General features: G+C 45.3%; 19 protein-coding genes across 20 annotated transcripts; 9 read left to right on the top strand and 10 right to left on the bottom strand.

Moving 5' to 3' along the window:
* The first annotated feature begins 18189 nt into the window (after positions 1 to 18189).
* On the top strand, positions 18190 to 22608 carry LOC128718362 (zinc finger protein 26-like). Its single transcript, XM_053811994.1, has 2 exons — positions 18190 to 18201; positions 20446 to 22608. Exons 1-2 carry the CDS (start codon positions 18190 to 18192, stop codon positions 22606 to 22608), a joined length of 2175 nt encoding a protein of 724 aa, XP_053667969.1.
* Positions 22609 to 36521: 13913 nt separating this feature from the next.
* Positions 36522 to 38895, top strand: LOC128712885 (mediator of DNA damage checkpoint protein 1-like). The gene is made up of 4 exons (XM_053807754.1): positions 36522 to 36564; positions 36638 to 36805; positions 36870 to 37939; positions 38170 to 38895. The coding sequence occupies exons 1-4, from the start codon at positions 36522 to 36524 to the stop codon at positions 38893 to 38895; spliced, it is 2007 nt and encodes a 668-aa protein (XP_053663729.1).
* Positions 38896 to 39859: 964 nt separating this feature from the next.
* On the bottom strand, positions 39860 to 41576 carry LOC128711635 (poly(ADP-ribose) glycohydrolase). The gene is made up of 2 exons (XM_053806521.1): positions 41555 to 41576; positions 39860 to 41481 (listed from the first exon to the last, which is right to left on the bottom strand). The coding sequence occupies exons 1-2, from the start codon at positions 41574 to 41576 to the stop codon at positions 39860 to 39862; spliced, it is 1644 nt and encodes a 547-aa protein (XP_053662496.1).
* A 687-nt stretch (positions 41577 to 42263) lies between these two features.
* On the top strand, positions 42264 to 44566 carry LOC128718351 (uncharacterized). Its single transcript, XM_053811983.1, has 4 exons — positions 42264 to 42306; positions 42373 to 42537; positions 42605 to 43859; positions 43984 to 44566. Exons 1-4 carry the CDS (start codon positions 42264 to 42266, stop codon positions 44564 to 44566), a joined length of 2046 nt encoding a protein of 681 aa, XP_053667958.1.
* Positions 44567 to 47554: 2988 nt separating this feature from the next.
* Positions 47555 to 64742, bottom strand: LOC128714762 (mannosyl-oligosaccharide alpha-1,2-mannosidase IA). The gene is made up of 6 exons (XM_053809646.1): positions 64035 to 64742; positions 51017 to 51415; positions 48303 to 48741; positions 47956 to 48239; positions 47767 to 47883; positions 47555 to 47689 (listed from the first exon to the last, which is right to left on the bottom strand). Exons 1-6 carry the CDS (start codon positions 64740 to 64742, stop codon positions 47555 to 47557), a joined length of 2082 nt encoding a protein of 693 aa, XP_053665621.1.
* Positions 64743 to 66757: 2015 nt separating this feature from the next.
* On the top strand, positions 66758 to 67504 carry LOC128718339 (migration and invasion enhancer 1). The gene is made up of 3 exons (XM_053811972.1): positions 66758 to 66771; positions 67107 to 67187; positions 67243 to 67504. Exons 1-3 carry the CDS (start codon positions 66758 to 66760, stop codon positions 67502 to 67504), a joined length of 357 nt encoding a protein of 118 aa, XP_053667947.1.
* A 121-nt stretch (positions 67505 to 67625) lies between these two features.
* LOC128718328 (molybdenum cofactor sulfurase) lies at positions 67626 to 70117 on the bottom strand. The gene is made up of 3 exons (XM_053811961.1): positions 70048 to 70117; positions 69354 to 69975; positions 67626 to 69276 (listed from the first exon to the last, which is right to left on the bottom strand). Exons 1-3 carry the CDS (start codon positions 70115 to 70117, stop codon positions 67626 to 67628), a joined length of 2343 nt encoding a protein of 780 aa, XP_053667936.1.
* A 915-nt stretch (positions 70118 to 71032) lies between these two features.
* LOC128710202 (activating signal cointegrator 1) lies at positions 71033 to 72839 on the top strand. Its single transcript, XM_053805249.1, has 4 exons — positions 71033 to 71100; positions 71170 to 72106; positions 72195 to 72684; positions 72757 to 72839. Exons 1-4 carry the CDS (start codon positions 71033 to 71035, stop codon positions 72837 to 72839), a joined length of 1578 nt encoding a protein of 525 aa, XP_053661224.1.
* Positions 72840 to 73723: 884 nt separating this feature from the next.
* On the bottom strand, positions 73724 to 79489 carry LOC128711392 (protein white). 2 transcript variants are annotated; one of them, XM_053806264.1, is made up of 5 exons: positions 79424 to 79489; positions 76206 to 76277; positions 74948 to 75888; positions 74543 to 74876; positions 73724 to 74470 (listed from the first exon to the last, which is right to left on the bottom strand). In XM_053806264.1, exons 1-5 carry the CDS (start codon positions 79487 to 79489, stop codon positions 73724 to 73726), a joined length of 2160 nt encoding a protein of 719 aa, XP_053662239.1. The 2 variants fall into 2 exon arrangements, with proteins under 2 accessions (XP_053662239.1, XP_053662247.1); XM_053806272.1 differs by lacking the exon at positions 76206 to 76277.
* A 5057-nt stretch (positions 79490 to 84546) lies between these two features.
* Positions 84547 to 87579, top strand: LOC128709305 (TBC domain-containing protein kinase-like protein). The gene is made up of 5 exons (XM_053804295.1): positions 84547 to 84853; positions 84922 to 85681; positions 85776 to 86578; positions 86656 to 86927; positions 87115 to 87579. Exons 1-5 carry the CDS (start codon positions 84547 to 84549, stop codon positions 87577 to 87579), a joined length of 2607 nt encoding a protein of 868 aa, XP_053660270.1.
* Positions 87580 to 88466: 887 nt separating this feature from the next.
* Positions 88467 to 92083, bottom strand: LOC128708051 (probable 2-oxoglutarate dehydrogenase E1 component DHKTD1 homolog, mitochondrial). The gene is made up of 7 exons (XM_053803012.1): positions 91996 to 92083; positions 90813 to 91502; positions 90332 to 90744; positions 89802 to 90227; positions 89315 to 89738; positions 88633 to 89243; positions 88467 to 88568 (listed from the first exon to the last, which is right to left on the bottom strand). Exons 1-7 carry the CDS (start codon positions 92081 to 92083, stop codon positions 88467 to 88469), a joined length of 2754 nt encoding a protein of 917 aa, XP_053658987.1.
* A 2711-nt stretch (positions 92084 to 94794) lies between these two features.
* LOC128714555 (protein mesh) lies at positions 94795 to 100595 on the bottom strand. Its single transcript, XM_053809433.1, has 9 exons — positions 100256 to 100595; positions 98812 to 99416; positions 98569 to 98706; positions 97734 to 98500; positions 96639 to 97665; positions 96446 to 96575; positions 96079 to 96367; positions 95804 to 95991; positions 94795 to 95591 (listed from the first exon to the last, which is right to left on the bottom strand). Exons 1-9 carry the CDS (start codon positions 100593 to 100595, stop codon positions 94795 to 94797), a joined length of 4281 nt encoding a protein of 1426 aa, XP_053665408.1.
* Positions 100596 to 103990: 3395 nt separating this feature from the next.
* LOC128719672 (lipoamide acyltransferase component of branched-chain alpha-keto acid dehydrogenase complex, mitochondrial) lies at positions 103991 to 106776 on the top strand. Its single transcript, XM_053813303.1, has 4 exons — positions 103991 to 104077; positions 105310 to 105999; positions 106067 to 106462; positions 106537 to 106776. The coding sequence occupies exons 1-4, from the start codon at positions 103991 to 103993 to the stop codon at positions 106774 to 106776; spliced, it is 1413 nt and encodes a 470-aa protein (XP_053669278.1).
* Positions 106777 to 107214: 438 nt separating this feature from the next.
* On the bottom strand, positions 107215 to 108366 carry LOC128718308 (uncharacterized). The gene has a single exon (XM_053811946.1). It carries the CDS (start codon positions 108364 to 108366, stop codon positions 107215 to 107217), a length of 1152 nt encoding a protein of 383 aa, XP_053667921.1.
* Positions 108367 to 109460: 1094 nt separating this feature from the next.
* Positions 109461 to 111053, top strand: LOC128712052 (rabenosyn-5). Its single transcript, XM_053806950.1, has one exon. It carries the CDS (start codon positions 109461 to 109463, stop codon positions 111051 to 111053), a length of 1593 nt encoding a protein of 530 aa, XP_053662925.1.
* Positions 111054 to 111931: 878 nt separating this feature from the next.
* On the bottom strand, positions 111932 to 112362 carry LOC128709079 (acyl-CoA-binding protein homolog). Its single transcript, XM_053804100.1, has 2 exons — positions 112348 to 112362; positions 111932 to 112186 (listed from the first exon to the last, which is right to left on the bottom strand). The coding sequence occupies exons 1-2, from the start codon at positions 112360 to 112362 to the stop codon at positions 111932 to 111934; spliced, it is 270 nt and encodes an 89-aa protein (XP_053660075.1).
* A 1103-nt stretch (positions 112363 to 113465) lies between these two features.
* On the top strand, positions 113466 to 117886 carry LOC128707401 (von Willebrand factor A domain-containing protein 8). Its single transcript, XM_053802357.1, has 3 exons — positions 113466 to 113670; positions 113737 to 114164; positions 114272 to 117886. The coding sequence occupies exons 1-3, from the start codon at positions 113466 to 113468 to the stop codon at positions 117884 to 117886; spliced, it is 4248 nt and encodes a 1415-aa protein (XP_053658332.1).
* A 2283-nt stretch (positions 117887 to 120169) lies between these two features.
* On the bottom strand, positions 120170 to 121892 carry LOC128708606 (solute carrier family 35 member E1 homolog). The gene is made up of 3 exons (XM_053803589.1): positions 121436 to 121892; positions 120800 to 121134; positions 120170 to 120730 (listed from the first exon to the last, which is right to left on the bottom strand). Exons 1-3 carry the CDS (start codon positions 121890 to 121892, stop codon positions 120170 to 120172), a joined length of 1353 nt encoding a protein of 450 aa, XP_053659564.1.
* Positions 121893 to 123161: 1269 nt separating this feature from the next.
* Positions 123162 to 124514, bottom strand: LOC128712263 (vitamin K epoxide reductase complex subunit 1). Its single transcript, XM_053807161.1, has 2 exons — positions 124330 to 124514; positions 123162 to 123507 (listed from the first exon to the last, which is right to left on the bottom strand). The coding sequence occupies exons 1-2, from the start codon at positions 124512 to 124514 to the stop codon at positions 123162 to 123164; spliced, it is 531 nt and encodes a 176-aa protein (XP_053663136.1).
* Positions 124515 to 134966: the final 10452 nt, after the last annotated feature.

Genomic DNA, 134966 nt, shown 5'->3' with positions numbered 1-134966 from the left:
AATACAAGCAAAAGAGCAAACCAGATATAAAGGGAAAAAAAACCACGGCTGTGACAGGACGAGAAAGAGCAGCAGACGCAAAGGGAACTCAGCGAATTAATCTTAGTGTACATTGTCTGTATAGTTAATCGGGCCCACCCGGATACATGTGGGGTGAAGGGAGCGAGAGGAGGGGGGGGGGGCAGTTTGAGGAGGAAAGGGAAGGAAGCTCACACCCATTCCCCCCCCCCCTTCGCGCAACTGCTGTTCACCTCCACCGCAACGCAAAAAGGCTACACGGATACGCACCACGAGTGCGACGTTTGCGTGTTATAACGGTCCGGGTATGGAGATGCGTTACGCGCAGCAAAGGAGAAGAAAAACCACAAAAACACTTATTGACGAAGCTTACAGAAGCTATAGTAATCAAGGTACCGTAGCAGTTAGGATATATATTGGGGCTGCGCCGCCCTCCAACGACACAACTCAGCAGATGTGTTCACGTCGTAGGAGGCTTAACCAGTTCACCGGCTCTTCACACCTCCCCCTCTACACGCACACACACACATTAACAACACACGTGCGGAGCAAAAATAGTGTGTAAGCGTGTGTGATGAGTGGGCCCGTGCGTTAGTTCATCCACGGAACGCGCGCGCATGTGAGGAGTTATGTTTTTCATTTTTCTCTACTTTCTTTTGTGTATATTGCCTGTGCCTGATTTTTGACTTTATTTTATTTTCCTTCCTTCTTTATATGCGATACGGAATTATTTTTAAACGTTAAGTGATAGTACTGTATTGCGAGCGCTGATGCTTAGCGGTTGAACAAAAAGACACATTACCGAAGGGATACGCTCGCTGCTGGTCACGTTTTGTTTTTTGTTTGGTTCGGGAGCCGGAGTTTGTCGCCACAGTTGAAACGTTGTTACAATGTTAACTGTTAAAGAGGGAGGAGAAGGAGAGAAAGAGGGAGAACGGGGAAGGAGGTGTGAAAGCTTCTTTTTTTTACTGTTAAGCAGCATCCTCTCATCCGTGCCCCCCTTTTTATGCTCCCTTTAAACGCTCTTCCTGATTGTGTGAATATGGAAGTAAACATCCAACGACACCTCTCCCTCCCCCTACCCATTAGCGTGCGTGAGCACTCAGCAGTTATGGTGCGATGGCAAGCAGTGCGCAAAAGTAAAACAATATAACACACAAATAGACAAAACATGGCAAAACTGAAACAATTTCGCGGGGTAAAACGTGATGTATAAACCTTGTTTATGTTTTCCATTATATAACACGTCACGCAGCAAAATGACAAAGAGGGATAAAATACAGAGAGAGAGGAAGAAGGAGAGAGAGAGAGATGGAGAAGGCTAAAGCCAAGGAATAAGAGTGAAATGTTGTGCGCGGTTGCGTGTGCTAGGCGCCGACAGTAACCAATTTACTACACAATCAAACATTAACACACTAACGCACACACACACACACACTCACTCGCGCTCGGTGCAGGCGTGTCCGGCGCTTGTGCCCCCGCTGTAATAATCTGCATCTAACTGACCGAAAAACACACACAACACTGTGGATTTGTACGAGCGGAAAGTTATCTGTGATCTTATTGAATATTAATTTATCGATTTTAATTGTATTAGTTTTTATTCACACCATCCCATTTTTTTTTTCTTTGTTGTTGCTACCAATAATAGCTGGGTCGGAGGTGTGGTGTGTGTGTGTTTGTTTGCTTTTTTTGTTTTTGGTTAGTTGTAATTGTGTCCTTCTAGCCCACCATCAGTCTATTTTTCGGTTCTGTTCCTCTCGTTCTCTCTTTTTTTTCTCACTCTCTCTTTGTATATTTTTTTTCGTTGAGCTGTTGGAGTCTTTCCTTATTTGCATCAGGACGCAAAAGGAAAAAGCTCCCCCGAAAACAAAAGACAACATCACTTCATGTCATCAAGAAGAAGTTGGCACACTTTAAACATCCCTTTTTTGTGCATAATGCTCGAAAACATATTGGATATCGGTTTTTCTTCACCCTCGCCCAGATGGAGTCGAAGTTAAACAGGGAGAATCGACAGCACAACATCCCATTAAAGGTATCCATTTTTTTTTGTTTGTACAACAAAAACATAAAGGTGGAGGAGAGTTTCTAAATTACACCCAAATTCTAACGTCTCACCCTTTGTTTGTGTGGCCGGACCAGCAGTTTCGTTTGGTTTTTTGGTACATTTTTAGCGACATAAGTATTTCGATTAATGTTCGTTTGATTATTAAGGATAATAGGCTTCTCGCTCCCCCCCAGCGTCGTAGTGCAAAAACCACCCAAAACGTTTTGACACTTTAGGGAGAGAGGAGTAGCGAGGTAAAATTAAACTGTTTCTAAGAAAAAATCCAACCGATTTGGCCGACGGTTTTGTGATGAAATGTAGTTCAAATTTTTCGAAATCGAAATTCATTTTTTTTTTGTGCGTCTAGGTTTACGGTATTCCAAAAATTTTGTACCCTTTTGCTTTTGTATTTAGACAATGTACTACATAACACATAAAAAAACATGAAAAACACTTAGCGTTAAACAAACGAAACACGAAACGTTCCCTTCCCGGCGCATCATTTCGTTGAGCGCACCTTGGCGTACAGCGGAAAGGAAAGACAGCAACGCTCCAGCAAAATAGTAAGCGACGAACCCGTTTCGCACGCCGTGCGAGAATCGTTCGATGCGTTGCGATACTTGCAGGAACGCGTTAGGAAAAATGAATGGAAAATCAAAATTCAAAAATGAACAACTTAAAATTTAACAGAATAATGAAATTGAAAAAAAAAGAAAAAAACAAATAATGAAAACAAGGCGGAAGGCGCGTGAATTGAATGGAAAAGCGCCGCACGCCTAAGAGGGTGGAAGTAAAAAAAAAAACAAAAGCAAACAACACTCGTTTCGGTAACCATTGGCTGTGATTTGGATCAGAAAAAAACACAAATTTTTGTTTCTTAGTAGAAAACGTTTAAGCATTGTATTAAATTTTCGTCCTCCCTTTTTTTGGAATGTGAGAATAAATGCCCGGAGGGAAAAGAAGCGGAAAGTAAAAGGGAGAGGTAACAGGACACTTAAAAGAAAAGCATATGATAAGTATTCTGGATTTGTTTATAAACTATTTCGGCATTTTGTGTGTGTGTGCTTCCGTGAGCAGCAGCGCACACCCGACACTTGCTTGACGAGAGCAAACGACAGTTTGGCAAACAAAGATGTGGAAGAAACGAAACGTCAAAATTTAACCAAAAAAAAAAAAGGCAAAAAGCGGGGAGAAAAAACACTCTTCGTGTTTGTTTTCTAAACGGAAAGACATCCAAGCGTAGACAAAAGACAAACAACAAACGGACAAACGCGATCATAAAAGGTGTATTTTTAGCAAACAAACAAAAAAGCAAGTAATGCAAAAAAAACAGAACAAAAACAAACCGCAAATTTCGGAAATGATACTTTGGCTTTAATATTTGTTAACTAGTTTTTGTTCCAAAATGAAAAATCGATATTAGGAGAGTGAGACAAAATTTATTGCAAAACAAAAAAAAACAAAATATGAAACTCATTGGATCTCAGCAAACGGTATGTGATCAGTTTTGTTTTTCTTTTGAAAACGGCAATTAAGTATCGTTAGACATTTTTTTATGTTTCGTAAGAAAAATGGTATTTAGGCTTTAAAAACTCGCAAAAAGGGAAAACGAAACCAAAATTCTAAATTTAAAAATGCTGCGGTTATTATAAGCTTTTCGTTTAAATTTTTTTTTTGTTTGTTTTGTGAAAGACAGCCGACGAACCCGACGGTGAAAAAGGAAGAAAACAAAAACGGTTTTGGTTGTATCCAATACCACCGACGCGGACAAATTTATATTAATGCCACATTATTCCCACACCCAATTGTGATCCTTTCGGCCATATATCTATGTATTATGTTTTCGTGTTCTTAGTCCAAATTTGTTAGTGAATGGAAATTGATACCAAAATTATAAAACGAAACAAAAGGAAAAACGTTATTTAGGCTTCGTACGGTAACAAATTTAACGTGGCGTGCTGATATTTTCGTTCGGTGCGCACCGAACCGCCCCTCCCCAAAGTGTGATCATCAAGCAAGTGATTCAAAATTTTTAATACTAAACTCGTGTCCTGTTATTTTGTTTAAGCAGTATAGCATAGGTCGGTACCGCATTAAGCTATGTCTAGTTTTACCTTCTAGTTTCTGCTTTCTAGTTCGTCGGTACGTGGCGTGTTTAGCATTTAAGTGTGGTTTCGAAGTTTTCGAAAACAGTGGTAATTGTAACTACTGGAACGCGGGGAACAAAACAGGAAGCGATAGTGCTGCAGTTGAGGACGAACGGGGTCTACCCACTGGGGTAGTATCTTTCCCTTCCCCACCCAGCATGTAAGCGTGCGCCAACGTTGGCAGAGGTCAAAGAGGGGAAAGGAAATAAAAAGGAAATAGAGCAGATCGCGCCACTACAAACATACAACATTTTGATGCCATTCTCCTCCACTTTTTGCTGTATAAGGTTTCTCGTTTGTAAGCGTTTTATTTTCTCTTCTAATTTATGGTTTTCCTGCGTAATTTTTGCGTTTTGTTAAGGAAAATGAGTTACTGTTTAAATGGAATGACGTTACATAAGCGCATACATACACACACAGACAAACACGCAATCATACTCGTTGGTAATAGGATACGTGTGTTTTGCGTGTGTTGTATGTGTGTGAAGTGTGGCACAAATGGGTCAGCCCGAATGATACGCTCCCCCTCCCCATACCCCCCTTCCCTTCCTTTTCAACCCTCCCACCCGCGTAGCAACCCAACAATTCCTGCTCCGTTAGGTTAGTGAACTTTCAATGTTTACCAGCGTTTGTTCAAAACTTTGCTAATAATTATTTACGTTACGAAAAGGCGCGTTGAATATAATAGTTTCTACAATTACGTCATTTAAGCGCAGCGAGACAGTAGTAGCAATAGTGGTAGCACCTTAGTAGTAAAAGCTGTAGTGGTATTAGTGAAGCGTCGATGTGTTTACTTGTTTAGTTTTCAATCGGTTTTCGGTAAGAGTGTACAAAAAAAAACAAACTGACCCCGCTAAGCTGCATACACACACACACACACACACACACACACACACACCACCTTACACAGAGCGAGTGTGACCCGCTCGCTCTCTTCTCCCACACACACACACAGCGATGTGGATGTTTTGTTTTGCACGAAACCAGCTAGATATGTAAGTAATGAATAATATAAATAAAGGATATGAAACAAACGGAGAATACAAAACCGCATCCCCCTCCCCCCAAGAAACAGAAAGGCGAAAAATAAGAACGAAAGAGAGAGAGAGAGAGCGAGAGAATACGTACATTCCAGGCAGGTGTTGGTAATACGAGGCAAATACCATTCTAGTAGTGAAACACACCCATACACACGGTTGGTTGGTTTTATTTATGTAATATGTATGTGTGTGTGTGTGTGTAGTCCTAAATCTCGAACCCCCGTATCCCCTCACCCCACCAGACACGTGGTGAAGGGGTGTTTTTTTTTGGTTTTGTTTTTGAGTCTGGTGTGCGTGTGTGTGTGTGTAAGGGTGTATTGGTGCGATTGAGTGTCAACACATTTTATTCTTGGCATAACTGGGTCCTGCCTACCATTTCTGGCTTACCGGAAGGTCTTGACTGGTCCTTACTAGGGGTGGAGAACGGTCCGGATGGGAATTTGTCTCGGTCCTGCCGTGTGGGACCGGTGCCGCCCATACGCAACCGGACCGGCACCAGTGTCAAAACACATATCAGCCATTTAAAAAAGTACGCGCGTATGTTTCAGCGCGAAGGAAGGACATGAGGTGGGGGTGAAGAAATTTGCCGAAGCGAAATTTGGTTTGGGCAACGTTTTTTTTTTGTAGAACAGCTTGTAAAAATGATAATGGCACCAGCTTATATTATCGTTTGTTTTATTAGATAGACACACACGCACGCATCGCCAGTTCAAAAAACCAAAACGCGAATGGTACCAAAAACCAACCAGACCCCATCACATGTAATCGTAAGACCGGTTATGTAAAAGTGAAAGTACACACACACACACACACAAACACACAAACACAGGCATACATTCAAACAACAATGGAAATACAAAACACACATGCACGCTCGAGATAGGAAGCCAAGTTGGCAAAGGGATGATGATATAAACACACATACATATATTTAATTGAACCATGTATATGTATCTTACCATAGCGCAAAGTTCCTCTTTTGTTTGTTATATCTGTTATCTAGCTACTATATACATATACATATGCGTTTTGAATTTATTTCTATTTTTATGTTTTGTTTCCCCCACCCCCCCCCCCCCCCCCCCCCTTGATTGTAGATTACCTTTTACCAGTACGATGTGTGGCTATCCCTGCAGCACTCATACATAAGCCACACACACACACAGACACACATCGCCAAGCAATAGAAACAGGCAAAATGTTAGGCTCCTTACAATTACACACCCGTAACCGACTCCCCTTCCTCCTTTTCCAACCCCTATGCCTCTCCCCTCTCCACCTCTTCCACACACGACCCTCTCACAAACACACACACACACTTCCACGCAATACAGAAGATTAAAGTTGTAATATTTATTTTTTTAACTATAAACATAAATATAAATATATTTACACACTAATTTTGAGGGGAAGAGGCAGAGAAGCGAAAGCGGGGAGGAAATACAACGGCAAGAGGCTTTCCCTTAGGAGGTAAGCGGGAAAAGAAGAAGATAAGACAGGAACGCACAGAAACAGCGCAAGAATGTGTATGGGACGGGGTTAGACAAATCAAGCGCACACATACATTCGCATCATGCGTACCCACACACCGACACACCAATACCACACACCAGTAACGTAAGGATGATTCCGGCTCCACCGGCTATTCCCCTCCTGCCGGGGAAAGTCCCGGTTGCACTCCTCCAAACATGTTCGCCCTTATGCGTATGTGTACGTGTGCATCTCTCACGCGCAATACAAACGCGCGGTGTAAAGTCGGAGCAGAGCAGCGGCAGAAGTCGAAATAATTTAAATGGTACAGGCTTGAATTGTATGGTTTTGTCTTCTTCTAATTTTGTTCTATGTTTGTTTGCCTACATATGAGGTCTAAATTGCACAAGCAAGGTGCACGGAGAGCGTGTAAGAGAGAGAGAGAAAGAGAGAGAGAGAGAGATAGAAGTGAGAAAGTAATCGAGAGGAAAGCTACCCAACTTACCCGAATAGAGAGAGAGAAAAAGCGAGAGATCTCTCATGAGAGAAAGGAAGAGAGATAGAGAAAGAAAGAAAGAGAGAGAAGCATACTAAAGCTAAAGAGCCAGCTAGGTGTGTACTGCACAGAATGAATTTAAAGTAATGACAGGTTAATTACATAAATTTATACATTTAAGACTACACCTTCACACGTACATGCCGCACACACACAGCTTAGCGTATTTTTTTAGAACGTACGGTGTGCGCTAAGCAAAAAAAAAATCAGAATATCAAGTGTGTAAGAGAGAAAAACTAATTTATATTAAATGCGAGAAAAAAACCTACCAATTCAAACATAAATACACAAAAAAGCACACACACATACATACGTATATACAAACAAAACAAATCTTTAACCGGAGCTATAATTTTAAACGATTAATAACGAGAGAAGGAAAACAAAAACAAAATGCCGGCATCCCGCACGGTGAATACACTCGATGGTCGCGCCCAGATAACACGGATTATAGCGAAGGGTGACCAAGGCAAACAAAATTGTGGGCAATATTTGTAAGTTTTAAATAAACACAAAATTTAAGAATTCACCACAAGAAAGCGATGCTACTAAAAGAAAATGTTTATGAATAAGAAGTAAACGCAATAGAAGGGGGGGGGGGGGTAGATAGAGGAGATTATTCTCTCTCCCTCTCACTCACTCTCTCGCGCGCGCTTTGCTTGCCACAAACAAAATGCTATAATAAAAAGTTTGTTGCAGGAATATTTGCTATAAAAAAAGGGCATACTGATACACCTTCACACACATATAAACACATCCACAATGTAGCGAATATTTAAAACAATGCGTATACAATTTTGTACTTTGCAAATAACACAGAGCGAGAGAGAGAAAAAACAAAAGTAAAATGGCGCAATTACAAAAAAGCTGAGCTACTGACGGCCGGACTTTGGTAGTACTGAGCTACAAATTATATACTGCTACGCATTACTTAGTTAATTTTCGTTAGAAAAAAAACTCTCCTTCGGTATTTTATTTTTATTCTTTGTGTGACACTCACATGCGCGCGCACATACACACGCGAGAACACATACATGCTAGCATAATACATGATTAGCAGAAAAAAAAATTCGGAAGCACTGCAGAATTGGAATTATACTAATCACAATCATTTCCTGTACAAGAAGCAATAGAAGCTGAGAGATAGAGCGAGAAAGCGAGAAAAAAAAAGGAAGAGATCGAGAGTGAGAGGGAAAGAAAGTGAAAGGGGACGGAAAAAGCTAATAGGCGATCTAATCTACACACACATACACTGATTTCACATCACTAATTTTAGGCGAGTAGTAGAAATTGCTTTTGGCAAACTAAAAGAGGGAAAAGAGAAGGCACGAACTCAATATCACACACCTGCACATGTAGCAGAAGAGGTTCCGCAGGTTTTCGGTAGGTGTGGTGCTAGAGTATGGGGAGCTACACATCTCGCCCACTCACACATACAGACACATGTGCACGATCATCGCGTTGTGCGGGCAACAGATTGAAGAAGAAAAGCTCCATCATAATTCAAAAAACTAAATTTACCCATCTGAAGATAGCGCGTAGCGCATAGGGGGGCGTGGGTGGAGAAGGAAGGGATAAGCAATATTGCACACTGCAGCGAAAGTTACCTTCCGATCAATTTTACCTTATTCAACCTTTGTTCTTTAATCCGACAGTTACCATTGTTTGTGTTTCCCATTTTCATTTAATAGCTTTTAATTAGTGCCTCGAAAAGATGTAGTAAAAGCGAACGAAGCGCGAAGCTTTTTATTGATCGACGAAGAGAAGCAGAGCGAACGCATTAACGCTATTAAAGAAAATTATGAATAACCCACATGAAATATTTAGCACGGACACACATTTCAGCTTCATGTAAGAGAGAAACTACACGCAAACACACACACACACGCGCAACAGTGTAGCGTTAGATTGTGTGTCATCTAATCGATTGTCAATTGGAATATTATTAGTGCTTCGAGATATTTCATCCCTTCATTCCCACAACATTTCACATGTTTGTTTGATTTTCTTTGCCCCCCTTTAAAGGAAAATTCCCCTGCCCAAAAATCTATCCGCCGGCTGAGAAGTAAACGATAATAATACAAAATATACGGTAGTGTACTCAAGTGAGCCAAGCAAATTTAACATTTAAAATTTAGCGAACTGTCAAACGAGCTGTCAAACGAGCTGTCAAACGTCGCTAATGTTAGGAGGAGGACAGAAGAGTAAAATAGAAGCTAATAATAATCTGTGTATGTGTGGGTGCGTGCATGTATGTGTGTGTGTGTGTGTGTATGTGCGGATACAATATTGAACCACTTCTAAAGCAAACTGCACAGTAACATAAATAGCATGCAATATAACGAATCGCGTACCCCGGAAATGATGTAGCAGAACAAGAAGAACAAGAAGAAGAAACAAACCAATGAGACAATGAGCGAGAGAAACTAAGTACGGTGACATGTGTGTGTGTGTATAAACAATAATCTGTGATTTCGATAATAACACAATTGAGTTTAAAATAACAATTGCAAACAACAGATAACGAAGGAGGGAAGGAAGCAAAAAACCAGCAGGATGACAGTGAAAGCGTAAAATCACAATGACGTACGGAAAGGCATTGATAAAACGGGCGTTTGGCAGATGCAAAATAGAGCGTGCAAAATTAAACAAACGCAAACACGAAGAACGAAACAAGCAAAACAAAGTAAAAAGTGATGAAAACCTTCTTGGGAGAAGGAAAAAAACATACTGAAGAGAAAGAGAGAGAGTAGAGAGAGAAAGAGAGAGTGAGAGAGAGAACCGTTTAGCAGTAAGGCTCCTTAAACCGTACTTCTTTTGGCACATTTTAAAATACAATACATGGCATATCGCTGTGGCATAAAGATAGAAGTTAGAGATAGAAGCGAGAGAGATGAATAAATGAAGAAAAAAAAACCCAATAAACTTAATGCAGGAGAAGAAGACACATGTTGTAAAGAGAAAGCGAGTAAGAGAAAAAACATTGTTAAGACAAACACAAACAAAAACAAAAAAGAAACATGATAACTCAAATCTAACGCAAGGGAGACAAACAATTGGCTGTAACTTTTTGGAACTGAGATATTAAAAATTACAAAAAAGCATTAACGAAAACAAAAAAACCTTAAGCTATAAATGAAGAAAAGGGGATGGGAGAAAAGGCTACTTCTCGTTACAAGTTAGAAGAAGAGAAAGACAAAACTTACACACACACGCACACGCAAAAAGTAAAACATAAATTATAATATCGACACACTACTCTTGTGCGCATGAAGGGAGGAAAGAAGAAGCCGGCAATAGAATATTTGCTTACAGAGGGAAGCAAAACAACGCAAAACCCCGAAACAAAAGTATTTGTATGCAAGATGCCGTTTTGGTGGTGGTGTAATAGGACATTTTGGCTTTGGTTGCGTCGCGCGCGTACATTCCTCACGTTGCCTTTTGGACAAGTGTGCTCTGTCAAGTCTCTTGCCCCCTCCTCCCCTGCCGCACCCTTCCCGATCCCTTTGTGGTGTGTGTGTGTGTAATGGTAGCAGTGTGCGCCCGACTAGTAACGATCATTGCAGGCAAGAGTAGCACGCGGAGTGCACCGCCATATTGCTTTTTGTTTTCGGCAACCGATTCTAGTCTAAATTCAAAATTTAATTCAAAACTCCTGTGTTTTAGTTGTAGTTGGTACGGATTTGTTTTTTTTTTTTTGCATACATGTGTGTTCCCCGGTATATACTTTGTTTCTTTCCTGTTCCTAGCGTGCAAAAGCGGGCGGTTGTAAACCATGCCATTATCCATTCAGCGTAGTTAAGAGCTGTAAGATGAAGGGAATGTGTAAATGTGAGGGTAGTGCCACGGTATCTGTGCAGGGCTTGAGAAAACAAAAATTTTTAACGCACACATACACACACACCCGCGCGTATAGATCGCTTCAATTATCTTTGCAAGCCATTTGCAAAAGTGCGTAACGGTATCAGCTTAGCAGTCGAAAATCAGTCTTAGTATACAAACCCGATACACACCTACACAATCACACACATCGATTTGTGGACAAAAGCCTCGTGCTGGTAGGAAACCATGGCGCAGACTATATCAACTCTATCAATAGAGAGGGGCACTCAACTCGTGAGGGAAGCTCCTAGTGCAACCGAGCACACTTTTCGAAAAGAGAGGGAGAGAGAGAGAGAGAGAGAGAGAGAGAGAGAGAGTGATGGGCGGAAGATTGTTATTAGTTGGTACTATTTTAACTACAGATTAGTTAGCCCCCCGACATATCGAACGGTAGATGTGCGTTTAGGAGTTTGGGTGTAGAGTTAGGACGTTCAGTGACGCTGTTTCATTTATCTATCACAAGAAAAAGGTCTCTGGTGCAAGCAACGTATTTAATATATATATATGTGTGTGTGTGTGTGTGTGTAATGAAAGCTGAGATCAATTTCATGCACTTTTACTTCACCAGTTCAAACAAGATGGTAGCATTAAACTCCTCTGTCACGCACCTCCTCATAAGATAAAGGCTCTCCGGTGTTTTTGTGTGATTCCTTTTCTTTCACTTTATTAAAATGGTTTTGTTTTTTTGTTTTGCACACATAAAATCCTCATAAGGAAATCTTACCAACTCCCTCTCTCATACTTGAACCTCCTCAAATTCACTTCAGGACCAGTCTTATAAGACGCCTCCTCCGGGGCATTGGAAGGCAGGAATAAATCCATAAGATGAAGACAAACCTAGTAAACAAAAAATAGCATACAACAACCTTTGGGGGGATGGGGGAAGAGGAAAAGAAACACCCGAAAGGGCGTGATCTAAAGGGAAACAGCAACAAACACACACAGCAAACAAAGCAAAAACCAACCAAGCAACAAACTAACAAAGCAAGTAACCAGACATGCAGGATATCAACAGATAATTATTGTAATAATAGCTCAGGGCAACTCAAATTCTTCCATAACCGTATCAATAGGCAGATGGACGCACGACAAACATTAACAAACACAACACACAGATGTGCTCACCCGATTGCAAACATAGAACAAACACCCAAAAACACACACATAACACACTTACACAATAGGGAAAGAGAGCGCGAAAGAGAGAGAGAGAGAAAGGCGAAGAGGAAAGGTCTGTTTATAGACCACGGTAGTGACAAAGAAACAAAACAGAAGTTTATCTCGTAGTAAGGACAAATTAACTCTATTACGCAACACAATCAAGTGCAAGTGTGTTGCAGTCTCTTAGAGAGACATCAGGTGCGGAGATGTGTGAGTGTGTGTGTGTGATGCGTGCGCGAAAGAGAGCGGGTAGATTAGTAGCGAAACAGAGTAGATGGAACATGGTAGTAATAGTGATACAAACAAATACTTTTGCACATCTCCGTACTGGCACTGACATTACGGTGGAATACTGATCAATTCTACAGAACGTACAAATTAAATACATTGAGAGAACGAGAGAGAGGGAGAGAGAGAGAGAGAGAGAGAGAGAGAGAGAGAGGGAGAGGAGTTTGGGTGAGAAAGATTAAGATTGGATAGGATTTGCTATTAATATCAGCAATATACAGCAAAACAACGTTTATAGCAAGCGTGCGGCAGTGTGTGTGTGTTTGGTGCCCGAAAGGTATGGGCACACAGAGGCAGACGCACGTGCTGTGTGTGGAATCAGTCAGAAAGCGAGATGCAAAACATATTCTACGCGATAGGCAAAACACCTAAAACGCAATCACTGTGAAGCAAAACAATAGGAACAAAGAAGCACAGCTCCTCCGGAATGCTCTTCCTCTTTTCTGCTCCCTTTAACTTACACACGCACACACTCACACACACATCGCCGTGTAGGTAGAGGTATCGTTACACAACATTTGTTCCTTGTTTTAACTACCACTAACGCTTATGCCCTCAACTCCTCATAACCCGAACACACACACACCACCACCACCTCGTGACCTTTTTGTAGCCGTGCAACGGATACAGTTGATAACACGCACAGCGACACCTTAATAGAAGTGTGAAACAGACTCTTTATATACACACACACACACACACAAAAACATCCTCAACGCCACCATTACCGTTTCCCCCCTTAAAACCCTCCTTCCATGCATACTTTTTACATGTTCTCCCGTGCTAGAAGACGCAACACAATAGAGAAAAGAGCATCCAACCGAGATGAATAGCGATATCATTGGAGCAGGAAACAATTACACACGCTGAGCAAATTTTCTTGTTTTGTTCGTCGTTTTTTGTTACACAATAGAATCAAATATACAACTATATACGACTTCCGTTGAACTATATACACACATATAAATATTATATATGTGTAATGATATATAAAAACAAACAAAAAAACAAAATATATATATATATACACATTTAAAACAAATATATACATATACAAGCCGAAACAGGAAACAGGTTTAAAAACCATACGTGGTAAAGGAAAATACATACAAATACAATAGGATACAAGAACAGGATTACAATAGAACTGGTGAATCTTATTATGATTACGATGATTACAATTTCTTATTATTAAAGTTTTTTTTTTAAACTGGTGTCAAACTATTATAATGAGCGGGCTGATACATGGATCGGCTACCTTGTAGACAAGCTACACCCAATTTTCCCTCGTTCCCCCTCCACCCATCCTTGAACTGGTCCTCTTATATAGCAAGATGAATCACTAATGAAATAATGTAGCTCAATCTAAAGTAAGCCGGTGCGCATTGATAAAAGAGAAAACAAAGAAGAAGCGATAGAGAGAGAGGGAGAGAGAGAGCATAAAAGGATAAGGAGTTAAAGAAAGACTCACACAAACTTTTTTGACAACTCTATTCCCCCATCACATGCACGCCATGTGTACAAGAAGCACTAGCTCTGGTAAAGTGTGCTTGTAACTGTAGAAAACTGAAGAAAATATATCAATATAACGGAATAGAAGGAAGAGAAATTGTAGAAAACAAAGAAATGCGCAGAGAGAACCAATATCAACCAACCAACCAACCAATAAAAAACAAACAGCAACATACAAAAAATACGAGAAAATAAAAGTGGAGAGCGAATGACAGATGTAAACTTATATGAAACTGTTACGAGAAGCAATTTTTAAAAACGAGTAAACAATTCAATAAACATAAAACAAAACAAAAACCAGTACATCAACGGCGATGTGCAAAACGAGAGGCAAACTAGAAGGGGGAAGCTGTAAACACAAACATTAAAATAATAAATACTGGATGGTTACATATATCTTAAATTAACAAAGCAAAAACACAAATGGTAAAATCGTGTGCAGTAGAGGGAACGAGAGCGAGACAGCTAGTGGGATGATGGTAGCAGTGAATTAAGCAGATATAGTAGAGAAACGAGAAGCGATGTGTAAGGAATAGCAACAAATAATCCCTTACAGAGCAATGAGGCAACAACAACAACAAAACAACTTCAGAAAACACAGCAAAGTAGTATTTAAGATAAGCGAAAAACGGATACGAGAAACGGCCGCCTATAGGTGGTGGTAGGAGAAAACCTATTAAGAAAATAGTAGCAAGAAAATCAGACAGTTTTTATAGCGGTAACACACCAGTAGGTTACGGCTCTGGATACAATACTGAGTTTAAGCGCGACGAGGAAATGAAATAAAAAGAAAAATAAAACGATAGGTTTTTTTTGTGTTTCGTCTGTACAGTTATTTTGTGTTGGTAATTCTTTCCATTTGTTCCTTTTCCATTTGCTTTTCACTTATTTGTCCATTTTGTAAGAGTTTCGTTTTTTTCTGTTTTCTTTTTTGCTTCATTCATTGTTTTGGTTTACTAACAGGGTTTGTACATTGTTTTATAAACTTTTTTCGTTTATTTCTCTGTTTTTCTTTCTTCTCTCGGACTTCTTTCTTTCATACTGTGATTTTAGTTTTTATTTTTCATATTTTGGTTTCTCGGCATGTACTTCTTTTATTTCATCTTGTTTTCTTTATCTTCAAGATTTTTCATCTTGTTTTCTTCATGTTGCACAGCAACAATGCGAGTATAAGAAATGCACAAGGATATTATTTGTTTCTTCCAGCATACTGTACTGAAAATACCGGCAAGATCCGTGACCTGAACCGAACACGACTGTACATCAAGCGGTTGAAGAAGTGAAACTTATAGGAAAACAAACACACATACACACCTACACAATAGCCCACACTCACACCATGGAACACACCAGCAGCAGCAACAAACAACAATACAAACGAACGGATAATTTGAGTGCCAAGCTTTAACTAAGTAAACGAAAAACAATACAGACGTAGGTTCACAGTGGAACAGGAAACCAGTGCCCCCGACACGGGTACATTAGTACACTGGTCTCTGTGTGCGTGCCATAGTATACCACGTACGCGTACTTGCAAGTTGTACAACAGCGTTCGCAGGCAAACCCTTCACCATCACACACTCTAGCTATTGAGAGCCTCATCCTTTGTTTTGTTTTTGTCTCTTGCTTTGTCTGATTGAGCTCGATTTGTTTCAAATGCGATAGTTTACACGTGAGCGCGCGCTTGTGTGTGTGCGTAAAGGTGTGCGTATACTATTGTTGCTTAGCATCTTGCACAAACGCACCTACACACAGGTGCAGAAAGTGACGAAGCGGTGCGGAATCAGAGGGTTACACCAGAATGTAATATGGTCGCAGGAAACAATGGCGAAAAACCAAGCGTTGAAAATGATATTGAAACCGTACACATACACATACACACTGTAGTGCCTGTTCTGGAATAAAAAAAATCGTATATACATATATTATATATATATATATATAATGTATATTTATTTATTCAAATATTTATATATTTATACATGTATAAATGAAACATTTATATGTGTGTATATGTATACATATGTTTATAAATAATATACAGCAACAAACAATATCAATTATATCTACTTGCAAACAAACAAACAAAAACAAGAAAAGAAAAATAAGCATTAAAGTAAGTTAAAACGCTAGACAAAAGAAAACGGAAAAAAATATCCACAAAAAACATCATTCATTTGATCGAAAAAAAGCAAAAAAAAACACACCGTGTAACCACAGACGAGTCGAAACGATTCGTCGTACTTTTCTAAACTGTGTGTGTGTGAGTGTGTGTGTGGGATTGCCGGTAAGGAGAATCAAGGGTACTAAAACAAGCGCAGTGATCCGTGGGACTTGGCAAGACTAGGACCTGGTGAAACAAAAAAGAACACACCGAAGGTATGTACTTTTGTTACAGAAAAGAAAGCACTTAGATAAAAGCAGTGAAATAAGGCGACTAAACCGGGTAACAAGTGTTGAAAAGAAAAGAGGGAAAGAGAGAGATAGACGCGTCTTTATTTTAGCCATCTAAAGGGAGACGGAAGCGAAAGAGCGGTATAGAAAGCAAATGCATCGTTATCACTTCAGTGCCATCTGTTCTTGAGAGAGATGGAATCGACTAAGCGCTCTCTCTCTCTCTCTCTCTCTCTCTGCGCACGGCTGCTTAGTAGTGAGTGAAGCACACAACGCTCTTCCATAGTTTTCACGTTAGAGGGCGCTGAACGTTCCGCAAGATGTACGAATTGGTGAACAGGCGTAAACGTACTCTATGAAGTTGGCATTATGTTTTAGGGCAAAGGGCTAACAAATGTAGCTGCAAAGTATACAAGTTCACTGCGAGGAAAAACAAGGAAGACCGAAAGGTGAGAGAGAATGGAAAATGCTAGACATATATATATGCCATACAGTTTACATAAGTTGGGATCTATTTACAGCGTAACCAGCCAGAAATAAGGGAAACAATAGAGGTAGGGAAAAGGAGTTAGATGGAAGGGGACAGGGAAACAATGGGGGGGGAGCAATAGAACCAGATTGAGTTTGTTGGTACTTTTTACACACAAAACCAAAGCGAACAGAGCGCCGAAGCGGGTTAGAAAGAAACAGTTACAATATATTGTATGATACTAGCCAGACAATGTTATACAACAATGTCCTTCAAAACCAATTAAACGATATACAATAGCATTACACAAACGGGAGCCTTTAGTTTTTTACCTGATATATAGAGAAGCAACTATAAAGCAGCGGACACAAACACACAACAAACAGACACAAAACGAACCGGAATAATTCCCCATTCCACCAGCAAACCCACCTCTCTTCGTACAAGGCCCCACAAATACACACCCAAACAAAAATACACCCCTGCACAAAAACACAGACAACAGACCAGACAATGTTTCCTCCTTCGCGCAGTTACGGGTCAGAAGATAGATAGGGTCAGCCCATGTAGCACAGCCACTAAAATAGTACCGAAAGACAAACAATAACCTCAGTGGAAATGAACTACCACGGTGTGCAGCAGCACCTTCCGATGCGTTGCCTAGCGTGACAATAGGGGAGTGTTGTGTGCCATTGTGTTTGTTCCATCCTCACACGTACCATACCACAAATACAACGGAAACAGTTAACCTCCACAAGGCATCTCGCGGGCACCCGGCGGGAGAGCGTGATTTAGCAAGGAAACAATGAAACATAACCTCAATTTGACACTTTGTTTGTAAAGGCAAGTATGGCGCGCGGTGAGACAGTTACGGTTACAGCTGTACTAGTAGGTTCAGATACCACCTGTCAACTCCATACACACATACACTCACACAGGCACTTTCACACACAAACACATAAAAGCCAAAGGTGTGTCGTGCAGTGTCTGCACACTGTGTTGCAGTTAAACGTCGTGTTAAGTAGGTTTGTTTCCCCCTTTGGTCACTTGAACTTGGAATTGTGAACAAACTTTAGTTTTTCGCATTGTTTTCGTTTCCTTTTCGCCATTTGTTATTTATAACCCACACATACGCACAAGGAACACCCCCATAACAAAGGCCCCCGACAGATAAGCAATAAGGGCTGGAAAGTACGCTGTGTATGCGCAACTTGGTAAGTGATTTTCACTTTAAATTAAACGGGAAGGCGCGAAATAAAACAAACAAAAAAATACACAAAAACCACACACTCCAACACAGGCGCACGCTAGTTGAAAAAAAAATTCAAAATCTAAAGCTATATGAAACAAAAAACGGAAAAATTGCTGCTACATTTTTGAAAGGCAAAACAGTAAAGGAAATTAAACACGAAAAACCCGAAAAAAAATAACGCGCACATTTAAACAAAGGGGCAAACTTTTCTAGACAAATAAATTTAACATGCGATTACTGGTAGCAAGAACAAAAAAAAAACAAAAGAAAAAACAGCAGCAAAAAAATCGCAAGGTGTTAAAACGAACGCTTTAAACCTAAAAAAAAAACACATTTAAGAGAAAAGTTTAATTGCATCATAAATTATAGCGCACACATACACACACGGACACATATTTGCTAGCGTACGGTGCGGCACGAAATTATATGTAAAAAGGTTTAAATAAAGCAAACACACACGCATACGGCAAAACACACACACCCTTCCCACTGTGCGGCAAAAATATTATCAAATTTACGGACCCGATAAATAGCAGATTGTGGTTGGGTAGTGATACAGCCAGTCAAATGTATCGCGAATGGAAAATCGCGCACTGGCATTAAAGAAGAAATGCTTGTTTTTTCCTTCCGTTTTTAACGTTACAAACGGGTTTTTTTTTCTTTTGTAGCGAATCGAGTGCTTCAGTCAGAACTTATACACTAGATACACTTAAGGTGATGGATGCGTTTGTGATTGTGTGAGTGAACGACTTTATGCGAGAAAGTTCTCTAAAACAAAGCAAAAACCCAGGAGACCGGAGATTGTGCGATAAGCGCCATCCGTGGGTGGGATGCACGCAAAAAAAGACAGTGACAAATGATCACCTGGTGATCGCTTATATTTGAAACAGAGAGAAAGAAAAGAAAAGAGAGACAGAGAGAACAGAAGCAAGCTGCAGAACGGCCATGGCTTTGGAAAAAAAAATATGGCGGTATAGATATCTCGCAGGGCAGAAGAATTAACTACCGGGACACAAACCGGAAGTGGGGATGGTAAGAGGTTTTTGATAAAAAAACGAAGAAAAAAAAACACTAAAATAAAGCGAATGATCAATGAGAGCAACAAATTGAAAATGCATATCATAGGTGTAAAAAAAGCAAATAAAGCAACACATACAAATACAACTCCAGATACAGTAGACAGTAATCATCAGTGGTAAAACAAAGTTGGGATTTGAAGAAAAGAGGAGTAGGAGCAGGAAAACAAAACGGAAAGGGTTAAAAGTAGATCAGCGGGACACAGAATCATTATACACAGCCATTGAGCGGGAAAGGTAACTAATATCACAATATCAGGAGCTTCAGGATCTTGCTCAAAGAGGGCGTGCTGCTCGAATGAGAAAGTGAGGGAAAGAAAAACATTACACGGTATCGTAAAGCAGTGGGAGCAAATGATTTGAGTGACATCACATCTATACACACACACACACTAATACACCCAAAAAAAACACACTCACAAAATTACTAAGTATGCAATTCCAACTTCAATTAGACTGTAGACGATGGATAAAGGGAAAGGATAAGCATTGGTGTGGGTGAAGAAAAAACAAACAGGTGGTGTAACTAAAGCAGTGACACAGTAGAACATACTGGAAAACAGTTAAACCCCCATTAGATACGTCTGCGCAAGTGTATGTAAAACTAAGACGAAGAGATGGTAATCAAATTGACAGGCATCAAGTGGCAGTAGAGGACGAGACACGAGGCAAAAGATAAGCTAAAAGCAACTTGAACGATGTAATACTACAATGGCAAACAAGAAAAGAAAATAAATTTGAAAATGAAGTAAAAGCGGAAAAATGACGGGGAAGATAGAGCGCGACCGAGAGTAACGTAGAGAAAGTGAGAGAAGAAACAGAGATAAAGCGAAAAACACATAAATCACCAAAAAAGAAAGTGAAAAATAAACTAAAAACTGAAATGCAACTATGGTGGGACAAGTGCGAAAATTAATTCCCAGATGACAGAGTGACAGTAAGCAACCAAACAATGTAATTAAACAATGTTTGGCTTATGTTGTTTTGTTTCTATTTTATACAGTTCTTTACATGTAACAGAAAAAGTACTGTTTGTGTTTTGTTCTAATTTCTCTATTTATGCCATTAAAACTATTGCTAATCTTGCTGTTTTCTCTGCTCTCATTTGCTTTATCCTTTTTCCTTGGTAGACACTCGGACGCTTCCTGGTCGGGCAAGGTGGTTATCCACGGTCCGGCATCAAGTCAGCGCCACCTGCCGGCATAATAGGTTTCCCGGGAGCTGCCGTCGGTGCGATACCGTTTGTGTTTCCCTTCGCTCCGCTGGGGCTCGGTTTGTTCGATACCGATCCGCAACGACTACTCTCGCTGCTCCATCACCAGTCAGCGCTAGCTGAGGAAGCACTCCGCTACCGTAGCTTACTGTTCGGTGGTACCAGCGCTGGTGACATAGGTCCCGGTTCACCGACAGCAACCTCATCCCAGCCACCCCTTCTAGACGATTGTAAAGAACCGCTTAATCTCCACGCAACAACAACACCAGCAAACACCAACACAACCAGCGGCAATAATGCCCACGATCGTTCAGAAAAGGCAATGTCGAATATGTCGGGCACTTCTCCGAAGGTGGCTATGACAATGATACGCGTGCGTGATGGTCTCACCAAGGAAGGGTTCCGTAATGGTGGTGGTGAAGAGTTGCTGCTACGCAAACCACCACCTCCAACACCTTCGGTGTCGACCAGTTCGTTCGCCCCTTCCTCGTCCTCCTCTTCCTCCACGTGTGACGATGCACTTTCGCTGTTTCGCGATGTCCGTCAGCTTAGCGGTGGATCACCAACGCCAGCGACATCTACCGGTACGCCAACAGCCTCTACCGACACCAAATGTCACATCTGTATGGCCAACTTTCCGTCCGTGTGGTTGCTGGAGCAGCACTCTGCTCTGCAACATCCCCACCTGACGATCCACGACGACAAACCATACTTGTGCGGGCTGTGCGGACAGAAGAGTCGGTACGCATGTTGTCGCTACCGCACCGTACTGGCGAAGCACCACCGCACCGAACCGGGTGGGCGTAGTCGTGTGCCGGCAGACAAGCTGTTTACCTGTGACGTGTGCGGCATGCAGTTCCGGTATCTGAAGTCGTTCAAGAAGCACCGACTGAACCACGCACTGGAGCGTTTGCATGGGAAGAAGGGTTCGGGTGGTGTTGGTGCGACACCGGCCGACAGTGAGCCGGCTGTGTCGAGTACGAACGAGGGCGGTGATGGTGCCGCCGCCAGCAGTGCAATGGTGGCTGATCTGCGTAGCTTGACAGCCTGTGCCGACGGTGATGCGGAAAGTGTCCATGGGGAAGGCGGTCTGTGTGTGCAGGAGAAGTCTGCGACGGTGTGCGGTGAGATAGCAGTGGCAGGCAGCACGGTAACGACGGGTGGCGACGAGCAAGACGATACGGTTTCCGACTCTGCCCTGAACCAAACAAGCACGGTAGAGGACTCTGCTGGACCATCATCGGGCGCTGGAACCGTCGATGATACGCAGGCTAAGATAAGCAGTAGCAGCAACAGTGCGACCAGCACGACGCGAAACACCAACTGTCACACAAACGGTATTTCGAACCACTGCACTAATGGCGGCGGCGGTGGAAATGTTGGCAGCTGTCAAACTAATAGTAACAGCACAGGTGTTACGCGAATGGTCCAGTCCCCGATGGAGGCCGCAAACGAAACACTCCTCGCCGGGGAGCTCAAGCGCTATCAGGTAGCAGCCGTTGCTGCAGCGGCCGCCGCTGCCAACTCGGCCGCCCATCACCATGCGTCTGTTGTTCGTTCGATGGAGGCAGAGTCAAGCAGTGCACATGCAACCGGTGGTGGTGGTGGCGGTGGTGGCAGCAGTGGAGGTGTACTGCAGCATGGTCTCTCTCCATCCGGCAGCTCAACCGGACCGAGTTCCCTGAGTCACACACTAAACAGTCTGATCAACGCGGAAACAATACCGCACCATCGGCTGCTCGGACTGGACCCGCAAGAAGCCTCCATACTGAACTTTCTGCGTGTGGATGCGGCCGAGAAGCAGCGCGATCGACGCTTCGCCTGCCCGTTCTGCGGTAAGTGTGTGCGGTCGAAGGAAAACCTGAAGCTGCACGTCCGCAAACACACCGGCGAGCGACCGTTCGTGTGTCTCTTCTGTGGCCGTGCGTTCGGTGGCAAGTCGGACCTGACGCGCCATCTACGCATCCACACGGGCGAACGGCCGTACCATTGTGAGGCGTGCGGTAAGTGTTTCGCCCGGGCCGACTACCTCTCGAAGCATCTGACCACGCACGTGCACCAGCTGTCACCGCGCCCGTGAGAGGAGGGCCGACGGAGGCGTCCGCGCATGTCGGTCCTCTGTCGGAAGTGAGGCGCGTCACGTCGCGCATGGTCCTGGTGGCCGAACCGTACCGAACCTACCTAAAAGATGCGGGAGATGCGGACTCACTGCTCCATCCAGCGTCCAGCGAGACCAGCACCTCTCGTTCGTGCAACGCAAAGCAATACCAGTCCACTACTAAATCCCCCTTATACTAGAGACTCCTTTAATGCTAGAGATAAAGAGAAAGAAAGCAAGAGAGAGAGAAAGAGAAGATATAACAAAAAGGTCGTGACTTAAAAAAAAACACGCCCACACACAAAGAACACGTCCACACCAGGGTAGTGAGCATTACTAACCCCGGTGGTAACTGTGGAGCGATCGTGGGCTTCGCCACCACACATAAAAAGGCTAGCTGTACTTGTAGCTGCAACTTTCGTCTATTATCGTTGTTGTACGTGAAGCACTATACCGTATATCTATTATACTCACAAGCACACTCACACACACACAAACACAGACATACACTCAAATCAACATTAGCTTGTACTTCGTGCAGAGTGCCAGCCAGTCAACACAATCACGCCACCGGCCGGGCAGACACGGTTTAAATGTGGAACAATTTTACCTCAGGCAAGCGCAACATTATCCAGACCCGGGCTCTATCAATGCAACTACACAAACACACAACCATGGCCGATAGCGTCCGTCCGTCATCTTACCGGGACGGAGCACCGGCTGCGGGTCTGGTAGCAAACAGTTTGTGAGGTCGTCGGTGGAACACGAAACGCGTGAAAGAGAATTAGAGAAAGAGAAAGAGAGATGAGTGATTGTAGTAGTAGTGGCTCTTCCACTACCATATGCCAGAGAGATAGGAATGGCTGCCGTCTTGGCAGCAGCATCAGACACGGCAACACGAACGGTTTGGTTCGTTTCGTTTTTGTCGGTCTTGTTTCGCCGGGGAGCGAGAGCATGACGGATGAACGAAACACAATGAAAAGGATTTGACAGATCTCACCTGCAAATGAAAGTCCGCAATTAATTATCTGTGATTTTACGTCATAACTGAACGCTGGTGCACATCTTCGAAAACCACCATTGGCGGTACGCGGCAGTAAGCAGCCTGCACTGATTTGCGGTGGCGGAAGTTTTGTGCGGCCAGGAAGCTTGGATGTGTTATCGTAGGATAGTAAACGTACACTAATGCCGCTACCCGGGTTTTTAAACTATGGCGTCCATTGTACAGAAAGTTACCAGCCGAACAACCACACACGAGAAACGCACACACCACACAGCTGCATGAAACACAACAGTGCAACAGCTCGGGTTTTAGGTTTGATCGGGGGTTTTTGTTTTCGTTTCGTTTTTGATCGTGTTTGGTTTGAGTTTTAACGAGCTTTGCGATGGCCCTGCCGTACGGACTACGTTGGTAGTAGTTCGTAGAGGCAAAAACCGTTTGTGCTGACCGATGGCGGTAGTGAACAGGGCAGGGTTCGTCGCAGGCCGCTTAGTTGAACCTAGAGTATATATACACAAGAATATAATATTTAACGCAGTTGCAGTAGGTAATATACGACCGAGAGTGGGGAGAGAGGGAGCAGGGATTGAAGTCAAACGTGCAGGATAATGAAGGCTGGCCAATAGGATGAAACGAAAAAAAAAATAACTGAATGTGATTATTTTCTATATATTCAAAAGATTTAAGCTATTTATACTTATACATGCAAAGCAGAGATTCAATAGTGATTTTACACGCAATATCTAAATACAAGGAACAACTTAATATAACGAATAATGAAACATTAAAATCCGTCTCCGTTGAAGGTACGATAGGGGCAAAACAGGAAACAGGTGATGCGGTGAGGAAGGAAGCAGGCAGGTAAGCGAGATGCGGCAGGAGTATCGTGCGCCAGCGCGCCGTAATCGATTGCACCGGGTAGAATGTAAATCGTCCTTCCGCTACAATAAACACACACAAAATACAAACACTCACAAAACACAGGCAACAAGCAAGCGGGAACTGCGTTAACTTCACACCAATCCAACCAAAACGAAAACAAAACAAGCTAAACCAAACAGTACTCTCAAAGAGGCATAACTAAACTAAGCAGGCAACTGATACCAAGAAGATATACTCTCAGAAGCAAGGAAATAAGGTTTTAAGTTAATTTTATACATTCTATATTTATATACACTTAAGCCAAAAACAAAGGGAGATTTTTTCCGAAGCCGTGTCGAATGCAACTTGTAGGTAAGCGCCAACCGAACGGTGAACCGTGAGCAAAGCCACACACAACCCGGGATTTTTAAACGTTAGTAGACGCCTTTAACGGCCGAGAAAACCCGCAACGAGCAAATCAGGATAGCCATCGTTAGCAGCAGTAGTGCAGTCGGCATTTCGACAGGCCCCCAAAAGGTACGGTATTTTGTTGAACCAGCAAACGATTGTTTCCACCCGTCAACATCACAACCCACACAATAACACAAGACTAACCGTTTAAGGCTAATATACAAATGTTTTTTGATACATAAGTACACAAGTTTACGGACGGGCAAAGAAATCAATCGGTGTGGGAGGAAACAAATTTTAAACCGGAATAAAACAACGAACAAAACACAACAAAAATAAACGGTCACGTGTGCTCAGTTCATTCGGGTGTGAGTTTTTTAACACAGAAATAGAGAGAGAGAGAGAGAGAGAGAGAGAGAGAGAGAGAGAGGAAGAGAGAGATTTTTATTTTTATTCCCATACAAAAAAGGATGGAACATGGAACGTTTTAAAAGCAAAAGCGTAGGAAAGCAAGAATGGGAGCACGGTTAGGGGGCTGGAATGACTGGTCCAGTGCGCCCGATGTTGGACTCTTTCTATATTCGGCCTACTAAAAACAACTGCACTGCAAAACTAAAGGTGAGCCAACTTCTCACTTGCGTTTGAACGAAATGTCAAAGGTCAACAAAACCTAAACGTACAGAGAGAAAGAGAGAGAGAGTTCAATTTAATTTATCCCTCAGCATAAGTAACACCATCACGGTATTTGCAAATGGCGACCTCTATTCGCAGCCGTTCCGTGTTTGTAAGTAGACTGCCGGAAAAGGGTGAGGTGGGAGGGGCGTTTGCTGGTGTTAGTGGTTAGCTAAGACGCAGACGTAATGCTCGAAGAACCCTGCAGCGTATGACTGGGAAGAGTTACAATTTCACTGTGCCAAATTAAATGTACCTCAGTAACACAGTAGCAAGCAGCGTAACGTAACACTCAACACCTCACACTAATACACTCACCCACACAAATACACACCTAAGCTGTCAAAATGTTTAGTCGACACAAAAATAGCGCTGTCAGCTCATTGGCGAAACCCCAACCACGTACGCTTCCAATAAACCAACACTCAGAAAACACATGCAAACCACACTCACACTCATGTTAATATTAATGAACAAAATGTGTATTTGGTGTCGTTTTATTTCGAGCAGTAACGCTCCCAAAAAGCAAAACAAAGGCTACTATACATCTTAGAAGAAAAAAAAAACAAGAAAAAATTAATAACTACGTAAGTGTCCGTATTTTTTATTTTAATTGCAAAGCGATATGCAAATGATCGGTAGCTGACAGTGCTACAGCAACGAACAAAAATTAAAACAAGAAAAATATACTCATGAACCATCTTGTGCTAGTACATGATTGCGCAGCTAGTAGAGATGCACACACACACTATTGCTAGATTAATGTCTGTAATGATTGTATCTTTTGGAAGAACATCGAACAACAGCAACAAGAAGAAGAAGAAAAAAATATTAAATTACAACAGCGTGGCAAAAGCAAATCATCTATTAAATGTAAATGTGAAAAAATGTGCGTCAAAAAACCAAACACACACACACACACACAAAACAAATCACGCACTCACACATAATCGCGCGAGCGAACAGATAGGGCAAAGCGAATCAGCTGTCAGATGAGCTGTCATCAAACTGTCAATCGGCAGGGAATAGTACACACTTACACACCGATAGCAATAGTAAACACACACCACCACCACGCAAAGGCACGGGAGGCGCGTCTAAATTGCGAGCGCTCACTACCACGCGCGCACTCACGCACGAAATGGCCGCATTATGCTATTTAGGATTTACGTGTATCGATAGCAAATACTCTGATTGAGAGATTCAATTAAGTTCCTACCGATGAGACTAACTGGAATCAGGGGTGTACGGTTGCGTTGCCGGGAGTGTGCCGAAAGTTCACTCCCATACCTCCTTCCCTTCTCTTCCATCCTTCCATTTCCCCTGTCCACATACCCATCTTGAATGTCGTACAATCATGGAACTCGATTATCAAACACATATGTTCTGAGGTCACCCATACGAGAAGAGTCATTAGTTTTATTTACTGTCATTATGTCAAACTCCAACCTTAGTACGTCACTGTCACATGGTGTTTTGCGGACGTTGAAGGTTATGCAATCAGCTGCTGCTCCCGTTTCTGTTTCTAGTTAGTAGAGAAGTTAGACGCTGGGAATGGGACTGAACAGTTGCGGCGGGAGAGGGTCGGCTCCGAGGTCGAGCCGCGGGAGTGTGGGACGGAACGCGAGTGAGTGGCATTGAGGGATCTGAACGTGTAACAGGGGGTTTCTTTAGCAGAGTAACTAGTAACTGGAACTGAATGTGTATTTTTTGAAACGTGTTGTACAAATTTTTTTAGTCAAAGAGTGAAGGTGTTGCCGGCGGCAAAGCGGTCTAATGGCGCTGTTTAGTGGGATTATAGCGATAAGTGAGTAGGTTTTAAGTAGCAGCAAGTGTGCACCCACTGTCAGCAATAAAGTTTGGATGTTCTATTTCTGGAGTGGTCGAAATAGACGTGTATAGGGTGGCGGACTCCAGTTTTACGTACCAACCCGGTGGCATTGTGCATGTTTTCACTAATGCCGGTCCGACATCTATGATCTTCAATAAAGAAGAGAGAAAGAGAGGAAGTTCCAAGAGCAATGGAACCACATCCACCCGAGAGACACTTCTTCTATTACTCTCCTCTCCTCTGCAAAGACTGTGGAGTGAACGCAGATAGCAGCTAGTAGGAACACGCTGATGTGCGTTAGTCTTAACGTGTTTGTAACGTTTCCCAATGTAATACGTACCCACAAGTGTGTAATGGCGTTACGAAGGCCGGCAGTTTAACGACCGTTACAACAGTACGGTTACGGACGTCCAACCCACTCTGCCACACACGTCCCAAGGGGCCGAAGAAGCGTGGATGCCATTTTTTGGTAAACGCTCTTTGAAAAAACACGAACAAACAAAAAACGAAAAAAAAACCGGCTTCCATCTTAAAGAATAAAACAACAACAACAAAAAGAACAAAGCTCTTTATAGGAGGGCGAAGGGTGAAAACCTCCAACACACATCACATGAATACACCGTAATATACCTACCAGAAAGCAAAGATGCAAAAAATACAACAGACAAATTGAATAACTGAAGCAATATTGAAGTGTGACTACTAGTAAACTGATCGCCAGTCATGTCGAACGAGATCTATTACGTCGTAAGCTAGTACGTAAGCAAACATACCAATACCAAGCGTAAACTTAACCATGTTTTGTTCGGTTTTTTTTTTTGGTTTTCGTTTTCTTACAAGCTGACCGAACACACCACTACACACAGACGCGTATAAATGACAGAGAGTGTGGATTGTGATCCGTCGATTTAGTAGCGCTCGTTATTATATATAATGCAAGAGGGCGCCGCGTGTGTTGTGTGGGTAAATTAGTCAGAATTAGTGATATATTACGAATTAAGTACTAGCAACTTTGAACAGCCCGGCAACTAACACTATGCGGAGGAAAGTATTTGATCTATGTGTGGGAAGAGGGACGCAACGTGAGTATTTATGGCACAAAATGGATGCACAATGACAAATCTACTGGAACAGGAATGCAAAGAAGAATGAAGATAAGCGGTGTGGAGCGGTGACCCATCTGTCATCAGCGCTAGATGTGTGACAGTAGACTACTTGTACAGTACAGTTATCGCTAGCAAGTAAGATAATGTAGGACACTGACCGGTCCGGATGCAGGTGTGCGGCTACTCAACCACATACCCATTACCAAGATTTTATCGCGTCCGATCTAAGCGTACGGGAGATAGAGACTCATAAGGTAAGTGTTACATGTTTTCCTTCGTTACTTATTTGTCGCCGTTTGCGATGCGGTTTGTGTGCAACAGCAGGCCACAAAACACCTAACCGTAACAATACTGATGCGTTGACGTTCTTTACTGCCAGAACTGCAATACGTTTCCATTTACTAGTGTTGAGTTCCCTTCCAAAAAAAACATAACCTCAATCGTGTCCAACAAACGATGGAAGGTGATAGATAAGTAGAGTAAGCAGGGATGCGTGACAGACAGATAAGGGTAGAGCAGTGATTGGCACAGGAGACAGAGCGATAGTTTTACTGAAGCGAAACTACTTAACGAAAACCCACCAAAAGCCAACCGTAAATGACCGTGTTGGTCAAACTAGCAGGAAAACAATACACTACAAGCAACAATGCCTGCGTACTTGTTATTTATCTGGAGCCTAATACTACTTGAACAACCAACCACTCTATAGAAACCGAAACCGAACGACAACGACAGTTAAAGATAGACTCACCGATCGACTACTGCCTGGATTATGTTCATTCTACTGCGAACAACTACTATAGCTATACTGTAAGCAAAACCGAATGCGCTAATAGCAGTAAGTACCGACAAAAGTAACACATTTGTCGTTGCCGCCTGTGATAACAGTGAAACCTACAAGCCAACGCATCAATAGTCGAAACAGAAACACACAGTTACCAATTACAGTAGACGTCTACTGCCCAGTGGAGATTACGACCAGATAGTGAAAGAGAGTGTGCAAGATAGAGAAATCGAGAGAGAAAGAGTGAGAGACAGCAAGCGAAATAGAGAGAGAATAATCTAAATAGAGTATGTGATTAGGAGGATTTATTGCGTCTCGTCTAGTCCTACGCATATACCTGCCGGACGGATCGTACCGCTACCCTCCCACTCACACACACACACACACGCCTATTTAAGCAATGAGTGATTTTCTGAGTTATTCTGTACCACTGTCTGAGTGACATTTCTCTTTAAGTTCTAGCTAGTAGCTGTTGTGCAGTTCCGTTTCGTCCCCTTTAGCTCGCAGTTTTTGTTGATCTAGTTTGTATGTATAGTGCTGTAAAATGCGCGCCAAAATGTTCTAAACAATCTGTACAGCAGTAGCTTAATAATCGCGTTAGGTCGCACCTTTCTTCACTTGGAACCTACAAAAAAAAAACTAAATTAAAAACCTAAAATTGGCAAACATAAGCACCAAATTTGGCCCAGATCTCTAAACCCTAGTTTGTAGACAGAATTGGAAATTGGAGAAACATGTCAGTGTTTTGACAGCTAATGTCAGTATCGTCACGTTGACGCACACGTTGACTGGTGTGCTGCGCGTGAGCTAAATTAAGATAAGCAAAAACATAACCAAAAACAAACCAAAATCTGTACATTTTATGGAGGGGCAATAGACTTGGTAGTTAAATCAATTTTTAAATTATCTTTTTCCCGCATGTAAAATTTATCTTTTTTCTGTGAGAAATAAGATTTATCAGGCGACGATACTATCGGGATTAGTGGGAATGGACACAAAATCGCACCAGCGTTCCAATGCTGGTGATGAGATGCAAATTGAACAAGTGATACAGAAAGGAAAAAGAAAATGTGTGTGAAAGAGAGAGAGAGAGAAACGGATATAAGTAATTATTTAGTATTCGGTACCGATGGATCAACAATGATTACACTGTGAGTAGAATATGTCGAATGGATAGTACCGTACTCAGCAAAAGAAGTTGTTGTACCGTTCAATTACACTATTAAAAGTTAATCATATAGATAAAAGAGAGAAAGAAATACAGAGAGAGAGAAAGAGAGAGAGAGAGAGAGAGAGCGATGGCAAGAGAACACTACGACAAGACAGTAAGACGATACACGCAAAACAAATACTATTCGGTGTTGTGACTTACCAACTTACTTACTTATTCGTAAACATTCCACTGCAAAAAGTGATATTGGAATGCAATCGAGTGGCGGCCGGTGTAGATTCTAGTGCGGGGAAAGTAAATTATTAACTATTAAAACTCGTGACCAGATGGTGAGAGCAACGCGAACACAAGGGTAGCAAGTGATGGCGCAGCGATGTTAGGAATGTGAAGGTATTTGTGTACGGATTGTAATTTTCACAGTTCTCGGACAGATGACAGCATGTTTTAGTACAGCGTCAAACGTTTGCCACTGGTGAGTTGGATTGTGTGAATGTAAACACTTTACAAAATAAAAACAAAAAGCAAACAAAACACACATGCACAGAAGCATATAAAGAATAACAATTGAGATGTACTTTTCCATTCATATGTGTGTGTGTGTGTATTTTAGAGAGCAATAATAAGTGAATATAAAGTAAATAAAAATATGTCACATTCACGGCAAACTGTACTAAGTACATGCGAATGTGTCACATAGAGAAAACAAAATGGAAGATCGTGAACGAAATCAAACAAAGAAAACAGTGGTTTACCAGGTGCACTAGTACACACAAAGCTGGTGACAAACAAAACAGAGACGTGACGGCCGGAGATCATTAGTAAGGATGTGTTGGAATGGAATGATTGTGATAAAGTTAAAACTATTAGTAACAAAAAATACACGCATACACTTACACCGCAAAACAAGCTAGAGGTAACGAAGAGATTGTTGAACTGCCTCCACAAAGAGACACTAAGAAAGAGAGGGAGAGTGTATGTGAGAGAAAGAGGGAGAGAAAATTACTAAACGAAATAAAAAATAATAATTAATGTATCCCTCCTAGTAAACAGATAGGAAACTAATCTTATCGCTATAAAGAAAAAAAAAGCGAGCGAGAGAGAGACAGAGAGAGTGAAAGAAAGAGAGAAATTATTTGATGGTGCGAGTAGGATGCTAATAAAAACCCGAACGAGAAGCATAACGCTGCGTAACACTGTGGTCGTAACGGTCGTGATAAAAACATCACGTAGCAGCTCACGCACACACTGCACAACTGTGGTACGGTAGTACTACACGAAAAACAAACAAAAATGGAATGCTATAAATGATGCCGTCGTAAAAAAAGAGTTGAATCATCTACAGAATGTGGACGGTTTTTTTTGTTTTCTGTTTTTTAGTGATAAAACGAAGCAACAAAATAGTGTCTCGGAAAGAATATTCATATTAAGGCGCAAGCGAGTACATTAAAAAAAAACCACTACTGGACATGCATTCTTCACACAAAACACGCATACACACATATTTATTGCAGAACAATTGTAAAGGGTGTACTTTTATCGAAATGGTTTCAGACAAAACATTGAAAGGGGAGGCAGAAGAAGAAAACAAATGCTGCAGTGTTGTTTGTCGGGGAGCATGTAAATGAAACTAAGACTCAATTTAAAACGAAAGAAAAAACGCAGGAAACAAAACAAAAATAATAACTTAAAGAAGAAGAAAACACACACATACCTTCGCGAATGGAACGTGTCGCTATATATATATATACATATATACATATATATATGTGTGTGTGTGTAAAACCCCGGTCGATTAGCAACCAATGGAAAGCACAAGTGAGAACAACAAAAAAAGAAGAAAAAACACAAGTGAAACAATGGAAACGACATGTTTTTTATATATTCTCCGCCCATAAGTATTCAAAACAAAAAAAAAATCAATTATAATGTGTGTTGTACATCTTTCGCATCTATTTCCTCTTTTGCAACGAGAGTACATAAAAATGTGACTAAAATGGAAATGAAAAAGAAAAAAATAAAAAACACACTCACAATCCACACACACACAAAAAAAACTAGCACGAGTATAAATGGAAGCGGTTGTCCGTGTATTTATGTCAGATGAGTCTGAGTCAGGATGAACAAAAGCAACACAAAAAAACGAGAAATTGCAACAACAAAAAAAAACAATGCGGAGCAACGAGTATTGATATTTAAACTTATTCTGTTAACTATTCTAAAAAAAAACCTCTCTTTAATCACAAACCGCATGAACACTTTTCGCCGCATGAACATATTTTATAGAGGAAACAAGATAAAGAGAGAAAGAGCATGTGTGTGAGTGTGAGTGCATGGGTGTGTCAACGGTGAACACGTCCAACTTGAATGTTTCTTGCAGTGTAAAGTAATTGATGAAAAACAAACACATACACACGCACACACCAATACATCGACTGATGGATAAAACCAATTTAAACAAGCGGCAGCAAACGAAGAAGGAAAACTAACACGTGAACACACAAACGCACAAAGGGCAAAGGAACAATTTTTTAGGCAATTTTTCACAAACAAAACTATCTAAAACTTATATACAAGTGCAAGGCCAACATGGAAGCAGTCTAAATACGAGATAAATCACTCTCAAATGCACACATACACATACAGGCGCATACATACACACAAAAACGGCCCCGAAAATAATGATTCTTACACACTAAACACACACACACATTACTAAACAAACCCTATTTCTTGTAAGAGAAGCTTTCGGTGTCCAGTTTATAAGGTGGAAATGGAAACGGTTTGTAAACTATTATGGTGAAAAGTACACACTAAACCCCTACTGAAATACACGCCAAACAAGCAGAAAACAAAACGGGAATGAAACGCGACCTAGACAAAGCAGTACGTGCGTTAAAACAAAAGATTTCAACGCTGGCAAAAGCGAGGAACGTTTTTATTTTAAATATTATTATTTTAATCAGCTCTAGTAGATTGTTTTATTTGTTTTAAGCTGTGTTTTGAATAAGATTTTGAGAACATTATATTTAAAGGATGCTTTTTCCTAAGATGGCTGACATGTTTGGACTTTGTTTTGACTGTTGTTTTGCAAAAGAAAAAAAAAACAAAATAATTGATCTGTTGTCCTGACACATTCACATTTTACGGTTGTCAAAATGATGTTCAGATACACACACACATACACAAGTACGCCAAACCTACCGTAACTCATCACAGAAACACAAAAAAAACAGAAACACTGCTAGTGTGCTAATAGTAATTACCGTCACGTCCAGTGCACACTGTCATTCACGACAGCATCACTCGACACTTCCCATAGCTCGACAGACGTAAAGTAAACAATATATTGTGCAGGTGACGAACAAGCAGAAGAAGACGGTGGAAAAAATATGGAAAACACAATAATATTTTTTGATACGAAACATTTTTACAAAACCCGGTTTAAAGCGAAGAAAACGAAGAAAAACTTACAACGCAAACTAGATGAAAACCAGCAAAATATTCATGGATGAACATGGTGGATGAACCTTGTCTGTAGTGAATCACACAAACCCATTCGATACATTACATCAACCACATAGCGGGCATCCGAAACTACCAGCAAACAACTAAACCAAACCGCGATACAATTTTTTGTTTTACCTTGCCCAACCCCCATTAGGTGGGGTACTCAGAGAAAAAAATCGCCAAAAATCGCAGTCGGTTTCATTTAGTTTCGGCATTTGCTTTTGTATATCTTATCGGTCCTGGAATTGGCACAGCGGAAGAAATTAAGGTGCAGACACACCCACACGCACACACATACATTAATTCGAACGGCCACAATTACTTAATTGGTACCCATGTACGATGATCGGTAAAAAAAACCGGGCACAAAGTCATGCCGAAATTATAAATACTAATTACAAAGCAAAGCCGGATCAGTTTACACAAACACGAGTAAGATGCTTTCGAGAGAGAGAGAGAGAGACATAAAGAGAGAGAAGAATTAGCACCACTCTGCAAAAAACAACAACAAATACTTGAAAATTGAAACCAAAAGTTAGAAAAAAAAATCCTTCTTCACGAGCACCGCACTCCAAAAGCAAGCAAAATTGAAAATGAGACAAATTGCTAAGAAAATTCAGTACTGATTTAGGCAAAACCAAACATTGACGTACACCAGCGTGGTAAATTAATTGGAATAAGGCAAAACGAGAACTCAAAGTTTCAAAACAAAAACAATTCAAATTGTCCATGAGAACAAAAATTAAAAAAAAAAGAATAAAAATTAACGTTAGCAAGTGAATTTCCCCTGGGGTAAAGTTTTATCGCCTCCAAACTAAAACAGAGCACAATCGTGAGTGTTTTGCGCTTGGAAGTAGGGTAGGGTAGGGGCCTCACAGGCACATGGACTTTAGCTCAAAGGTATGGGCACTACGATGACGCACTAAACCAAACCACTCACACACTCCATCATGTAGTACATACGAAGAGGAGAATCTAAAAAGCCACACACAGACATGAACACACTCACACATTGTCCAGCAGAATAGGCGAAGCAAAAGTATATTAAATTATGTGGAAAATAAACAAAAAAAAAACACACACACACACACTTCTTAATTCTTGTTGTAATAAATGTTATATTTATTGAAAAATAGCTTTCGTCTTAATGTGTGTTGAATGTTGGGAAAACATGAATTGAAAGAAACCATTCAATCAAAGATATTAATCAATGCGTACTTACTGCTATATGGGAATGGTATACTACTTACTACTCACGCAACTTACTTATTACTAATAACAAATAAAGAAAGTAACAGAAGTTATTCATAGTACAAACAGCTAGATAGTTGGTACTTCAACTATCCTTGTGAAAGATTGGTTTGAGTTTGAAGAACTTCTTTATATGCAATATTGTTTGTGTTTTTAGCTACTTGATATTTTTTTTGTGCAAAACATATTTAATAAATTATGAGAAGATTCACAAAACATGTATTGGGTTACGTATTTGAAGTATTATGCCCAAATCCATCCCTGCACATAAACAAGCGCTTCAAACTCAAACCAATCTTTCACATGGGGGGTTATAAACATGCGGCCGAAATAGTTGTCAAGAATCGGGCTGATGAAATTAAATGTTCCCGTTCAAAATCGGGTTCTTGCAAACAAAAATGTGCGCCGGCGACAAGAAATCGGGTGTGGCGCGTCAAAAAATGTGTGCTGCCAGTCAAAACTGAAGTGCAAAACCCTGTATTTGTTAGCAATAAAGGAAATTTTATCGGATTATCCGGCTACCGCCGAGTCCTGCTGAACACGGATAATCGGCGCTCCACTGTATTGGTAAAAAGAAAGAGAAAAAAGAAAGGCTGCATTCATCCGTTGACAGCTAATGACACCCGAAGTGCTTAAAGCAATTTTACACGACACGATTTGATTTCATTGTTTGTTTCAAATTCGACATGGCACTATGGGCTGAGCGTAGTAATGAAAGTAACAAAATAAAAATGTACGACAATAAGCAAAATAAAAGTACGCAGACCGAACCCGGGATGATTGCTAGCTGCAGTTGAACGGTGAAGAGGCTGAGCAATTGACTAAAACAAAGACGTCCGTAGTAATTGCTAACATAACGATCACAAAAATATGTGTGAAATTTGTGAAATCATCAAGTTACATGGAGAATACATATTTTTGCGACCGTTAAGTTCGCGATTGATACAGAGGTACGCGCTAGATGCAAAGTTTTCGATTTGCAGGTATAAACACGACTCAGTTGAGCTGCAGTTCTGTGGAGCATTTTTCCAAATCAAAGCAACAACAGCATAGCGAAACCCGCAAGTGACGCCTAGCGACTGGCTAGAAAGATAAAAGGATTGTATTTGAAAACAAAAAAATCAAATCTGTAAAGTAACTACGATTTGTGTTTCAACTTAAGACGAAACTGCATAAAACGAACCAATGTACGTGAAGTATGGTATATCCTTTCAACGCCGTGTCAATCGTGCCATAGAATTATAGAGCATGCGACGCTGAACGTTTTAAATTAGATACATTGATGTAGTGCGCGTTCAGCTATGGAAAAGGAATTCCATATAGTAACAGCCCGTGCAATATTTGGTAAGGATGTGTAATACCACTGTACCATAACAAGCCTCTTCTGAACTAAACCATCATTGTTTCCTACTTTCAGCATACCTTTACGACCATGATATGTACAGACTGGCGGAGGAGTTCTGTTTAGCAAATCCGTATTTGGAGACGGATCGTCATTTGATGAAGGAGGGCAAAATGCCGGTAAACTATTTGCAGAAACCGCTGCAGATCGTGATGCAGGAGTTCATCGTGATGGAATCGATACGTATGTCTGCACTGTTTAAAACAACATATGGCCACGAGCGGCTTATTAATGTCTCCTTTCATAGTATTGCAGCTGGTGAATCTTTGCAGCAGTGCAGTAAGTTTTCCGGACACCAGCTCCATCTTGGAACTGGGGGAACATTTGATCAAGGTGCTTAAATCAACGGGTACGGGACAGGTACTGAAGGCGGTCATTTCCACGGTTCCTGCCTGTGCCGATTGGAGTGAGACACAGCCATCGACTGCACACCCTGCACCGCTTTCGATTCCACCGTCTGTTGTGGAAACCACGAGCACTAAGTCAAGTGCTTCCGCTATACCGTTCTCTGCCGATAACCTGTTTGGCCATGACATCATCATTACGGCGTCGGATATGAGCCTTATTGACACAATAACACATTGTGTAGAATCGGATAACATACCCGTTATAACGGAGAACACGGTGTTCAATGAACAACCGATCGAAACTGTTAAAACTAGTGGCGTTATCACTGTAGCACATGCGGGTGACATGCTATCAAACCTATCTTCCACATCAACCTCCGCTGCAACGAACGTCGGGATGACCTCTCCACATCAAATCAACCAACCAAACAATTCGGCTCAACATGTTACGTTGCAGGTGGCGCGTGAAAACGTACCCATGGCACCAAATCCGCCTCTATCGATTGTCACCAACCAGCCGGTATCGAATGTATCGAAACCGCTCACCGAAAAGATATTGGCAACGACCGGTGCGACACGGTCAAATGCAACACCGCTGGACCACCCGATCGTACCCGGTACGGTCAGTTCCCGTTCGACCTCCAGCCGCAAGCAATCGCACATCCGCATCCTGGACTTTGGCACACCGCCATTCAAGCGTGGCAGCTCTTCGACCTATGGTCCGTCGCCTGTGATACCGTCACCATCCCTGCACGTGACCCAACAAACCGTCTCCGTGCCGAAGCTTACACCACCAACTAGTGTAGCTGTCAGGAACCTGGCAACGGTGCCGACCGACAGCGAGGAACCGAAACCAAAGAAAGTAATCGTGAAGCGACGACTAAAGCTGGGCGGAATGCGAAAACCAACCAAACGAATCGTTGACCCCAGGCTTGCCGTCAGGGAGAAGAGAAAGAGGGTAGTACTAAAGGTAAGAGACCTTGATAAAAAAGGGTTGTGTGGTTTTTACGGTTGCATTTACAGGATTTATGGATTTATCTGACGACGGCTGAGTTTTTTTTTCTAGAATCGATTCGATCATAACTAGCAAAAGCTCACATAGACCCTGAACCATGCGCATTCCATTTTGCTGGAGTTGTGTCAGCAAAATCGACTTCTCCCACTTGACATGAGCTAATCTTATATTTCCCTTCTTTTCAGAATAAAACAGTTTTACCGGAAAGTATACATCAGGAACTCGACACCAGCAATACTACCTCATCATCAAACAGTTCCAAAAGTGATCGAAATAATGTACAAGCGAAAGAGAACGCATATACCTCGAAACACGCACCCACCATCAACTTGTCACCAGGGAAAGCGTTACGGCCACTCTCAGCGTCACCACCTAGGACCGTCATACCCGGTTCGCCCGCCTGTCCGGTCGATCCGCTTGCCATGTGTCCGATGACGCCACGCTTCCTTACCCGTCCACTGCAGCCTCTGTATATGCTGTCGCCTCTGCTCGGTACTCTCGACCCGAGTGCAATCAGCCAGATCAAATCAATCAGCCACACGAAACAATTCACTGACATCAATACACCCGGCTATCCAATAACACCCGGCAATACCATTACTCCGTCGCCTCCGACGGATAGTGTACCGTACTATGAAAGTGAATCGGGTGCGGTTAATATCGCACGGAAGTCAGACGACTCGGACAGTGAGTCTTCCGTTGCGTCTAAACCACAGTTAACGCTTACGGTCAGTGAGGGCAGTGAAGAGATAGCGATAAAGTACGTAGAACGCGAACGAATGCCTCCAGCGGTGAAGAGCAATCATAAGTTAGACGAACAGCTCTCGGCACGTATCGAAATTGACAATGGGAACCGTGTGTTTCAGATCGCGGTTACACCGACCATTACGTTGTACGAAGATTTTCCGTAGAAAGGTCTATGTGACGCATTCTGTATATAGCAAGTAGGTTTAATAATTAATATAACAAATGTACAATTTCAATGGGCGTATTTAATGTGATGTATTGGTAGCGGCTCTCACACGATAGAACAAGTTCAAGGACAAGGACTAGTGGACAAGCCCAGTAGGTCGTTATGCCAAGAAAAAGAACAACTTCAATTATGTGTGCCTGCTTGCAAAAAGCATGATTGGTGTTTTTCGCTACATAGCTTCACATGTAAAGAAGTGTTATTACAGGGTTTTACAATAGATAGACGTTCGTTTCACACGCCACTACCATTCCATCATCACTTGCCACTATGAGAATCACATGCCGCTATCATCGAACCGCAATCGATGTAGTTGTGACTGAGGCATGAATCTTTGGAACAGAGATTCTGATTAATTTCCTCGAATCATTCAGATTCACGAATTCACAGAACCTTATAACCAAACATTATCCATTATTTATTTTTTTTCCAAAATCAATCTTAAACGCTTCATCTACAGCCGCCACAAGGGGAAAGTTTCAATTTCGGTCTAGGAAACAATTACAAACATTTCCTTTGTTTTCCTGTTCAACGTTTGAAACAAGATAAGTTGAGTAATATGGACATGATAAGCGACAACTGGTTTAATTAAGTGCATCAAGTTATACTAATGAATAGAAAGGTTTGCAGCCCGAGCTGGTAAACACAACAATCTCCCACCTGAAGATATCCTATGAATTGAAGGAAAAGTATGACTAATTCAGGGTTATCTTAAATAAACAAAAAGATTACAAAAACAGCTTATCAGTTCGTGCTACTTACTTACTGCTGCAGAATTCCTCTAAACCCCTCCAAACGAACCAGTCGTATATAATGGCTTTTCTGGTGTACGGCCAAATCAATCCACGAGTTTTTTTTTGCATTTTTGTTTGTTATTAGCTCATAGTGTATAAAATAAAACAATCTTACAATTGATTACATGCCGCGGACGAACCAATCCCACCCGGGTTTAGCTGTTGGTAGAGATATTCGTACACGTCTTGCTCGTTGGACCGATCCGCACCGGTTCCCTTGGCACCGTAACGCACCAGCAGTCGGAACAGCGTCGCAACGGCAACGCGCCGCTCGGCCAGGAAGCTATACATCGCTAGCAATCGTTCCTGCAGACCGGGCTCGTTGCAGGTGAAGTATAGTAGGGGCCGATCGACGACGCACGCCACCATCAGCTGCAGCAGTGCCTTTAACGGTGCATGGCCACCGAATGCTCCGCAACCCCAATTACCGGTGGCTATACCAGGTGCGGGCAATCGACCCTCCAAACCATCCACAAACCCTGCGTAGGCTTTACCAAGCTCCCGGCGTATTGCACGCTCCTCGTACTGGTCCATACCCGGCTGCATCCGCAGTGCATCCAGCCCAACGATGTAGCAACGCCGCCGTCCGCTCGCATCCCGTGGCGTCCCATCCCGATGGTCAGCGTGAAAGGTGAAGCTGGACGCATAGTTCGCGTAGCGGCAATACTGCTCCGAACCGAGCACAAAGTAAGCCTCCGTTTCGCGCAGCGATTCAAACAGCAACCGACCGACCAGCAACTCCGGATTGATGACGCACCGAATCTCCTCCTGCACACAACCGTGCCCGATAACGCCCCCGCCGAGAAACCGGTTTGCAAACACCATCTGCAACAGGCCCGTGCCCTGGTCCTCGATCGTACCGTCCGGTGACACGTGCAGCGGGGGCCGATTGCGCGCAAAGCACGCCGTCACGGTGCCCCAGTCCGGTACGTGGTGCTTCGGGATGTAACGCCGCTCGTACGTCAGCACACCGGTCGGCATGCGGATGCAAACACGCCGAAAGTAGTGACACAGGCACTTGATTTTCTCCACCACCGATTGGCTGGTGCCGGCAAACAGGGGTGCAAAGTTCGGCCCCGGGAAGCTTTTCGCGTGAGCCGCCTTCGGCTGCGGAAAGGTGCAGAGAAACGCGTTCGCCAGCAGACATGCGGCCTGTTCCTGTGTCATCGATACGGCATGATTTTGCCATTGGACCAGCAACGGCACCGGCGTCCGTATCAACTCCGTCAGCCGAAGAGCAAGCGTCACCAGCCGGGGTAGCGTCTCACCGAAGAAAGCGGCCCGCTCGTCGTCGTCGCACTGCTCCTCGAACAGTTTGTGCAACGCGACAAACTGAAAGTGCGCCCGGTAGTCCGGATTGTACTGCACGATCGTGTCCTCGAGCTGGTGCGAGTTTGTGATCGGTTTCGACAGTGCCCGGCACACCAACGTCCATCGATTTTCGACCGCGTGCGACCCGTCCGCGTTGCGCATCATGACGCGCGACATCGTTGGCAGTCGCAGGGTACCACCGGTGCTAGGTGCAGCCCGCGGACTACAGTACGGAACCGGCGGTTTTTCCGTATGTGCCTGGTACGGTAGCTCGTACAATACCGTGTGATGTTCGTTGCGTTCAATCGCGGCAAAATGATTCAGCTCGTAGGGATCGTTCCGGTGGTGATAAACAGCATCCAATGGACAGCCACGATTCTCGCCCGTGCTCGCCCGTCTACCATCATTTTCCTTAAGGCAATCTACAAAGGAAAACAGAGTTCTATGTTTGAAACACCGTTGGCATTCGCAAACCGGGTTTGTTTGGCTACGAACCGTTTGATGTACCAGCTTCCATTGTTTGGCACAGGGATAAATGACGCTCTTCTGTTTGTTCCGTTGCCTACGATTTATTCTCCTGCTCAAACTGCAGCTGCTACTGCGATTTAACCGATTTTTGCTTAAAATAACACATAACACATTAAAATTGAAAACATTGGCCAACGAAATGATATGGGAGAAAGCGAGAGAAGATACTTTTTTTTCTCGTATGATTTAGGCAACTGCTGCGCTTACCCGCTAAGTTTGTCAAAGCTGTTAAAACCAAACGTCAAACGCGTTGTGTTTTTGTTTTGCCACCCTGATTCTCGGACGTAAAGTAAAATATGATTTAACTATTTTAGTTAAAAAAGCAGTTGAAGCAAAAAATAAGTTTAGTTTTTATTTCAACACGTGAGCGTTTTGATGATATTTGATTCAAAAAAAGATATTCTTTCTAACGTTGACAACCCTCCCTAAAATTTCATAACAATCGTATATCAAGTCTGTGTTATTTTGCTTCGTGTAATTGCAGCATCATTTGTCCGCGCTGTCAATCATCTCAACCGTTTGAATGCGAACAGCAACAACTTTGCGCATTCCGCCATCCATTAGATTGGTGCTTCAGCGTTAAAAGAGTAAACAAATTGGTCAAGATCCCTCCTGCATGTTGCCGATAGCACAATCGTGTAAGCATAAATAAGCGACAAAGACGTATTCCTCCACAATGGAGCAATCGGTTGGGAGCAAGCTGGCAATACTGGTGTACCGTATGTATAGAGCAGCACCCGCCTGCCGTGAAAGAAGAAAGCGATTAATTTGCGTTTAAATTGCAGATTACTTTCTGGAACGGCGTATGGTAGATGTGGCCGAGATGTTTGCCGAAAAGTGCATTTATCTGAAAGACATCAAACGATCACCGTACCACTGTTTGTTTTCCAGCACACCGTTGCAAAGCCTACGGTGGTTCTTGGTTGAACACGAAGCGCTTCTCGGTAATAGTAAGTACATGTAGTCGTTTTGCCTAGATCGATGGGAAAGAGTAATATTCTTCATTCACCCTTACAGTGAAACGGCTGGTTCAGATGTACCATGAAGTGGCACCCTTGCCATTCGAAGCAAGCTCATGGGACAAGATCCAGTTTTTGATGCATTATTTCTACGAACGTGCAACATCTAACAGCAGCAACGCCACTGTTGCCGAAAGTCATAAAAAGATACCCGAACACATCACATCACCGCAGACGGTGAACATCACTGTCGAAAGGGACGATGTGAATTGTTACCAGGTTGAAAATCATGTGCAGCAGACACCTTCGATGCAGCAGAAAACACAAAATGTTAGCCTGAGTAAAACCACGCACCAGAACATTTGTGCGGAAACGGATCACACCAACGGTATTCCCGAACGACCGATGGTGTTATACGTGACAAACGGTAGCAAGGAACAGCTCAACCAAAACACCATTGTAATTGAAATGGATGAGAGGGAAATTGCGAGGAATATGCAAACGGACAATGTGGACCATATAATAACGTTAGAGGATCAAGATGTCTCTATTAGTCAGCAAATTGAGGTTCACACAATAATGCTCGAGTCGGACCACGTACCGTCCACTTCACCTCACTGTCCACCGATAGTCGTAGCTGATGACGCCCATCAGTACGCAAACGTTTCCGCTAACAAGGAAAATCAAGAACCGCTTACTGTTCCGACCGAGCTTATGCCAGAATCTGAGCAACAAAATACAGCAACCGAGCATGCGTTATGCGAAATTACGTCTTCCCCCAGGCTGATTTCAATGGATGACAGCATAACGGTCGTGGAATTTCCATCCCCACCCACGCAAGAACCGGATATCGTCAAAAGGAAACCGATCGATCCAGAAGCGCTTGAGGAATGGAAACGAATACGGTCAATAAATAGCCGGAACTTTGATGATCACATCCGGCAGATGAACCGTGAGTACGAGTTAATGTGCGGATCGCCAAAGAAAGTGAAGAAATCTGGCCCGACAAAGTCGAAACCGACACCGCAGAAACAAAACAGATGTAAAAAGGCACTGGCACCGAAGCAAACAATACGGGCCACAAAGAAGCGGAAAGTTGAAAACGAACCGAACAAGAGGGAGAATGAGTTGCCACCGGCCAAGCGGCCAGCAGTACTGCTACCACTGGATAGTGATTCGCCCGATTTTACCTCCTCGGCGGATGAGGACGAAGATGTCCGGGGAATGGCCCGGCGAATTAAGCAGTACCGTCAACAGCAGAAGCGTTGCCAAACTAAGGCGAAAAAGTCGGAAGAATCGACCGATCAACAAAGGTGAGTTGGAAGCAACCTTTTCCTTGGTGTTCCACTAGCTCTGAGCGTCGATTCTAGTGATAGTATCGTCCAAATTAAATATAAACATGTCGATTCTGATTATATTGCTTCCCTTTCATTACAGCAATGAGTTTAGCTCACCGTCCACCTTGAAACAGTGCCGGGTGAATCTTATTGTCGGTCGTCGTTCAGCGCGCAAATCGCCCGTCAAAAGCGGTTTGCACAATCGGACACCATCCACCAGCCCGGCCGGTACGCCGGTGAAATTTGGCAACCTGGTCACTGACAACACCGCCGTGCCTGCTGCTCACCTTGTCGGCACCATCAGCCCGCAGCCAACGCAATCGGGAAAAAAGGTGAAAGAACTCACCGACCATCAGAAAACCGTAACGACGTCTGTCACCGCTAAACAGCCTGCCCCAGTACCGGTTGCACTATCGCCAAATAATCGTCGACCGGTCCGTGCCTGTACGGTGAACCGTAAAACTATTGTGGCCTCTACACCGCTAAAGCTAACCGTACCGAACGTGGAAAATGTGGCAGCGGCACACACAACGCCCGAGCGGAGGAAGAATAGTAATACGAAACCGGTGACCGAGCTAAACCTGAACACTGAACCCATCCCGGAAGCGAACAATCCGGACACGGTTGATGCAGGGGAAGCGGCCATATATGCCGTGCTGGCACAGCTGCACGGTGATAATTAGAAGTAGTTAAATAAGATTATATGGCGTGCACAATGATGCACTATTTGAAGGAACTCGCGAGTCCATGTGTCTCGAGGATAGGGTGAGAGCCCCTAAAAACCCAGCCGTTTAATTAGGATGTTGCTATGTATTGTTTGTGTTAAAAATAAGACAGCGTTAGTTATAATAAACCATTGTCACCAGTTGAATCGCATAGAAACCGTAGAAAATAATAAAAAGTTTAACATTTATAAATATTTCGATTTGCAAATTCTTGATGGCGTGCGACGGCACCTAAACTTGTTTGAAGTCCGTAAATCTTCGCACCTTAAAATACCGGATGTTTCAGGACTTATAACACTCTTTCTGAGCCAAAAGTATTCTTTGCACAATGGAAACTCCACCAAACTTCTAACATACCTAATACCTTTCGGTAAGTTCTCAATACACATTCTCCCCTATATTCAGATGAATACATTTAGTTCTAATGGGTTGTAGATTGTTTTTTGTTTAATTATCCGCTTTATTCGTTTTTCCTTGCTTGCTTGCACCTAATATCCTAATGCTTTCACGCCCTTACTGTCCCGTTTTGTATATTTTCTACTATTCTGGTAGTTGCGCCCTTCGTTTGGTTTCTTTAACGTTTGTCCTTGTAGTTTGCCGGCGCGCTTCACATCCCGATTACACACGCAAACACTGGAATATGCGCAAGCGCCACGACATACGGTCCAATTCGCGCCCCATTACTTACCCCCGCCGCCTTTTTAATTTATTTAAACCCCTCATTTTACTACTAACGATTGTGAACCAACAGTATTTTCGAACTATCCTATATCATTTCGTTTTAGTTATGATTTTAATTAACATTACGTTTAAGATATATAAGAGTGTAATGCACGTTATATCTAAATATATATTTTATATATTTAAATATAGATATTTCTATTACAACTAACAGCACTAAATCATTGCTAGTTAATGTGTTTTTTTTTTTTGCTTTTTCCTCTCAAACAAATTCATGTCTCGTTCCCTTTTTGGGTGTTTTTTGTTGTATTTCGTTTTTTTTCAACTGTCATAATTTTCGCATAGTTTTTCCTAAATGTTCAGACTTAAAGTAAACAAAAATTGATACTTTTTTAAATCCTAGCTTTTTCTAATCCTTTTTTTGTTTGTTTTCCTTGCAATTTACACACCGTACGAGAAGAAGAGAATACGAGAGAGGAAGCAAAAGAAACAAAAAGAAATTTGAAAAAAATACCAATAGAGAAGGGCAGGAAGTAGAGCTAATGGCGCGAAATGCGTTATTTAAAATATCCAGGCACATACACACACGGACACTCTATATACAACAAATGGTGCTTCACCTGCGCTGGGTTGCCGAGCATGATAAATTTATCATGTTGCCCACGATACAACACATTCAAAGATATAAAAACATAAAAATAGATCGGAAGAAGAAAAGCTCCTTAAATTCTACATAAATAATAAAACAAAACATCTCTATCACACCTCTTATTTGCTTCCTTTCTCCTCTATACGGTAGCTTTCTCTCGCTTTCTCTTTTTTCTCTCTTTCTCTCTCTCTATTTCTATCTCTGCTTCGTAAATCTTTCTGTTCGGATTAGTAACTTCCTTTTTGCTGGTCATATTAGGTCGTGTGGAAGAGCCATGTTTACCCTGTTACGACTGGATATTCTACACAATCGTAGTTGGTGGCGGGAAAGAGAACCATAAAATAGTACGATTGTTACATTAAATGAAAATCAAGACCGGTCCCAGTCTTACGGCTGTGTCCATATCACTATAAGTCACTACTAGATCTCCTACCGCTCTGTGTGCAAGAGTGTGTCACCACTTTTGTGTTTTCCCCCCGCTAGGCGTGCGTTTATGCTATTTGGGTACGAAGTTGCTACTTCTCAACGAACCCACTACCTATAATATCTGTGTCTATCAGGAAGGTGCTGTGAAGAGGTGCACAAAATAATACCCTACCTGCTACATTCGTTAAACACATCATCCTTCACATCCGACCTATTAGAGTTAGGTATGTTTGTGGGTGTATTTGTGGTTTGGGTGCATTGTCTAGATTTAGTTAGTTTGCCCATTTTATCGATTAGCTTAATCGTTCACTACTTATCAACTTCTTCCACACGCTGCTTCGTTGCAGTTCACGCGCATGGTTTCCTGGTTCCATGCCTGCGCGGTGTTCCACTAGTCGGAGAGGTGAACACTCCGACGCAGAAAATCACAATGAATGGTTCAAAACGTGTTGTTCAACACATAAATATCAACACCATGTCAAAAGGGGGGAAGTAAAAAAGAACTAAAAATAATTAATAAACCATCGACTCGAGCCCGTGGGAGAACGTGTGACTCCCGTTCTACCCCTATTCCAACACCCTCATCACACCCTGATTGGCACGTTTAACTGCAGGCAATATACTACTTGCGTTTCGTTTTATAAAGCAACCGATTGATCAAACTCATCTTAGCTCGTGGGCTATGGTAGAAAGCTTCTTCTTGCTGATCCCGGTATGTAAACACATCCATATTTTCTTTTCTCTGTCGAAACAGTCGAAATGCGCACCTATTCCTTTGACATGTGCTGCTCTAACGAAAGTCTTGCATTTCATGCTGTGTTTGCCTCCTTATTGCTTGTGAAGGTGTGTGGGTTGTTGGAGTTAAGAATTCAAAGCTCAAGAAAACAAAACACTTTATAATCAACAGGCCGTTCGGGTGGGGAGGTGTTTTCGCCACCTCCGTGGTTACGAGGGGGTAATGGAGACACCATGAGGCACCGTGTACTACGGCGCTCTAGCCCCAGATATAAAGATACGGATAAGAAATCTTGCGTTTAGGTAAGTGTGTAGGTGTGTAGTGTGTTTCAAATCGTGGCTGCTCCGACCTCGAGCGGCCACGATCGATGGTGGTGCGCGCGGTCTGTAGATGATCGACACCGTCTGCTAAGATCACCGCCATTCTCTTGCCCTAGTTGAGGGTTGGGCCGTGCTTACGGTGCGCTGGAACCGGCAGCCGGACGATACAGCGGATTTCGGTCCTTCACCGGCAATGGATGTGCTTCCGTGTTGAAAACCCAATCGTCCAAGTGTAGCAGTGAGTCGTCGGAAAACAGCAGATAGAGGTACTGTTAAAAGGAGATGAGATGTACGAAACGTGTTAGCGGTTAAAGCTAACTTGTACCACTTTAAAGAGTGCCATTACCTTAAGTGTTTCGGCGAGGAAGAAACTTTGCTGCACATCGTCTTTCACCGGTTCGGTTAGATAAACGTTCTTCAGTCCAGTGTAGCCTGTCGGTGTGCGACAGTGTTTCTCAAGTGCCTGACATAAATGAAAAAAAAAGATCTTCATTAGTAACCGCGATGGAACAGTGCGCTCTTGCGTGTCTCGTACCTGTACCGCATCCCAACCCCAGTCACGATACTTTTGATCGTGGGTTAACCGCCACATGATGAAGTAACTTTCGAATGTTTCCGGCCGCAGGATGTAGTACTTTTCCTGCGCTTTCAGTGCCTTCGCCTCCACACCATCGTTGAAGCGGAACGATTCCGGCCCAAGCCGGGTGTACGTGCGGATGTAGCTCTCGTGGCAAGTGTTGGTTAGCCCCTCGCCAATCTCCATGTACTGCTGCGAATACTGATTGTTCAGCGAGGTACCGCCCAGCCCAAACAGACCACCTACGACGGAAGATGGGTAAGCGAGTTGTCTTCACCTTCGCTGTGCACCAGCCGCACACTTACCCGCAAAGCACGCCAGATGATCCATCTTGTGCTCGAGCCGGTCAAACTTCATGTCGGACACGTACGTCAGCCCGCTCGGTGTGTTGCGCACCATGTGCTTTACGATTGACTGCATCGCCTCGTCGTACATTTCACGCGCCTCAGAATCCTCGTGACCGGACTGGATCCACGCCTTCAGCAGGTACTCGTAGAAGCTGTCCCCGAGCGCACCGAGCGACATGTGCTGTTGGCCCCACTTACCCGTTTTCGGATTGAGATAGTTCGGGTACAGGCCCTTCGGCTTTTCGATGTCCTTCAGTACGGCGCGTATCGTTTGCACGCGCTCCCGATAGACCGAATCACCGGTGATATCGCTCAGGTAGGCGAACTCCATGTGAAGCGTTCCGAACTCGGACAGGATACTGCTGCCACCGCTTGCCCAGCCATAGTTTTTGCTCACCTTTCGAATCGAAAACAAACGAAAACACGGTATTAGTTTGAATCTAGTACATAGTGGGTGTGTTGTGTGTATTTGCAGTGTTGAGGCGGCTCTTCGAATAGTGCGGAGCGCAACGCTCTCGCACATCATAGCGAACGGGCGACCGGATACACTACTGAAGAGCGAAATTTCATTACGTACGAAGCGAAATTTCACGCTTCCACGAGTCACCCCTTTCCTACAGCTGACTGTGCGAGAGCGCACACAGCAAGATGAGTGGAGAGTTGCGGCAGCTCTTTCGCTCATGATCCAACACTAATCGCGTGGATGATAAGAGAGGTGATCTAGAATGGTTGGACAGATGAAGTGTGGTTTTTGTTTCAAATTCGGCACAATTTTGATGTTACAAATTCAACCGTGTAATAATAAACCATCCCATCGTTTGATGTAAGTAGTGTGCACAAAAAAATAGTTAGATTTAACCTGTCCCTGCGGGCGACCATTTTGTGCATCCTACTCACGGGGTACCACCACATCAATACGACTAGAGGATAGATGGGCATCGTGGTTTCTCGTAGGTGAATGTACTGTTTTCTACTATCTAGAATGTGGTATACTACACCTACTGAAAAGGAAGAAAGGCGACACAGGGTGGCCACTTGCTTACTAACCTTATAGAACAGGGTGGTAAAGAATAGCTCTACGTGTGTAAGTATGCGATCGAGCATAGTTTTGGGCTTTTCTCGACATTTAACAACGGATACGGATACGGTTCACATCCGGTACATTTGTTTGTGGTGTGGATATAAATATAACGCACACACACACACACGTTCACGCATTATCAATTATGCAATGGAAGTGGTTTCGTTTGACGTTTAATATATAATTTAAAGAATAAAATTATAAAACAAAACAACAACAAACGCACACACAGGGTAGGATCAACAGGCAGGAAGCAGTTGTAAAGCAGCCACAGACGCCGAACACGACACCGAAGCAGCACAACACGTTGTACGGCGGTTCCCGTACATACAGGCGCACAAGATGCGGGACGGCGGAAGGCGGGAGCAGTGTGTTGCAGTGGGTTATCGTTTTCGCAGGTACAAACAATCAGGTTTCATTTTTTTCGGTTAGAATTTCGAGAACCGTGTGAGTGTGTTCAGTTAGGTGTGGGATTAGTAGTAGCGGTAGTATTAGGACCGGCAGGGTATAGTAGTATGATATTTCAGTTTTCCGCACCGATCCGACCGATCGGCGAATGGACGGTGATGGCAAAAGAGAAGGAAAAACAAAGTTATCGGTATAGCCATTAGGGTTTCGCCCACATTCTACAACCGCTCCACAGAAAACGAAGTTGAGCAATGGTATAATGGGTGCGCATATTTAGATATTCCCAAGCAGCAAAACGGCAGTTAGTGGCCGATCTACTGGGCACGAGTAGGGAAAATGTCAGATCGGCTTGCGAAAAAAGAATGCACCGTGAGTGAATTGCGATTGCGACAAGCAAATCAAAAAACTAGAGCAACGAATAGTAAGCATTACAACGGTTACTTGAATGGGTCGGTAAGGATAAGGACAACACAAATAGAAGAGCAAACAGCAAGAGAGTAATAAAATAATACATGCAAATCTAGCTCGAAAATTATTAAGATGATCTTTGTGACAACAGTAAAAAATCTCTTGTCCTGAAATCGTGATTAGTGGTTGGGGGATTCTAATTCAGATCAATGAATATGAATTTCTATTCCAAAGACACATCAATCATTCAAGATGAATCCTCACAGGCTCACGGCTCGAGATTCCAATTCATGAATCTTTTGAGTTTCGACTTCTTACTAAAGATTCGTATGAATGACTCTTCTCAAAAGATTCATTAAGCACAACAGGTTGTGAGCTGTGATCAACAAAGAGGCTTGAAGCAGTAATAGTGAAACATTGTTCAAAATATTTCCTACCAAATGTAACATGCTCTTTACGCTTAGATACACGCTCACGACAAAGAATCGAATTGCTCAAGCCAATCCTGTACGTGTAGAGGGCATGCGAGAATGATCCGTCTTACATTTCAAAGTGTAGAAGCGGAATACGATAAAGTGTGGCGTAGCGATGCAGAAGGAAGTTATAAAAGATACCAGTTGCCTGCTAAAATTGCGCACCAAACTACGTGAAGATATCGCTACCCTAGTGTATTGCTAATTACGAGCCTCGTAAGCTCAAGTCAGAGGGCTCAAATGCTACAAAAAAAAACCATGTAAAAGATAAATACGCAAACGTAGAACACGATCCAACTTACCCCATTGTGTACGTTAACCAGCGCGTACGGGATACCGGTCGGTGTCTGGAATGCAGGCAACAGCTTATCCGCCACGTACCGTGCCTTCTCGAGGAACATCCGATCGCCGGTAAAGGCATAGCACGTGAGGAAGCCACCGATGAAGCGTATGTTTGTCTCGAACACGGACAGTTCTGCGTCCACGTTCTCGAGCGTGAACTTCCGTTCGACCCATTCGCGCCCCTCGTCAAACTCCTTGTGCAGGCCCATCAGATACAGCGTGTCCAGCCCGTCCACGATCGTGGCGCCGAGATCGAATGAACCGAAGATGCTATTGCTGTGGCCACGCTTCGACAGCGGTCGGAGTTCGTTCTTGCCCCACGCATACAGCTTGTAGTTGCTCCAGGCGTGCATCATCATCTAAAAAGAAATAACAGAGACGGTAGAGGGTAGATTAGTATGCGATTTTTAGACGAATGGTCCGGAACGAAAGCGACGAAAATTGACGACGAATGTTGAACTCGTTACGGAGTTTTGCTCGTAAAAAAAAAGGTGTCGTTATGGTGAATTTCTCAACAAAACAAAAAACGAAGTGCTATAAACAGATTACGCCATCAGCATATATTGAGCAGTGGGTAGGCAACAGCTGTAGACCATGTTTATGCGCTTGGGTTTCTCACAGGAAACGCCAACAACGAACGAATCCGATAAAACGTGACATTTCTTCAACTTAACGTGGAGTTTTTCAAACTATATGTTGCTGCATTTCCCAATCCCCGGCCAACAAAACCGTTTGTACGACATAATTGTTGAGTGTTTCTGCAACAAAAGCAATGTATGGTAGCAGTTTAATCACCGATCGGAAGGTGTTTTGTTTCCACAAATTTTGCTGAGTAGTTCGTGTTCAGCAAATACCACTCCATACATCACCTTCATCGGAACCAGTTTGCCGACTCAGCGAACCGCTCCAGCTCCAAGCCACATCGCTGTACGACTCGGCGTCCTCTAGATGGTTCGATTGGTTTTTAGTGTCCAAGCGCACAAAGTAAGGATCAGCAATTCCGGCGCCCAAAAAGGCGGAAGCGAACGCATGGCGCCCAAGACAACCAACCGAGGCCGGTGAGTTCAACGCACGATACATCCAAATATTATCACCGCAAACGGAGATGATCCTCTACGCCCAATACCTGCGCATCCAGCATTCGCAGGTCCGCATTCGTTTATACGTTTTACAACCTCCCGTAAAAAAAAAAACAAACAACTCGTCGACTTTGTGATAAGTTCAATAGCAATGTCACGGTGCCTGGATTTGAACAGCTTCATGGTCGGTGCGAGATCCTCCTCCCCACCCTCTTTCCTACCATGCAGCAAATCGCCCCGGTGAGGCGTATGATTTAGTTGACGAGTCCGCAACATAACCTTGCCTGGTTGTCGGTTGCGTCTTTACCAATTTCAAAAATACCGCTTCCCCCCCCGGATTAATCGAGCAGGTCGAGTGTACCGTGCCTTGCCTAAGAGAGGTAGTCTTCTCGGCAGTGACCAGTGTACCAAACGTATCCTAAAATGTGAAGAGAGGACAAAGTAAATGCAATATAAAATCGAAAGGCAGACACACTCGGTGTGGTTGTGATTGTGTCAAGGACACTTGGGTCAAACATCAGATCGCGCGTACGCGCGTCACGGCCGAACGATTCACTGCGAATAGCGCCGTGTGACAGCAGCATAAATCTGACAAACAGATATTTGTCTTTGGTTCCCCCTCCCCTCCCCTTTCTAAGCTAGTTTTGATAGTTGCAGTAGCGCGTTCGCCAAGAGGTGTTTTCCAAGATATTTTTGATAGTTGAGCTACATGCGCATGCACATGCACAGCCCCAGGAGCTGTGCAGCGTAGAAAAGAATGCGGAATGGAAAGGACACACAGACCTGTCGCACGTAGTCTCGCTTCTCGTGGTCGATCGAACCAATGTCCGCGCCGGGTGCTGGGCTAGGATTCTCGACACGGAACCAACCGGTTGCGTTGGCGTACTGCGGCACGTACGATGCACTCGCGTACAGGGATCGCCGTACCCGGGACTCCTCCTCATCGTCGTCGGCGGTAGCATCCCAAGTCGGTTCTGCACCACCCAGTGTCAGATCACGCTTGGTGTGTGCGTAATGGTAGTACCGTGGATGGTGCGGATCCAGGTCCGGATCGACCTGTCCCGATCCGAGCCCGCTGAACCGGACGTGATCGTCGTAGTCGAGGAACCGTTCCTGGTACCGGTGCGGGATCGATTGCTGCAGCTGCACCGGATCGAGATCTCGCTGCTGACGCACCACCAGTGTAACGCCGGTCATTGCCACCAGAAACATAGCCGTAGCAACAGCACTCATTATGAGAGGTGATAGGCCTATTCAAGATACGGTTTGAAAATGTCTTCGATTCCACACCGGAGCGAGATTTAACACACACACGCACACACTAAACTCTTTGCACGGTGGTGGTGTTAGAATGGAGTGTACACAAAATCAACTCTCTCCTTCTGTACGGTCGGTGCACGTAGAGGTAACCCTTTTAGTACATCGTAACCTTGCTATCGGACGCACCGTGCCGCCATCTTAGTTGATGACCCCGGTCTCTCTCGGTTCTCTGCTGCTGGTTTCACTAATCGCACCGCACACCAAACAACACTTTGCGCAGGATGCACACCAACACTACAGCACAAAAAAAAAGAGACAAGGTTGATTGGGAAACAGGTGTGATTGTTGTGATCAGCTGTCAGAACCGAAACGCAAACCCCTCTGCTTTACGGGCTTTACTGGACTGTTTAGCGAAAGATCCACGCTCTCCTCTTATACAACTTCCACTGTTCAGTGAAAGCGAACAATCAGACCTCTGGCACGTGGTTACGCTATATGAGTGACACGGTCACTAGGATAGGGTCGATCGGCTCACGCTCCCGCAGGCTGATTAGGATCGGGGTTAAGCATATGGCACACGACGTCGGTACTGTGAATTTCCTCGCTTTATCAAGCCACCGACTGGTCACTAACTGGTGATCTTCACTAGCTCCGGTTATCTGACTTCCGGTACGATCCAAACTACTGCTGACGGTTGCGAAATCGCGGCCAATCGCCAAACTGTTGCCGCCGAGACCGGTTTCACTGGGTTTGCGGAGGTACCGACAACTGGTTAGTTTTTTTTTCGGTCTAGACCTCTGGAGTGCGGTGTCAGCGAACCCAGCACGGATCTTCCACGTCGAGTCCCGAATCCACCGCAGACCCAAATCAAGGTCGTTCGGGGGAAAAAACCCCGCGCCACCACACCAAAACCCGGTTCTTCGCACACAACTACTCTGCAAACCGAGGCGCCGGAAATGGCGCACGTACACTCAACCTCACGTCTGTTCGGCACTGGTGCGGGCGGCGTCGTTTGACAAACTGGCGAACCGTCTGGCTCTCTTGTGCGCACGGAGACGGTTGGTGGAACAAGCCATCCACATCTCTCGCACTATGGGCAGTGACCAAGACGATGCACATAAACTAATATTTTCAAAATTAATTCCAAATTTGTCAAAGACGTCAACAGTGACATTTGCCACACAACAAAAAAAAAATGGGAAAAATTAAAAGTACTTTCACACAAACAATGTTCAGAAATTGAAAAAAGGTTTTGCAAAATAAAGCTATAATTTGTATTTCACATACAGTCAAGTCTCTCTAAGGGAGTATCTCTCAAAGATAGCAAGTCTCGCTAAGATGAACATTTTTGACAGTCCCTTCATTTTCAATACATTTTATGTCTCTCAAAGCTGCAAAGTCTCCTTCACATCACATTCTCTAAGCTGCACATGATGTTCATACACTAATGTATCTCTAAGATAGCCGTGTTTTGGTGTTTGCCAATGACAGCTTTACAGAGCATGGTTGAAGGCTTTTGCCATAAATAAGTGGCATACCTTCCCATTGTGTTTGTTTTCCAAAGCTGCAAGTCTCTCTAAGATAGCGGTCCCTTCAGCTTACAGGTCTTGCTTGCTTACAGGGTTCAGCTTACAGGACTTGAATGTATCTCAGTCTCCGTGTCTAAGAGACCTTTACACCTTCAGACCTTTAGGCCTTTAGACCTTTAGGCCTTTAGACCTTTAGGACTTTAGACCTTTAGAAATAATTCATTTTTCTGAACTTTTTATCCGAATTTTCAAAAAATTCTGACGAACTAATTTCAGATTCAGATCAGAATCAGATTCACCCAACACCAGGGGAAATGTTTCTTAGAATAAAATTAAAAAAGAATTGGTTTTTATAACAAAATTTCTTCAAATTCATTTAATTCTAACTGAACGACGATATAATCTCACATTTGGAATGATTTGAATGAAAAATATTTTTAACCATAAGAAAGAAAGTCAGCACTCATAGTGCTCCGGGTGCAGCAAAATCGCGCACTCTCCCTTCTCTTGGCCGCGCTTCATTAGGTGCGTGCTCGGTTTGGTGTATTTCTTTTCCCCTCCGCTGTTCGCGATCGCGTCCTTCAATGCGATCAGCACCGCTCGTAAGGTTTTGGCGAAGGTTTTCGTGCGTGAGAGGTTTGTCGCGCGCGCGCACTCAACCATCTTCAGCGATACACCGCGCACTGTGTACAGTTGCTGCGAGCCGATCTCTTCACGCTCTGTATAGCCCAACCTTCCGCCGATTAGCTCCTCGGTGGAGGATGTTTACACGCCTTTAGCAGTCTCTCTCTCCAGCAACCCTGGTACATGGTGGAATGGGTTAAAATGTCACATAAAGAAGAAATACACTGTATAGTGCGCTTCGGATAACAGATGTTGTAATTGAATGGTTACACGGAAATCAGCTTCTGTGGAGGCACCCCATCACCCCTTTCCATGCATGCACCATTTCTTATCCAGACGTCTTTTGGGGCCACTTCAGCAGACAGTCCTTGTCCGTTCTACGTCAGCTGATCCGTGCAAGAGCCCAGGTTAGAGAGCACGGACGAAGGTGGCGCGCACTGTTCGTGCAATCCACCAACAGCAAGCAGCACAAGTAGAAAACGCATCATTCAAATGCACACATGCTTCACTGCATGTAGAGGTCAACACCGTACCCATCATTAGCAAATTAATCCAACACACACACACACCGCGTCACGCGGATGTGAGAAGGGGTGTGGACATTGAAGACTCTTCCATGCCGTACTGTCAAGGGCATACACCACGCGTATTGCCACCTGGTTTCCTGTGCCGAAGTCAGGCAGTGGTAGACATTGCAGCACCAAAACCATTAAGACATCCACAACGCAACGTGCAGTTGTGGGTGAATGCGTTTAATTCCAATAGCCGCCAGGGTAGCGTACTCTGCGCAACTAAACATCTTGAGAGCAAGGCCAGGTCATTTCATCTGAAGATGCAGCTTGGCACTCGGCGGAAACTCCCAAGGAGTGGATGTTGTAGTCTTAGTTTGGAAATGAGTTTGAAGAAAGTCTAAACCAAATATAATGCGCATCTCAATGTGTATTGCAGTACCGAAGATATACTACAGGTAGATACTAAAGGTACTATTAGTCAGTCAGTCTCGTCATTTAGAGTCCTACTAAAAAAAGATAGACATCACCTTGACAGATAGGGTGTGAGAAGATGACTATTTCTGACGAATTGCCGAAGGACTTCTCTTCGAGATCACCCTTGAAAGACAATAATTGCGCACCTTCCACTAAACACTTCACATCTACTCCGGCTGCTCGCGATGACCCCGCGTCACTATCTCCGTTACGCGTACGTATCAGTTCTTGGATTTCAACGCTTCGTACAACTCCCAACGCAAGATGGTGGCGCCCCTCCGGAGGCGGAGCCAACCCCGATAAGGACACGGTCACCAATGTCTGGTGGAGCGGCAATCGGTGTCCGTAATCAGAATCGTACGATGTGACGCGACCAAGTACCGCCCGTACCACACAGCAGCGCAGGTTCCGACCCGTTTTAGGGTTTAAGGTAAGGTCGTTATGTTGCGGTGGAGCAGATTAACCACTTCCGCCTCGCGTCCCGTGCGGTTCATCGTTACGTCGAATCGATCGTACCTTTCCTATCGTTGTTGTTCAGACCTGAATTCTTAGACACAACGCAATGGTTTCGGTTCATTTGCGTGACCTCATTTAACAACAATAATACGGCGGGAAATCTCTGAACAAACTTTGTCGCAATCGTACAATTCTTAACAAAGCTGATATACGTTCCTTGGGAATTGTGTTACAGATACTGCAAAAGAAATACACCTCCTAAAGTCCATTATACCTACTTCCGCCAACGGTCATTTCCGTTCACTCAATAAAGAATAAAGAAAAACACAAAGAAAAACTGAGATTAAATTATTGCTTCCGCTACAAAAGGGTCGTGACCAACACATTCCGTGTGTGCAAATAACCAAAACGCGATGGATGGATTTAATTGCATTCGACATGCAAATTGAGGCCACTCGGCGACACACCACCGGGCCGTAACTCACCGATGGGAGGGAATGGGTACCGGACGGCTGACACATCGGTGGCAGAGAGTTGACGGTAATGTCTCCGACTGACAGTGGCCTATTTTGTCCCCTCTATTTCCTCCGGTGCGTTAAGCCGGGTGCGAATATCTTTGGTGAAAGTAGGCTTGCTTTTCGCGCTTTTTGCTACTTCATAAATGTAGCAAAGATGCGCTTATCGATGTCTGGGGGAAGCAGGAACGTAAGGTGAGGGAAAACTACATAAACTTTGGCGAACATCGCGCTTCCTTGCTTTTTGCCTTCACGGATTCGCGCAATGGCTTTATTTGACTTTGTTATGAGTGTAACTAACTCCCATTATGCCAATGTACCCAATGAGCACCTTCAACACACATACAGACGCGCACACAAAAAAAAAGAAATGGGGATTTTCCTTTCCTGATTCGATTTGACCACTCCTCGGCAACAAAGACACGGTGTAAATCAACACACAGCGAACCGTTTTCTCTTGCTCCGATTAGCGACCAACCAACGCATAACGATGAAGTTCCATTTCTCTGCATAGTACTACTACCATTCCGGGCAAGTGGGTGTTCGCTTTCATTTTACTTTTTTTTTAACTCCACTACTTATCCGAGTGCCATGCACGATGCACAACAGCTAACGGACTGCCATTTTGTTTACTGTTTCAAATCAAAACAGACGCGCACCGAACAAAGCATGCGATGAAGCTCTGTGATGCGGATTGCATACGGGCTAGGCGCGTTTCCTTATGGTAGGCGTGTTGCATATGCACAGGCGCCGAGTTTGCTTTACTGGTAAAATTAATCAAGGGTAGTTAATTAGTCGGTCAAATAGTAGTCAGTTTCGCATTAAGTGAATTCAAATCTTGGCAATTGCATAGAACTCTCCTTGCGCAATTTTAAATTATTTAAGTTCTATTTAATTTATATATCGCATATCGCTGCTAAAAGCTGGGAACCGGGAGGAAAAGAAAGAGAAAAGAAGAAAAAGTATTTTCATTGCTCCTGGAGTAATCGGCGTAGTCCTTCAGCAATCCAGAATAATCGAGTACTATTCAGATTATTCCAATTACTCTTAACTACATCAATAAACTTGAACACCCTAGATAACTTGTTTCGGTGATACGCGAATGGCGATTTACTGTAGTAAATCGTACATCTGCTACTTCTTCGTATTGTCGAAACTTGCAATTTGCTGCTCAAGAGGGTTCTCTCACTTTTTCTAGTTTTCCCTTAGTATTCCAAAAGTTTGACAGTGGCCCTGTATAGTTGTTCTAACAATGTTTACCGAAAGTTTCCATGAGTTTTGTAGGAGTTTTTGATTCGTTTTTACCACTCCAATTGAAGTTTGGAGGTGATTCAATATTGTCTACCTAGCTTCAGAAATCTATACAGCCTTTGTCTAGAGATTAGCAAACAACTCAACATCTTACTCGAGGGAATTTCGAACGACTTCAAAGATGCGTACACCTGTACTGTACATTATCTTTGTGTAGTTACAAATTTATTAACAAGGCTGTTGAGAGCACCTCTTGTGATGAAACCCCTTTGGAGGAAACCCTCTTGCGAGGAGAGGAGAGTTAAGTTAGGTTAAGTTAGTTAAGATATGATGTGAATAGACTTTCTTTTCCTTCATCTTTACCTAAATTTATCGCATGGTGAAAGATCTGACAGGTCTACGTTAGCTACCTGCAACCTCATCTCGCGGCCACTGCATTCCAAAAGATAAGAAAACACTTGCTAAGCTATTAATAAGGTGTTAAAACGTTTACAGTCAACCCAGCACAATACAGCATAAATCACATCTGATTTGTCATTTTATCTCACCATCAGAAGGAGTTAACTAAAACACTGTGACGTGAAGGTAGCAGGCGGTAGTTTTAAATCATTTGCAGCAACCAGATTGACTGATTAGCATTGAATGCGTGGTATGGGCAAAAAGTCATTTTATAGTGGGACTTCGAAACAAGCTGGGATTCCCAACATTCAAGACCGTTTAGGTCTGGGTTTGCCCGTTGAGATGTGTTTTTGTTCGGGTTTTCTCTTTTGTTTAATTCAACACGAATCTTTAATTCCCCCAGCGGTTAAAAATAGAACCCACTGAGCATGGTTAGTGTCGACCTTCCCTCACCGTGACCAAAAGATTCCAGCCGCTTCTCATAAGCAGCCACACAATTTCTCACCATTTGCGAACCAAGTTGGTTTAAGATCGTGTCTAAATGTTTTGGTATAATTTTTGTCTCTCCATTTTGTCGGAGCGTTCGGTAATGTTTCTCCAGCTGGACACACAGGCGGACTGCTAGGGCCAGTAAAAAACATGGCAGCTATTTTCCTGCGTGCCGGCATGGGAACCGTTTGCGCAAGGGCAACACGGGGAGGTAAAATCATTTCGCAAACATAAGTCCACAGCCTTTCGGGCACTGCACAGTTTGGTACCTATGAACGGTTGGGTGCAAGTGATGCACTTGCACGGTTGAATGCACGGTGCAAAAATGCTATTCATTCCACTGTTTCCACTTCCACTTTTTATTCCGACAACGCCACGTTTTAGGGTGGAAGATTGCAGAAGCAGAAGAGGAGTTGCACAATCTTTCTATCCATCGGTGTGGGGGGGAGCAAAACTGGAGCAAATCACTTCACGGGCTGGTGCTGTTTTTTTTTGTTTGCTCGCTTCTTTGAAAAGTTTATGCAAAGAGAGGTTTCTGTCCACAACCATGATGAGACACGATGCTGTGTATTCGACAAGCACACCACGTCGTGCGTCACAGCTAGGCCAGATGTACAAATCACGATCGGATCACGATCTTCTTCTGCTTTTGTTTCGTGTTTCTGTATCTTCTGATGACCGCTGGCATCCGCTTTGGCAGCCATTACGGGGGTTCGATACGGCTATTGTGAGTAGACGCGATGGCGAGATAAAAACCAATCTTGATCATACTCGCTATGGAAGTAGAAGAATCAGAGATAAGCGATACTCTGTCCGGGCACACAGAAAGGAGCGGGGTTAATAGTAGGCGGGTGTGTGTGTGTGTGTGTGTGCTGATTACCAACACACCGTCGCCCCAGTACGTTGGCTGCGACATGGAGCGCACAATGTGGATCTTGTTTGCCTTGTTGGCAGCTCCATAGGCCACGTCACACGCGTTGTCAAACTTGCCGGTCCAATCATGGTGACTGTCACGGGCAGAGAGAGAGAGAGAGAGTGAATGCGTACGGGGCACACGAGGTGACACAACGGGCTAGAATTCGCACAAACCAATCCGATCTTTGCATGCGATTCGAAAGCAAGTGTAGAAAGAGTACGAGCGCTCGCGCACGCCTGTGTGTGTTGGCATGTGTGCCAATGAACCCGAAGAACCAAACGGATATGCACACACATGTGTCTATGTGTGGTGGTTTCTCTACGGCTGGAAACGCACGCTACACGCCGATCAAGACGAATAATCTCGATTGTATTAATTAGAACGTTTCTGTGCCATATTTTCTCCGACTGCTAGATACTTTTGTGTACGTGTCATATTCTCACTAACGGTACTTAGTACGTTCGATGATAGCCATTTTCGTTATGCTATCAGAAGTAGTTACATCGTGACACAAGTAACATCTAGCAGTGGTTATCTAGTTGCACGTTACTTAAATCGCACGTAATTTTTTGTGTAAATTAACTATCTCTCGCACGTGCTACGACGGGAATTGATATATCTTTTAGCTGAATAGTAGATAAAACCTACCACACCCATTCGCTGGGTAAAGAATTAACAAGTTGCTTTGCCGAACAGCGCATAAGTAGCAACACGTTTATCACCATGTTGTGAAGTGCCAAAGCAAAAACCTTCCTGGAAAGCGTTAAACTACGCCAAAAGGGTACGAATTTGGTTGCCGGCTTGACACGGAGCGATAACAATAATGGAAGCACAACAAAAGATGCAATAATCGTGGACCACGGGTACATGGTAACACGCACATCAAAACTGTACGCGCCACCAGAGTTCGCCGAATACCCTACACGTCGAACGCACATCGGTTTTCACTGAACCGGAAACACCGTTTCAATTCCGCGCGAGGCTCTATCCAGCGTTGCCCGACACTCACCGAAAACCTGGTCCTGGCCTTGACCTTCGGCATCGCGAAACGGGCGGCAGATTGAGCACACACATCAGAAGGAGCTGGGTGTGTAGCCCACGGCAACAGTAGTATCAAGCGTAACTCGCCATTGTAATGTAAATCAGCGACAGGCAAAACAAATAAACAACCCGAAATAAAGCGTAGATAATACGAACCAAAAACAAAATCTAATTGTTTTATTTCGAGCGAAGCACAACCACGCAAATAGGACCCAAAACAAGCAAAATAAGTTGGAAAATTTGTGTGCAAACTGCGCGGCGAGTGCGTATGAAAACAGCCCACAATGTTAGCAGGCAAAAAACGCGCAAAAAGGCTGTTATGTAGTATTTTAGCATGTTTTTTTTCTATCTCCACCCTGTTCCGTAATTTTTCCACTTTTCGTTGCTTAATTCACTACTCACACCTTGCTACGATTGTGTTTGTACTTTTTGCACCTCCAATTAAATTCGCACCAAGGCAGTCGCATTTGTTTTCGATTTTCGGGTGTACGTGAAACACGATACCGGTGTACGAGACACACGATACCGGTGTACGAGGTAGGCACAATATGGCTGGATGGAAATAACAACTTCTTGTTAAAAAAAATACAACAACACAAGCGGGTGAAGCAAGTAGTGTATTCCGTTGGGATGAAACCTATTTCCATACGTTTACGCTGAAAAGTCCAGTGTTTATTTTTATTTCTTTAAATGATCAACATTAAACATAAATAGCACGAATGGTAGTATTTTTTTTGTCAGTAAAATGTGGCATTTAGGGTAGCGTGGCGTACACCTTTCGTGTTTTGGCGTAAAAGTATTTTTAGATTTGCCCAACATTCAACATCCCAGCAACAAAACCGTTGGCGGGTTTCTTTTTTAGCGAAGGCACGGTCAGATAGGGTCAGTAACTAGTATATGATGCAACGGTTTTGTGGTATATTGAATGGTCTGCGATCGAGGATGTTTGTGGTAGGTCACTGATGCGATCTCCGCCGTAATTGATCTGCCGGCATTGATTCATCGCGCCTTGCCCGTATGAGTAATGTTGATAGTACGGACAAACAAAATCTGACAAACAGTTTTTGCATGACCTAAATTCCCTTTGCCCAATGCAGGAAACAAAGCGAAATGTTCAATCATCATTTTGTTTTGAAATATAATTGCAGTAATCTATGCAGTAACCAGTATCTTCATTTTTCCAAGACGTTTTACATGCTCCTAAGTATATTGCACAACAACCAACCTCGTAATCAAAACATTTAAGTTTAAATTTAAATTATAAAGTTTAATTGCAATAATGATATTCGGCTATCAATATAAAACCTGATCGGATTAAATTAGCGATGTGCTTAATAAACAACCAAAAGATTCATAAACCCACAAAGTTTGATGAATTGTCAGTGATTCTCATGCATCTCAGAAGAATCGTGATGTGTTTTGTTACTGAACTAAGATTTTTTATACAGAGATACACAGCCAATGATACATTTCAAAGATTCATTCTGAAATAAGTATCTGAATCAGATTCAACGAACACTAGAAAAAAAACTAATATCAATCTGTATGTTTAGTCTGAGATAGCCTTATTCTTCCAAAATGTACATTCGTGATTTAGGCGAATTAATGGAGACTCTATTCTTTCTTCTTTACCAATGTTTATATCACAACGAGTTACACAATGAAACCCTTCTCGTACGAGCCCTCGGATAAACTTTTTTCCTCATCTAGTTTTAATTCCTCGTCTTATGAAAAAAAAACAAAAACGAACAAAATGCCTACGTGTGACAGACAAATAGTAACAGAACCATCTTTGTTGTGTCTACCAACGGAAAGGAAAGGAAAAGTAAGATACAACTACGCAACAGTAAGTAAACAGACTTAGTGTAGTTAGGCCCAAGACAGTCTTCTCTGCTGTGCCTATATTTACAAACGGTACACACCACGTTTCGTCGTTCCGCACACATTGGTGTTGTACGTCTTTTTCTACTGTTTGCGACGACAGCAACAGGCAGGGGATGCACCCATAACTAGCATTACGGATGCACACGCAAATAAGTGCAATACGAAAACCACAACAAAAAGGGTACGATTTGTGTATGCACGTCACTCAGTTTGCTTCGGTATAATCGCGTAAATAATAACCGCCCATAGCGGCAACATGCAGGCCTCCTTCCGTTTAATGTGGTTCAATTAATTGATTAACACCCGCACAGTGCTGTTTTTTTCGAAAACATCGACTATCTGATGTACCGGAAACCCATACTCCACCGCTTTGTTCCAAAAGGGGGAACCTTCTTCAATTTTCCATAACCTCGCCTTCCCGTACTGTAACAATTAAATTGCTTTTCATTTAAGGTTTTCGTGTACAGTACCTTGTAGTTGGGGGGAAAGATAAGTCACTTATCATTGCAATTATCATTGTAGCCCCGCCCTGTGATCCCACACACCTACCTCCTTTACTTTGTTGCGTTTTTCCCGCACCGCTAGATCCGGATCTTCGCCAACGGACGCATTAAAGGTGAGGCCGGCCGGGAACCGGGCTCCCTGGTGACGCCGATCCGCCTGCTCCTGCTCCGGTCCATCCTCCTGCTCTAGCCCGTTTTGCGGCGGCTGTACAACACCGTCCGGACCCTCGATGGCCGGTCCGGCCACTACCCCTACCCCACCGGGCAACCGGTTCGCCTGGTCCGGTTCATCAATTGGACCACCTCCCTCCCGTCCAGGCTCTACGGCTCCGTCCGGATCCTCACCTCCCCCACCACCACCACCATCGTCACCACCGCCCGTATCTGGCTTTTCGAGAAAATCATCTGGCAGCTCCTTCCGTATCTTCTCCTGCAGCTTCACCCGATCATCCTGCTTGTGGATGTCTTCCTCCCCGGTACGGCCATGGGCTGGTGGGGGCGCTGGTATGAAAATCTCCGGCCCTGCCCGCTGAAACTGTTTGTATGCCTTCAGCACCCGGTCCGCGCTGAAGTTATCCGGCAGGAAGAAGAATCCGCCAAAACAGACGAACCCGAACGTGGACAGGACGAGCAGGATGAGACATTTTTCCCGCGACCGGAACGATCGCCGACCTAGGAGGGGATTCGTGACCGACCCATTCGTCGTACCACCGCCACCGTTACCGCTGCTTACCCGTTGATACGTGGGCAACATATCTTTTACTCCTTTTATGTTGTTGTTTCTACGGTGGGTTTTCTCACGAAACGACCTTGACCGTTTCTAGACGTGCTGGTTGGCTGTGTGTGACAGACGCATACATTCACCGACAGCAAGACTTCGTGCTCAAGCAGCTTGCAATATTCCAGCCAGCTTCCCTTTCACACGACCGCACAAATAAAACCCGTTTCAACTCCGTGTTGGTTCCCGTTTCTCTCTCTCTCTCTCTTTTCTCGTCCTATTGCTTTCTTTCCCTTTCCGGCTTGTTCTCCAGGCCTTTCCGGCTTGTTTTGTTCTTGTTGAGGTAGAGTTGAAGGACACTCGCAGGTTGATGCGTTCCTCTTCGTTACTAGCCTTTCTTTTCCAGAGAGTTTTCCAACGCTTCAGGTAGCTAAAAAGAAGAGTGTCCCTATTACCCGGTTTTTCGCCTTTTCCCACCAATTGGGTTTTTTGCCGCGGAGGAGCAACTTCGCACAGTACGTTTTTTCGCAAATCGATCGATTGACGTTTCCTGCTGTGGGTAACTATATTACCGGGCGTAGGAGTACAAAGTGATGATGTTGACGATGTCGTGGAGGGAGGTGGGCAGTCAGTTTTTATTTGCACACCTATTTCCCGGTGAAAGTTCGTGGGCATTCAGTCATGGTGGACATCCTTCCTTTCCTTCACTAATTAGCCGTTGTCCGCGCGCGTCACCTTCTCGGCGTTCGTCTATTGCTTTTTCTTCGCGTACCCGGCTTATGTGCTTACGTTGCGTTCACCTACTGTAAAAGCTGCATTTGGAATGCTTGCTGCAAAAATGCTTGGTTGATAGTTGGTTTGGTTGTTTTGGTCCGGGGGGTTGATTGGCCCTTTGCGGGTTTCGTTCCGTTGTCACGGTTGATGGGGCTTACACGCACATACACACCTTTCACCTCTTTTCTTCACAAACCCTGAGCGGATTATGCGTAGGGCCAAGAACGGGATGTGTGGGAGGAACAGGAAGTAGAACAGTGTGAACGTGCTAATCTCGCCCACCCGAGTGCGGGGTAAGGATGTTCTTATGGACGGAGAGATGCAACAACAACAACAACAACACAACAAAACAACACAGCCAGGTTGTGGTGGTTAAACGGTGGCCCACACAACCCTCTCACCAATACGCCATTGCAGTTTCGCAACAGAAATCGATCGAACCGGACTGTCTTTGATGCGGTGAAAACACGGACGAGCTACAAACACTGCACGATAATTCACGGAAACGGCACATTAATCCACACACACACGGCGAAACCTACGCGCACGATACCGGAGGAACTGAAGGGGATAAATCACAGGCCGTTGTTGCACGAGCGAGAACGCATCACAAGAACACTGTCCGTTTTTGCAACACGATAGAAAAGGATAGAACGCTTCGTAAAGAAGGTGGAAGAAAAAAAAAACTACCCAAAAAGCTTCGACGGCGGACCCGCTATTATTATTTTTTGCTCAACACATCCAAATCACGGAGCACTGAACAAATAACGAAGCGCACGCACTTGCACATAGCACAATTTAGAGCCACACTTTTGTTTCTACCGAGATTTGGTTTGGCCGTCGCCGCCTAAATACAGTGATTTTTTGTCTGAAGTGTGTCCAGACCCGACCGTACCGTGCACACCGTTACGAGCAGTGCGTGTGGAAAGCAAGCGCTGCTCTCAATTCCGTACGCTTTGACAATTGCAGTCAAACATTGCCTTTATGTCCACCGTAAAATTCCAATGTGTCTTCTCTGCCCATAGTCCAATGGAAGAGCGAGAGCAAACATACATTTTTCATACAGCTAAAAAGAGGTGGAATGTAACCGACCGTTATCTAATTTTGATGACAGATTGAGCGTCATTTAGACAGTTGCGCCACGAATGTCATTGCTGCAGGGTTCGTCGGGTGATGTAAATGCCGTGAAAAAATAGGAACGTACAATAAGAAAATTTAGAAATCAAATTGTGCCGTGATTTAATTATTACGAGAAGTCGCACTTTCCTCTTCAATGCATGGTTTCAACCAAGTATAAATTAGACAAAATTTAAAAAACAATTGAACAATAGGGTAAACAATTATAACTTGAGAAAAAATAATAATTTTTTATTTGATTTATTTATTTGAAATGAAAAATAATAATTGTACATTTCAAATTATTTAACGAAATAAGTGAATATTTGAAACACCCCTCTGATTTTTTTGTTAATTTATTTGTTTCGTACTAATACGTTTGTGAATAGGAAAAATAATTTAGCTTAAATGAACGAAAATGCCAAACAGCCCTGTAAAACTTTGAAGAAACAAAACGTTTCGAAGAAGCAAACGTCGCTACACGGTTTGAATATTCTTCCGCGGAAGTAGTTTTGTGTACAGAAACAAAAGGGTGAAAATGACCGAAAGTGAAGAACCGAATCGAAAGCCGCGTGTTGATATCGAATATTGGTAAGCCTACTTTCCCAGCAAACCACTCGTTAGTAATCCTATTTTTCCCTCGCAGTAATGTGTGCAACTCAAAACCACAGTGCCTAGAGCTAGCGAGCATTATACGTGAACAAATCCCCGAAGCAGAAGTCGTGTGTCGAACAGGAAGGCGCGGTTCTTTCGAAGTGCAGATCAACGATACGCTGGTACACTCGAAACTGAGCTCGTTAGCTTTCCCACACTACGAGGATGTTGTGCAGAATGTACGTAATGCAAGGGACGGGCTACCAGTTAACAAAGTGGCCGAACAACCGATCACTGACTGTGTGGTACAGTAGAGATTTTTTATAGATATGCTAGTCGTTGCTCCTTTGTTTTTAGACGTTTATTAACTGAACCAACCTGATCACGGTGCTACAACCGTAAGATACACATACTGTTATTGCTTACATTATCAATCTATTCACTATTTTTGATTACACCCGAAACCGTAGCACCGCAGGAAAGGTCCCTGTCAAAGGCAGCTGTACCATTTTCGGCTGGTTCGCCATCTTGCTCGTGTGACAAATACACACCAAATCGCATCCGTCCACCAAACTCCCGGCTGATTGTTCGCAATGGTTCGGCTGTACGTTCGCCGCTCGACTGATCAATGCAGATCATCTGACATCGCGTACAAGGTCCGTCAACGGTAAATCCACTATGCCCTATTCGTACCCGGTGCCAATCTGATTCCTCCAGTGGACGTGCGGTTTCGATTATTAAATTGCCCCGAAACCGATCGACAAGCGAATCGAGCGAAGGCATCTCTGCCCCGTCCCAGTCGTCTACCTTGTCACGCAACCACCGTACGGACGTTCGATTGACAAGCAACAGTTGGGCTTGATTGTTAAGCGACAGTTCTCTCGTCGTTCGTCGCTGCAGGCGAGCTTCCTGTGCAGACTGGCGCAATATTCGCAAGCCGGAAACACCGAGCGCTCGGCTCACCCAATCTGCGCACCCATCACCGCAATCCACACCCTGTACACTATCCTGGCAAACCTTCGTCTGGCAGAGTTGTACCGCTGAGCGAGTTGCGCCCGCGTTCACTGGTTCGTCCAGCTCAATTACCAACTCGTCCTCGAGTTCGTCGTGTCGCAGTGTCATACGGGGATGTTCAATCGTTGGCCTGATACGACACATTTCGGGCAGCTTTTTCTGCGTCATCGCGACACCATGCTCGTCCACGATGAGGAACGTACGATCGTAGCGCAAACCGGTCGCAGCCAATCGCCAACCTCCTTCGGTTACACGATGTGGTCCACAAGATTTCACCGGATAAAGGCAAATCTGCACCAGCCGGGGCCTATCGTAGCTTTTATACTGGGCAAGAATTTCTTCTCGGGACAATCCACCCCCGACCAACGGTCCAGTAAGCGAACGTCGAACGTAACAACGTCGTATCATGGCCACTAACCGGTCGATATCAGCCAGCCGCGTACAATACCCGAATGAAACGCGCACGGATCCGGTCGGTTGTCCGTTGATGAGATCGTTCGCATCACCACACACATGCCCGGCCTGGTAATGTCGCAAGAGATCGGTATCTGCAAGCCGTAGATGACGTTGACATGCGCCTGGATTGCAGAAGCACCCGGTGCGCAGATAGATACCGTGGTTTGCGGCCATACAAGCAACCTCAGCGAACCCGACGTAACCACCATCATCGTTCAGTACGTTGAAGTTCACGATGGCACCCTGGGAAAGGGAATCCCCAAAGGCGGTGTCGTGGTACAGCTCCACCACACGCCCACCGTTGGCGTGCTGGAGTGCTTGCAACTCACGGAAGCAGTAGCGTGCGAGCTGGAACGTGTGGCGCTGGATGCGTTCCATCGTTGCGCCCGGTACGAGCCGTACGAGTGCGTCCATACAAGGCAACAGGGCGGCAATGGAGAGGAAGTTGATCGTACCATCCTCAAACCGTTCTGCTAGCGTGTCACGCTTTTCATGAAATGCGTTCGAACCGCTCATCGCTATCTTAACCGTGCCGCCACCGTAGTACCGTTTACCTGGGAGTAGCGTTTGCTCCACGTCCTTACGCACCAACAATGCACCCAACCCGGTAGGATAGCTAAAAGAGTGGAGAGAAAACAAGAACAAGGTTGAAATCACACCGAAAACTGTGCGGAAGGTCATTTCTCCACTTACCCAAATATTTTGTAGAAAGAAACACACACAAAGCTGGGCCGGTAACGGGTAAGATCAAGCGGGCTGGTGGAAACGTAACTGGCCGCATCCAAGCACACGTGGAATGCGTCCTCTCCGTACCCCCGCACTCCATTCCTTTCCACGAGCTCGATCAGTTCGAGCGGGTACTTGACGCCGTTAAAGTTGCACTGCGCCGGAAACAAAAGCAGTGACGGCCGGTGGCGCTGTTGCACACTGGCCGGTTCGTTGAGCACCTGCAATAGCTCAGTCCGTTCGATCGGATGAATACGCTCGGTACGTACAATTTCGCGCATTCCCAGCACGGATGTGTGGCTGTCGCGCAGATACACAAACGAGCCAACCGTGTCCGGTTCTCCGAAACAAAACGACTCACCGACCAGCTTAAGGCTAGCGGTCGTGCCGGATGTAAACACCAGCCCGTACTCTGACGGTCGTGTATTAAACCACTGCAACACGCGATACCGTACCAGATCGATTAGGTCCTCCATCGTGCGGCTGGTGTGTGGGTTGCAGTACAATCCACCGGCGAGCAACTCCTGAACGGCACGTAGCTGTGACCCACCGTACAGTGCCGTGCCCGCATGATCCAGATAACATTTATCTACAATTGGAAGTAAACAGACAAGAGAACAAGTTAAATTAACACACACCGGACCGGAGATGTACCACCAACCGTTAAGGCGTAAGAAATCTCGGTCAATTTTAGTCCGTTCTTCGTCGGTATACTCAGTGATGAAATCCATCGCCACGGGGGTCACACGGGTTGGTTTGTGTAATAGGAACTACTTAGACAGCCTCCCACCTCCGTTGGTAACCAATTGATAACTGATGCGCTACGATAACGATCGAATGACGCGTGCAGATAACCACTATACTCGCTGAACTCGGTCCGCTATGACCAACATACAGGCGAGCTTCCAGCTTACATCTCACGTACCGTACCGGCGCTGGCTACATTTAAATCTGGCACCGAAAGCGTTTACTCATCGTGCAAAATTACAGCCAAATCACATTCCTGTCGTTCCGGATCCGGGAAATCGTGTTGCTATGGATGTTTGCTAATCGTGTATGCGAGTGAAGAAGAGAAAGAAACCCCTTCCGTAAACAAATTGCCAACCGTTGCACTGGGTCTTATGCGTAGCATGCTTTGCTGTTGCTATAATGATCGATCGGTGCGACATTTCCGACGTATGCAATTGATTTCCGTTTTTCACCTTAAAACCGAGGAAAATTTATTACATCTCGTTTTTTCCTCTGCTTCCCGCACACGGTTGATGAGTTCCATTCGTTTGTGTTTGTACTATTACGAACGGAAACAATACGTGGGGGATGTGAGTTGTGGCGTGCTGTGGTAACCCATGGTAACCATTCATAAACATTATAACCTTCCGGTATAAACGGTACCCGGCCTTGTAAAGCACCATGCGCTTGACAAGTTATAACTACCTGACAGCGAAAGAGCTGTGCTGATTACATTACTTTACGAAAACAGAATTGAAAAGGAAACCGTGACACTGTACTGGTCGGCATATCAATCGTGGGATCATCACCATTTTCATTTACTAAAGAAGTGTGTTTAGCTTATCGGGAAGTTTGTCAAAATTGTTTGAGATTTTGAAGTGTTCTGTGTGTCCGCTAAAAGACTAAAAGGAACCGCAATGAATCAGTGGATCAAAGAAGAATTGTCTAAATGTTTACATTTTGACATCCCGAAAGAATTGATCTCGTAAGTGAAGCGGAAAATCTAATCTTTTCTTTTTACAAATAGTTAATGCACCCATTCTGTTTATTTTAGGTATATCTACACCATCCAAACTGCGGAAGAAATTGATGGCTATTTTCGGACCCTGCTCGATTACACCAATCCGCAACATACGGCGTTTATGCGTGAGCTGAAAATTAGGCTCGGTCATGCCACGGCTGAGACCGGCAATTCGGAGCAAACCGGCAAGAGCAAACAACCCACCAGCAAGCAAACGAAATCATCAAAAACCGCCTCTTCCTCTGCACCATCGGCAGCGAAATCTTCCACCCAAGAAGCTAGCACCAAAAAGAAAACCAAGTACGTGAATTTGTACGGCCAGGATGGAGAGCTGGCGGATGTGATATTGCTGAAGGGACGCCATCACTGCGACTGTCAGGCATCAAAGCATCGATTAGTAAATAACTGTCTACACTGTGGCCGGATCGTGTGCGAACAGGAGGGAAGTGGTCCGTGTCTGTTCTGCGGCAGTCTCGTCTGCACCGAAAATGAGCAGCGAATGATCGAGAGTTCGTCGCGAAAGGGTGACAACCTGCGGCGCAGCCTGATGGAACAGAACCGCCCAGCCGGATGGGAGGAAGCACTCGCAATGCGGAATCGTTTGCTGGAGTACGACCGGAACAGTGAAAAGCGCACGACGGTAATCGATGACGAGGCGGATTACTTTAAGACACACTCGATATGGTTGTCCGATGCCGAGCGCAAGAAGCTGGAACAGCTGGAGGAGGAATTGCGCGAGAAACGGCACGCTAGTCGGTTAGCCCGTAAGGTGACGCTAGATTTTGCTGGTCGCCAGGTGCTGGACGAGGCACTACTGTCTACGGAGGATATGGAGGAAATTTTTCGCCAAGCGTCTTTGGTGGATGCACCCCAAAATAGGTCACAGGGGGGTAAGGAGAATAATGATCCCGGTCGGACGATGCACGGCAACGACGATGTACATCCGACACTTTGTGGACCAGCGCCGACGGTAAGAACTCAGAATTATCTTAGTATATTTTTTCTGCTATTAAAAATGCCATTTAGACGTTCTTGAACAATATTTTTCTATTTTTTAGTTCATCGACAGCAGTGCTGGTGGTCCCGCCGTAGGCGCAGAACTTCGCCCTTCCGGCTATGATGGCGTTTATAGTCGGGTGCAGGACAAAGAGTTTATTGAAATGTCCGATATGCGGCATTGTCTGTCGATGCATCAACCGTGGGCATCGCTGTTGGTGGCCGGTATCAAGCGGCATGAAGGTCGTACCTGGTACTCGTCGCATCGTGGACGGCTGTGGATCGCGGCCACTGCAAAACCAACCAGCCCGGATACGATCCGTGAGCTGGAAAATTTCTATCGTAAGTTGTACGATGACGATTCGATCCAGTTTCCCTCTCAGTACCCGTCCGGGTGTTTGCTCGGTTGCGTTTCGGTGCGGGATTGTTTGCCACAGGAAGAGTACCGCAAGCAGCACCCAGCCGGTGAATCGGACAGCCCGTACGTGTTTGTTTGTGAGGAACCGCAAGAACTACCGATTCGCTTTCCGCTGAAGGGTGACCACAAAATCTGTAAGTTTTACTCAATTATTTCTAGACACTCAGTAGTGTTTCTAACCTCTGTTTCATTTCACACTACAATAGATTTGCTGGATTCTGCAATTCATCAAGCGTCGGTCAAAGCGTTGCAGCGACTAGCGAAACAAAACAAACAGTTGGAAGATTAAGAGCAGTGCAGTGATTTCGTTTCGGTTCCATCGACATATTAGAATTTGAGTCAAGATTTTTGAACTGATTGAAACTGGCCTGTTGTAAATCAATCTGTCCGTAAGCATTCTATCACATACGCTGTGTAACTGATTCATTCAATCTAATATTTCCTACTAAATTCTTATTTCAGTTGAAATTCTACCGTCTAATCTAGTTCTAATTGTAATATTCCATATAACGGATGAAATAGAATAAAGCATCTAATGCTCGAAGCATAAACGTAATAGAATACTTATTGAAAATTCGGTTATTTTGGAGTAAAAGTGCAATTTACTGTCGATCATTTTTATATTAATGTTATTGATTGTTATTATTATTATTACTACTATTCTTATAGATTGCTCGTCACTTGTCATAATATTCCTACGTTAATAAAACAATACGACACCGTAGTCGACGGGTAGGCAGCCAACATAGGGTCAAAACCTTTGCGGACCGGCATTCGGATGAAGCAGAATTCTTCCGACAAGCCGCAAAGAGAAGGAGAATAGAAAAATACTTGACATAAACGGCTAATCTGGTTCGGTAACTAGGCAACTTGCAAATTCACTATGTATGTGTATATGAATGTATATAATATATATCTCTGTCTTTAACACCGTACGTTTATATCGGGTAGACGCCACACGCACAGTCTAGGCCTGCCCTACTCACATACGAAAAGTTGCTTAAACGTAGAACAAACAAGAAAGAAACAGATGTGATGAAGACAACATTGACAAAAAAGTAAATAGAAACTCCGCTCAAGTACAAAACAGACTGCCCACACCCAGAACGGGGATAATGTCTAGGAGAGTAACTAAAAAAAACAAAACAAATCCGGCAACAAAGCACTTCCATCTTATTCTTTGCTGCGCGAACGCAACCATAAGCAGAGCAGGGCGCCGAGCCGGAATAGTACAATCAACGCAAACAGACAGGCAATGTCCAGCGTAAAGTCTTCCACGCGGAAGTTGAACGTCTCGAGTATGATTTCACCCGACCGTGGACAGGTGACATTGGCACGCGTGCACGCAATTTCACCATCGACCACTGTGCTCCACTGGTTGATCAGGAGCGCTTCGTTTGCGTACCGGAACCAGGACAGATAGGACAGATACTTGAAGTATGCGGGTACCGAGGCCGAGTTCAGGAAGAATCCACCGAAGATCAGGAACGGGATGACAACCGGCGGTCCCACTGACAGTGCCATCGAGATGGAGGAACTGGCGCAGGAAATCAGGTACCCGAACGAGGTGGACACGTTCGCGACAAGCGTTACGATGAAGAGCGTAATGAAGTAGTGGGTTGCACCGGCCCGCAGCCCTATCATTGGGTACGTGATCGATGTGAAGACGAACGGTACGGCAATGAACAGTGGCAGCTCGGCGATCGTTTTGCCGAGGAAGTAGGTGTCGACGCGGTACAGCCGGGAACGTTTTTCGCGCAAAAATACCGGCAGCTCGGCAGAGAACACGTTGATCACCGCGAACACATTCTGGAAGGTCATGTTGGTGAGGAATAGAAACAGCGAACCGTTAATATTCATCACACCGTCCTGGTCAAGCACCTGGCCGAAATAGATTGAACCGATCAGGGTCGCCACCATCTGGTTGGAAAGAGAAGAATGGGAAAACTGATGATTGCCAGGTTCTACGTTTGGCTCACCACTGGTACTTACTGCTGTTTGCAACAGGCGTACTTTCACCAACATCGGATCCTTCAGCACACTGAGCCACGAACGCCATAGAATGCAATAGAACTGTGTCCACCAGCTGGAACGATATCCGGTGCTACCAACCCCTTCCATCGGTTGCAGCATGTAGGGTTCATCCATTCCCTTACCCACAACAGAGGCCGTCTCGAGTACTTCACGCGCAATTGGACTGACCGCGAAGGAATCACAGATCTTCTTGATCATGTCACGACACTCGGCTTCTTTGGCCGGCGCGATTGCCAACATCTGCACGTAGAAGTCGGCCGGATTGTAGTTGGGCGGACAGGGTATTCCTAACCTGTGATGCGAGAAGTCAGAGCAGACTGAAGACGCCGGTCGAGAAACAAAAATTGTTGAATGACTACTTACTGAGAGAAAAATTCCGCCGACTGGTAGGGTGATCCGAGGAAAGCTACACGACCCTCCGCCACCAGCAGTATCTTGTCAAACAGGCAGTACAGCTCAGAAGACGGCTGATGGATGGTGAGAATGATGGTTTTACCCTTCATCGCCATACCCTTCAACACCTGCAGCACACTGTGGGCCATAAAGGAGTCGAGCCCGGACGTGGGTTCGTCGCACAGCAGCAGATGCGGATCGGTAAGCGTTTCCGAGGCAAACGCAAGTCGCTTACGCTCACCACCCGAAAGTCCCTTGATACGACCGGGTGCACCAATGATCGTGTCGGCACACTTCACCAGTGACAGCTCCTGCAGTACTTCCTGCACGCGATGTTGCTTCACGCTCGCTGGTACGCCACGACCCATTCTCAGAAGCGCCTGGAACAGCAGATGTTCACGCGTCGTCAACGACGGTATGAACAGATCGTCCTGCTGCACGTAAGCACATCTCGCTCGCAACTGTTCCGCATTTACCGGCACACCATTAAGGGCGCGCACGGCATTGGGAGATATCTTCACACCTGGTGGTGAACGGAAGGCGAGTGCGTTCAACAGTGTTGTCTTACCGGCACCAGAGCTACCCATCACCGCAAGAAGTTCACCGCTCCGGGCAACTCCCGTCACATTCTTCAGCAGGTGCTTGCGTGGGTTGAAATCTTTACGCTGGCGTGTGCAACAGTTCCGAATCCGAGCGCACAGTGGTTCGCGCGCCTTTGCATCAGCCGGTGCCTCGCCGAACACATCGATCTCCTTCCAGGTGTAGGTAAGCCGGTCCTGTTGGGGTATTTGACCCTTGACCGAACCGTAGCTCTTCGGCTTCCACACCTGTATCAGTGTCGCCTTGTCGTTCGTGAGCGTCGTATTCAGCGCGTCGTCCATCTGGTCCTGGTAGCTGCTGCTACTGTAGCGCTACAACGCGAAGAAAGCGTGAGGAAAAGGAATTATGATTAGAATCATGAATCATAAACAGGTAAGTTTCAGCTTCAATCAATTGCTACTCCTATCTTCGACAAGCCTTCCATTATTCCAGCGACAGTGTTCTACAACCAGAAAGCAGGAGTGTTAGCGCACCTATAGACATGCACATCCAGACAGCTCATCATATTTGGAGCATCGTCTTCTACAAGCGTGACAGGAAGCAAAACGGCTAGTTGGAAAATGCACCCGAACAAGGTAAGATAAACAAGCCAGCGAATATTCTGACATCCTCTACTAGAGAGCATTACGTAAGAGGTGACGGGAAAGTCGTAATTTCTCGATTCACAGCTGAGCCTCCATGTGCACTCGTAGATCTCACGCTACACGACCCTCGGACGAAGGTATAAACGACGTCAGCGGTGACAAAATCGTACGCAAACAAGAAAAAGAAAAGAGAAAAAGAAAGAAATACATAACAGAAGAAACAATAGGACCGCCACATTATCAAGGCCCTCTCACTACCTCAACCATGTGCTTATCGGTTGCAGATGGCCGAATGTTTCAGCTTCCATTGTAGGAATTTTTACTCTCTTATCAAGATATTCCATCTCTATTCCATGTCTACATATTGCATGGCATGCCGAGAATAGAGGCACGGTTTCATGGTAAAGCACTTATCAGCTTAGAACAGACGACTTTAATAGAAAAGAGTCGCTGATGCAGGTCATCGAAACTGGCTAGTCATCGTGATTCTTGTTAGTCCATTTTCTCCATTAAGAACCTTACCGAACAGTTAAATGTTCTACTTGACAGCACATGATTGTTCTGTAGTTTGCATGTACTTAGTGTCGCGTATGTAGACTTGCAGTGCGGTTAGTGTACTATTACGTCATGAACCCAATGGCGGATACTTTGTCGGCGGTGCTTTGTGGCTGCCGCATGTATCGTTTGAGTCTGACGGGTTACTAATTGCGTTAAATTCGATGTATGCCGGGCGTGGAATCCAATCAGTTACTAATAATCGGGTACATTGCCATTGGTAACATATCCAACATGTTGTCCCCCCGGGCACGACTGAGTCGAACTGACAGTTCGATGGGCTTTAAGCCGGTAGCGACAGCTGACAACGGCGGGGAGGGTTATATTAGTATGTTTGCAAAATGCAAAAGCTAAAAAATGCAAAAACAGACTCACCCAGCGGTGTGTGTGCCGGTGGTTCGGCAGCGCATTGAACGCTTCACGTAGCGCAGTGGGAACGGGAGCACAAAAACCGCAAACGAATCGACAAGACTCGCATTGAAATAAAAGGCTGGCTGTAGGGGTGGTTTTCTCCACATTGGCAGCATTCATGGGATTGCGGTTCATGATGAATTGGAACCAGATTGTTCGTCCCAAAAATGTGTTTTTTTTTCATGTTTGTTATTGTGTACGCATTCCACTGGAAACGTTTGAAAACAGGTATGATGCGGTTTCTACAGTGACGCCCCATCAAGTCGAATTATTTAAAAATAAACATCCACTCAAAGATCCTTCGACATCGTTGAGTATGCCCGTAGTGGACACCATCACCACTGTTTGCTGGCGAGTGGTTTTTTTTTTGTCTCGCGTTTGCACGCGTTTCCGATCATGATCATCGGTGTGATGCCGTGAGAGGAAAACCTACAACTTCCCCCAAAATCCACAACAGACCCCACATATATCATGGTGCGAACCGTTTTCAATTCCACATCGACTGACGTCTAATGATACCACCGGGCGACAGCAAATGCTACCTGTTTGTGCCGAGTTTTGGTTGAAAACATTTGTGCTACTCTGTGCACGGTGGTGGAGGCACTGAAAAGACTTGTTGTTTGGGCTTTGCATAGTCCGGAACTGCGCCCACAACCCGTCCAGTTCTGTGTGGAGCGTAGTGAAATTAGATCCATCACCGCGCAACCTTTTTTCCGACGTTGTACTGCTTCCATTGCGTTATGTATGCCGCTAAGTAGTGCGGGATGAATCAATGCAAGGGCGGGAAGGTGGTGGAAACAAACATGCTCTGTGTGTGCATGATAGTACTTGTACTGTTTAATTATTTCATAACAGTTTTCCACGTATCGTACAAATCAATAGATCCAGTAAAGTCAACATCTAGACACATTGTAGTACTAACCGAATTCTTCAAGCACGACCGTAAATTCCTTCCTTTTCTGTGTGCAGTCTTTTCGTACACCAATGGTGATTGATGGTCTGGTGGGATGTGATAAGCGACGATCATTGAGCGATCCTTCAGAGTTCGTTACATTGTGATTACAGCTCAGAGGCACTCCTTATCATTACCCCGAGCAAATATGAAGAAGCTGTGTTCGTTACGGTGCAACAACCATTGGTCACGGTTCATCAAACAAGAAGTCCGGTATGAGGCAGAAGCATCAGCAAAACAATTTCAAATTAATTAAAGTTCGCAGCACCGGACAGTGCTATGCTTCCTGCTTAGCTTCCTTCAGTAGACGCATGACGTCCGCGTTCCGATGCCGATAGCACAGTCATTCGCAAGTCCACACTATTAGGTACCATTGCAACCCTAACCTACATCTAACACTTGGCTCGTTAGTTGAGGTTATGGTCCGGGCACCAGCAACACCGGTGTCACCTTACACCGGATCCGGTACTCAATAAGGCGTAACAAACGTTCGGGATGCTCTCTTCCCCGTGTCTAATGTCTGGGACAGCTGAACTTGCTAATACACCGTTGATGGCATGCAGTGCATCGGCATCGAGGCTTATATCTCCCATTGGTTGTTGTCGGGCTTCATTATCCTACCGTCGCTATTCTCGCTTCCGGAAGATGGCGCTGCACGTCGCGGCACGTACGGAAAGTGAAAGGTTCTTTTTATGTTTCCGAGGACTGTTCAAACCTCACAGAAGTGGATTAATTGCTGTGTTGGAAAAAAAAATTAAGCTACAAACAGCTACCGACATGAGGTGTACACAAATATCTGGAGGCTTCTTGTCGAAAAGCCGAAACAGTGCTAACGAGCAACACACAATCCATCGTGTGAGCTCTGTATCACCTCCTCATTATCTCTAGGCTCAATGATCCATGTCCTTCTCCCCCATTCCAATATGATTGATTCAAAGCGTGGAACACCGACAGATGCATTCCATCTGCCTTAACTCTCGAGCCCTCCATGCAAATTAGTTCATGGACGCCGGCGCTCTGTTTTTTTTCTTTGTGTTTTACACCAAGCAGAACCACTTCAACGCAACGCAACTTCTGCGTCAAAAGTCAAAAGATCTGCGTCGTACTGCGCAGCTCACCCAATGCCTGATGGACGAATGTCCCGCAATGATAGGATGCTAACCCCTCAAAAAAGGCAACAACTGGACTCTATAGGACGGATCTATTCTGCAAGTCAACGGCTTGCACAATTCACGAATGATAGTTTGCCCTAGAGTACTGCGGGTTGAACTTTGCCAGTACTATCAACTCCACCTCCCCACCATCTTATCTTCACTGTCTGGCCGCGATCTTTTGCCGACTTACCCGACTGGAGCTGAGCGTTGTTTTCGATTCACCATCCCCATACTGGTCGTCGGTGTTGATGGTCATCCTGCGCTTACGTCCCGCGATTCGGTGAGTCCTTTTATCGTGACGCTTCTTCTCTGGTTGCGACACGCTTCAGGCGAATAAGAGGCGTTTGATGCCTGTCGTAAGCGAGTGTCCTAGCAGTAGATTGCGTCTTTGTTGCTGGTCCTACAAGTAGTAAAAGACAAATGACGAAAATGAGATTAGACGGTATAATTATCTGCTCATACACTCCTCTACATTGCAAGAACCTTTCCTCCGAATTTGTCTCCCATCACTGTTCTCGACTATCAGCAAACATGCTGATGCGCATTCTCATCTTGTGGTGGCTTCTAATGAGCGTACACTGTAGATTTGCGTGCCTTTCTAGCGCTTTTAATTTGATTTGATTTCGTACGATGATGCAGAGTTTTTTTTTGTTTCGTTTTTGTACTACCTCAACATAAAAAATGTTTCTCCCAACGTTAGCATACAGCTTGCGTTCTGAGTACAGCTCTCATCTGTTGCTGGGCTGGGTTTTCCGACTTTTCTTTGGACATTTGTCATCGTTTTACCTATGCCGAAACCCAGGAGAATATTTCGTCTACATTCGCTTCCGATTTCCGGTCATGTTTCACAACCAGGTTATGGTTGGACCTCCGGGCTCTGCTCCGTTTCGATTGGACGACCTTTTACTTAACCTCACTTTTTTTCTGTGGCATTTTGGCCCGCGTGATCGATGGTGTGTGCTTTCAGTTGACAAAAAGTACTCCAACTTGCAGTGACAACAAAAAAGTGACGATCTATTTCAGTGATTGTGGACTTCCCGATGAAAAAAAAAAACGATGCATGGAAGCAATATTGTGAAAGTCCCTCTACCGTAATCTGGCAAAGGGTTTTTTTGTGTGTCTTGTTTTGGTTGTGATTCTCGCTCCATTAGAGCTCAATGTTCTGTGTTCCCTTTCTGGACGTTAACGATGCCACTAATTTAACATATTTTGCTGTGATGAGGTTAATTTCAATAGCTCGTACGCATCGTGTGATTAGATTTGTACTGGTACACATGTTTTTAACGTCCAAAGAACAGCTTCCATGCTTTTTTCAAACTATTAATTACCAGATTATAACCTCCTTAACGAGCAATGTGCTTCATTACAAGATTTGGTCAAGAAGAAAGCATGATGGCCAGTTGCAAACACGAGTAGACCTAGTTAAATGAAGTAACAAGTGAATATCATAATGAAGTTATCCTCCTTAATGTAGGTTGAAATTGTATGAATACATATAAGTAATCGGTCAAGAAGTGAACCCTCCCGGTTGGAAAAAGGCTGCCATATTAGGGTAACAGCACCGGCCGACAACGATCGATTGCGTCCCAGGTAGCGTCCCGGCACGTTCCGGGAATGCATGGAAACATAACCTGCTGGCGGTATGCAAGTACCGCGTATCCGTTTACAGTTCGGTGGTGTGCGCGGCAAAACTAATCCGATTGGCTTCATCATAAGAGGGCTTCCAAATGCCTACGCCTTGTACTTTCTTACACATTTGTTGGGAAATCGTTGCACACGCACACCGCGGGATGTGGCGGACTTTTCCACCTTTTTTTGGGGGAAATCTACCAAACCCTTGATCTACGGCTTCTTCAGGTGCCCAAAGTCCCGAGATCCTGATATGCTGTGTGGTTACGACAGAATACCAAAATATCTGGAAAACGGAAAACTTCCGGCACAGTGAAAAGACCACCTGAAGTTTGCAACGGCCGGCCGGAAGAAAAGTGTACGTATCGGCTTCTTTTGCTTTCCAGTTCTTCCTTGGATCAGCATCATTTTATTGGTAGTGTATGTTTGGATGCATCTTCCTTTCTTTCCTCCCGTCGTATCGGGAATACATCGGGAGTTTTCATGTGAGATAGGAAATAAATAGTTCCAAATATACATAATCCAGCTTCATGCAACGTTCTTGGGTTGATTAGATGAACTTTAAACGGTTGGAACAATGGTATTATTCTGGATCTTAATGAAAAAGGACGATAAAATGCGTGGGTGGACAAAATGGCGCTCCTCTTTGATTGTGGCGTTTGACGGGATTGATGTGATAGGATATGGATCCGTGTTGGTTTTGAATTAGGCATCTACAAAACCAGGGAATAGACTTAATAAGCGTTCCTTGAGTATCTTGTGTTCTAAATGCTGCTGCCTCAAACTAGAATTGCACTGGGGGTTTTGCACCTCACTCACACACAAACGAACAGCAGCCATTTACATTTGTCAGGCACGATCAAAATGAGATAAATTATAACAAAATCACCTTTTAATATTCTTCTTGGTTCTAATGCACGTAAAACAGGTCGTAAGATCGTTGGAAATTTGTTTGCAAATTTACACCCACATCGGCACGTTCACATATGCAGACAGATATAGATCATATAAACACTTTTGCAATACACTGCTTTTGAATGGTTTGCGGACATTGGCTTTTCACATCGAAGGCTCCCCGAACCAAGCACGCGCGCACACCGCTTAGCAACTTTGCTACTGCTCCGGCCAACGATCGAACTGGAATGAATGCTGGCGAACCGCTGCATCGGGTAGGAAAATGAACTCCACGTCCCTGCTTGTCGACATTCGATGCGCGTGCTCGGATGTATGCGTGCGTATATGCCTCTTGCTTGTGCTGGCAGGCAATGCGTTTGGAGTAGAGGAGACGCATTTATACTGTCCCGCCTTTCATGATATACGTCACACGTGATGGATTCATTTCTTTTCATCGACAGCCACATCCAAGTGTCTACTGTTATCAAATGTAGGTATGGGATGAAAAGGTTCATTGGCATGATCTGCCGTGATTACTACACTGTCCTTTGCCAATATTTTCTACAGTATGTCAAGATGATCGTGATACAGAGATGCTGAACGAAGAGTAAATTTTGCTGCATGTTTAATAACTCGTTATGAGTTTTGAGTGAACAGCATTTAGTTAGTTGACAGCTAGTAAACGTCTGTCATGTTTGTACTACTATGATACATTACTGCTAAGACAAGAGTCCTAAGATACCTTAAATACATCTAATACTTTGTTTTATACCAAAGTTAGATGTTTTTTTCTTTATAAAATCAATGGTAAAAACTATTATTAAATCAATTGCTAAGTGCTTTATAATCCACAACGCATATGCTCTATGACATTAGAACTTGGAAGTGATAAGGTATGGAATCAGATCGCAAAAACGAGGATTAAATTTCAATGTTTTACTGGCCGCACTGAGGCCAGAGGGCACGAATGAAAGCACGCAAAAAAACTCCATGCAATTAAATTCGGCTCCGCGAAATAGATTAACCAAAAAACGTGCTCCTCGACATGCCGATTCCAATAATCAAAAGTATTGTGAACTTGGGCGAAATTATACAGTCTGTACGCAAAAACATAAAAAATAAAATTAACTAGAAAGTTACACACGTTTATATTTATAAAAAAGTGTAGAAACGGTTGTCGCTCTTTTTGATAATTCTTTCACATCGAGCGTTGGAGGCTCTAGAAAACCGTAGCGGATTGTATTACGATAACGAACTAGAGTAAATGATTTGTTCAAGTTGTCGATTGCTTACTTTTTGCTGGTGGCTTTTTGAGCCAGTTCGACCCAGTCGCAAACTGATTTGATCAAGGTTTTGATACTTGTGTAGGTTCTCCACTGCAAAATCTGAAGCGAAATGGTTTAACCAAGCCATGAGCGGAAGCTTTCCTTTTTTTTTAAATTATGTATTGAACGTTTATCAAATTCTCCAACATGGGAGCGTAACGTATGACAAATGTCTTAATTACAACTGCGCGCAAACACGTGTGAATTTCCTGTTTCGAGTTTTTTTTCTTAATACTTAATACGCTCTTGACCAGCGACGATAGATTATTTGATTATGGATGTAGAGTGGTGTAATTAATATTTTTTTTTTTCATAAAGAAAGTTATGTTAAATGAAGTTTTTTTTTTATTGAACTCAATAATGTACGTTGAACTTGAAGGTTTTATATGTTTGATAACGTGGGTCTGTATTAACTGTTGCTATATTTCAATGTTGATCAATATTTAACAGCTCAAAAGTAAGTTTTGTCAAACAAAGTTGATTAATACAACTTAAGGAATTAAGAGATAAACTTCTATTTTGCTGTAGCATGTTTAGACTATCAAATTTCAACACTCTTATTCTAATTTGTTGCATTTTTTCTATACATTTTGCGATTTGTGGTTTCCCTGACACTGACTATCTATTAAGTGATAAACATAAGTCACCTAAGTTATGAAAATCATGACCACATAGGTCGTTACATTGAAAAAAAAATATCAAAACCTTGCAAAACCACAGACATAAATTAAAACGAGTTTGGCAAACAGCTGTTTAAGATGTTCCCTATCCCTCGAACTATCCAATTCGATGCTCCCGTTCCATCTTAATCAGCATAGAAGTTCCTTCTTCCCTACCTGTAGATCTTCATCGTGTATCACGCACGTTCTTGAAAAGCTGAAATATTTGACGAAAACTATTCCATTAACGTATAAAAAATAAATATAATAAAAATAGGTTTATGTTTTTAACCCGTTATTTTTTAACACAAAGTTTAATGTAACACATATTAAAAGAGGCAAGCGATTTTGTTTGTTTCCCTTTGGAATTCCATTCATCGATCAATTCATTCATGCTTCTCGAATGATTCGTACAACTCTCTTGGAGTAACCCTGCATTTCCTTGGTGCAGGCAAACAATGATAAACCTGCTGTCACCACTGTCAGCTGGCTTTTGCCCAATTCTTGTTATCAAGCACAACATAATAAACTTTTTGTTTGTTACGGTGAATTGATTGAACGTAAGCACTTATTACAATACTTGTTTCTAACGTACAAAATCCACAACAATCAATACACTGTGGTGTGAAGCAAGACGACAGAAGAGGAGAAGGTAGTGAATGAATAAAATATAAACCGCTTCTTTTGTTCTTGTTTTTTTTAGCGTAAACGTGCGGCAGTTTATAGAAAGGGGCGTATTGGTTACCGGTAAACATTCTGCAAAGGTCTGCTACTTCGGTGTTTAGCATTGCAACGGGCACGTTGGAATGAAGGTAACCAACTCGTCGACGGAGCGTCGTACTGCGTCCGAGTACCAGAGTGGTAGCATATTTCGCGGCTGTTCCGTCGAAAGCGGAGCTGTGGTACCGATGGCGCCATCGAAGCTAAACTATCGCATTTCCGTGCTGACGTTCTTCGCGAAGGCACACCCGAACGATGAGTGCTGCGGTACGAACGGGTTACCACTGACGCCCAACTCGATCGGTATTTTTGGTCGTGCCCAGTTATTGAAATCCGATGCACTCCGGCACGAGAATCTATGCACCTACCTCGATGCGATTCGGGGCAAGCACGGTATGTTTAGATTTTCGTGGCACAATCCTGAATTAATAACGATGCTCTCTTCCTCTCTCTTTTCACAGAACGGACAATAATCGTTCAGGAATACGTTGGTTGCCCTCTGTCGGAAACATTCATCGGCGAGAACAATAAGCAGGAGACGTTGTTGCGTATCGGGTACCAGGTGTTGAGCGCACTAGCTCATCTCAACCAGTGCGGGTTAGTGTGCCGTAATCTGGATCCGAGCAACGTGATGGTGAGCCGGGACTTTAGTGTAAAGTTGTACAACTACGGGCTTTATCACATGACGTGCGGCGGTCGGTACGTGTCATTTCCGATTGGAAATGTACGGTACCTCGCACCGGAGGTACTGCTGGGCAGCCGGGAAAACGTGAAGAGCGATGTATGGAGTTTAGGCATTGTACTGGCAGAGCTAGCACTTGGATGTACGCTCTGGGAGTCGCTCAAGCTATCCCAGATCATGCGGAAGGTGCTCAGCCTCGTCAACACGCAGAATGTGTTCGAGAAGATTGCACGCGAACACAACAGGCTAGAGGTGTACGAAGCGATGGACGCTGGACTAAGACGAATCGTGGAGGAATGCCTCACCATTTCGCCACGAAAGCGTCCCCTAGCAAAAGAAGCACTTGATGATCCGGTGTTTGATTTTGTGCGGCTTTGCAGTTCGCCAACCGCCGACAGCAGTGGTTTAACGTTGGTCGAGAAGCATCTATCCCTTAGCCAGATCTACTATCTTTGGCAGTTGGCCGGTGGAGATGTACAGCAGGAACTGAAAAAGGAAGGCCTCATCAAGAGTGAGGCACCAATACTTTCTTTACCGAAGTAAGGCTCCTATAATCAAATGCTATTATAGCTAGAACTTTTTAGTTCCGTTTCTAATATTCTTTTTCTACGTTTTCATTTTCTAACCCTAAAGTTTGGTGATGCTCAATGGTAAATCAATCTCCCCACCGAAGAGTCAAAGCTTCCTGCACGACAATCGTATCATTTTCCTTAACTTCAACACACTCCTGGAGCGGCTATCCGCCATCCCGGAGGAGGATTACCTACCGCTGATCTACAACACCGACGCCTACCTCGAATCACCTATATTTAAAACCGAACTGCCGCTTGTCATTCGTGAGCGGGACATGATTTATCAGTTCCATCGGATCGTATTGCTTAACACGCTGCTGCAAGGCTACCCATACACGCACGATCTGTTGCGCTCATTTGCCGCTAAAGATATACCTCCGCTGTTCCGGGGTCAGGTTTGGGCCTGCCTGCTCGGTGTGGTCGAGAATGGGATGTACGAGCGGCTGGACAAATGCAGTCCAACGCACACCGATCGCCAGATAGAGGTAGACATACCGCGATGCCATCAGTATAACGAGCTGCTGTCCGCACCGGAAGGACACGCGAAGCTTAAGCGCCTGCTAAAGGCGTGGGTATCCGCACATCCGCAATACGTTTACTGGCAGGGTCTAGACTCGCTGACCGCACCGTTCCTGTACCTGAACTTCAACAACGAGGAACGTGCGTTTCTTAGCCTGTACAAGTTCATCCCAAAGTATCTGCATCTATTCTTCCTGAAGGACAACTCGTCGATCATTAAAGAGTATCTGGTGAAGTTCTTTCAGTTGATATTCTTCCACGAGCCGGCACTCGCCAAACACCTTCACGGCATCAACTTCATACCAGAGTTGTACGCGATTCCGTGGTTTTTAACAATGTTTAGCCGTAAATATCTGATATATTAGAAATATTGTAGTTATATCTGCACACTCTAACCTTGACATGCAATTTTTATCTTCCAGACGTTTTTCCGCTGCATAAAATATTCCATCTTTGGGACAAGTTGATACTGGGCGACAATTCCTATCCACTCTTTATCGGCATTGCGATACTGAAGCAGCTCAAGAGCACACTGCTAAAATCAGGCTTCAACGAATGCATCCTGCTGTTTAGCGATCTGCCCGACATTGTGATCGAATCGTGCGTCAATGACTCCGAAACCATGTATCAGTTCACACCGAAAAGCATCACGTATCGGAAGTATGCCCTGCACGAGGAAGGCCCGGAAGAGTTTGTATGTATTAGGTATTGGACCTTGTACAGACGATAGGATTCTCTGCACCCTCTGTGATTTAATACCTTGTTACCAAGGAATTATGCACGAAAAGATCACAGAGTAGCAGATACCTTTCGTTGCTGCAAGGTTATTTAGTTTTTTAAACAACATAAAGACGCTTATTAATTTATTGTACGCTTCGTAGGATCTTAACTACACAGAGGACGATCTACGTGAGGTGCAGGCGGAGCTACATCCACGCATCAGCGTGTACGATCTGATACGGTTGTTGCGTGATCGGCCCGCCAGTACCGCCATCCTCGACATTCGCAGCAGTCTCGACTATCGGAAGGTAGCGATCGAGAACAGCATCAACATACCGTTCAGCTCCGTCTCGCTGAAGGAACCCCGACTCGATGCGCTGAATGTACCACGGCTGGAGGCGTACCTCCGCCGCCAGCCGGTAATAACGATTATCGTAAGTGTGTCGCACGAAAATGCGATGTTGTTTGCGAAGTTTCTGGTGGACAGTGACGTACCGTATGTGGCTGTACTGCATCGGGGCTTTGAGGCGATCTATCGGACGGACGACAAATTAATATTGCAAACGTTTGATTACATCAACACACTCGCCAAACATCTAACACCGATCGCATCGTTCACCGAGTGAAATCGTTATCGGAAGTAGTGTGTTACGCGAAGGGGCGTTACTGCCTGTTTTGGATAAATCCAGTTCTTAAATAGTCCCGTACATCACTATCAAACGACACAGTGTCAGACTAGAATCTACAGAAATGTTTATGTTTATTTATACATCGTGAAAGTTATAAATCATTTTATTTGGATTTTTTCCCTTTCCTTATCGGATTTTGTGTAGCAGTTTTGTATGTGTGTATTTTTGCTTAGATAATTATAATTTAGAAAGTGTAAAAAATGTGTAACCCATTTATAATTCATTTTCAAAAGTTAGATGTGTTCTAAGCAAATTGAGTAAAACTAGTTAGCAAAAAAAAACATCATATTATGTTGATCCACTTTCGGAGACAGACGATACAGTTGAGGATAGGATCAAACTGAACACACATCAATAGGATAGCAAGAAAGCCTTAAAAGTTATCGTTTATAAGAAGATCAATATGGCACCGAATATCTCGTGAAACTTTTACAGAAACGCAAGGCTCAATAAGACTCAGATATCGAATGATATCAATGGTGATAGACACTATCCCTTTTAATAGTGCAGTATAGGCAGACCGACCGACTTCGACTATGCTCATTGGTGCATAGAACCTATCGAGAACAAAACAAGGATTATAACATGTGCAACAGTAAAACAAATACTCTATAGAATACCTGCCCCAGCAGTGCTTAGTCTGATGCTCAATCAGATACTCAACGAAATGATACCAAAACATAAATAGTTAATTTGCAAAATCGTTTATCAACTCTCCCACACAGTGATGTACGGTCTCATTTTGTTTCCACGAATGAACGTTAAATAAAAATCCCCAAAATTACATGGAGATGATGATGGTTAAAAATCAGGAAGAGAAAGGTTTAATACAAGGTGGTTTTAATCACTTCCTCAGCCTCTTTCACGTGCCACTGGCTGACACCGACGGCAACGGTAGCAGCTTCTGGACGGCCACGGTACTGAATCTACAAAACAAAGGTGATTATGTGAAAACTTTACATTAATTATTACAACTAATCTAATACTTACCCTACGTTCACACATGTTTTCAAAGCGAGGCTGCACGAATGTCCATGCGCCCATGTTGCGGTGCTCTTCCTGGCTCCAAACGAACTCACGCGCGTTCGCGTACTTTGCCAGCTCATCCCTTATGGCCTGCACCGGGAATGGGCAGAGCGATTCTAACCGCACCAGTGCAACATCGCTGACCTGGCGCGATTTCCGTTCGGCCTGCAGTGTGTAGTAGTGTTTGCCGCTACACAGCACAACGCGTCGTACGCGCTTCGGATCGATACGCGCACCATGCTCCGGGTCGGCCAGCACCGACTGGAAGTGTGTGCCCGGCGCAAAGTCACCGTGCGGTGACACACAGTCCGAGAGGCGCAGTAACGTCTTCGGTGCTACCACCACCAACGGTTTCCGGAAGTTGCGTATCATTTGACGGCGTAGCGCGTGGAAGTATTGGGCGGGTGTGGATGGATTAATAACCTGGAAGTTGACCGCGTCACCGTCGGGGCTTGTTTCCCGCGAGTCCGTCATCTGCAGAAAGCGTTCCATGCGGCAGGAACTGTGCTCGGAAGCGGCACCATCATAACCGTGCGGTAGTAACATCACCAGACCATTGCAGACCATCCACTTAGCTGTGAGATCATACGTAAAAGTGATGTCAACTTAAACGAGCTGTTGTTGGAATACTCGTCTCGTTACTTACTTTCACCGCTAACCAGGAACGTATCGATGATGATCTGTGCACCGTTGAAGAAATCACCGAACTGTGCTTCCCACAGTACCAAATTGTTGGGACTATCGATAGCCATGCCGTACTCGAACCCAAGAACAGCTTCCTCCGAAAGTATACTGTTCGCTAGTTCAAACCGTCCAGTATTCGGGCTGCCCGCCGCCATTGCGTTCAGGGGAATGAAGATCTCATTCGTTTGCTGATCGACCAGCATGGCGTGTCGCTGGGAAAACGTCCCCCTTCCGACATCTTCACCGCTTAGACGGACGTTATACCCTTGGTACATCAAACTTCCGATCGCCATCGCTTCCGCCGTTGCCCAGTCAATCCGTTGACCTTCGGCGAGCCTCTTCAACCGTGCATCGATGTGTATCTTCTGAAGATGCGGATGAACATTCTGCAAATAGGTGCAAAAGTGTTTCGATTAAACTGTACATCAACAGCAACCGCTAGTACTCACGAAACCTTCCGGAAGCTTTACACTCTCCTGGCCGATGTGACTTAGCAACCGATAATCGACACCCGTATTCCAGACGGTTACTTCATCACCGGGTTGCTGTAGTCCACTCCACTGTTTGCCGAAATAGGAGCGCTCCGGTTCGTACTGCTCATGCGCCTGCAGTTCTGCGGTCAGATAGTTCTGATGACTCTTCGAGATCGCGTCCACGTCTTGCTGGTCAAACACACCGGCTGCGATAAGCTTGTCCGCGTACACGTCCGGGATAGACTTCCGTGCGTGTATCACCTTGTACAGCAGTGGATTTGTCATCGTGGGGTCGTCCAATTCGTTGTGTCCCCAGCGTCGGAAGCAGTTCAGATCGATAAAGAAATCCTTGCCAAACTTTTGCCTATATTCGACGGCAATCTTCGTAACGCCTGCCAGTGCCTGTAGTTATCGAGTGAGCAATGAGAGGTTGACAAAAAAGCTACATCTTAGAATTGTTAACAATTTCTTTCCACTCTTTTAGCCACACTGTTGTCTGGTCTTACCTCCGGATCATCCCCATTGACGTGTACGATCGGTGCCATGATTGATTTTGCCAGATCGGAAACATACCGCGTACTGCGACCCCGTTCAGCTGGTGTCGTAAAGCCGACCTGATTGTTCACAATCAGATGTATCGTGCCCTCCACCTCAAAGTGTGGCACATTCGCCATCATCAAACATTCCTGGTTGATACCCTGGCCGGGAAAGGCGGCATCGCCGTGCACTTGAACGTTCAGCACCTTCGAACGATGGTATTCATCCACGCCCTGTACGTCGTACGGACCGTCAGCAAGTGCGAGTTGCTTGGCCCGTGCTTTACCCATCGACACGGGATTCACCGCCTCCAGATGCGACGGATTGTGCAGCATGTTGAGATGAAACGTTTTCCCTCCCACTGTCACATCCGTTGAAGTATCTGCGAATGGAAAGAAAACGTGATGAGAACTCGGCTCGGCTGACTTTGTGCGACTCCCAACAACTTACGGAAATGGCTCGCAATATCACACATCGCCTGCGCATCGGCAGGAAATTCTGGATGTCCTTTGAACTTTTTAAATATCTTGGCAGGGCGCGTACCGAACAGGGTCGTTAGTACGTTCAGCTTGCCCCGGTGTGGCATACCGATGACGATGTTGCGCAGATCGGCCTCACCGGCACACCGGAACAGCTCCCAGTAGAATGCCATCATGCTCTCGGCACCTTCGCCACCGTACCGTTTCACGGTCGGGAATTTGATCGCTAGAAATTGATCGAAGGCTTGCGATTTTAGCATCAGCTCGGCAATGTCACGCCGTTCGGTGACGGTTGGTTCCTGCTGGAACAGCTGCTCGTATCGACCGGCAAGCCATTCGCGTTCCTCCTCCGACTCGATGAACCCGAGTTCGATGCTGCACGTGCCACAGTACATACGGGCAAGCAGTTGATCCAATTCGGCCATTGACAGTGCCTGCTGTTGCGGTACATTGAGCAAACCGGTCGGATCGATACGATCTCCTGAGGTGAGCCCATACCGTGTGTATTGAAGCTCTGGCAGCTTGTTGAAGCCCGTCTCGGAGGGGTGAAATTTGACTGGATCAATCGTTGCGATGCGATGTCCATGTGTGCGGTACGCTTCTACCCATCGGTACACATTGCTATTGCTGTTACGCTTGTCCAACACCGCTGCACTGACTCCTGAGGTGATGAGATAATCGAGAGGATCATAATTTAATGGTCCGGAAAGCAAAACAAGAATTGTTGCCTAGATAAGCATGACGATGTGCTGTTATTCAGCGTGTGATCTGTAGTAGGACGAGTACAACCTCCTTTGCCTAATGCAGCGTGGCAAGGCCATCGTCAAGCAGACCTTATCAACGGATGCGCAGGTACGAGAGGAATTCACATACTTCAACTTGAATGCCTCATGTGGACATCGGCATAGACGGTGTGATAAGGAGCTTAACAAAAGCACTCAGCAACTGATCTTTGCACAAAAAACAAACCCTACACACACAGATACTGTCGTGACGGTTTTGGTGATAGAAGGAAGTTCCAACGGACGACTATTGTACGCCAGGTGATGGAACGCTTTGTACACGGTTTGATAGAAGAAGCACATTTGCGATCGATGTTATACCCATCGATCGTGATCCGTGCTGCATCCATACGAAAGGTTACAGACGCTTACCTTCGTACCGGTAGGTAGGCCTTGGTCGATTTCCAAACACACCCTTCGTGCTGTGATATCCTCGCGACAGTAACAAACGGCCCAACATCTTTAGGGTACGGCTGGTTGTAAACAAACGCGCAAGAATTTATTCTCTTCTCGTTCGTCCGGTATCCTTCTCGTTCGACCGTCCGCTTTCACATGCACACACATGCAGCACTACGCACGCAACAAACGCACACACCGTTAGGAAAGAGTTGCTAAGGCAAACTAATTGTGGGCTGGTTAGAATCTGTGGGCGCGCCTCTCGCATTAACGCGCTAGAACACACTGTGAGCGCAGGGAGGTAAAGGGCTCGCCAAATGCTTCCACATCGAGAAGCAACCGGTGAAGGAATACTGAAGATTACAGTGCATGACAACGGCCACCCCGAACACCACCCGGACCCGTACTGTATCAGTTTCGGCGCTGATACGCAGCCTGCGACATACGCTTCAGGCCGTATGGAGTGTGCGCGGTCCGGTGTATGCGTAAACATGTTTACGCCCAGCTCGCTTATTTGTGTATGCGCACTGAGCGGCAGTGTGAGTACGTCTACGTCGATAAGCCGGCCGCAACTAGTTTGCCCCGTTGAGCTGGTACACGCACTAAAACAAACGTGGTGGTCAGTGGAGTAAATTCTATATTATAGTGACGTAGCGTAATGACGTTTGTGTTCGCTGTGAGCATCAATCTCGGACCATGTCCTAAAGATGTACGCATCTTTGATCACCAATATCAATCATTGAAGGACTTTGAAGAGTAAAGAATACTGCTCTGTACAAAATAGGGTTAACATCAAAAACGGGTTTTCATTTTCAATTCCATCACATATCATACTATCTACTTCAGCAGATCTCAAGATGTCTAGTGTTTCACATTGCTATAAAACGTTCACTACCAGGAACGAATACGACGATGTCCATACATGATAAGCGAATCGACAAACCCGCTACGATCATTTAATTGGCAATTGAATAGCGTTATCGTACTTCATAGTTCTGTACGAACACTACAATGTGGGCGAAGGACAGCATTGATAAGCTTGCAGGAGTAATATACCTTGTATAACTTCGGCCTAGGTTGTAGCTTGAAGTTGCAAGATGTTCGAGAAGAGGGATATTTTTGCAAGAGTAACACATCTGGTGTATCTAGTATTGTAAAATACTGTCATTTATATTTGGAAGAGTCGAAAACAATCTCTTAGCAATCGTCTCCTGGCACCTCCTGTGTACAAGAACAGCGATGCTCCAAAGTTAACTTAACCTTACCGTATTGTGGCTTACTGTAGTTGACTTTACAAATAAATAATACAGCGGTAGTAGTTGAGTTGGACAAAAAAACTATGTTTTTTATTGATTGATCTCGGCTCTAGGTTAGGTGTTGTTTGTGATATTTGTTGTACTGAATGATGTTTACCTTGGGTTGCAAAGTGGTCGAAAACTGTCGTCGTGCTATTGTCATTTCATCAATCATATCGTGCAGTCTGGACCAAATCTATTGCAACGTTTGTCTGGTGAAGGTTTATGAAATACGGTAAGAATCATTCCGACTACTTGCTATCTCGCTTGTCGTTTTGGCTGTCGTAGTTATTGTACCCCAATCCGAACGAAAACTAATCAACTTGACGGTTTGGTACTTGGGCACGCGGGCTGCGTACATTTTATCTTCGTTCCAAACAAAATCTTACATTATACACAGAAAAAAAAACATATAGACCTAGAAGTAGTTTATGGGGGAAAGTTAGAAACACAGTCCTTATTGTCTACGCTTTACGCTAAGCTTAGTCGATCGATAAGCACATTACCACCCGTTTACCACCGATTAGAGGCGTGTGCTATGTAAAGCACCCTATTGCTACTAGAAGTTGTTACTGCTTTTCTCAGCGGACGTACGTTGAAAGTGTTTGATTTTGTAGCGCACGATTAGTATGACGATGAGCAGTATCGGGATGACGATTACCAGCACGATACCGAACGAGGTGCTCGTATTGCGTGCAACGTACTCTTCCCCACCTGCAATGACACACGCGTTAACACGCGGGGAGAAAAGAGAGTGAAAAGAGCAACTGCATGTCTCCCGTGCTCCTCTCCCGTCCGTCCGACGCGGGCGTTCGTGGTGTGTGCTTCAACCTTTGGCGGTATGGTACTAGCTTGAACATGGAACAGGCATTGCCATTGCTGTATTGTGAAGTTACCGCTGTCGCCAGTATGTGGCTCCTCTATCTAAGTGTTGTACCGCACCACAGCGAAGACTTGTCGTGATGCCAATGGAAAGGAGCTAAAACAACTGCTCTGGCCACGTATCTTTCGGTTTGGGTGAAGGCGGAATGCGCACCTGTCAACGGGAGCTGCGCTTATCTTATCAGAACACTCCAATATAAAAGAAAATAAAATGGCCCCTTTCGCTTTTCAGGGGGGGTGGGAGGGTTTTGCTAAGTATATATGCCTGGTTCACTAACTTCGGTCGTCGTACTTAAAAGAAGATAAGATTAACTGCAAAAACTGATGGGTTCTTACTAGCAGAGTACTGAAGTCATGCAAAACTATAATGCTATTTCCTTAATGTGATCAAAAATCCGCAAACTGCTCTCCTACCTCATGACTGCCATGGACATATTAGTTAAGGAATGACCACACCACAACGACACCCACCCAGCTGCGCGTCCGTGTGTGCGTCTCTGTGCGTGTTTTTTGGTCTGTGTATGTGTGTGTGTGTGTTTGTATGTGCTCGTATTATACTGATGAAGATGTCGTAATGTGTCTGTCAAGGTGCACCTCCTTAAACCTCCGTCGAGCGACTGTCCATGCGATTGGGGAGTCCAACGTTCTGCACCAAGGGTTGCGCTTGACTCTGTTCGCCGGTGTAGTAGCTGCGGCTAGTGTTCGGCATCGGGGACAGGTTGCCGTTCTGTGGCCGGCGCTGGTTCAGCGGTGAGTTGTCCTCGGTGGCGAAGCTGCTGACCTGGTCGATATCGCTGAACGTTGGGCTGTAGGCGGCGTACGTCTGGGTCGGTGACTCCGCACCCGGCTGCTGCGCCTGGCGCTGCTGCTGCTGCTGGGTCATCGTGACGGGGGGCGGCGGCGGCGGATATCCCTTCGGATCGTCGTCCTCGTCTTCCTCGCCGGAGAACATGCCCGCCTGCTGGAGCCCGCGCTGACTGCGGCGACCTAGTTGTTTTTGATCAGCCAGGTTTTTATACTCGATATCGCGTGCAACCTTAGCGCTATATTCACCTCCTTCCGAGGATGTAATATCTTCTTCGTCCAGGTCCATCTTTTTCTGCTCGAACTGGATGTTGGGTTTGCCCTCGAGCGGCTCGTTCGTCCGGTAGGTCGCATCGTACCGTAGCGTCTTCTTGATCGTGGTGTCGTCGAACTCGCTGTCATCGCCCTTGCGCAGCGTCGCCCGGGAGCCGGAGCGTGACGGCAGCGGCAAACGCCAGTCCGGGTCCTCCTTGCGCTTACGCTTGCGCAAACAGTACACGCCGCACACGATACACAGCATCAGCGGTATGATCACAGCAATGACAATGCCAATCGCAATCCAAGCCGTACGACGCGAATAGAACACACCACCTGCAGGACAATGCAAAATGGAGTACGTGTTTGTGAACGTGGGCGTTTTTGGATGTGTCGGTTTCGGTAAGTACGGAAAGCGTTCGACGAGGTGGTTTTTGGAAAAGATCAGAAATTTGGGACGATCAATAAGGTAGAGAGCTGCGTACGTACGTCTAGTGCGCGCAGGGGTCTTCTCAGATTCGTTTTTTTTTTTGTTTTCGCATACTTACGCAAACATTCCGTGTATCCGTACTCCGGCACATCCCACTGGCCGTTCTCCAAGCAGATGCGGCGCGAGTCGCCGATCAGGAAGAAGCCTTCGTTACACTCGAACGATACGCGTGCGCCAGGCGTGAAGAGGAAGTTGGACTTGCGTCCAAACCGAGGCGTCTCCAGAATGCCACACGATATGATACGCCTGTGGAGTAGTCGCAGGGAAGTCCATTTTGCTTACGTTCGCTAGTAAACATCTTCACCCAAGAATTAGCCCATAGCTCCTACTTACTTATCGTTTACCGTCTGTATGTTGATGACACTCGCATGATAGTTTTTGGTGAAGTGTGCCATCTCCCGGCTCAGGGACATGCCGTAATCGAATCGGCACTGGTAACTCTGGCCACACAGCTCTTCCGCCCGCTGCACATCCTGCGTTCGATTCAACGGCAGGAACTGGCTCGGTTCGCGTATAAAGTTCGGCACAAAGCTCTGGTTCGCAAAGTAGCTGGATGTTCGACCAAACTCTCGCGTAAACAGTGCCTGCCCCACATTATCCGTCTCACGGTCCGTCAACATCCCTGCGGTAGACATGGTGGAGAGCGGAATATTGGTAAGAGGGTCCTCCAATGTGAAGCCTGTCGAGGCAGATTACTTACAGTGTAACCCGAATTGTTCGTGCACATTCTGGAAGTTGTTTATGTTGGGCGTTATTATCGCACCGCCGGGTGTTACCAGATCATCCGCCATATCCCAACTCCAGTTGCCAAACAGACCGCTAGTTTTATTCTGCCAAGTGGAAAGGAAGTTTGTCAGTACTGGTTCGGTTGACCGCAACGCTGGATCACTTACGATAAAGCTCCAGGGCGTATAAACCCTCGCCGTCATGAAGCCGTTGTTTTCCACCACCTCCACACCGACGCCGGACGAGAACATGATGACAACCTCGGATTGGTTCAGAATGTAGGTCGGCGTGTACACGGTAACGCCGTGGAAGTGCTGGAACTTGAGGCTCTGCCGGTCGAAGTAGATGCGACGCTGGTCGGCAAACACATCCAGCCGGTAGCGCCACTGCGCTTCCCGCGGCCTCAGCCGTACCTCAATAATGGTGGACGTGTTGCCGCGTGCCGCAATCGATGTCAGCTGCGTCGCCATCACCGGTCCGTGGATGTTGCGTGCCACCTGCTCGAATCGGCCCTGCACATCGATGCGCTCCTGCCCGTTGTTACCCCGCAGCAGCACAAACTCACCCATCCCGTTGAACGTGTACTGCAGCCCGTCGAACGTGACGATGTGCGGATCGCCAAACACACCGGCAACACCGGGCGCCTGATAAGCGATGCAGTCCTGCGACGGACGCCGCTCGAACCGGAACGTTTCGCAACCGACGGCCTGCTCGTCCTGCCACATGCAGCAGGAGTAGTACGGACGCACATCGTGGAACCAGGAGGATAGAGTCGGCACCTTGTTCGCCTCATTCCACGGTATCTGGCCGATGTTGTGATTACGGCGTGGGCGCGAACCCCACATCTGATCGTACGACAGCATCAGGTATTGGTTACGGTCGTAGCAGCACTGCTGCTCCGAACCTTGGATCGTCGGTTGACCGGAGCGTACGCAGTGTATCGCACCGCGATGCTGCAGGCAGGTCGGGTTCGAGTCCCGGTCACAGTCCGGATCGGGCAGGAAGCGTCCCTTGTCGTTCAGCGCGTGCTCGAGCATGCACGGACAGATGGGTAGCTCATGGGCGAAGTTGCGCAAAAACCGATCCGTACGCAGCCAGTTCTCGCAGAGCGCCCGGGGCCAGTTCCGGCCATGTATACGCTCCCACTGCGGACCAAAGTACCATCCGAGGGGTATCGGTTTCGACCACAAAATGCTGCAAAACACGAAGGGATGAAGAATGTGAGGTGTGCTCTAGGGATAGCCACGGTACTCCTTACTTACGGCGAAATTCTTAGGTTGTTAAACTGCTCCGGGTTGGTGAGGTTAATCTGAATGAAGCCGAACTGCATGTCGACGGTGCGCGGGTTGTCCCGCATGCGATAGTTTGCCGGCACGATCGTGTACGCGCCCGTGTTGGTGAGCTGCGTCTCAATCATGTCGACGAACTCCAGCTCCGGCCGGATCGTTGCCTCCCGGTAGCCCCACAGCGATATCTGCACGTTTGCGTTCAGGTTCGTCGTCAGGTTGAACCGATTCCAGGTGATGCGGATCTCGTTCGGGTTGCGCCGGTGCACATCGTCCGTCTCGAAGAAGATGCGATCGGTGGCGGTGGCCGGCGTTTCCACAAAGTATCGGCCACGCCACTTGAACCGCTCCACGCCGATGGAGATCTCGAACCGGATGTAGCCCTGGGCCTTCAGGAACGGTTGGATGCAGATGGCGCGGTTCGTGTCGACGACCGTACCGACGACCTCCTCCGTGTCGAACCGACACGCAATGCGATCCTCCCGGGTGAAGCACGGCCCAGTAATGTTGACGACCGTGCCGCCCAGCATGTTGCCCGACTCCGGTGCAAACACTAGCGGAAGGTGGGACGCGTCAATGTCCTTGTTGCAGGTACCGAGCATGATGCGCTCGTCGATACGGAAGATGTGCCGTCCCGGGAACCCGTTGGCCCAACCGCGCCCCGTTAGATCACGCAACACGGACGCCTGACTGTAGGGTTTGTACTCGTAAGCCTGCGTACCGTTGCCTGCATTGAAACCGATCTGAAAACATGTGACCCAGGAAGGTTATAGCCATGAAGATACCCGCATCTCAACTCCGCTAGACTTACATAGGCCGGAACACCGCCTTCTCCACCGGTGGTATCGCCACCGGCTTCCGTATGCGAAGACCAGTTAATTTCTGCGTAATTGAAGATGGCGTACGTGTACACCTCATCAGTAGCCAGTACCATTTGGAACGAGTTAGTCTGTGTGTGTGTGTGTGTGTTTTTTGGGAAAATAGATGTCCAAAAGTACGATATCAGTAAAGGCACTCACGACACTGCCCTGGCCGGACCACACCCAAAACTTACCCGGTAAAGCGAATTATCAATACCACCGGCGAAGCTCATATTCTTCCACGTCGTGATGATGACGTGCTTCGGCACGAACGTATCCGACCCAACCACACCCTCCCGTATGTCCCACATGACACGCTCGCGCATCTCCACGCCCGCCCGATCGGTGCGCGTCATCAGATCGCGCTCCATCCGGAAGTAAACCCCGGCCGCGCGTTGGTCGTAGTCCGTTTGGTAGATGCGCCCGATGCGACATTTCGAGAAGAAGATCCCGATGAACGAGGGATCGTTACGCTTCGGCCAATCCTTGATCGGGAAGCTCAGCGGGTAGGTGTAGTGTTCCGGCGGGTCGGAAAACTCCAGAAACCCGTTCATCGACACGCGCGTATAGTTAAACCGGAAGCCAAAGAAGGGCAGCTGAAAGTTGAAGTTCTTGTGGACCTGCGGCATTGAGGCGTGTATGTCGCGCTGCAGATCGCCAGTGTCTTCCGGGCCGCCCCGGTCGTAGAACGGGTACAGGAAGTTACGCCGGATCTGTGCCAGTCGGGTCGGATTGATCGTATAGCCTCCGTCGATGCTATGATTCGGTGGTTCCTTCGGTTGGACACGGTTTATTGGATCTGCCAGAATGAGTGGTTTGCGGAGAAAAGGGGGGGGGGGGGGGGAAAAAAACATGGCGACCGTGAATCAACTCCCTTCGATGATATATTTCGCAACCTCCATTTGCTCTGTACGTTTTATCTATCGCTGAGTACTGCTATCAGATAACAGGTGGCACACAACCCTTCGTCTTGTATGTAGACACTAGAGTTTGTTTAAAAAAATATATCGATATCGTAAAACCCTAACCTCACTTCGGTATGTATGCTTACGGTTCGGAACGCACCAAGAACGCCTGATCCAAACTTTTATTAGTAATCTTGAATCGATCAACTTCAATCGCGACTTCTGCGTACTTTGCCCACCAAACCTGCCCTGTCCAAACATTGCATTATTAGAGGCGGTTATCATTTCGAGCACACCCGTTATCAAGATAACGCACATCGTTTACTGAGCAACGGTATCGAGTTGCGTTACATTCCAGCATGGAAAATTGCAACATACAAAAACCGTCGCAACTTCAGCACTCACCTAGGCACTCCGGTTTGATATACAAAAATAACACCCGCAAGGTAAAGTAATATATCCACAGAGTGTAAAAGTACAGTCTACACACATTCTGAACTGGTCTAATCTAATCAATAACGAGCGTTTGCGCAAATGAATGTGTCATCCATTTTGCCGCGATAAGATAAATGAGTCTTGCAGGTAGCGGAACAAAAATCGCCCATACCTGGGAGACATATTTGATTTGAACCAAGATGTGATGGGGGGTTTTTTGTTTTTTGGGCACTCCAGAACTCAACTTGACTTGGCCAGAACTTTCACCGGATGCGTCGCGTCATTAAGCGGTACTTACCGTCCCAGTTGTAGTTGGAGTCGGACAGATCCATGCCGGACAAAAAGTCATCGTAGTTGTAGTATCTACCCTTCTTATCCTGGACCTCGCTGACATCCGCGGTATCCACGTCCATGATGGCCTCGTTCGGTTTTTGATCGGTGTTTTCTTGGGCGCCCTCGGTGGGATCGCCCTGTTCCGGTTCGGTTTGGTCTTCACCTTCCGGCACTACCGCACCCGAATCATCCTCACTGCCCGTTGCGTCATCTGGATCTTGGTCGTACTCCTCCGCGGCGGCATTGGTTGATAGAGTGATCAGCGATACCGCACAGAAAAGCAGCAGAAGCAACTTCCACCGCATGGCTGTGCTACGGTTGGTATTCGCGCCCGATTGCTTGCTGAAGATATCGCACCGTACGGGGAAGAAATGTTGCTGGAGCTGGTCGAAAGCCCACCCCACTTGCGCAATTCGGTAGGAGCTGCAAAAGCACTGCAGTACGCTCGGAAACACTAACGCACTGCTGCAGGATAAATTTGGTAACACTTTGGTAGATCACACACCGTACACTTCACGGTTGATATCCGGCACTGGTCAGAATACCCAACCGCTTTGGGCGTTGTCTCGTCGATAACTGGATAGCCGAGCAGGTGCTTACGCCTTTCTGATGGACCACTGGGATCGTTACCATCAGCTTGTGCTTCAGTCCTTATCGAAACTCAGGTACAGGTTGAAGCAGAAAGATAAGCTGGAATGAAAAAAAAAAAAACAGATAAGATAGTGCAAACTGAAGCATAAATGCTAACGTTCCTCGTGTGCGTAGCAATACCTTGCTGGTACCCTCCCCTCCCCCTCAAAGACCCAAATAGGGCAACAGTAAAGGGTTTTGCGATTACACATTAAAGAAGACAAAAAAAACGTACAACACCAGCAAGCACGCAGATCCGCTAGATAGGAGGGAGCCCTTATTTCCTTCCTTAGTGTTTTGTACGTACAACTTGTTGAGTAAGTTAGTGTCAACAGTGTGCGTGCGCTTATCAGCAAAGATAACGATAGGGCAAAAATGGCTGGAAATAGTATCCAGCGATGGAAGCCGTGATTCACAACTGGCTGCTTCTCGGAATGCCAACAGTGAAACATACCAAAGGTATGTTTAATGTGCTTTTTCACCATACCCCCCTCCCTTCCCCAGCGTATCCTGAAGGTTAGGTTTAGCTTAGCTTACTATCCAAAACTAGTGCAGGAGCTGGCAATGATCGAACATTTTGACTTCATCTTCAACTGACCCTGCCTTGCATTGACTCACGCTCGATTGCGCGGCTCACTCAGACGCACACACACAACCATTGCAATTCCGCCATTTTACTAACCTGCGGAACGCTGTACACGTCATCTGCTTACTAATATTCGTTGTTTAATTTCGTTTTATTGAGAAATTATAGTCTGCAAATTTTTGGAAACTACACTATAGAAATTACTGGTAGTGGCAGATTACTAGGAATTACTCAGGGATTATTATAGGTTATCTTGAATATTTTGACTTTTTGACAATACTAGCAAATTCGAGTGTGCTCATCTTCGAAGAGGAGACATTTTAAAAGTAAATCTTGCAATAACTTTCAATATTCCTTAAGCTCTGCTGTGAGAGTAACTGACCTCAAAATGTCTGCCTCTTCATCAGCACAACAACCTCAAGCGGTCGGTCGGCCATTTCTGGCTTTTTTTGACTTTGTTTACCCGCAGCTGAATAGTCAGTCCTGCATACGGGGGATTGATCAATCACCACAAAAATGTCTACAACAAGTCAAACTCGTATGATAATACGGCGAAGAGCCACCATAATTAAAATAAATAGTCAAAGTTGTAAGTTATCATTATAAGTAGATAGATATTTCCTTTTTTTTTTGGGCGAGAAAAACAGACAATTTCGTCTAAAATGCTTCGCAATTACAAGACATTAAAGATTCAGAAAATTAAGGATTCAACTAGATTCGTGGAAATGATCATGAATCATGCCTTTTCCACCCAGCATGAAGAGAATCATTGCACGCTGCAACTTTACTTGCAGTTGTTGTGTCACCACTTGGCGGCGATATCACGATAAGATTTCCAACAGTTTCCGGCACGCTACCCGCGACCAGTGTGTTGGTGGTGCTGCTCAACAAGTACGGTAATGGGAACGACACCAACGCGTCGCTTTGGTCTGGTGTGACCTATTTCTACCAGATCACTGCGGTTATGAAGGTGAACAAACAGAAATGATCGCACCTGGGGCCTTTGGGCACCTATCTACATCGTTTAAGCAGGATTTGAACTCCTGCTGTTTGGCATAAAACCAAGTAGAGTACACCCGAGTATACATTCTTAGGAGCGAGGTACACTCCGCAACTATCAAACCGCTCTGGAGTGCCTAACCTTCTAACACGAATATATCGAAACAATGCTTTCAAAGTTGTTGGACACCAGAACTAAAAAAACGCATTTTAAATTAGTTTTTAATTTAATTTTTCAATATAATCATATAAGTCTATGTACGATGACAAACAATCTATTGGAAATTAGCATGAAAATGCAGATTTTATTTTAACTGCAACAATGCGGCCAGTATAATGTCCGCCAATCGGCAGGAGTGCGTTATTGTCAGCCAATCTCATATCCTTATGGTTCTAATCGAGTTCTAGTAAATTTATAGTGAATGCAGCATCAATATGCGATGGTTTTGTAGATGTGAACGGTCTAAAAAACCCACCTGACTGTACTGCTACAATCTTCTCTCAGGTGCGTCAAAATAATCACCAACATAAGTCATAAGCAAACGCCCTAGGCAAGCGATGAGAACATTTCATGCAAAGCAAAGTTTCGCAAACAGTAGCAAACGACGTTAAAAAATAAAAAAAGGGAAATCATCATAGTGTTCGACACCCCTGTCGTGAAGCTTTTTGACACGGAGCTTTTTGTTCGCAATGAGCCTATTTGAGCGAAGCTTTGGGATAAAGCACAACAGAGGGCGTCTTGATGCAGCACGCGTTACTTCGCTTGTAAGTTCAACGTTTTACGAGAAAAACTGTGTTTAATTACATGAAATATTGTTGTATTGCACGTGATACTTCTTTCCGACTACCTTTCTTTTTTTTAATAAGAAACAAAAATACTTTGTTTTTTCTTTCTCTCTTTCTGTAATTCTTTGCTAAACTTCTTCGAGTTCGGCGACGAGCCGAGAAAAAAATCCGTTCAATTATCAACGTATGTTCAAGGTCGTGCGCAAGTATTTGGGGAACACGTGGTTGTTTTTATTCGAAAATATGTCTTCAGAGTCAGCAGACACACGCACACACTCATCGTTGCTGAATTGATGCAGATAACACGTAGCAATCTGGTTACCAACGAGTGGTTTAATTCCCACCCAACCATCCCGCCCCGCTGTTCGTCCATTGCCCATGTTGATGCGTGTTCACGCACACACGCTGATGGACCGGGTGGGCCCAACCAGCACCAACACCATCAGCCGATCTTCGGCCGCACACTTTGCCAGTGGAGTTGTGCGGTTACCTTCATCGTCTCCATCGGGGAAGGTGTACGTACAGTGTTGACTGGGGCGCGGAACAACGGAAGACTCGGTCAGTCCGACGGTGGTCAGCGAACAGTGCAGAGCAGCTCATCAGTTCGTCATTCGTTGTGCGGCGCCGTTACGGACAAGGGGCAACGTTTCGCGAGCTTCCTGTTTACTTTGCTGTACGTGTAAACACATCGACACACAAATGGCCGGGCTTTTCAACCTGCGACGGTACGGTGCATCCATCGCCCGGCACCATCTGCTAACCGGTGGCGCGACCCGTCGACGACCGGTAAGTATGCGTGGACGCACCAGCAAAAGTGGTATCCGCACATTACGTAATGTCCAGTGCGGCAGCAAAACCCAACGATCAACACGCTACCCGTATCCGCGTATACGCAGTACGATAAGCTTCCAGCAGAAGGAGTGTTCTGTGGTGTGCGTGCGACGGTCACCTACTGCAGCCCGGTCGGGCCTATCTAGCTGACCGCGACTGGAAGCCATAGAAGCATGCGCTGTGCCTATCGCCTTCTCGGCTGATTGCCACCAGTCAAACAACGATCAAACCGCGAGAAGTTAATTTCACTTTCAACGGCACCTGCCGCGCCTCCGTCACACTTCCTGTCTTGTCGGCACCTTAGAAGGTAATAGGGGGAGCCGTTGCGTGGCGCCTTACTGTAGCTGTCAAGACGACCTTTCGCGGACTTCGTAGGTTGGGATGCGACACACAAACGCAAACAACGTGGCTCTGTTTGTTGTTTTTCTTTTCGACTGCAGAGAATATTGGGCCAGTTACCAGGCAGAGGCAATAACGTTGCTGTTCTATACAGTGGATGTGCCTGCTAATTGAAAAGAATAACCCAATACATGTTGGACGCATCAAGCAAACTGTGGAGTGCTAAAATGTAGTTCGTTTTGTTAGATGTCTATTAGGAATTCTGCAGTGTTTTCCTTTTTATTTAGACGACTGTTTGGTAGTGTGAATAAGCGGCAGTAAAAGCTATCGTAACTCTTAAACAGCATATAAACAGTGACTGAGACAGTTCAAAGCGTTACAAGAATATTTGTGTTAGTGGTGGTTTTTTGGACTTGGAGTTGAATTCGGATTTTCAGCGTCGGAGTAGGAATGAGTTCGTGCAAAACAAGTAAGACATGAATAATGGAACAATGCATTTTATATCTCCTTGATATCTTATATAGAAATAGGGTACATTTATTATTCGTTAACAAAAAAACAGAGTCACGCAATAATTGATGCTCCGCTGAGCTTTTATTCCATGTATGGAGATCATCAAACGAAATCATAACCCTGCAAGATCACTATCACAGTTTCCATGTGCGCAGCAAATCAAAACAACTCTGGAGACTCGTCATAATATTCCAGCGGTGCATCGAACACTTGGTTGCATCGTCATTTATGTTGCTAATGGCGTGCATTGCCATTAATATGTATACAGGTCTTGATTGCGTGTGTTGATTTGGCGCGTTTGTTTAACGAATTGTACTCTTCTCTTACTAATGTAGCCACCACACGCGAATGTGTTCGGACGGGCACTGCACACCACCACGGTGCTGGATCGTGTCGTTTCCTTCCATCTTTCCGACATCGGCGAAGGTATCCGGGAGGTAACGGTGAAGGAGTGGTACGTGAAGGTGGGCGACGTGGTGGAACAGTTCGACAATCTTTGCGAGGTGCAGAGTGACAAGGCGTCGGTAACGATCACCAGCCGGTACGATGGTAAAATCGTTAAACTGCACCACAGTGTCGACGAGATAGCGCTCGTCGGCAAACCGCTGCTCGATTTCGACGTGGAGGACCAGGAAGAGGACGACAGCAGTAGCAGTAGCAGCAGCAGTTCGGACGAGGAAAGTGAGCGGAAGGATACGAAATCGTCTGATGTTAGTGGACATGCTCCGACTGGGAAGGTCCTCGCAACGCCTGCCGTACGCAGGATAGCGATGGAGAACAAGGTGGACCTGACGAAGGTATCGGCAACCGGGCGCAATGGGCGTGTGCTCAAGGGTGATGTGCTGGAATTTCTGCAGGTCATCCCGAAGGGTACGGTTAAGCCACATCCGACCCTCCTCGCGCAATTTGGCAAGGAGCAACGCAAACCAGAACCGGCTACACCGATCGATCTGAAACAGGCAGAAACAGTCGTACCACTGAAGGGCGTTGCAAAAGCTATGGTTCGATCGATGACGGATGCACTGGTAAGCTTACCACGAGGCACTTCTTTACAAGTTCACTCATTTATGGTCGTTTTACTCTTGCCTTCAGAAAATACCCCACTTTGCGTACTGCGACGAGGTGGATGTGACTAAGCTGGTGGAGGTGCGCTCACAGCTCAAGGAAGAAGCGGCTCGTCTGGGCATCAAGCTAACGTATATGCCATTCTTCCTAAAAGCAGCCTCGAACGCGCTGCTCCAACATCCAATATTGAACAGCTCTTTCGACGAGTCGTCCGAGAGCGTTATTTATAAGAAGTATCACAACATCAGCGTGGCTATGCAGACACCGCAAGGTTTGGTAGTGCCGAATGTTAAGAACGTTGAGCAGAAGTCCATACTGCAGATAGCGAACGACCTGAACGCATTGCAGGAACGTGGTGCGAAAGGGGCGCTCACACCGAACGACTATGCGAACGGTACGTTCGCGCTGTCGAATATTGGAATTGTATGTAAAACCGAGGTAGGTACCGTAGAGGATGCGATCCACACGCTCATCGGGTTTCTCATGCATCGTTACAGATCGGTGGTACATATACGCACCCGGTCGTCATGACGCCCCAGGTCGCAATCGGTGGACTCGGCAAGACCCGAGTGTTGCCTCGGTTCGACGATGCCGGACAAGTGGTACCGGCCCACATAATGGTGGTCAGCTGGACGGCGGATCATCGCGTGATCGATGGTGTGACAATGGCTACCTTCTCCAACCTGTGGAAGCAGTACCTGGAGAACCCGAACCTGCTAATGTTGGGTCCTAAGTGAGATGCCCTGGTGCCTAGCACCGTCTGGATGTCAGAACCAATGCTCCGTAGACTACATTCCCAACATTTCCCCCTCAATGTGCCGATATTGCATTTACTAGTTGTTTAAGGCTTATATTATCTCACATACTACGCGAATACGAACGACTGCCGTTTGCAGGAGGTGGTAGACAGGTACTCCATTGAATGGTGTATCGAGCAGAGCTCAAACCAAGAAATTCCAATTGCTGTGGTGGTTGCGTGTTATGGTATGTTTCATATATGCTAGAGTTGCGTCGTGTGTCTCCATACGAACTAGTGTCGTTTTTTCCCCCCCCGCACCAAGTCAATAAAAACGTAAACTTCCAACAAACGTAACGACGCGCGTTGCATTACACCGATCGGGATCCGGTTTATTAAACTTTTAACAGAATTCTCACGTACTGCCCCTCGACCCTCACTATCCCGCATAGGCATACACATTCTTACCAATAACTTTCGTGAATTTTTGGTAGTTCATATTCTTGCCAAACTTGCTGAATGTGTTTTGCACGTCGGTGACTATGTTTTTGGTGGCCGGTACTTTTAGGATATGTGGCACACAAGCCTCAAAGTACCCGGCCAGCATCGGTGCATAAAATTCGTTCTCTTTCACCCATTGGAAGTGTTTTACCAAAAGGTTTATAGTTTTCTGAAACATGCGAGCCTTCACCATCGGACGCTCCATCGTGCACAGTGCCTCCATCATCCTCCACGAGTTAAATTTGCGCATTTCTTGCGCCGTCACGTTGAAGATCGGCTCGAACATAAAATCAAACAAATTGGGATAGTAACGTTCCAGCTCGAAGAGATCTAACCGTTCGGCACCGGTCAATAGCGCTGTACGGAAGTGTTCCGCCGCACCGTCGATCATTGTGGTGTACAGTGCCGCTACATCGTTCTCGTTCAGAGGTGTTTTACCGTCCGCATCGAACACCACATGGCTGGCATCTTGCGCAAACATCGCACCCAGGTACGACCCGTAGTCCTTCTTCTCGACCATGTGCTTCTTTAGGTAGTGATAAAACTCGAGACGTTCCTCTCTCGCGGGAAGTGTCCGAATGAAACTGAGAAGATTCTCGATATGTTTTGGGTGACGGCGCTTATTTTGATAGATCCGATCCACTATAGTTTGCCACTGATCCCACGCACCGAGAATGAGATACTGCGTAAGAGCTTCCGATGTACGGCCCGCCTCTATCGCTGCCACTAGCACACGTGTACGCAACTCATCCATCTCCTGTTGACTATCCTTCAGCTTGGACGTCTTTAGCAGATTTGGTATGTTGGCGGTGAACTTTTTCACCTCGTCCCATATCGGATCCGTTGCAGCTGCCTGCTTCATAATGTGGGCACGGATAGCTTCAACCGCTTGTTTGATATTTTCCTCACCTTCCTGCCGCTTTCGGTTGCAGGTGGCTTGCAAATCCGCCGGGACGACATTCTTTCCATCCACCACGTCTAGCGGGATGGCACAGTACGTACTCGCCGCGTCGAAGTATGCACCTGAGACCTCTGTTTCGGTTACTACTAGCAGCAGCAGACTACTCACCACCAGCCAGTAGAATTCCATCGTGATTTAGCTGGATACGTTGGAAATACAAACCTTCTTTATATAAGAGCAATGTATTGCAGCAGCTGGTTGTTTGATCGCTTTTTCGACGTAATGACAGGAATGCAAACAAACCAATTAATATCTTGGAGTATGTTTGCATGGATGCAGCTGGATAAATGAAGCGGAATTAATTGTTTTGTACTATGATAAGTTTGCATTTAGATACACCATAGCAGCTTCAATGGGATATCCAAGTGCTTGGCGAAAGTCTAATGAAAAACATGTAACATTTCAATCACTTTGGTAAGAATTTTTTCAGAACATTCTGAAAAGTTCTGAAATCTGAAAATAAGAATAGACAAAAAAAACCGTCATTTCAAGTATCAAAAAACAAGACCTGTCAACTGACAGTCCCTATTCGGTTGCGTTCGTGTGTGTTTTTGTGTGCGTGTTTTTTTTTTGTTGCCCTCCCTTCGTTGCTCAACATGTCAATTCGTTCATCTATCTCCGCATCCGTTTGTGTTCCTGCCGTCAGGTTTTTACGAGGTCGTATATCTGTTTTTGTTGGATCTTTTCTCCCACTGTCTCTTCTGACTTTGTGCTGATTAACGCCTTTAATTTCACTGGAGATAGCGCACTCGTCCGCTGGTTGCTGTTCCCGCAAGCAAACACATCATTCTCGTCCACGCGAGAAGTTTCCTTTTTCACAATCAAACTGCATGAGTAATCGAAGTTAATTCGATTCCAGCATAGCCGTACGGGTAAGTATTTTCGGTATTCAAGTTGGTGCTACCGATGTGTGCTACATTCTTTTTTAGCCATCGAAAGTATAGCTAGGTGTAGTGTTTCCTGTTGTTTGTTTTGTGGTAATTAGGAAGCTGTATGTAGGCCAATCCAAATTAAGCTAAAACCGTCCCAAAGAAGATGGGCCTCCAGTTAAACATCACGAGACACAAAGCAATGAACGTCTGTTAAGGCTGCAGCAATGAGGTTAGTTTAGTTCCACTGCTCAAACCTGTCAAAGTTACGACATTGATAACACAAAAACCCCTCTAATTATTTTTGCGTCTTCTGCAGTACATAGCGGCAACAATTTTTCACATCCCGCATAAATGGACAAACCGTTCGACATGGTCGATAAAGAGTCCGCAACGTCATCGTCCGGTGCCTTCCTACTGCCGACCGACAGTGAAATCCTCGAAGGGTTCCTATGTCCGATCTGCAAGAGTGATCTCCGCACGCCGGAACGTCTGACGGTGCACGTGGAGCACGAACATTCCGAGGAGCAGGATCTGCTGAAATCGCTGAAGGAAATATTCAGCATCGCCCGGCAGGGTATACTACTGAAGGGCAAGAAGAAACCGGTCCAAACCGGCGATGGTGGCGGTGATGCGACCGCGCCAAAGTTCGGGTCCGAGACAGGCGTTGCGTTCGGAAGTGCCGGCACGGCTAATAATCCGTTGCTGCAACCAGGCAATCAAACGATCGGTTGTAGCTGTGAGCATATGGCCTACTTTAAAGCAGTGCGTAGTCCACGGCTTGAACGGTATGCGGCCGAGACGAACAAATTGATTATCCGGCTGGATAAGCTGCTGGACGGGCTACCGACCGAGCCGGATCAGAAGAAACGGCACGAACAGAGCAAGGTACCATGGATCGACGGGAAGCTGGTGAAGCTTTGCCCGACCTGTGCGAAGAGTTTCGGCATAACGCGCCGTCAGCATCACTGTCGCGTGTGTGGCTCGGTAATGTGCGATGGCTGCTCGCGCTATCTTACCCTGGAGGAAGCGGGCAGGTTGGTGAACCCGAACACCATCAGCCCGGCGTCCGGTGGTGCATTACCGGAACCCACCCAACCGGGTGCACCGGTGAACGAGTCGAGCCACTTTCGGGTTTGCGAACACTGCATGCGGCTGCTGCTGATCCGGATGGAGACGCAGGACTGGAAACGGGAACGTCCGCTGATTAGACAGTTTTACGAAACGCTCCGCAAGGAGCGCACCGACATCGAGCCCCACATTGGGATGTATCGGCGAATACTGGACAGTTTGTACGAGGGTGACGTTATCTACCGGCTGTCGGATGCATCCACGCTCCGGGAAAAGATTGGCCGTTCGGCGGAAAAGTTAGACAACGTCAGCAAGAGTCTGCAGACGCTCCGTTCCGCCGTCGGTAGTCGCGAGGATGTACTCAAGAAGGCTATCCGACTCGGGTGTATTTCGTACATCAAGGAGCAGATGCTGTCCATCCCACCGCTGCCGGTAGAGGACGAGATCAAAAAGATACAGCAGCGCAAACGGCAGGAAACGGAACGGCGCCTCGAACGTGAACGACAGCTAGCGCTGGAAGCGTTTGAACGGCTGGAATTACAGTCGGGCGGAAGCGGTGATGCCGGTGCCGATCGTCAGAATGGAAGTTCCTCCAGCTCGAGTACCGCATCGACGGCGGAAATGACCAACGGTCGATACGGTGCGGCCGTCTCAACGATGGACAATTGGACCGGTACCCAAACCGGTCCATCCAACACCACGTCCGACCCGCTGATCGATCAGATCAACATCGTGAAGGGCTACATCCGGCAGGCTCGGGCAGCACTCCGTTTCGAGGAGGTGGCCACACTCGAGCGCAATTTAAGCGAGCTAACGCAAGAGTTCTATTACCGGCAGCGGTTGGACTCGGATACCAAACAACCGGAAGCCCAATGAAAGAGAATGCATCGAAGAAATGTAGGCGAATAACGCCGTCGTAAAGTTGGCTCGTGCTGGTTTATTTATTCCACTAAATAAAACAATATATTAATATTAATAATTGAAATTGAAAACTCTTAGCAAGTCTTCGCTACTTACCAGGAACTCCTCTAAACAGAAACCAAGTCATCAAAACTCCACCGAAACACCCATTTCTACCGTTATTGAACAAAAGTTTTATTCGAGATTCCATTTTTACTGTCACCATGTGCGCGTTTCGCCGGTTCTCTCTCGTAAAAAGAGATTCTATATTTTGTAAGAATATCAAATTCTGGTCTTCGAAAACAGTTAACAAACAAACAAACAAAAATAAGGAAAATGTTTGAACAATGCAACAAAATTAATTCGCCATTACTGAGTAATGGTCTTTTTCTCCGTAACCCTCGAACGCCACAGGATCATAAATTCAATGCAAAAATTTCGAAATTTGCAAATTACTACCTCCATTTTTTACACCACTAGCTTTTCGCCAGTATTCGAGTGCGTCCTGTGTTTAATGCCAGAACACAATGGCTTTGAGCGTGTGTATGCCTTTTTTACTATTCTCTTCTTCGCAGAGCTCAGCACCTTTTACGCCACGAAATGGTGTGTGCGAGTCATGAGAGAGAACCAAAGAAAAAGAATCTACTTTACTGTCAATGGAAGCCATTAAAACAATAGTAAAAGGCCATTTTGCGTAGGCTGGCCATTTTTTGTACTGCCATAAATGTCGCGTCCTTTATCCGTTCCGTTGTCCGTCTGTCACATGTTCCTTCCTTATATACCAGCAAAACCCATTACCCTTTGCCTAATCATAGGTTACGTTTTGCTGGTTTTGCCACAAACACCCGCATCTTCTACTTCAGGCCGTGTTGCTCGATCATTTTCTGGACCTTATCTACGTACGCTTGTTTGGCGTCGTCCTGCGACATGCCCTTGCGCCCGTTCCAGGACTCCCACTTGGATTTGCCCTTGAAATCTAGGAAGCCCGGCTTTTCCGTGTTACAGTCACCGACTGTAGACTGTTTGTACAAACCGTAGATCTCCAGCAGATCGGCATCGGCGGGTGTTGCGTTGAGGTTCTTCACGTCCTCAACCGCTTTATCGAAGTTCTGGAAATATAGCGACAGAGAGAGATAAAATATACCACTAGCATGTCGTCTCGTTCTGCTACTGAAAAGATCCTTCAAGGAATCTTTCTGAAAAGCAATCCGTGCCTGCTAATAACTCCATTTGCCGGCTACATCCTCCGTTAAACAATACACACACTTACCTCCTGTAGTGACATTTTCGTTTATATATTTTATTGTTTTAACACGCGATGAACAATGTGTCGTTTAGAACGCTCCGGAAAAAAACCGCGTGCTTCCAAGGAGAACAACGATTGCAAAATGTAGCAAAAACTGGTTGGCCCAGATGGGTGGTTAGTTGTACAGGTGCAAGCTTACGTAGTAAAATGGCGCATAGCGATGTTCTTTTTCATTGCGAGAAAGAGCGAGATGCAAATACGACGGAAGACGGCCACACAATACCATTTGGTGGAAGCGTCTTTCAAAAACGCTTCAATTACGGCACGAAATGTTCAAACAAGATTAACGAACATTTTTTAAAAATATTGATCCTTAAGCTAGTTACCATTATGAACATTAACATTAAATTGTCCTTAAATCTCAACACTTTGGAGGACGAAGCTGAAGAAGTAAGAAATTACTTTTAAAAAATAATCTGCTGCTGTTTTTGTGGTACGTGTAAGCACAGCTGTAGCATATATTTACCACCTGGGCAAAATCGCCAGTCGTGTAACCATGGCTAACAGCTGTCAAAGTGAAATGTGAACGAAACAAAAAACCATTTGTACAGGGAGTTTCGAGATACACTTTCATTAACTTCATATAACTTCATAAATGCTAAATTTTCTGTTTGTCTTATGAATTTTGCACAATAAACTAAATGAGCTTTGAAATTGTTTGAAATGTTACAAATCCGCCCATTTTAGATACCATGTATCTCAAGAACAGTCTGTACTTATGGTTTTGCTACTTTTGATAAATGAAATGAATGATAAATGACTGTTTGTAAATAATTGGTTACTGCAAATGTATGCTTATTTTCATAAAAGAGCATTTTTAATCGATGTGTTATTGTAGAGCTTTTATTTACATTGCAAGATTGTTTTACTCAAATTTCAGAACGAGAGAAAGAGATGAAAATAAGGCCCCTGTTGCTAACTGTCAAAATCAGCTGCCTAAATAGAGCAACATCGTACGTTGTTTTCCCTCGCCGTCTGCGTGACGGTGCCGTGTGATGAACACGCAACTAGTGGACGAGACTTTGACCCCGACCACCGGATCAGCTTTAATTGAAGTTAACTAACCACGGTACGCCAGTACCATGCAGCGTAACGTGCAAACAATTAGGCGCATCAATGTGCTCCGGCGCATACTGGCCCACCAGCAACCAACGTTGGCCGAAAGTACCGGACTGTCATGGAACCGCAACTACACAACCAGCACCACCGGTGGCACCATCCAGATAGACGACGTGGAGAAGGAAATCGATATACCGCTGCGCCCGGAACTGGTCCCCAATGGGTACGGTATGTGTGTGCGCGTAAAGTGAAGGATGTTTGGTGCATGTCTGAGTTCGTTTTTCTCTATTACAGTTAGCGTTAGTGATACCGGTGAGGCAGCGCTCTCCCAAACGCGGCTACACCATTTGCGCTGGATGCTGCAGAAAGATAAGCTCGGACAGGATATACTGTTGCTAGGGCGGCCCGGTGGGTTGAGACGCCGTATAGTGATGCAATACTCAGAGCTGACGCGCCGTGAGGTTGAGTACATACTGCTGAACCGTGACACGACCGAGAGTGATCTGAAGCAGCGGCGCGAAATTCTGGATGGGACCGCCTCCTACCATAATCAGAGTGCGGTCCGAGCGGCTATCGAAGGTCGCATACTGCTGATCGAGGGTGTGGAGAAAACCGAACGAAATGTGTTGCCGATTTTGAACAATCTGCTAGAGAACCGAGAAATGCATCTGGAGGATGGAAGATTTTTGATAGCGGCCAAAAATTACGACGGATTACTCGAGGTGAGTTGATTTGGAGAAGAGATATTCAAAATAACGTATTTTCTGGTGAAACAAGTTAGCCCCCATTAACGTTCTTCCCGCTTCTTACTCGCTTGCTTTCTCAATAGCGCTTCAGCCGCGATCAGCTCGACAGCTGGGGTTTGGTGCGTGTTTCGGAAAAGTTTCGCGTGATTGCGCTGGGACTTCCGGTGCCACGGTACCGGGGTTCACCGCTCGATCCACCGCTCCGTTCCCGGTTTCAGGCACGCGACATTGCCGAATTACCATACGTGGAGGTGCTAACGGAAGCGAAAGTACTTGCCGGCCCGCTGGACCGTCCGGATGTGCTGACCAAACTCGTATCGTTCGCGTTCGGCATACAGTCCGCTTCGGCACTGCTACCCGATTTTCCGATCGATAATCTCCGGTACGCTGGTATGCTGTTGCGCAACAACGGGACACTAACCGAACAGGAGTTGCTGCGCCGGTTCTACCCGTACCCGGTATTTCTCGAAAAGGAAGGCAGCTCGTATGTGACGGGGTTGATGGAATCGCTTGGTTTTACTGGTGAAAGCGACGCGTCGAATTCAATGGAAATTGAGGGAGTTAGCAAACAGGCAGACGGACAACTCAGCGTACGATTGCGATCGTCCAGCAAGACGGCAGAATTTCGCCTCCCTGAAGGCAACACAGGCCCGCTGGAAGATAAGCGTCAGCAGTTTATACCTACATCCTATCAGAATGGTTTGCTGGCGGAACTGCTGCAAACCATCGCGGTTGGCGATCTGTGTCTGGTCGGACCGAAAGGATGCGGTAAATCGATCCTGGCCGAACAGTTGTGCCGTTTGCTGAACGATCAGCACATGGAAGCGATGGTGCTCTATCAGGATATGACGGCGCGAGATCTGCTGCAAAAGCGTACAACGCGCCTGAACGGTGACACCGTCTGGCAGGACTCACCCCTACTGCTGGCCGCCCTTGCCGGGCACGCAATCGTGCTCGATGGTATCCATCGGTTGCACCACAGTACGCTCGGCATTCTCCACCGGCTCGTGCACGACCGCGAGCTGCAACTGTACGATGGACGGCGTCTTCTCTCGCACGAACGTTACGATCGGCTGCAAACAGCGCAACCCGATCTCGACCTAACCGCACGCGGTATTCTACGCATCCATCCCGGCTTTCGCATTATCGCACTGGCCGAACCGGCCCAGGGTGTTGGTGCTGGCGGTGCGCCAGTACCTGCACGATCCGGCCCATCCGGTGCCTGGATCACTGCGGAAACGCTCAGCCTGTTCCTGTTCCACGAGGTGCGTGGATTAAGCGAACGCGAGGAACGTCACGTGCTGGACACACTGTACGGTCCGATCAGCGATACGATGGAGCAGATACTGCGCGTTGCCCACCATCTGCGTACGTCGCCGGACGCGGTGCAACAGACGCTCGCCGGGAACCTTTCCACCCGGCAGCTATTGCGTATCGCCCGCCGTCTACACCAGTACGGTGAGGATCGGAATGCGGCCGACATACTGCATGCAACGTTCCTGAGCAAGTTTATGCCGAGCCTGCCGCGCAATGTGCTCGATGCAGCGATGCGTCGCCATCTGCCAAACTACACGGGTAGCTCGGATGGGGAGGCGGACAGCAGAAAGCAACCGATCAGGGTGGAACAAAAGGATGGAATGTTGTGGATTGGGCGTACCAGTGTGCCCCGCTACCGCACCGAAGCGGTCACCAAGATACCGGACATTGTGTTCTACGACGTGCCGCAGCATCTGCGGCTAATGGAGCGTCTGCTGCAAGATTTTCTGCTCGGCGAACATTTGCTGCTGGTGGGAAATCAGGGCGTTGGCAAGAACAAGATCGTTGATCGGTTATTGCAGCTGATGGGTCGTCCCCGGGAGTATATTCAGCTGCATCGCGACACGACGGTACAGTCGCTTACGCTACAGGCTACGGTACGGGATGGCAGGATCGAGTACGAAGATTCCCCGCTGGTGAAGGCGGTCCGTTACGGGCACGTGCTGGTGGTGGATGAAGCCGACAAGGCACCGGTACACGTGACCTGCATCTTGAAGACGCTTGTCGAGAACGGTGAGATGTTGCTGTCGGACGGACGCAAAATTTGCCCCCCGAATGCATCCGGCAAGCCCGCAGGTGAAGGTTTCCTCCCAACCCATCCCGACTTTCGGCTGATTGTGCTCGCAAACCGGCCTGGGTTCCCGTTCCTCGGGAACGATTTCTTTGCCGCGTTGGGTGATTTGTTTGCGTGCCATGCGGTCGACAATCCGCTGCCGGAGTCGGAAATGTTTCTGCTGCAGCAGTATGGACCCTCCGTGCCGGTGGCGACGATCCGTCGGTTGGTCGATGCGTTCGCGGAGTTGCGTGAGATGGCAGACGCCGGTACGCTCCATTATCCGTACTCGACGCGGGAAGTCGTTGCGATCGTGCGTCATTTGGAGCGCTTCCCGTCCGATGCGCTGGCGGAAGTGATTGGCAATGTGCTGGATTACGATCGGTACGCACCGGAAACGCTCGACCAGGTGACGGCGGTACTGTTGCGGCACGGGTTACCGATCGGCGAGTATGCGGAGGGTTGCGAAGCGTTGGCGGCGATGCGCAGAGAACGCCAGATACAGCTGACGGTCCGTAGTCACAGCGGGAAGGATGTATCCGGTCCGAAGCATGGTAAGGTCGACCCGAACAATGATCCCCACGTCGGTGGTAATACGTGGGCGGGCGGATCCGGCGGCCGTGATACGGCTGGGCTCGGTGGTAAGGGTGGTCCGTACCGGTTGGATGCCGGGCATAAGGTGCATCAGCTGTCCGACGCGGAAAAGGACGACGTACCGGAGGCAGTCAAGCAGGCGGCCCGTGAGATGAATCGGAAAGCGTTCGAGGCGAAATTGCGCGAGATCCAGATGAGCCCGTACGAGCATAAGGTGTACGAGCAGTACGCGAAACCGGTGCGTCGACAGGTGCAGCAGCTGCGTATAACGCTGCAAGCGTTGCAGGCACGCGCACGGGAACGCCAGTGGCAGAAGCACCGAAGCGCTGGCGAACTGGACGACACCAAGCTGGTGGAGGGGTTGACCGGTGAGCGGGCGATATATAAGCAGCGGGCCGAACAGGACCCGGAACCCGGCACACCCCAGGAAAAGCCCAAGCGCCTGAAGCTGGTCGTGGACGTGTCCGGTTCGATGTACCGGTTTAATGGGTACGATGGGCGGTTGGACCGCGAGCTGGAAGCGACCGTCATGGTGATGGAAGCGTTCGATGGGTTCGAGGGCAAGATAAAGTACGATATCGTGGGGCACAGTGGCGAAGCAGTCGCGGTACCGTTCGTGAACGAAAACAACCCACCGAAGGATGCGAAACGGCGCCTGGAAACGATCAAGATGATGCATGCGCATGCACAGTTCTGCTGGAGCGGCGATCATACGCTTGCCGCCACCGAGCAGGCGGTCGACGAACTCGCCAAGGAGGACTGCGATGAGGCGATCGTGATCGTGCTGAGCGACGCCAACCTGGCCCGGTACGGTATAACGCCTCGGAAGTTAAACAACGCACTCGCGCGCCAATCACCGCGCGTACAGGCGTACGTCATCTTCATCGGCAGCTTGGACGATGAGGCGAAGGTGGTGGCGGACAACATGACCGCGGGCAAAGCGTTCGTCTGCATGGATTTGGACCAACTGCCGCAGATAATGCGCCAAATCTTTGCCGCCTCGTTGCTGCAATAGTGTCAGCTAACCGTTGAATATGCTGTTTAGCCCACAGAATAAAGAGAACCCCCTCAGGGTACGATTCATGTAGATAGTGTGCATAGATAGTTAGCAACGTCGGGCACATCAGCAGGTGTACATACTTTTAAACACTGTACCTTATCTATTTTTATTTGCTGAATGAATGGGCAAAATAGACGGTTGTGTATGGATGTTTCCCAATAATAGACCACAGAGGCGTTATACATAATTGCTTTGCGATGCTTGTTGGGAGTTACATTGTGGAGATTCGGATTTTAGATACCGTTTCCGGGATCGGTGTGGAATCTTGGCATCATTATCAGCTATTGCATTTATACAAAGGAAAATAGGTGTGTAACTGTTACAGGGGTATATTATAATCCGAGTATTGCGATCAATATATTATAACAGTAAAAGAGCATTCCGTAACGTAACGACTTGTGTTTTTTTGTGAATAAAAAAAAATTTGGAGGAAAATTATATTTTTGAAGGTGATCAGGCGATAGCGCTTAATAATTGTAAATATTGCGGATATCACATTTTGCAAATGTAAAAATAGGCCAAGACCATATGTGGAGATCGCAGAGGTTTTTAGGAAATGTGATTATAAGAATTGTGTATGTAAAAAACGATAAACTTGCTGGAAACCCCCGAGGACTCAGGAGTCGTCAGAGAAATCAGAGTAATAATGTTGCTAGAATCCGGAAAATCCTACCCATCACGAATGTCAGACTGCTGAGGACACTTGTGCGGACTCCTCGAGCAACTTCTTGAAGTTATCGCCCTAAAGCCTATTAGATACCGTCAATCTTTACCCGATTTATTTTTCATTTTCTAACAAATAACACAACAAAAAGATAATCAAACTAACCACATGCATGCTATAGAAGATATTGCCACGCACCGCTCATCAATCTTCGTGTAACATTTATTGTTCTGCTTCATGTCGCACAGCAGCACCATTTGTTTTTATTCCGCAATTTCGTTTCCCTTCTTGTTTTGCCAAGCAAATTTAACGCGCATTTAAATAACACGTAGGAAAGCAAACTGGTTAACCGAAATTGTTCTAGAAGTTATATATTTATAATTTTTTCCTATTACATTAAATTCGTCTTTCTTCCCAATCCATCGTGGAGTGGGCTGGCTGTGGGTTTGATTTGATGCCAAGAAATAATGAAAGAGAATAAAAGAGAAACATAAAAAAAGAAATATACATACAATAATGAAACAATAGCTAACAACAACAACAAAAACCCGCTGAGCAAAAACCAGATGGATGACGTTTAGTGATTTTGTTTAATTTTTGCCTCCGTTGCTTAACCTCCATCACGCTGCTACTAATACGCAGCTTGTACTGTACAAGCGTCTAAGTATCGGTGCCCGGTACAGCAAGAAGCAAACGCTTAATGGTCGTTGAAGAGAAATGCGTAAAAATTAATATTGCTTAGAATCGTGAGCCATTACAATAATAATACAAAAGTAAACAAAATAATTCGTGAAACAGGATCGTAAGGAAAAGGAATAGCTAGTTGAAAGGGAACGTACATACCCTCACATCAAACATTACCCTGCGCCGACAGATTCGTAGCGAAACGCTTCCCCTAACTATGTACATTTCAATTAACAATTATGCGATATATCGGTGTACCCGGGTGCAGGAGAAAGTGGCTAAAGAACACCAAACATCAGAAGGATGAGCTATAACGAGATTGTGCTGCATGCAATGGAACAGACTCAAAAACTTAATCAGAAAATACTGTCTTGTTGTTTGAAAATTATTGCCTCTCTATTACGTGGTCCTAGAATGTGTTAGTAGCCTCCTTTCGCTAGCTAGGTGGTTGATTGTTCACAACACCTGCTTATTTGCTACTGATGTATGGATGGATAGTTTGGTTATCAAGCAAAGCAGCCTTCCCCTTTTGCCGATTCTTTTCTTTTGCTATCCTTTAGCTGCTTGCTAATACTTCCCGCTTTTTCCCCACACCTAACACAAGCGTTCGGCGGTGGAACAATCAATCGCATCGTGTGCGTATCTGTCTGTGTCTATATTACAAGAGTGTTCCAAATGTTGACCGATTGGGGCGTCGTATCTTCGGGAGTCGTTATTATTTAGGTTATATAAATTACTACGCGTGCTAACCCGGTTGTTCCATACCGTGTCCTTACTAATTTGCTACAACATGCTTCCACATCTCTCTCTGCCGGTATGGTATCTCAGGTCCCGTTCTTCTATCGATGCGCTCCACTGAATGGCCCGGTGGGGAGGCAACCTGTCAACCCTTAAACGAACAGTAATCTGCCATTGGTACTGCTGGACGTGGTCATGTTGGACGATGTCGTGATTGGGATCGTCGGTGCTACACCAGGTGGCCCACTGTGTGGATGGGTTGTCGTTGGCACGAGAGTGGATGTACCATTCGCTAGTAGTACATTCTCCGGTACCGAAACACCACCACCACCATTAGCGTGCAGTGGAGCGTACGGATACCGTCGGCCATTACCATGGCTGGCAAGCGTGTTGGGACCTTTCACGTCACCGGTCTCTTTCGCACCGAATGCGTAAGGTAGCAAAGTGTCCTGGCGACGGGCAAAGTATTTCGCTCGGTTGTAACACAGCACACCGAGTATCGCCACCAGCATACCGAGCACATTCAGCCACGTTACCGGATTGCCCAGCACAAACAGTGAGATGGCAATGACGAAGATTCGCTTGCTCGCACTTGCGACCGCGTACGTAAGAGGCGTCACCAGCGACAGCACACTGAACGCAAGTATGTTCTGCAACCAGTTAAGCACACCGTCGGTAAACAGCAGCGCTATCACCCGATAATCACCCGTCACCTGCAGGAAAAACGTGAATTAAAATGTAAGAAAAAAAAACCTTGGACGAATAATTAAAGGATACGTTACAATGGATGGATGTTTCATCACGTTAAACAGATCGACGTAGATCCAGACGGGCAGAAACATAAACAGTGCCAACCGGCCGAGTATGTGCAGCAGCCGTAGATGGTGGACGCCCGTTTCCTTTAGCACCTTCTTGGAGAAGATATTCTGCAGCGAAAAACCCATCGTTGCGATCAGCGCACTAATCAGCCCAATCACGTCGAACGACAGTTCGGTTAGTGTGGCAATACCAACGCCAACGATGATCGGCATCAGGGATAGATACACGGCTTTTGTCTGCCGTTCGCGCATTATAATACGCGACAGTATCACGGTGAACAACGGCATCGTTGCTTTCACTGTTGAAGCAACAAATAGTAATGAAGTTAGTACGCTTCTAATGTGCACATATATTTGTTAATTATTTTGCTTTGGTTTCGGTTAATATTGTGCTTCATGAATCTTTTTAGAAGTGTCATTCATAACAATCTTCTGTGAGGATTCATTGGAATCCTGAGTCATGATTGATCAAACACTCAAACACTAGATGCGGTTGATTGCAGGAGTGTTTTGTTTGAGTTCTTTAATTATGATAACAGTTGATTGTAGATGAGTTGGCCAATAACAACCTGAAACACCGTGTTGCATGCTAACACTTACCTGTATGGGCGTACGAAACTGGCACCTTCCAGATGGAAATGTGTGACGTTACCGAGGCCAAGAATTTCCCCAACGCCAACGGCACGATAAAGGTGAAGTAGTAGCGCCAGGATATGTCTACGTACTTCCGTACGCCCCACAGATTAAAGAATGGTCCACTGTACACGGTGATGCTGGTCAGCTGTATCATCGTGACCGTCATTGGGTAGGGAAATTCGCTCAGTATCATCTTCCCGATCACGTTGTTGCTGCTGGACACAACGTACCACAGGATGCAGAGAAACACGATCGTTAATGTTTGTCGCATACTTCCGTCGTGGCCGGGTACTGGCGTACTACCGCCCGCATATCCGCCGTCCAGTAGTGGTGTGTTACCACCGCCATTTCGATTGCCTCCACCAACACTGCGCAACCCGCTGACCAGCGTACCGATCGGTCGCTTAAGCAGCATCGCCATGGTTTGAAAGGGAGTGTTGTATACGTCGAACCTGATCCGCACGATTGACAAGACGACGTTTTATTTTTATATACAACGTTACAAGGTAACACCGACCGCGTTACCGCACCCGGAATCGGTTGCAGGCAGTGTGATTTGACGGGGAGCTTGAAGGCGGGTTGCTTACGCCCCTTATCACACACGCTTGCCTAGTTTGCCTTCCGCTTTACTGATCGGTATCGGTGCGTGGACGATGTGCGGATAATAAATGCAGTCGTGTACACACATCACACATCTTGCAGATGGCGTTACTTTGCTGTCGTCGTCGTCGTGCTAGATTGTATTATATGGGCAGCTTTTACCCCCAGCAAACCACACTGCAGATATCACCCAATCCGGTCCGGTAAGTTATCTTCTTACACGAAACTGCAATTAGGTAAGCAATTGTAGCGCTCCAAACCCGTACAGAAAACACTGCCTCACTTTCGCTTGATACGTACCTTGCAAAACCACCGATATGTGTCCACGAAGCATCCACTGTCGTTTACATTGACCACGTCTCATGCTATCGGTTACGTGCGTGTGCGTATTTCGATCTGCTACGCTAGTGTGTGCGTGCGGTGAGCTGTCACAACTGCCCAGGCCCAGCTGTGTTTTGCGTTGCCTTTCATATGATCGACCACGCGGGTGGTGTGAGCGAGACAGCGCAACATTGTTGACAACACACAGCTGGCTGTCACTAGCGCGGATGACGTTTCATCGGACGCTTCGTAAACGTTCATGGAAGTTCGCAGTCGTTTTCAATAGCTTTAGAAAAAAGTAACCCTTTTTTAAATATATTATCTTAACTTATATAATGTGTGTGAAGCTATATTGAAAAGAAAGTTTGAGTCATCTGTTTCGTGTAATTTTAGAAAAAAAAAACAATCGAGAGTTCATAAAGGAAAATGAGTTCTTTTCAAATTTAAAAAAGCGGTTGAGCGCTCCTGTTGTCAGCAGTGAATGAAATAGAGTAACTTTTTTTCTTGGAATGCTTTTTATTAATTCACAAACGCAAACATTGAACCATCTCGCTATTTAGATAGCTTATTTTTTGGCACCGAGAACTAGAAAAGCATTAAACTGCTAGGAACGGGATAACGATGAAGCAATAAGAAATCCAACCCTTAACTGCTAGATGCTTTCGTGAGGTATATAAAACCCGTTCGTTCGCATTTGCCTAACAAACATTTACTATAACTTGCGAACAAATGAAGCGTAAACTTATTTTTGTGCTTTAGTTGGTACTTCCTACTTTGACTTGCTAACTTTGAAGGCGCGCATTATCTGTTCGTCCCGAATCAGTACTTGGATTTTCTGAAGCGCCAGTATCAGGCTGATGAGGTTGACCGCGTACGTAGTAACGCACACGATACACATATCCTCTAAGATGTAGTAGAGCAGATACGCCAAGTACAGTGACAGACAGTTGGATAGCAGTATCAGGTAGCTGTTGAGTCGGGAGATGAGTAAATGGTCGCTGAAGCTGAACGCCGCCACGATAAAGTAATAAAAGATGCCGTAGAACCCGTTCGGTACGTTCAGGAGTGAGTCATCGCCAAGGACTGGTCCAACAATGCCAAATCCACGCCCATACCTAGTGGTGAAAAAATAATTCAGCAAAAGGAAACTTTATCTGCAGAACTTACAATTTTCATGGGGGATATAGCTAAACAAATGCCCGGTTCTAGGTTCAAATTTCAACTGAAACGGCGGAAGCTATTAATAAATGTAAGAAATTCCAGAATCCCACAAATCAGATGATATACCAGGTAAGCATGGCAAAATCTCACAGTGTTAACATGCAAATTTCCAATACCTCACAACATGAGCAGAGATTATTCGAAACAGCAGCTCTCCCCCATCTTGATGGCAATATTCTCAGCCGGGTTTTACGACCTTGCTTTTATTGCGAACAGATGTCTTGCAAACAAATGGCAAGCATGCACCGAATGCACATTCGCGCGTTTTTATCCATATGCATTTTTATTGACCTTTGAAAATTCGCATCTTTCGTTTTGCTCTCTTCTTTTGTTATTACTGCAACTTTGTTTTGGGGTGTATTTGTGTCTATTGTTTTTTTTTTTGTTATTCCTCTTACAGTAGTACAGGCTACCGACCTGCGATACATTATGCAGACGATAAAGTTTATTGCCGCTAAACACCAAATGCTTAACATTCGCAAACTCGTATAATCGCGCCACAAGCAGTTATATGCAAATGATGTTGTTGATTAGTCATGATTATTTGCCTGCCACGGGGTGCGCTCGCGTTGCTCGGCTCTCGTTCACCGGCAAGCGATCGATTTATTGCTTTATATCCCCATTCGCGTATTCTCGAGTGATATCAATTTGCGTCTGGTATTTATAACACCGGTGGGTACAATTATATTTGCGCCATCTCGTACGGGTTTGCCTACCTTGAGGTGAACACCTTAGTGCAGCTGATGCGCTCGCTAATGTCGCACATCGCACGGTAGGAATGGTCATGTTCGGCACGCAGCTCAACGTAGGATGTATACAGCGATAGCAGAAAGCCACATACGCTCAGACCAACCAGCCCTACCGTGTAGGAACACTTGCAGTTACCAGTGAAAATGCTCATACTGACTGGCGCTATAATTTGATTGCCGCAACAAATCAATCACTCCCCGGCAGGAAGGTTGCAATATGGATGTGATGTTCGGCCGTATAATTCGCTCATCTAGCAGTTTTAGCGCGCGGTAGCATTTGCTAGCAGCAGCAGGTGTTGCTCTAAAACGAAACGAACGGAAAAACAAAACGACCAAAAACCACCGGCAATTACTGCCCAATCGATACTTCTACGTTGCGGGCTCACTGATAATAAAACAAAACGAGTTTTACGCCACAGAAGCGCTACACATTTGCCACAGCTGACATTTGACGCTTTGCTGTTTTTGTGGTGTCAAGAGGTCAAATAAACAAACCGCGAATGCGGTGCGCGAGAACTTGGTTGCTGTCACCCGGGTGTGCTTGTAGTTGTGGAAATTTTGAAACAATGACTTTTTAAAAAATGTATTATTGACAATGTTATAACTTTATTCATTTCGTGTTGTTTGACTGAATATCTGACACTTTTTTGCTGCTTAACTGTTTTTTTTTTTAATTTTAATTTAAATCAAATATTTTATTTATAATTTCATACTTTGGTCACTTTTGGTTTTAAAAGTTCTTAATAAGTTTCTTTTTCACTATACTATTTTTTTTTATGGGAGAGTTCCTTTAATAATATTCTATACAACAACTTACGTTGCTACAAGGCGCCGATAAAGTAGCCACCTGATTGCTTAACTTTCTCCAGTCGTCTATCCGCAAAAGGTGTCAGGTGTACCAACACTGCAACAGAGCCGCCAACTTGAACAGGTGGAAAAGCTCATCATTTTGCACATTGTTAAGAATCATCATTTTCCAGCCAAATACAGAGCACAACAAAGAAAGCAAAAAACACACACAACAAAAAACCAACTGTCAACCGCACAGATTTGAGAAAGGTGGCGATCTGTCTAGGTGTCAAGTTTAACGATTTAACGGCCATTTAGCGGAATAAATTTGTAGGCGTCAAAATATATTATTTGTTTATTTATACAAATCATTTGAATTTTCGTTTTGAATCACTCAAAATACCTAAAAATTTGACTAGGTATATAAAATGATAAACATTCAATGCGAGAATTGCCGTCTAATTCATTTTATTCGTTCAAAACTTATTGAACTTCAAAATTGCCCGTGTAGAAACGATTCGGTGGTTTAAAAATAAGACTATACGGCTGGCCGGTAATCGAGAAAAAGGTTTTTAGGTGAGCTATTCAAATTGAACATTGCATTGTGCGGTGAGTCCAGCGTGTAATAGAGCGAACAGTACAGAGAAACAAGGAGACTGAGAGCGCATATAGAGAAAAACCACACTCAGGTAACTCATCTCTAGAAAACGGATCGCCTATATAGCTATCTCTTTTGCGCTAGCATAAAGGTAAGGAATCTTGCGTGCGCGCGCGCACACACACAGTCGTATGCGTGATTGTTTTGTTCTCACTCGTTACGATGGCGTTCTGGGCGGCACTCTTCTGTTGCCGTTTCTCTTACACAGTCCCGATCGCTCTCTCTCTCTCTTTCTCTCGTTCGCTCGCTTTATTGATCGTACTTCCAGCATGCTCGAAATTGATTAGGCGCTCACCGTACACAAAAAACGGTGGCCTGTGTATATTTTTGTTGTGTTGTGTGTGAGTTTGGTGGCGCTGAGCGGGTCGCTCACCGTTTTTCAATGTGCGCTCATGGCTGCCAACCTAACGACGCTGAACGGCTGACCGCTCAGTAAGCGACCGTACTGGAGCGCAGCAGTAGCGCAGAGCAACGGAGCAGCAGCAGCAGCAACAGCAGCAGCGGTAGCAAATAGTAGCGAAACAGCAACCAACAACTGTCCCCGGAGTGCTGAAAACGAAGGTGGTTGAAATGCTCTGTTTTGCCGTTTTGTTCACAAAGTTTGCGGTCAAGTTGTTTTCCAGTGCAAAATCGTTGAGCCCCTCGTAAAGAAGAAGAAGAAAAAAGTGTCCCCACACCGTTTTACGGATGCTCTCTCCGGTGCGTGTTGACGGTGAACGGTGAACGGTTTTCTTGTTTTTTTGTGTTTCTTCTTCTTCCTCTTTGGCATGGGCTTTGGTGTGTGTTCCGTAAAGGGAGCGTGAGGGAGAACGGTGATGTGAAGCGCGCGCGCGCGACCCCTATGTGTTGAACGTGCGACCGAAAGAAAGGGAAGAAGGTACGCACGCACAAAACAAACACACACATGCACACGGTACGGGAGTTGCTGCAGTATACCTTCAACCTCGCCGGCGTAAAATGAATCCGAAACAGTCCCGCATCCCATTTTCCCTTCGCAAGCTTCACACGTGGAGGACAAAGGAGTGAAAGAGAGAAAGAGAAAGCGAGAGGGAGACAGCGTAACAACCATTCCTGGACGGATAGCAAACTAGAGGAAGAAGAAGAAGAAAATGAAATGGTCCAGGAACAGAAGACAGCGTATGTACGAGGGGGAAAGGCAGGCAAAAGGGGGGAAAGCACTAAGCGCACACCGTAACAGTGAGGTCCCACCGCAAACTTGGCGCCCTTCTTTCCACTCCGTTCCCTTCTTTTTTCCACTATCAAAAAGGTAAAGAAAAACCCTTCACTCAACACTCTCTGTACACACACACACGCACCGTTCCCTCGCCAGATTCGATTCTGTGGGGGGAAAAAGGAAATATTCGTACCAATCGTACAATTAGGACAAGTAAAATGCAGTTCGCGAAGAAAATAGCAGGATATCGGGGGAGGGGGTGAAATAAAGCGTATTAACTAAACCAAAAAAAAACGCCCTTTTCATCAAACACCCTTCGGCCACCTTTCATGTACCGCTTGCTCAGACACAAGAACAGGCGTGAAAGAGTGTGGGTGCACGGTGGGGTTGCTTTGTGGTTTTGTGTGTGGAAAATCAGTGCAGAAAACTCGAGGCCGCTATTGCTTCTTGTTTGTGTGCGCGTGTATGTGTGTGTGTGTGGATCTGTAGCATTTTTCCTCTTTTTTCCAAACGACCGTCGTGTGCGTGTGCGCAAGCGCGCCCCTTCTCGCTGTGTGTGTGGCTGTGTGTACAGTTGGCTTTCCGGTGTGTGTGTGTGGTCAAGACGGAAGGGACGTGCGAAAAGGAAGAAAAAAAAACACAGGAGAAGGGAAAAGAAAAACGTTTAGAAAATGCCAGCCGGAAGGAACAATATGTACGCACACACGCACACATACATGTATTTACATATGCGAGAAAATGGTTATGTCGAGTGAAGGTGGTTTTATGGTTTGAGCAAGGAAGAAAGTGTTTTTTTCTCGGTGATTTAAATAATATTTGGAAGATTCCATTGTTGCTTTTTTGCTTCTCCGTACGACACCCTGTGCTCTTTTTCTTCACCTTGTTGAGAAAAAGGTTGTGCGTTGAGAGGACATTGAAAGCCATTCAATCACCTCCACCTTTTTTCCACCGGGGTACGTATCTTTCGCACGCTCAGGCATCTTTCGTTGTTTATCGGAAGGGTCGTCCCGTGACGTAAGATCGTGTGCGCGGCCAAAAGGAAGTGTGCGTGCGTGTCCATGGGTTTGTGCCTGTGAGGTTCTCATAAGCCACAACACGGGGGAACGTTGCAGAAGTTGACCACCACCATCCATCCACCAAAAGCGTCCTGAGAAACAATCAACCCGCTGAAAATGTGTGTGTGTTTTTTTTAATTCCTCCTGTACCCCAAAATCACCACAATGTCCAATTTCGTGGTACGTCTGTCGCTTGCGTTCGCTCACTCTCTCTCTCTTTCTTTGTGTGTGCGTGCGTCCCGTGTACCCGTCCCATAATGGAGTGTGTGCGTGGTGTGCGCGCGCACATTCACCCTGTGTACGTTCGCGTAATTTAAGCTGTGTGTGATTGTGGTGACGGGGTATGTGTGTTGTGCAAAAATCTGCGTTGTGTGTGCGATCTACAGAACAACCCCGAATCCGTTCCAATTCCGTGTTTTCCACAACTCGCACACGGCATCACACAAAACCTACCGTGCATAAAATCCAGCGTGAAAGAATTGGCCAAATAGTCGTCGAGGCACCGCAGGTCGTCCCGGTAACGGTGGAACCTGTGTGTGCGTGTGAAGAGGGTACGGGGCCGAAAAAGGGGGAGGGCGACCTGGGGTTGTGTGGTGTAATGGTGTAGTGGTGGTACACGTCGGGACAGGACGGGAGAAGGAACCCAAGCAAGAAAAAATAAAAACCCGCAAGCAATCAAGCCATGTCAGCAAGCAACTGAAAACCCGGGGCACTAGCAAAGAGGCAACCGATACGAAGCGAGCGAAACACACACGGAACGCGGCAGCAAAAGGAACGAAAAAGGCCCTCTTCAACCCTACCAACCAAAAATTGCAAGCAATGAGCCCCCCAGCCGCAACCGCACAACCAATAGCAAAGCAGTACAGGCAGTCAGGAGTACGCTGGAAGGCAAGAGTTTTACTGTGAGTTGCACCTAGAGTTCGTTTATAGCCGTAGTAGTTCTTTATTTTTTGTAGGTTATAGTACACTCCGTTTTGGATGCCCCGTTTGTACATCATCGGGATATGCATGTGGTTGCTGCATGCTTTTGGCGTGGACGTGGGGCGGCAACACGCCGTGATCTAACCGCGAGAGCGAGAGAACGAATGCCCGATGCCCCGCTGGTCCCGGTTTCCAAGACTGCCCGCATTAAGTCTTCCCTTTTTGGAGCAGGCACCACAGTATCGTATTGCCGTTGGATAATGTCCAAACGAAATTCTTGCCGAGACCATGGTCGGCACGGTCCATGTTGGCGAGACCATGCATCAAGCCGGCTCGGTGCGGGCTGTTGCGATGCTTTGTAAGCGTACGCGAATTATTCGCGTCCTCGTGCATTCGCTCCCACTGCGCGTTTGGGTAGGTTTCGTTGTTGGTTAATTGCCAGCAATAATTCCAAAACAAGCAGGAACAACTAGCTTCGAAGGACAGCGTTTACGGCGGTCACTATTCACCTTCACTGGGGATGTTTACCAATGGGCATCTGGTGTGGTTGATGAGTTATACGAATAACATATTTGACCTACCTTTTTTGTAGGAATATCCCGAACATGAAGCACATCAGTTTTCGTAGAATTGGACGAACCACTGCAGGCGTGATCAAAGATGACCGATTTGCTACTGTGACGACTCTAAAAGTGTATATAGATGAACTCGTTGTCTATTGCTAACTTTACATCCCTTTAACTAATGGTCGCTCAAAGCGGGCAAACATTCTGAATTTCCCAGACCTATTTGACCAAACCAATACTCCAATCACGATCAGGACACTTCGACACAACGAACATTTCTGTACTGACGTTAGTGGGCTGAGCTGGACAAACAAGGCCTAAGTAGCACTTTCACCTGTCTACTTGTCAAAATTATCAACACAACAATCAACCAACCTTTCCAAGCCATTACCTGATTGAGAGAGTTTAATCGTTAAGAGGAAAACACAGGAATATAAAAAATAAGAATATTTTGGACAATACAAGCTCAAAGCCAAAAGAAGCGTGAGAGAACAAAAGGAAAACTGAGATAATACACTGACAAGAGAGACATGCAAGGCTCTGAAGCTGATACAACCTGACATCATACAACCTCAACCTCATCAGTACAACCTCAAGAGGTCTAGACCTACCATTTCTGGCTTTCTTTGACTTTATTTACCCGTAGCTGGATAGTCCTGTGAACGGGTTTGGTTGAGATGCGATTTTGTACCGGTTCTGGGGTGTCGAACCTGTGCTGTTACTAAATACACAACTAAACAACAATCTACAAACAATATCTTCAACAATCAATTGTTACATCCAATTCAGAAACTACATGCGTGAGTTCCAGTCTGATGGGGATCGGCAAAGTCGACAAACATATGAACCAACATTCACTAGTTAGTAGAAGGGTCAAATAGTATGAAAAATTTATCAACATCAAGAAGCACCCTCTCATAGGGAACGTCCAGAATGTAATCAATTCACTATAGCTTTGCTAATATTATTTTGCCATAAAACATTCAAGGTCTTGCCTTGGGGAAGACATAACAGAACAGAAGCAGATTATTGTCTTTTCTGATGCAATGTAAATAGTAGCAAATATGCTACCGTTGGGTCTATTCTGTAATCACGCTGAGTGTTTGTTACACGAGCAGATCCCACTCATGCGCTGGATCATCTGCACCCAACATCTGTTTCGGGCCGTGTTTATATAAACACACATCCGATGGTTTACTCATGCGTTGCACACAGGCGATCATATTAGCAGCGGCACTCGCACTCGTTAAAATCACTTTAAAGAAAATAATGCTTCTTATCGGGTTTGTTTGTTTAGTTATGGCTGATCAATCTTCAATGAAGTACAATCGCAATCGTTGTTTGTTGTGGCGAGCAAGTGAATAATACAATTCGATTGTTATCACTCATTAGCGTAGCCGTTGGTGTCGTTGTTATAATGCAGGTTAGGTAATAACACCGCGTAATATTTATTTATATACATTGCTTGCACAACATGTTTAAGAATGTTTTACCCCAGTGTTAACGGCTAGTGCACTAGGTTAGCGCTAAAATCTGAATGTTTTTGACAGGAACTCTATATCTGTCCAATTTGATGAATGATTCCTAAATTCGACCTTGATAATAGCACCGGATGTGTTCGATAGGTTCGATATTGATTACTTCAAGCTCCTCCCAGCCAGCTACCCTTTCCGTGACGTCATATAGAATTTCATTCGATGATTGTCTTAAAACGTCTAGCAATGTATTCCATCCATGTCTTACATCATTGTAATTATTTTACCTGTGGCTGTGTTTCTTTGTAGGGACATTTTCTGTCACCCTGTCCCGAAAAAGACATAACACCCACACACATGAACTCGTGTAGGAGTTTCTCTAACCTTGAAACTAGAGGAGATGCAGTTTTTTTTTTCTACTTTTTGTGCAGTTTCCGATCAAATGTTCCGTTATTCTCCCACACCTGGATGAGAGTGAGTCAGAGCGTGCCATAAAAGAAACAGAGAGAAAGCAGAGAAGAACATGCCATTCTCTGGATTACACAATTGCAACATCGACTAACATTGAATGTAGTGTCCTATGATGCTCGATGAATCCTTTCTCCATCATTGTTTGACTAGAATGAAATTTATATACTACTATGAATAACTTGCTGAGAAGAATATTCATGTGCTCTGTTGTTGAACTTCCTTTCACATCTTTGCAATAGATATAAACGTGACATTTATATCCCTAATGTCCCCTATAGCTATCGAACAGTGCCACTGTATGTATAAACAACTTTGTGATAGTCTCTATTTCTCAAACCCTCTCTCTCTCTCTCTCTCTGCACGGGGTGTGCGCGTGGTGGCGACCGTGCAGCAGATTTAAAGCTATCATCTTCGAATTCTCATTAAAAAAAAGCATTTCAAATACTTCATCTTCCGTGCGATGATTCCATCGTACATGGTTTGTGGTGGGTCAAATGGGCCGAACGGAAACATGCCTCAATTGAACGTTTGAGAAGAATTTATTACTTTTTCTCTCTCCCTCTCCCTCTTCCGTTCCCACTCACGCCCTTCCTTAATCGTTAAAAAAGAAACCTGGGGTTCAAAATCTGTTCCACTAGCCGCTGTTACACTGAGGGTAACCGATGGTACCGATAGAAACCAATTTCGAATGCTAAGCCAATCCGGCCAAACACATACATGAGAGGGATAACCGTATACAGGGCGAGGTTAAAATGTGTGATGTAAGCTTCAATTACCGCACCGAAACGCTAATATTGATACAGGTGCACAGTACGCAACACCACTCAACACAACCATCCAGTTTCTTCTCCCGTGTCATTGAAAACGCTTTAATCGCATGCAAGAGATCATAAAAATGCACCTCTTTAAGATGCGTTAACGTGCCCCAGTCCAGCGCAAATATGCTAATTTGATTGCAGTGTTAACTGCACACGGGCAAACACGGCAAATGGTCGGTGGAACTTCAGGACGTGTTACCTGTGCAGAAGTGTTTTATGAAGGGATATTCTTACAGTATTGGAGATTGTGAGTTGATATCGTAACTGCAGAATATGATTTAGCAGTAGTCGCAATTCAAGTATTACGTTTTGATGACGGAACACTGTTTATGTTTGTATAAACCGTATTCATCACTCACGTCAGTCACTCGTTTAGTCACTCGTTGCCTAACCGTCAGTTTGGTTGTAGAAAAGTTAATATTTTGGAAAATGCAGTAGGAAGGAGAAGAAGTTTCATATGAGTTCGTGTTATTTCATAAATTAAACTCTACTCCGAAACTTATTCAGGAAATGATTGTTTTGATTTCCTCCCTTGTTTGTTCACAATTTCACACGATTTACCGATAAATACTGCACATAAAAAGCATTTGTTTGGCGTTTGAAATAGGTTGTTTATTTTACAAAGCAATAATATGCAGTTTCATGAAGCACAAATTCTGCACGAAGCTGCACACGGAAAGTAGCACACAAAAAAAAAATGCGCGAGTAAAATACAACAGCCAGTATCGGAGGCGCAAGCAACGCGAAAAATGCACGAAACATAAACATAAACAACAGATCATCTCCAGGGAAGACATCTTCCCTTCCTTTACGACCTTTTACGACTGGTGCCTGATGTGTGAATGATTTTATTGAAGAAGGGTATGGCAATCGAAGGGGGCTTTATGACTGGTTCGAGCAGTAAGGAGGGGGGAGTGGAATCTGTGTGCCGCTTTTCGAAATGCGCCCCCCATCCCTCCTAAACTCAAATGGCTTTTGATTGTTTATTTATATTTATCTTTCTCCTGTCTGTGTCTGCTTTCTTTTCCTTTCTTTTTCACCGTGACCCAACGACAACATTCCACCCACTGTCGATCGAACCGGGGGCGAAAACACGCGGTTGAACGAGGCTGTAGCTGAGTTATTCTTTGTTGTTTCTTTTTTTTTATTTGTCTGGTTGAGTGTGCATTTTTCCTTTTTCTGTCTGCGGTGCAGAAGTGCACCATCAGGCAAAATTTATAATAAACACATTTTCATTGCTTACGCCGTTAAGTGTCTGTGTGGCCTGCATTAATTGTCCAGTGCAAAACTGCAGCTGAATGAATAATAAACCAATGCACTCAAAACAGTGTTTTGCAGGGGTTTTCCCCTTTCGTTGTTTATTCCCGCACAGGGTAATTTGGTAATTCTATTAGCGTTATTATTGTTCCGCTTCCGATTTGTAAACACATTACATTGCCACGGCACAAACACTTCATCTGTGTGCGTTTATCTGTGTGTGCGTGTTTGTTGATTGTTTCACAAAATTCTTGGATTCCTCTTGTGTTAACACAGCACACCGTGAAACAACCACACAAGGGGAAAAAGAAACTACAAATCCATCCATCCTTTCATTAGATGAGTAAAAAACCTACAGTTAATCTTGCAGCAGCCGTGCACAAGAGCGAGAGCGAGAGAAATTTTCCGCCGAGCTTCACGAGCCGTCACGTCCCGACGAGAGCCCTCGGTCCCATGCAAGTGTGGACGAGACGGCAAAATCCGAGGACGTGAAAAACGGAGTGTTAATAACCTTTTGTGTACGGCGGCCACACCGTTACGGTAGTGTTGGTGTGCGTGCGCGTTCGCTGCATTCTTGTTCGCATCTCGTCTCCTTTTCTCGCCCACCGGCGGTTGTGTGGCTTTTTAATCGGGCGATGCGTTTGCGGATTGTGTAGAGTTTTGTTAAGCCGCTGGACCCCCGGGGATGGGGCCTCGATGCCCGTGGCGGAGCTGGAGAATTGTTGGAAACGGGGGGAGGAGAGGTTTTTTAGTTCTGCATGTTGGGCATGAGCTGGTGTTAGTGGCGGTTCGCTTGGCTGGTAGATTTGCTTTTGCCTCGTGGGTCTTTCCCTTCTGCTCGAATACATCATGGTGTGCAGCCCTGGTGGGTTTTCCTTTGTTCCGGGTTGATGGTCTCGTCGTTTTTTATGCTCTGTTCTTGTCCAAAGCGTGAGAGAGAAGGGAGAGAAAGAGAAATAATTTGTTTTAACCTTTGTAAGATTACAACACATTGACTGCGTTTGTATAAGCTTTATTCGACGGTATTAAAGTAAAGATATTTAATGAAGGAATAAGCTTCACAATAGGGTCGATATGTTCAAATCGGATCCGTTACAGAACTTCTCATTACCTCTGATACCCACACAAGCATGCGTGCATGCGACTAATTACATGCGATCGACGAGAAGAAAAAGGGCCTAAACTGTCTTTATTTACACCTCTGCTCTTCTGCGCCCTTACTCACATCTGCTCGTTGTGGAATAGAATGAGCATGCTTTGCACTGGTGTGTGTACACAGGGGCACAATCTCGGGCACGCTGTTTATCTCGCACGCTGGCCTTAACCAGGTGGCGCTTAGGAAAAAAAACAGCAGTGGAGCTGCAATTTAAACAGCACACGAAAGGCACGACTTCATACTTTCTCGCTTTAACATGCGCAA

Source organism: Anopheles marshallii, chromosome X (assembly GCF_943734725.1).
Source record: "Anopheles marshallii chromosome X, idAnoMarsDA_429_01, whole genome shotgun sequence".
In the NCBI taxonomy this organism is placed as follows: Eukaryota; Metazoa; Arthropoda; class Insecta; order Diptera; family Culicidae; genus Anopheles; species Anopheles marshallii.
This window is presented reverse-complemented; position numbering and strand designations above follow the sequence as displayed.

Coding starts and splice junctions, on each gene's coding strand:
- LOC128712885 (XM_053807754.1), top strand. CDS start 36,522: ATGGAAAAGGAATTCCATATAGTAACAGCCCGTGCAATATTTG. Junction 36,565..36,637: donor AACAGCCCGTGCAATATTTG/GTAAGGATGTGT, acceptor TCCTACTTTCAG/CATACCTTTACGACCATGAT. Junction 36,806..36,869: donor CATCGTGATGGAATCGATAC/GTATGTCTGCAC, acceptor CTCCTTTCATAG/TATTGCAGCTGGTGAATCTT.
- LOC128711635 (XM_053806521.1), bottom strand. CDS start 41,576: ATGGAAGCTGGTACATCAAACG. Junction 41,482..41,554: donor GGAAGCTGGTACATCAAACG/GTTCGTAGCCAA, acceptor TTTCCTTTGTAG/ATTGCCTTAAGGAAAATGAT.
- LOC128718351 (XM_053811983.1), top strand. CDS start 42,264: ATGGAGCAATCGGTTGGGAGCAAGCTGGCAATACTGGTGTACC. Junction 42,307..42,372: donor GCTGGCAATACTGGTGTACC/GTATGTATAGAG, acceptor TTTAAATTGCAG/ATTACTTTCTGGAACGGCGT. Junction 42,538..42,604: donor CGAAGCGCTTCTCGGTAATA/GTAAGTACATGT, acceptor TCACCCTTACAG/TGAAACGGCTGGTTCAGATG.
- LOC128714762 (XM_053809646.1), bottom strand. CDS start 64,742: ATGTTGCCCACGTATCAACGGGTAAGCAGCGGTAACGGTGGCGGTGGT. Junction 48,742..51,016: donor TGGTTAACGTACACAATGGG/GTAAGTTGGATC, acceptor TCGATTCGAAAG/GTGAGCAAAAACTATGGCTG. Junction 47,690..47,766: donor TCCTCGCCGAAACACTTAAG/GTAATGGCACTC, acceptor TCCTTTTAACAG/TACCTCTATCTGCTGTTTTC.
- LOC128718339 (XM_053811972.1), top strand. Junction 67,188..67,242: donor CGTGTTGATATCGAATATTG/GTAAGCCTACTT, acceptor TTTCCCTCGCAG/TAATGTGTGCAACTCAAAAC.
- LOC128718328 (XM_053811961.1), bottom strand. CDS start 70,117: ATGGATTTCATCACTGAGTATACCGACGAAGAACGGACTAAAATTGAC. Junction 69,976..70,047: donor AGATTTCTTACGCCTTAACG/GTTGGTGGTACA, acceptor TTCCAATTGTAG/ATAAATGTTATCTGGATCAT. Junction 69,277..69,353: donor TCTTTCTACAAAATATTTGG/GTAAGTGGAGAA, acceptor CCACTCTTTTAG/CTATCCTACCGGGTTGGGTG.
- LOC128710202 (XM_053805249.1), top strand. CDS start 71,033: ATGAATCAGTGGATCAAAGAAGAATTGTCTAAATGTTTACATTTTGAC. Junction 71,101..71,169: donor ATCCCGAAAGAATTGATCTC/GTAAGTGAAGCG, acceptor TGTTTATTTTAG/GTATATCTACACCATCCAAA. Junction 72,685..72,756: donor GAAGGGTGACCACAAAATCT/GTAAGTTTTACT, acceptor ACACTACAATAG/ATTTGCTGGATTCTGCAATT.
- LOC128711392 (XM_053806264.1), bottom strand. CDS start 79,489: ATGACCATCAACACCGACGACCAGTATGGGGATGGTGAATCGAAAACA. Junction 75,889..76,205: donor ACTTTCCCGTCACCTCTTAC/GTAATGCTCTCT, acceptor TTCGCGTTGTAG/CGCTACAGTAGCAGCAGCTA. Junction 74,471..74,542: donor TACGCCTGTTGCAAACAGCA/GTAAGTACCAGT, acceptor CTTTCCAACCAG/ATGGTGGCGACCCTGATCGG.
- LOC128709305 (XM_053804295.1), top strand. CDS start 84,547: ATGAAGGTAACCAACTCGTCGACGGAGCGTCGTACTGCGTCCGAGTAC. Junction 84,854..84,921: donor TGCGATTCGGGGCAAGCACG/GTATGTTTAGAT, acceptor CTCTTTTCACAG/AACGGACAATAATCGTTCAG. Junction 86,928..87,114: donor AGGAAGGCCCGGAAGAGTTT/GTATGTATTAGG, acceptor TACGCTTCGTAG/GATCTTAACTACACAGAGGA.
- LOC128708051 (XM_053803012.1), bottom strand. CDS start 92,083: ATGTTGGGCCGTTTGTTACTGTCGCGAGGATATCACAGCACGAAGGGT. Junction 91,503..91,995: donor GCCTACCTACCGGTACGAAG/GTAAGCGTCTGT, acceptor TCATCACCTCAG/GAGTCAGTGCAGCGGTGTTG. Junction 88,569..88,632: donor AAAACATGTGTGAACGTAGG/GTAAGTATTAGA, acceptor TTTGTTTTGTAG/ATTCAGTACCGTGGCCGTCC.
- LOC128714555 (XM_053809433.1), bottom strand. CDS start 100,595: ATGCGGTGGAAGTTGCTTCTGCTGCTTTTCTGTGCGGTATCGCTGATC. Junction 96,576..96,638: donor ATACGCCCTGGAGCTTTATC/GTAAGTGATCCA, acceptor TCCACTTGGCAG/AATAAAACTAGCGGTCTGTT. Junction 95,992..96,078: donor ATACAGACGGTAAACGATAA/GTAAGTAGGAGC, acceptor ACTACTCCACAG/GCGTATCATATCGTGTGGCA.
- LOC128719672 (XM_053813303.1), top strand. CDS start 103,991: ATGGCCGGGCTTTTCAACCTGCGACGGTACGGTGCATCCATCGCCCGG. Junction 106,000..106,066: donor GATCGATGACGGATGCACTG/GTAAGCTTACCA, acceptor TCTTGCCTTCAG/AAAATACCCCACTTTGCGTA. Junction 106,463..106,536: donor CGCTGTCGAATATTGGAATT/GTATGTAAAACC, acceptor GCATCGTTACAG/ATCGGTGGTACATATACGCA.
- LOC128718308 (XM_053811946.1), bottom strand. CDS start 108,366: ATGGAATTCTACTGGCTGGTGGTGAGTAGTCTGCTGCTGCTAGTAGTA.
- LOC128712052 (XM_053806950.1), top strand. CDS start 109,461: ATGGACAAACCGTTCGACATGGTCGATAAAGAGTCCGCAACGTCATCG.
- LOC128707401 (XM_053802357.1), top strand. CDS start 113,466: ATGCAGCGTAACGTGCAAACAATTAGGCGCATCAATGTGCTCCGGCGC. Junction 113,671..113,736: donor ACTGGTCCCCAATGGGTACG/GTATGTGTGTGC, acceptor TCTCTATTACAG/TTAGCGTTAGTGATACCGGT. Junction 114,165..114,271: donor ATTACGACGGATTACTCGAG/GTGAGTTGATTT, acceptor CTTTCTCAATAG/CGCTTCAGCCGCGATCAGCT.
- LOC128708606 (XM_053803589.1), bottom strand. CDS start 121,892: ATGGCGATGCTGCTTAAGCGACCGATCGGTACGCTGGTCAGCGGGTTG. Junction 121,135..121,435: donor AGTTTCGTACGCCCATACAG/GTAAGTGTTAGC, acceptor TTGCTTCAACAG/TGAAAGCAACGATGCCGTTG. Junction 120,731..120,799: donor TGATGAAACATCCATCCATT/GTAACGTATCCT, acceptor TTTTTCCTGCAG/GTGACGGGTGATTATCGGGT.
- LOC128712263 (XM_053807161.1), bottom strand. CDS start 124,514: ATGAGCATTTTCACTGGTAACTGCAAGTGTTCCTACACGGTAGGGCTG. Junction 123,508..124,329: donor ACTAAGGTGTTCACCTCAAG/GTAGGCAAACCC, acceptor TTTCACCACTAG/GTATGGGCGTGGATTTGGCA.